Source organism: Protopterus annectens, chromosome 2.part2 (genome assembly GCF_019279795.1).
Source record: "Protopterus annectens isolate FY-2018-M chromosome 2.part2, PAN1.0, whole genome shotgun sequence".
Taxonomy (NCBI): domain Eukaryota; kingdom Metazoa; phylum Chordata; order Ceratodontiformes; family Protopteridae; genus Protopterus; species Protopterus annectens.
The window spans coordinates 525,822,202-525,966,380 of record NC_056730.1 but is presented as its reverse complement, the minus strand read 5'-3'; positions in this window follow the sequence as shown (position 1 = coordinate 525,966,380).

Genomic DNA, 144,179 nt, shown 5'->3' with positions numbered 1-144,179 from the left:
GTGGTAGGTTTAGAATTTGAGCCTTGCCTAAAAAAGGCACTATTGGGGTGGCAAGAGCCTTAGCCAATATCCGGAATCCCAGGGGTGACAGGTGCAAGCTGTCCCTTGTGAAGCAGCGTGGCTTGTCAAGCATGTCATCCCAGGCAGACAGACACTGGATCCCCTTTGAATGACACCAGACATTAAGCCAATTGTTAAAGCTGATCATCTTGTCTCTATATTGTGGCATCATTCTTGGTGAAGGAAGGATACTGCTCAGGGTCAGGGTCATACCTGCCTGGGCTACATAATCAGAGAGCTCCTCTATGTCTCTTTTCATGTAGTCCAGGGAGGTACGTCTCAGGTCGTTCACACCAGCATGGACAATAACTGTGTCATATTTGTACTTGCCGTGGAGTGACCCGAGTGCTTGTGTTATGTGGCGGATTCTAGCGCCCGATAGGCAGCTTACTGTGACCCTCTCCTTGTTCAGCCTGGTGAGTGGGACGTCAGTGTGTCTGACTATGGAGTCACCTATGACAAGTATGTTTGGTGTTGTATTTGGCCTTAAGGGCTGTGACTGCTTTGCACACTGATTTTGTGGTTTATGTGTTGCTTGTGGGGTGTCTTGAGGTAGCAGTTGTTTGGGTGTCTGCTTTGGAGGCCTCTGCTGTTTAGGTAAATTTTTACTCAGAGCCTCCGAGTATGTCTTTGTGTGTTATGTGTTTGATTCAGTGGTGTGGTAGCATTATGTGAGGCTGGTTTTGTGGTGTGTGTAGTTGCCTTCTCCTCCTGTCTGGTCTTGCCAGTCCTGAGTTGAGAGAGCTCAGCCTCCAGTTTGGCTAAATAGCTGCATCTCTCGCAAGTATTTGTGTTATGTGGGAGGAGGAGAGGGTTGTCTGTGTACATGAGGCAATTGTAACATTGCCTCAATATTCCCAGATTCACCAACTGGGCAGGAGAGGACGCCAGCATCTGGCCCTTCGACATGCTAGAAAAATTAAGAAGTTAGGTATGAGACTGAATAAGAGAGGACTTAGTAAGGAAGTGGGTACTCCTGGGGGGGGGGGATGACTATGGCTGGCTGGAGACTACCATCATCACCCCCCTCCCCCAGCCAGCCTATGTTGTTAAGCACATTAACCACTGTTATGTATATCCAGGCCGAGTAACTTGTGTCCACATCACACTAGTGGATGGTGTTCCACATACAGTACCTTGATATGAACCCCCAGAGTGAGGCTGTGCATTGGACCTGTCACAGTGTGCTGATCGATGGGGCATGCTACTATGTTGTATGGAATGTGGCAGATATTGTTGCACAGGTGTTGGCTGAGCACTGATATCTGGCCATGTACTTGTGTATCCACCACGAGACACACACATGCAACATATGGGAGTAGTAGTGTATCACTACACTTGAGTATCATGTATAGTATGTATGCCATATATTGATGACATAGTCTGCTGATATCCTGTTTGTGTTCTCTTCCAGGGAGATGGCGCGTCAACTTAATCCCGCCTACTCTGCAGCGGAAGATGAGGAGATACGCCAGAGCCTGGTGCGGGAGTATGACATACTGTTTTCCCGCACCAGCCAGAATCAGCAGGAGAGGGCTGCACTGTGGCAAGACCTTGTCCGTAGGGTAAATGACATTGGCACGCATAATAGGACATATGAGCAGGTACGACATCACTGCAGTGATTTAATCAGAAATGTCCGTCAGCATGCGCCGGATATCCACAGGCAACAAGTTGCCACAGGAGGTGGGGTGGCCACACATCCCCCCCTCACCAGACTGGAGGGGCTACTCCTAAGTGTTTTGGCTCCAGCCCCGGAACAGCAACAGCAATACACCTGCATCATGATGGAGGCTGGATCCACACAGCAGCACGACATGGAGTGTGCAGGTAATATGCCATATGTACACTTGAATGTTCTGTACACTGTTAGTTTATGCATGTGTAAGGTGTGTCCGTGGTATGTAGCTGTCAACATAGTATGTAATTGTGCATGTGTGATATTGGCAATATCAGCAGCTGACGTGTGAAAGGCAACTGGTGTACTACTGCACTGTATCATATGCAGTATCAGTGGCACAGTTGTGCCCACTGACATTAATCTCCTCATTTCTGCAGGTCCCTCTGGGGTTACAGCAAGGCAGGCCATCCATGCTGGTGAGTGTGTTTAACAATACCTATAATAGTCCTGATAGTGCTAGTAACACTAGTGTAACTCAGTAGTGCTCTGTGTGTATACTGTGGGGTGTGCATGTGTGCAGGTGTGCCTGTGTCCATGTGTGCATGTGTGCATGTGTGCATGTGTGCAGGTGTGCCTGTGTCCACGTGTGCATGTGTGCATGTGTGCCTGTGTCCATGTGTGCATGTGTGCATGTGTGCATGTGTGCCTGTGTCCACGTGTGCATGTGTGCATGTGTGCATGTGTGCCTGTGTCCACGTGTGCATGTGTGCATGTGTCCACATGTGCATGTGTGCATGTGTCCACGTGTGCATGTGTGCATGTGTGCCTTTGTGCATGTGTGCCTGTGTGCATGTGTGCCTGTGTGCCTGTGTGCATGTGTGCATGTGTCCACGTGTGCATGTCTGCATGTGTGCCTGTGTCCATGTGTGCATGTATCCATGTGTGCATGTGTGCATGTGTGCATAAGTGCATCACTGGTAACATTGTGTGGACACTGTAAACTCTGTTTCCTGTCTTCCTCCCACAGGTTCTGGTGCTGCTCTGGTGTCCTACAGCAGGAAACCTGAATCTGGTGCCACAGGTACTGGTAATGATGATATCTGTGTAATGGTACGGGAAGGTGTGTCAGGGTCCGCCATTGGTCAGCCAATTGACAGTACACAGCAGTCAACCCCATCATTGCGCACAGTCATCCTGCCAGTACATCCTTTGTCACCATTGTCCCTAGTTGATGGACAGGATACAGTGGGCATTGACCAGGGTAATGTGGTATCTGTGGCACATGCTTCCCCACACAGCAGCCATGGGCAGGATCCTACGATGGTACCACACAGTTGCCCATGGGTTCTCGTGGGAGCATCCGTGGGTGTACTGCCTCTGGCAGACGTGCCCAAAGAGGTCTGTCAACCTCAGCTATGTTTCGGGCTGTCATGCAGGCACAGTCGCATATGGAAAGGTACACCAGACAGGGTCTGAGGGAGCTGAGAGCATGTCGCACAGCCATGACTGACAGTATGCGTGACATCGCGGATGCTATCCGTAATTTCACCGACGTCATAGACAGACATTGTGTGGACATATTACAGCAGTTCCACAACCAAATGTCCATGAGCCAGGGCAATGGTGGGCGGTTGAGGCGTCGACGTGGCTGTATTCCAGCAACAGCAGCAGCTGGCAGTCGGCGCGGACAACAACAGGCCCGCGCACGCCCCCATAGTGCCAGCAGCAGCCCCAGCAATGCTGGGTCTGTGCTGTCATCGGAACGCCCCAGGAGACCACGTGCACATGGCTCTGGACAGTCCCAACAGGGACCTGTGTCCAGTCAACACACTCCCGCTTCTGATGACAGTACCCAGTCTGGCTTAGTACTGGAAACGGTCCGTAGCACCCCTGCCAGGCACAGGTACTGTGTCCGTGCCCACAGACACTGATCTGTATGACCTGCCAGGTGCAGTCTGTGGCTGTCCACAAACCCCTGTATATGGCAGCCATGAGGTGGAACTGTGTGCGTGCATACACACATGCAAAATGTTAACACCTAGGGCTACCACATACACGCACACACTGCACCAACAGTGCCCCACCCTGTACTGCTGTCCCTCACCAACACACATACACACACATGTCAATTGGTGGTATCAGTGGCACACTCAGGCATACCTAATTCACACCCTGTGCATATGATGACACTGTGCCACCTCCTGCAATCTCCAACATCATTGCGGGAACAGGCAAACACATTGCTGATGCACAGGGTGACTACATAGAAGTGTATTAGTAGTATCATGTTGGTAACAGTACAGTGTGCTGATATGACTTTGTGTATATCCCAGAATGCCTGATGCAGTAACCGTATGACTGTCCTGAATTGTTATCTGCACCCATAGTATGTACCAAAGTGTAACAGCTGCACATTATTGCATGCAGGTGGTAAGGATGTCAACAGATAGCCACATACATGGGTAGCACAGGGGGGAAGCTAATGCAAGTAGTGATATGCAATGATGGACATGTACAGTAATGGTGTCAAGTTGCCCACAATGACTATGCAATGTGGATGTTTGCGCATGTTGATATGTGTGCAGTACCAATGTAATCCAAATTACAATTAACTATGACATAATATCAGTTCTACCATGGGCATCTGCGCTGTGCATTCCTGGGTACATGTTGATAGTGCCTACATATTTGCACTGTTACTTACTGTTAGTGTTACCCCTTCTTTGTTGTACAATGAACTACTTCCAGCCCTGCTTACTGTAGCTTTGTTTGCATGCATGTTCGCTTGGGGTTCCCTGGAACACTGCTTCCACCTGCAATGCAGAGTTACAGTGCTTCTGTGGACTCCTAGTGACATCTGCATAGCGTACGATAAGTATGTCAAGTTTACACATGACAGAACGTCACTGTCCATCCTGTTCGCATGTATGTTGCCTGTGACACATTGCACATGTCTTACCTGGCATTTACCCACGTGTGCAGTCATATATGCCAGTGCTATGAAACAGTAGCAGTACACCCACACATACACACCTTCAGTATGTTGTTCCCCATTGGCCCTATGTGTTGGTACTCACCATGGCAATCACACTACTAGGGTAGCATGTGCAAAGGTAACCTGTGAATCACCTACATGGTCCAGTTGTGGTTTATGTGAGTCATGTGGCAATGTCACAGCTGCCACATGTATGCAGTCAACCATCACCCTTGGCCAGGAATGTACAACACATGTGTGGGATGCCACCACATAGCCAATCTGGGGACTGAGCTCTCTGAACGCAGTAATGCCATACCCTGTCAGGTGGCATGTCATACTACAGTGACTACAATACAAGTCAGACATAGGCATGCACTGACAGCATGCTGAACACACTGGGGCATACGTGGGGACTCAGAATAGCATCCTGCCTGAGCATCACACACCTCCACAGCTGGCACACAGGCATATGTTACGTCGGAACAGAGCAGATGCCACACATGGCACACACATCCCGTGTGCCACACACTCACAGCCTGTAGGGCTACACAACACACCTGCTACAGATGTGTCAGGTACCTGTCTTGGGTACTGCATTGGGATCCCGCTCAACAGGCTGTATATGGTGAAGGTCACAGTGATATGCCTCAGGGGCACTATGGTCCACCTCAAAACACATGCATACAGGTCAGTCAGAGGCATGGACACATATGACTCAGTCATTGACCATGCCACTATGGATGACCTGAGACATACCTCCCTGGACTACATGATAGGGAACATAGAAGGGATCTCCCAGCATGTGGCACGGGCCAGTATGAGCCTGATCTTGGTTGCCAACATACCCTTACCAGGTATGCTACCAATGTAGGAAGGGTGTTGTATGTCTACATTCTGCTCAGTCTCCAATGTTATTCATAGGGTATCCGCTGGCTGTCAACGTGTGCTTACATGCTAGGGAAGCCACAATGATGTGCAAGGGGCAGCTTGCACGTGACACCCATGGCCCAATGTATATTGGTGAAGCTCCTTGATACACACATACTGTCTTATGCTGCAGGACACGGATTACATAGCCACCTCCACGGGTATCACACAGGTTAGGACACTAACAGTGCTGCTACACAACACCAGCAGTGTACACAGCAAGATGCATGCACTGGACACTGTCCTCAGCACGGTGAACTGCAATGTCTGTGCAGTACCACAGTCCTGATTCATGGCTCACAGGTGCAACCCATCACTGCCAGGTTATGCCTCATACCATGCCTGTCGTCCCCTACACATGTAACACACATGGACAGGGGGGTGATATCCCAAGGCACCACAGATACACACACCTCCAGGTTGTTGGCACAGCACAAAGCATCAGGGCCTATTCATGTGCAGCTAACAGTGTGTTGGACTGCCGTCTGGTTCATAGCCTGGCACACACAACCCTCCCATACACAGGAAAACCACCTATCCTCCATAACAACACTGGCAATATGACAGTCTCAAGAACTGTCTTCATATGGCTGGACTGCATCCAGCCAAACATTGTGTGTGAGCATTACTGTAGCTACAACACACTAGTTGAAGGGTTTCCAGCATGTGGTCACTGAATTGCAGTGGAATGACATGTTACCACTCCCACAACAGGTGGGAACATGCAGCACCTGTACATCAACTACATGTAGACTATACGGCCCAGACCAGATGTGTATCCCCTGCTGTAGGTATTTTACCATATACACCCACACTGTATAGACACATACCGCGTGCGGCCCCTGCACAGTAAGACACAGTCATATTGTTATGCATTGCAAATACCATTTATCCACTCGAGGCATGTGTCAGACATGGTAACTACTGCAGGTCACAGGTATTTATGTGTATGTTCATAGGTTCATAGGTTCATACTAGGCTATCTGCCCTAGGGCATTTATAAGCCTAGCCAGAATGTGTTTGGCTTTCGCCACCCATTTTAAATTTATTTTGCTATGCCCTTTTTTGAGGTTAGTATACTGTGCCTCTGTCTAACAGTGACACAGAAGTGATAGCCGGGGTAAACCTACGATCTCCCATCCACTCATCAAGATTCCTCTTGAAGAGAATCAATGAGGGACTCTGCCTAACCTGGACTGGGATTTTATTCCAGAGTGAAGGGAACCTCTGGGTTATGAATCTGTCCCTCCAGCATGTCCTATTTATTTCAGTGCTGAGGTTCAAGTCTCTCGAGCACGTAGCTCGATGGGATTTGGATTTTCTGAGGTGCAGCATGTCCATTAATTCCGGGTTGGACATGGCTTTATACGTCAGGCACAGATCGCCTCTGAACAGGCGGTATGCCACTGAGTAGAGCTAGAGTTTCTTTAACCGGGCAGCATATGGCATCTGTTTGAGCCCTTTGATCCTCTTGGTGAGGTACTTTTGGGGTCTTTCCAGTTGCTGCAGGTGTCTGGTAAGGTACATCCCAAAGGGGACATTGTACTCAATTATGGGCCTGATGAGGGATGATAAAGAGGCACGATGACCTCCCTGATCTAGATGTGAATCCCTTCATGATTAGGTGGGGTATATAAAATGTTTTTCTAACCACTTTGGCCACGTGGTTGTCAAATGAAAGATTGCTATCAACTTGGGTCCCCAGGTCCCTAATTACTTCTTCTGTACTTAATGGATTACCACCTATGTGGTAATTTGTGGGCACTTGGTTTTGCCAAAGGGATGACTATGCACTTTTTGGCATTTAGCTTGAGGCCATGGCTCTGGCACCAGTTGTCTGTTTCTATGAGGCCCTTTTGGAGGATGCTTGTGTCGGCTGGAGAGTCGATTATGGTGCTCAGTTTGCAGTCATCTGCGAACTTGGTCAGCCACAGTCCTTCCGTGTTGGCCTGTACCTCCGAGAAATATATACCGAACAAGAGAGGTCCCAGGACTGAGCCTTGTGGGACACCACTTGTAACTGGTTTGGAGTCTGACATGGCTCCAGCAATTCTTACCATGTGGGTTCTGTCCTTGAGCCAGTTTGCAATCCATCTAGTGACATAGGGGTTTATATTTAAGCTGGTGAGCTTATCTATAATGCCAGTGGGGTATTGTATCGAAGGCTTTGCGAGGTCCAGGTAGGCTGTGTAGACCACCTTCCCTCCAATGGCCTTGGTGACTGTTTCAAAGAAATCAACCAGGTTTAAGAGGCAGGATCTGTCCTTAACAAAGCCGAACTGGGTAGGATCCAGTGTTTGTAGGTCCCCAATATCTTTATTTATGAGGTCCATGATGATCCTTTCCATAGCTTTGCAGACTAAGCTAGTCAGGCTTATGGGGCGATAGTTTCCATGATCCGTTGAGGCACCACCTTTATGGAGAGGGACCACTGTTGCTGTACGCCACTCTTTGGGCACATATCCTGTAGTAAGGCTGAGACTGAACAGTAGTTTTATGTTTGGGTTTAGCTCTTCTTGGAGTTCATGTAGGACGCAGCCCAGGACATCATCTGGTCCCATTGATGCTGTGTTTTTTGCTTTGGAGAGGGTGGCTCTTACCTGAGCATCTGAGATGTCAGGGGGGCAGCACTCTGCTGGGATAGATATTTGCCCTTTTGGTGGGGGGGGGGAAGTTTGCGCTGAACCTGTCAGCTAGGATGTTGGCAATGTCTGTGGGTGCGTGTATTTTTTGTCATTTTGGACTAATTCTGAGCATATCTGGGAATTACCACCCAGGTTCCTAACATAACTAAAGAAAGCCTTATGATTATCCTTAGTGTCCTGTGCAGTTTTTCTCTCGAAGCTGGCCTTAGACAATTTTATGTGTGCCCGTAGTTTTTTGCTAATACTGATCAGTGATGCCTTCCCTTTTTGGGATTTTGCTCTATCATTTAGTAGCTTCCTCCTTCTATTGTATAGTTTGTTTATGGCTGGGTCCACCAGACAGGATGTCTGCCTTTGGAGGATTGGGTCTTGGTTTTATTTGGGATCGCATGATCCATGCATTCCTGAAGGTGTTCATAGAATGCGTTTATAAAGGATTCTGCGGTCTGGGCCATATTTTCCACAGGCCCGGGGGCTTTGAAGGATTCCACCTCAGTTTTGATGAGTGTGAAATTTGCTTTAGAGAAGTTTTTCACTGTGGTTTTCTGGGCAGGGGGTGAGGTCGGGATGTGAATATCCAGTGAGATTAGTTTATGGTCTGATCTTACCAGTGAGGGATACACATCTGGTCTGGAGCATAGAGTCCCCATGTTGGTGATGATCAGGTCCAGTATGTTTTCCCCTCTTGTGGGAGTGGTAACAAGTTGTTCCATAGCATTTGAGTTTATAAATTCTAGGAACCTTTGGGCTAGGGTGTTGGAGATAGAGTAATGCTCCCAGTCTATGTTTGGGTAGTTGAAGTCATCCAATATAATAGTGTTTGGAGAGACCTTCATATTTTCCAGTGTTCTCAGGAAGGCCGAGTGGGGTTCCTGGGTTTGGGAGGGTGGTCTGTAGCAGGCTATAAACTGGAAGGCAGTTTTACCCACTGTTAGTTGCACATGGATAGTCTCTGATGCTTCGTGCTTTGCCACCAACCTGGAGGTGTGGGTATCTTTGATGAATATCGATACTCCCTCCTTTTGTGGTTCAGTCCAAGTTTTGGGGCAAAAGCATGGTATGAGGTATAACCTGGTAGTGCTGGGGTGCTCTCGGGAGCCCTGAACCAGGTTTCTGTTACTGCACAGATATTGATGTTCTCCATGCTAAGGAGAGTTTTGAGTGCGTGCATCTTGAGGTTTAGACTTCTGGCGTTGAGTAGCATTACTCTTAGTTTCTTATCCCTTGTGATACCTATGGAGGTGGGTTTGTCTTTTGAGCCTTGCCTAAAAAGGCACTATGGGGTAGCAAGAGCCTTTGCCAATATCCAAAGCCCAGGGTGACAGGTGCAAGCCATCCCTAGCGAAGCATCGTGGCTTGTCGAGCATATCATCCTAAGCTGACAGGCATTGGATCCCTTTGAATGACACCAGTACTTAAGCCAATTGTTGAAATTGATCATCTTGTCTTCATATTGTGGCATCATTCTTGGTGAGGGTAAGATGCTACTCAAGGTCAGGGTCATACCGGCCTGGGCTACATGCTCAGAGAGCTCCTTTATGTCTCTTTGCATGTAGTCCAGGGCGGTGCCTCAGGTCATTCACACCAGCATGGACAATGACTGAGTCATATTTGTACTTGCCTTGGAGTGACCTGAGTGCTTGTGTTATGTGGCAGATCCTAGTGCCCAACAGGCTGATCACCGTGACCCTCTCCTTGTTCAGCCTGGTGAGCGGGATGTCAGTGTGCCTGACGATAGAGTCACCTATTACAAGTGTATCAGGTGTGTTGTTTAGTCTTAAGGGCTGTGACTGTTTGGCACACTGGCTTTGTGAGATATGTGTTGCACGTGTTTTGTTTTGGGGTAGCGGCTGCTTGGGTGTCTGCTTTGGAGGTCTCTGCTGCTTTGGAAGATCTTTATTTAGAGCCTCCGAGTATGTTTTTGTGTGATTATGTGTTTGGTTTGCTGTCGTGGTAGGTCTATGTGAGACTGAAATTGTAGTGAGTGTGGTTTCCTTCTCCTCCTGACTGGTTATGCCAGTACTGAGTTGAGAGAGCTTAGCCTCCAGTTTGGCTATATGGTTGCATCTCCCACATGTGTTGGAATTTGTTGGGAGGAGGAGAGGGTTGTCTGTGTACATGAGGCAGTTGTAACATTGCCTCAAGATTCCCAGATTCACCAGCTGGACCGAAGAGGAGATTGACAACTGACCTTTGGACATGCTAGAATAATATTGGGAATTCCTTAATAATTGAAAACCAGGGCCAGTGGGGAGTGAGGGTGTAGTGCGTTTAATTTTTAGTGCTGACTTATATAATTGCTTTAGTGAGCAAGTGCCAGGTAACTTAAGTGCAATGTGTTACAAGTAACTTAAATGCAAAAACGACAAACAATAACTTTCTTTCAAGTGAAACAAGGAAATAAGTACAGTAAGCAATGCAGATATCAGTAGTGATCCACAGAAGCACTGAGAAGCCATGTATTAGGTGGAATTAGCGTTCCAGGGAAATAACAAGCAAACAAACAACAAGCATATAAACAAAGCTAGATTCAGCGGGCCTGGATCTAGTCTATGATACAGAAAACAAGGTGTACCAATTTCAGTAAGATACAGTTCAAATATTCAGGCACTATAAACCTTTAACCAGAAATTCCCAGCTCAGAAGGGCAGAGTCCAGCCTCTTCTCCCACAAGAGTGCAGACTACAAACCTTCTTAATGTAAAATAACTGGCCTGAAGCCCAAGTGCTTAAACCAGAACTAATACACTTTAAGAATAACAGACACTGGGCTCTCAATCAGCAGTTCCCAACTTAGAAGGATGAAAGCTACCTGTCCTGCCACCACAGTGCATGTCACAAACCTTCCTAATGTAAAACAACTGGTCTGAAGCCCAAGTGCTTAATCCAAAAGACTTAGAATGATAGCTACACTTTAATCAAGTTACTACCAAACAGTAATAAATACAATTGAATACTTTAGAGAATGTGTCACACACATACATCATGTGTGCAATGCCATTGCTGGTTTAGGCAATGGCATGCATTGTTATGCACAAAGAACCACACAGGGTCATAATGTGTGACACAACCACATGTGGCAGTTGTGGGTTACCAAAACATACCTATCTGTACTCTGACAATGGTAATAGACCCAGTAGCAGAGCGCACTATTGGCATTACTGGACAACTAGCCCTGTTTGGCTGTGCTGATAGTGTGGTGACATCCCCTGTGTTTACTGGGGGAATATGCAGCATCTGGTGTATTGTAGTATTTGCCAAAAGGATCTGTTCTTTCACACTTGCATTTACACACACCCTACTACCCCCACACACACACACGCACACTTGCAGGATTCATACCCCTACCTAAGTCACGATATGTGAGAAAGATGCATTAGCGAAGCGCACTATTTGGATTACTAGATGGTTCCTCTTCTCTGGCTGTACTCATAGGGTGCTGACATCATCAGTGTTTTGAAAGGGTAATGTGCATCAGGTAGTGTGATCTCCTGATTGCCAAAACTAAAATGTTTGTCATACAGAATTGCACACACACAAACTCCCCACATCCAAACACACACATATGCCATTTGCAGGTTTCAAACTCCTACCTAACTACATTATGACACTCGAGAGAGACGCATTAGCAGAGCGCGTTATTCGCATTACTGGGAGGTTTCCCTTCTCCTGCTGTACTTATAGGGTGCTGACATCATCAGTGTTTAGAAAGGGGAATGTGCATCCTGTAGTGTGTTCTCCTAGTTGCCAAAAGGGACATTTATTTCATACAGACTTGCACACACACTAACCCCCTCCACACACACTGAGCATTTGCAGGATTCAACCCCCTACCTAACTATGTTATGACACTTGTGACAGACGCATTAGCAGAGTGTGCTATTTGAATTATTGGAAGGTTTCTCTTCTCCTGCTGTACTTATAGGGTGCTGACATCATCAGTGTTTAGAAAGGGGAATGTGCATCCTGTAGTGTGTTTTCCCAGTTGCCAAAAGGGACATCTCCCTTACACAGACTTGCACACACACTAACCCTCCTCCACACACACTGGACAGTTACAGGATTCAAACCCCTACCTAACTATGTTAGGACACTCGAGACGAACGCATTAGCAGAGCGCGCTATTCGCATTACTGGGAGGTTTCCCTTCTCCTGCTATACTTATAGGGTGCTGACATCATCAGTGTTTAGAAAGGGGAATGTGCATCCTGTAGTGTGTTCTCCTAGTTGCCAAAAGGGACATCTCTTTCATACAGACTTGCACACACACTAACTCCCTCTACACACACTGAGCATTTACAGGATTCAAACCCCTACCTAACTATGTTATGACACTCAAAACAGACGCATTAGCGGAGCACGCTATTCGCATTACTGGGAGGTTTCCTTTCTCCTGCTGTACTTATAAGGTGCTGACATCATCAGTGTTTAGAAAGGGGGATGTGCATCCTGTAGTGTGTTTTCCCAGTTGCCAAAAGGGACATTTTCCTCACACAGACTTTCACACACACACAAACCCCACTCACCCACCTACACACACACTGAGCATTTGCAGGATTCAAACCCCTACCTAACTACATTATGACACTTGAGGGAAACGCATTAGCAGAGCGCACTATCCAAATTACTGGGCATCTGTTCTGCACCTGCAGTATTTATAGGGTGCTGACATCTTTATTTCTACAGAGGTATGTATATGTAGTACTACCTGTCAGGTGGGGGATAGCATATATATGCATTTGCAGCCACCTACGTCAGGGTCAGATATACACATCGCACTGGCAGGTTATGTTCTATACCATGCTTTGTGACCACAGGACCTGTAACACACAACAGAACTAGTCCAGAATACCACACCCACATCCAGGACACACACTTAGCTTCCCTGGGAACAGTGCCGGGATATGCATGTGTTCACATACACCATTCCAGTTGTTAACATCAGGTACAGGCATATTGTGTGTGAGAACTACTCAGGCCTCTACCACTTTACCCTACAGCCACTACAATTTGTGGGTCCATGTGCTATGGCAGAACCACACACCACAGCCACATGGGGGAATACATATTGCACCTGTCCATCTGCAACATGGGTACTCACTGTTCCACACCAGAGGTAGACCACCATTGTTGATATCTGACCATACCCACCTTTCCCTGGACATCCATATCCCATCTCCACCCCCAGGCAAGGTTGTCACTGCACACAAACTGTAATTAGCACAAGCAGACTCTACACTTGTGAAGACTGGGGTGGACGACTTCAGAGGACCCATGCTGGGGGACTATACTGGCCACTCAGCATAATCCTTGACAATTGCATTCTATGAGCATGTGTATGGTTTGCATTGATCATGCTATTCCACATATACCCATGACTGTTCCACAACAAGACACCTGTCAGGTGTACACCAGCCATATATGAGCCGTACAACAGACAGAGTGAGCTAATACATTGCAGAGCTGTAGCCCACAGAGGGAGGACATCTGTGAACAGTTCCGGCATGGCACTTCATTCACACATAATCATCACAACACAGTGTTGACAGTGGAATTGTCCAGAGAATGCAGATAGGGCTCCCCTCAGTCTGTTATTGATGGCCACTTACTGTTAGAGATCCTCAGCAACCCTCTTCCAGCACACACTGACAACATGGCTGTGGCTTAGCACATTCAAACCCTGGGATCTCCACTGTGCCCCTGCTTGACAGAGGCACAGCTCACTAGCCCCACACATTGCCTTATGTGACCTACTTTACAGTGGCACAGTAGCCTACTGTACTGGGGATGCAGATGCCAAGCACACTCTGGCTGAGCTGTCATTCCCTAGGGCAACAAGCCTAGTATTGACCTCTACACCCATATGTTCAATTGTCAGATGCACAATATTTGTTGTGCTGTTCTACTGTTTGCAGGTCTTTATTGCCATAGCATTCCCTGTTCCTATGACCAACTTGTCTATCTGTGGAAGATGTTTGCATATGACAGCGATCCACTATATCACTTATGTCTCTGTAGTCATTTACTGTGTGCACTGGGCAGATTGCTGTGTTGTGGATGGTTCCTGGAATGACACGTACAAATACCAGATATGTGTGGCCAACTGCTAAATGGAGATATGGCCTAAGTGTGTGAGCATGCCCAGTTCAGCCTTTCCATGGCATATTGTCTGACATATGCCTCATTTATCAAAGTGTGCGAGCATGCCCAGTGTGAGCTTTCCATATGTTGCACTCTGAAGTCCACCACATATTTGGGTGTGTGTGAAGTGCAACAATATCTCACGTTTATGGTTGTGTGTTGGGTGTCATGTTGTGTACTAACTGGCCAACTGCTTCGTGTCTGCCACAACAGGGATTATACTGTGCCTGCAGGGATTGCATGGGATACTTTGCAGACAGTTGTCAACATACTTTCATAATGACCTAACACTGTAGTACCGTATAGTGTACTGGTTCAGTACTTTCACTGTGGTGGACAGTATCCTGGGCTTTAGTCCTATCACTGCTTGACATCTTCATAGTGAGCACAACAGACTGTGTAGGGGCCAGTTGTGCACATATGACCATGTTGCATTATGTTCAGATATGGACTACCTACACCAGGCTCGTCCAACATTGGTAGTGTATTCCACAACATGGGTGGACATTGGCAAACACTAGCGATGTTCCCTAGGCCATTTCTGATGCTAGTCACAGGGTGCGTTTGTCCTTCGACACACATTGTAACTGGAGTTTGCCATGACATATGTCATGGTTAGTATACTGTGCCTCCGTCTACCTCTGACATAACAGTGATACCCAGGGTTAGCCTACCATCTCCCATCCACTCATCAGGATTCCTCTTGAGGGGTGTCGATAGGTGACTCTCTGGCTGACCTGTACCGGGAGTTTACTGAAGAGTGGGGGTGCCTTCTGTGTTATGGATCATTCTGTACACCTTGTCCTATGTATGTCAGTACTGGGGTTCAGGTCTCTCATGTGCATAGTTCACTGCCATTCAGATTGTACAAGGTGCAGCATGTTCATTGATTCTAGGTTGGACATGGCTTCATACATCAGGCACAGCTTGCCTGTAGCTGGTCAGTATGGCAGTGTGTGGGGCTGCGGTTTGTTTACTCAGGCAACACATGGCATCTGTTCATGCTCTTTGCTACTCCTGGTGGGGTACTGTCGTGGACTTTACAGTTGATGGAGGTGTCTGCTGAGGTATATCCCACAGGGGCTATTGTAGTCAATTGTGACGCTGATGAAGGATGACTGCAGAGCCACAGTGACCTCCCCTTATCTATATCTGACAACCTTCATGATTGGGTGGGTATATAGTATGTTTCTGCGAACACCACAGCCACATGTTTGTCCAGTGCAGGATATCTATCACCTTTTGTCCCCAGGTCTCTCATTACATGTTAGGTACGTAATGGGTTAACACCTGTGTGGTAATTTGTGGGCACTTACTGTATATCCACGGTGGTTGTCTATACACAGTTCTGCAATTAGCTTGCTGATATGGCTATGGCTCCAGTTGTCTGTTTGTAGGTGGCCCTTTTGTGGGTTGCTTGTGTCAGCTGGGGGTCAGATATGGTGGGCTGTTTGTACTCCTCTGCATACATGTTCAGTCACAGTCCTTCCATGTTGGCCTATACCTATGGGACATATATACAGAACGGGGGGGCCCAGGACCAGGCCTTGTGGGATGCCACTCATATCTGCTTTGTAGTCTGACATGGATGCAGCATGTCTGACCATGTCAGTTCTGTCCTTGGTCTGGTTTGCAACCCCTCTACTGACATAGGGGTATATATTTAAGCTGGTGAACATATCCATACTAAACTCGTAGGGTATTGTCTAGAAGCATATGCATGGTCCAGCTACGCTGTGTGGACCACATTGCCCTCATCAATGACCTTAATGACTGCTTCAAATGGGTCAAACATGTTTAGGGTCAGGATCTGCAGTTACGACAGCCACACTGTGTAGGGTCCAGTATCAGTAGGTCCACAATAGCTTTATGTCTGCGGTACATACTGATCCATTCCATAGCTGTGCAGACCAAGCTTATCAGGATCCTGGGGTGGTAGTTTGCAGTATCCATTCAGGCAACACCTTTGTTGTGAAGGACCACTGTTGTTGTACACTGCTCTTTGGGTACATATCCTGTGGTAGGGCTGACATTGGGCAGTAGTGTGATTTGGCATTCCATTATTCTTGGAGTCCATGTTGGCCTCAGCCCAGGACACCATCACATACCTTTGCTGCTGCATGTTTTGCTTTGCAGATGATGGCTGTTACCTCATCATCTGCAATGTCAGGGGACCAGCAGTCTGCTGGGATAGATATTTTGCATTCTGGGGGGGGGGGTTTGCACTGCACCTGTCAGGTTGTATGTTAGCAATATGTGTGTGTGTTTGGTATGTTGTTTGTAATATCTGTGTGATTCGGAGCATATCTGTGGATGCCCATCATGGTTCCTACCATCAGTTAAGTAAGCCTTGTGATTATCCTTAGTGTCCTGTACAATTTGTATCTTCATAGGTTCATGGGTTCATACTAGGCTATCCACCCTAGGGCATTAGTAAGCCTAGCCAGAGTGTGTGTGTCTTTCGCCATCCCTTACTATGTGACTATTATGGCCATTTATGAATTTCTTTACTGTGCCTCTGTCTGGTCGTGACACAGTGAAGACCCCCAGTATACATGTACGATCATCCATCCACTTGGCAATATTCCTGTTGAGGGGTGTCAGTGAGGGGCTCTGCCTAACATGGATTGGGATCCTGTTTCTGGGTGTGGGGAGCCTCTGGGTTATGTATCTGTCCCTCCAGCACATCCTATTTCATTATGTGTTGAGGCTGACATCTGTCACTCTCACAGCTCCAATGGCTTTTATTTCCTGTGGTGGAGCATGTCCATTACTCCTGTGTTGGACATGGCCTTGTACAACAGACATAGAATGCCTCTGTGTAGGCAGTCTGTGACTGCATTCAGCTGGGGTGTCTACACCCAGGCAGCATATGACATATATTTCACACCCTTTATCCTCTTGGTGGGGTAACTATGACCGCTGCAGGTGTCACGTACGGTACATCCCATATGAGTCATTGTACTAGATTATGGGTCTGATAAGGGAACAGTACAGCGGCACAGTGACCTCTGTTGATGTAGATGTGAATCCTTTCATGATACGGTGTCCAATATCGACAATCTTCCTAGCCACATTGGCATTGTGAGTGTCACATGACAGAGTACTGTCGACTTGTGTCCCTAGGTCCCTGATTACTCCTTGCATACATAATGGTTTGCAACCTATGTGGTAATTTGTGTGTACCTTGTCTGGTATTTGGTGGGACATTCATACTGTCCAGTGTCTTCAGGATGTCTGAGTGGAGTTCTTGTGTGTGAGAGTGTGGTCTGTCGCATGCTACAGACTGTACATCAGTTTTGACTACACTTAGGTGCACATGGGTGGTCTCCGCTGCTTTGTGCATTGTCAGTTACCTGGCCGTATGGGTGTCTGTGCTGCATATGAATACTCCCCCTCCTTTGATGTTTTGGTCCAGGTGTTGGGGCCATAACGTATAATATGTGGTATAACCTGGTAGTGCTGGTGTGCTATCACTAGGCTTGCAGCAGGCTTCTGTCACTGCACAGACATCGATGTTCTCCATACTGGGAAGTGCCTCAGGGGCATTCATATTGCAGTTTACATATCTGGCATTGGTCAGCATTACCCTTATGTTTCTTACCACTTATGTTTTCTAGGGTGGTGGGTAGTCTTTTTGGCCTTGCCTACATACGGCTCTATGGAGGTGGCAAAGGCCTTATCCAGTATCCAGATGCACAGGGGTAACAGGTGCAAGCCATCCCTGGAACAGCAGCATGGCTTGTCATGCTTGACATCTCAAGCAGACAGACATTAGACCCTCTTGGACTGACAGCTGTAACTGTGCCACCTGTTAAACATGATCATTCTGTGTTTGTACTGTGGCATCATTCTTGGTGAGGGTTGGATGCTGCACACGGCCAGTGTCATACCGGCCTGGGGTACATACTCAGAGAGCTCATTCATGTCTCTTTTCATGTAGCCCAGGGAGGTACATCTCAAGCCCAGGGAGGTACATCTCAGGTCATTCACACCAGCATGGACATTGAGTGCATCATATTTCTGCTTGCTTTGGGGTGACCTGCGTACTTGTGTTATGTGGCATATTGTGGCAGCCTACAGGCAGCTTACTGTACCCTTTCCCTTGTTCAGTCTGGTGAGTGGGACAGCAGTGTGTCTGCCTATACAGACACCTATTACAACTGTATCAGGCATGTTGTTTCTCCTTCTGGCCTGTGACTGTTTGGCACACCAGCTTTGTGTACTATGTGTTGCATGTGCTATGTTTGGAGGTTGTGGTTGCTTGTGATCTGCTTTGGAGGCTTCTGTTGGTGTGGTGTGTTTGTAATTAGGGCCTCCGGGAATGTTTTTGTGTGTTTATGTGTTTGGTTTACAGTTGTGGTAGGTCTATGTGTGACTGGGTTTGTGGTGTATGTGGTTACCTTCTCCTCCTGACTAGTTTTGACAGTACTGAGTTGGGGGAGCTCAGCCTCTGGTTTGGATACATGGTTGCGACTATCACATATATTTGTATTTATTGGGGGAGTTGTGGTTGTCTGTGTACTTGGGACAGGTGTCACATTGCCTCTGGATTTACAGATTCTACTTGTGGCTGGCCTTAGTGGATTGTATGTGTGGACATATGTTATTGCCATACTACTGATCAGTGATTACTTCCCTTTTTATGTTTGCTCTATCATGTGGTAGCTTCCTCATTCTCTTGCATGGTTTGGTAATGGCTGGAGTCCAGCATGCCAGATGCCTGTGTGTATGGCATTGTGTCTTGTTGTTATTTGTGATTGCATACTCCAAGCATTCCTGGCTGTGTTCATGGAATTCCTGTATAACATGTTCTGCGGTGTGTCCCATATTCTGCACTTGCACAGGCCTTTTGTGGATTCCACATTGGTCTGGAGGGGTGCAACCTATGCTTTACACATGTTTTTCACTGTGGTATTCTGGCCAGGGACTGGGGTCGGGATGTGTATATCCAGTGTGATTACTCTATGGTCTGGTCTTACCAGTGAAGGATACACTTCTCATCTTGCCATCCAGTACACATGTTGCTGATTATCACATCCAGTATGCTTACCCCTCTTGTGGGAGTGGTACGTTGTTCCTGGGCATTTTGGTTTATGGATTCTGGGAACTTTTCTCCAACTGTGTTGGTGCTAGTATAATGCTCCCGGTGTATGTCTGGGTATTTTCAGTCAAGCAATATAATGTTGTTTGGGGGGCTTGATATATTCATGTATTCCAACATAGGCCAGGTGCAGTTCCTGGTATTAGGACAGTAGTCTGCATCAGGCTATATACTGGGAGGTGGTTTTAGCCATTGGTATTTGACCATGGCTAATCCATGCTGCTTCTTGTTGTGGTACCAACATGGTGGTGTGGTTATCCTTGACATTTATTGCTAGTCGCCCTCCTTTTGTAGCTTGTTCCATGTTTTGCAGCTGTACAGCACAGTATGAGGTGTGACCTGGTAGTGTTAGGGTGCTGATGTGAGCCTTGACCCAGTTCTCTATTACAGGACTGATATCTACATTCTCCATACTGTGGGCATTTACACTGCACACATCTTGCTGTTTAGACTTCTGGCATTGGGTAGCATTACATCTAGGTTCCTGTCCCTTGTGGTACCTATGAAGGTAGGTTTGTGTTTTGAGACTTACCTATTCAGGGCATGCTGTGGGTACTGACAGCCTTTGCCAGTATCCATGGGGCATGGAATGATAGGTGCACGCCACCCCTAGCAGGTGGTGCATCATGTCATGCTCCGCATGTCTTCCCAGCCCGAAACACATTGGCTCCCCTTTGACTAACTGCATTACTTCAGCCAGTTATTGCACTTGATCATCCCATCGTCATTTTGTGGCTTCATGCTTGGTGAGGGTGGATGTTAGTCAGGGTGCTCAGGTGTGCATATAGTACATGGTGTTACATTACTTAACACATGGCATTCATGCCTCAGGTGGTGCTGCAGGGCTGCCTCTGTCGGATGCGCATATTACACTTCCCTGTATGTGTTTGTGAACAGGTCATGTCATTTTAGGCATCCCTGTTATTATTTGAGTGAGTCAGAGGGGGTGTCATTCTCAGGGTTCCTACTGAGCCAGTGTATGTGCTATGCGTTGCCTCTTTGCCAAGGCCAGGGCATACTGGGCACGCCTCCTTCTGCCTACTGGGGCAGGCTCAGGTTGTTCCTCCTCCGAGTCACGCTCTGCCTGTGATGGCCTTGGCAATGGTGGGGGGCTGTTTGGCCCAGCCCTATGCTGGTCCTGCTGCAGCTGTTTTCGCAAGATCATATTATGTAGCATAGCACATACCATGACAATTTGGGTACATGTAGTTGGTGTGTACTGCAAGGCTCCACCAGATGTGTCCAGACACCGGAACCGTGACTTGAGCAGCCCAAACACACGCTCTATTACATTACGTGTTTGTGCATGTGCCTCATTATGGCGTTCCTGTTCAGGTGTGTGTGCGTTTCTGATGGGTGTCATCAGCCACGGCTCCAGTGCATAACCTGCATCCCCCACTAGGTGTCCATGTGGGATGTCCCCATTGGCAAATGTCTGGTACAGCTATGTCAAATGCCAGATGTGGGAATCATGGTAACTCCCAGGGCAGCCAGCACACACATTCATTATTATGCCCTGGGCATCACACATGACCTGGCAGTTGATGGAGGGGAAGCCCTTGCGGTTAATGTAGGCCCTACCCCACTCACTGGCTGGTGCTTTGATGCGTATGTGCGTGCAGTCTATTGCACCCACTACCTCAGGGTATTCCGCTATTTGCTGGAAGAGACGCATATTGCTGGACAATACCTCACGGGCATTGGGGAAATATACATGATCACCGACATGTGCTGACATGGCATCCAGGAACTGGTGCAGTACCCTGGAGGCTGATGCCTGTGATACCCCCATCATATCGCCAGTTGGTCTCTGGAAGGTACCTGTTGCTAGTATTCTTAGGCCAACACGTGCCTTGGTTTCCACTGTAATGGGTTCCCCTCTGTTGGTTCTGTGTGTGAGGCATGGCCTGCACAGCTCAACTATTTGCTGCAGGAGCTCTCTGTCCACTCTATAACACTCTACTATCTCCAGCTCATGTAACCCGTGGTAGGTGACCTTGGGCCTGCACAGTCTTCTCCGTCTCCTCACTGTGGGTTTTCTGGCACCATCTGCATTATCACCACCCTCAGCAAGTCGCCTATGTCTCATTATGACAGCTATGGCAGCCCCTAACATTTCTGCTCTGAGTGAAGCTTTTTCAGTTTTCACTTCTATTAGCTTACTCCAGTCTTGCAGTGTCTCTTAAGAGAAACATCCTGCACTACTGTTTGCAGAGTTTTAAGTGCTGGGCTGGGCTACTATTCTGCCTGTGTAATTGCCTGCTTCTAATTGTTTTCACCTGCTAGCTTCATCAGTATTCCCTGCTAGCTTCCTACTAATTCTGTTGCTTCCTTTTTTCCTTTCTGTTTCCTCAGGGGGGAGCAACGTGCATGTCAGTAGAAACATGCTCACAGTGGCTTACACACGCACACACATGCTTACATGGTTCAGAATCTACTTATTTGGGTTAAAACGCGCGCACACCTGCGCAAACTGTGTTACAAGTCTGCCAACAGCCTCCTACATGCTCAGCCTGCCCTACACACATGCACACCAGCGTAATCAGTGTTAAACATCTACTAACATGCTCCCACATGCACAGTCTGCCTTACACACATGCACACTGCCCTACTCACGCTTCATGGCGCGCACACGTGCGCATGCACGCCCAGCAAGAAACTTTAGTGTAAGTAACAGTGTACACCTTCCATTTCTTGACTTTCCCACACTTATCTTGTGGCACTCCTCTTTCCCTGATCTGTGTCTGTCATCTGTCATGTTACACTGACTTCCAATGAACCGCATTTCTTTCTACCATTCCCCCCTGTGATGTCACCTATCTCCTACTCTATTCCTCTCCCTTATGTATCTCTTACACTACTCAGACTGTGCTCATTTGCTATGTGACTGTGAGATTCAGTATCCTAACCCTCATTTACATGGGATTGCCTACTAATGCTTAGTTACATTTCTTACACTCAGCTTCCCCCCTTAGCAACCGCTACATGGTGGCCATGTTGTTTTTGGTCTGCTGGTCCCTGATCGCCGAAAAAAAAAAATTATATTTTTATTATTTTCGCATCGGGTTACCTTGCCAATGGCCACATATTTGGCCATTGGCATGCTGCCTGACACATATGCACCCTTTATTTGGAGCTGACATGGCTCTGTTGTGAAATTTGCAGAAACGTACTCAGTTGTCAACTGAGTACATTTCTGCAGCTAAAACGTCTCTTACACAGGCTGGTTTCTGCTTCGTGGATCGCTAATATACCTCATTCGCATACATTTCAGCTGCAAGTGAGGTATTTAGCATGTCCACGCCCAGTCCGTGTAAGAGACATTTTAGCTGGTCTCTTACACGGAGTTTAGGGCTGTTCCTGGATCACGAGGCTTGCATGGAGTGTTACACGTCTCTTACACTCCATGCAAGCCTTCATGAATCCTGCCCTATGTATTACACATATTCTGGTTTTGTCTCAATGTGTAGGTTTTATGACAGCATATTAATACAAACTAAACACCTTCATACAATTCCACCAAATGTAACTGCTTAAGAGGCTAAAGTGCAGACAACAAATTCAAAATAAAATTTATTCATTGGAAATTTACTTGGACATTATTGTAAAATGTTTATATGGCTTCTAATCTTGAGATATCTTATTCTGAGGTTATTTCTCTGTACTTATAGTGGGATAAAACTTTTAAATGGAAAGATGTTTTTCTTCTCTCAGGCTATGTTGCATATGTTTCATTGCATTCTACTAGACTATGCTTTATTTCCTTTCTTTTCACTTGCTTTAAAACATACATTGCTGCTATAATGTTATTGAGATGTCTTTACTATGTTATAATAAAGTTGTTTATGATTGCACTGCAATTTTCATTAAGACAGATGAAAACATTTTGAGGAAAAAATACTTCTTCATGCATACTGCCCATAATTTGACCCCCAACCAAACAAAAAACAATTAGTGCTGGCAAAGATGTATGCCAACCAAGTAAAACATTAGTTTTGGAAGCCAGAGTGTCTGCTTACATGAAATTCTCCCTGGGATTCATTAAGCTGAAAACTCCATGCAGGAACTGTGTAGCCGTTCCTGCATGGAATATGGCCACCCCATCAATTCTGAGTTGGACATGGCTTTGTAAGTCAGGCAGAGATCAGCTCTGAGTAAGCGATATGCCACTGAGTACAGCTGGTGTTTTTTCAGTTGGGCTGCATAGGACATATGTTTGAGGCCAGTAATCCTCTTTGTGATCTTTCAAGCTGTTGGAAGTGTCTTGTGAGGTACGTCCTAAATGGGGCATTGTACTCTATGATGGGTCTGATGAGTGATGAGTAGAGGGGCACTATAACCTCTTTATTTCTAGATGCGAACCCTTTAGTAATTAGATGGGCCACATAGAAGGATTTCCTAACTACTTTGGCAATATGATTGTCAAAGGAGAGATTACTATCTACCTGGGTCCCTAGATCTCTTATTACCTCTTCTGTATTAAGGGGGTTGCTGCCTATGTGGTAATTCGTGGGTGTTTTGTTTTTCCCAAACGGGATGACTATGCATTTTTTGGCATTTAGCTTGAGGCCATGACTGACACCAGGTGTCTGTCTCAGTAAGGCCTTTTTGAAGGATGTCTGTGTCAGCCGGAGAGTCAATTATGGCTCCCAGTTTGCAGTCATCGGCGAACTTGGTTAGCCATAGTCCTCCTGTGTTTGCCTGTACTTCTGAAAAATATATGCTGAACAGTAGGGGTCCCAGAACTGAGCCTTGCGGGACACCACTTGTGACTGGTTTAGAGTCAGACCTGGAGCCCGCTATTCTTACCGTGTGAGTTCTGTCTGTAAGCCAGTTGGCAACCCATCTTGTGACATAGGGGTTTATGTTCAGGCTGGTGAGTTTTTCTATAATACCTGAGTGAGGAATGGTTTCAAACATCTTGGCGAGCTCAAGGTAGGCTGTGTGAACCACCTTTCCCTCATCTATGGCCTTGGTAACTGTCTCAAAGAGGTCAACCAGGTTTAGTAGGCATGATCTGCCCTTAACAAAGCCGAACTGGGTCGGGTCAAGTGTTTCGAGGTTCCCAATGTCTTTGTTAATGAGTTCCATGATGATGGGCTCCATAGACTTGCAGACCAGGCTAGTCAGGCTTATGGGGTGATAGTTACCAGGGTCACTTGTGGCTCCTCCTTTGTGGAGTGGAATAACCATTGCTGTGCACCATTCTATGGGCACGTAGCCTGTGGAGAGGCTGAGGTTGAACAGCGTGTTTAGATGGGGGGTTAGTTCGTTCTGTAGTTCATGCAAGACGCAGCCTGGGACACCATCAGGCCCCATTGATGCTGTGTTTTTGGCTTTTGAAAGGGCTGTTTTCACCTGTGCTTCTGTGATTTCTGGGAAACTACACTTTTCCGGTATTGTTGTGGGCCCTTTTGAAGGTGAGAGGGAGGTGAAGTTTGCACTGAATCTATCTGCCAGTATATTGGCAATATCAGTAGGTTCAGTATATTTTGTGCTATTTTGCACTATCTCAGGGCATATCTGTGAGTTGCCACTTAGATTGTTGACATAGCTAAAGAAGGCTTTGTGGTTATCTTTCAAATCCTTGGCTATTTTTCTTTTGAAGATAGCCTTGGATGATTTTATAAGGGACCTTAGTTTTTTACTGATACTGATCAGGGATGTCTTTCCTTCTTGGGATTTGCTTTTTTTTTTCAACTAGTTTCCTCCTTTTGTTGTATAACCTGTTTATGGCAGGGGTCCACAAGACTGGTTTCCTTCTCTTAGGGGAGTGAGTCTTGGTTTTGCTAGGGATGGCACGATCCATGCTTCTTTGTAGGTGCTCATAGAGTGCAATTGTAAAGGATTCTGCATCTTGGGCAGTGTTATCCTTTAGTGTAGGGGCTGTGAAACTTACCACCTCTGCCTTAAGTAAGGTGAAGACTGCTTTAGAAAAGTTTTTCACTGTGGTTTCCTTGGTTGGGGGTGGTGGTGGGGTGTGGACATCCAGGGTGATTAGTTTATGGTCAGATCTAACCAGTGATGGGTTGACCTCCGGTACGGAGCACCTGTCACCCATGTTGGTGATGACCAGGTCCACTATGTTGTGGCCTCTGGTAGGGGAGTTTACCAGCTGATCCAGGGCATTTGAGTTGATAAATTCCAGGAAGCGCTGAGCCTGGGAGTTTGTATAGTTTTCCCAGTTAATGGTAGGGTAATTGAAATCTCCCAACATCAGGGTGTTCGGTAGGACCTTCATGTTTTCTACTGTCTCCAGAAAGGCGGAGTGGTGGTCCTGGGTCATGGATGGTGATCTGTTGCAGGCCACAATTTGCATTGCACATGGATGATCTCAGAGGTACCATGCTGTGCCACTAACCTGGAGGTGTGGGTATCCTTGATGAATATGGATACACCCCCTCCTTTTGTGTTTCGGTCCATGTCCTGTGGCTGAAATGTGTGGTATGAGTTGTAGCCCAGTAGTGCTGGAGTGCTCTCTGGAGCCTTGAACCAGGTTTCAGTTACTGCACAGATGTCGACGTTCTCCATACTTAGGAGTGCTTCAAGCGCATGCATTTTGAGATTTAAACTCCTGGCGTTAAGTAGCATAACCCTCAGTTTTTTACTTGTGCTGTTTACGTAGGTGGGTTTGAATTTTGAGCCTTACCTAAAAAAGGCACTATGGGGGCAGCAAGAGCCTTGGCCAGCATTCGAAAGCCAAGGGGTGACAGGTGCAAGCCATCTCTTGCAAAGCAATGTGGCTTGTCAAGCATGTCATCCCAGGCTGACAGACACTGGATCCCCTTTTAATGACACCAAAAGCTTAGCCAGTTGTTGAAATTGATATTTTTTTCTTTATACTGAGGTATCATTCTTGGTGAGGTCAGGATGCTACTCAGGGTGAGGGTCATACCCGTGTGGCCACATGATCAGAGAGCTCTTCCATGTCTCTTTTCATGTAGTCCAGGGAGGTATGGCTCAGGTCGTTCACACCAACATGAACAATGACAGAGTCATATTTGCACTTGTTCTGGAGTGACCTGAGTGCTTGTGTTATGTGGTGGCTTCTGGCTCCCGATAGGCAGCTAACAGTAACCTTCTCCTTGTTCAGCCTAGTAAGTGGGGCATCAGTGTGCCTGACTATTGAGTCACCTATTACTAGTGTGTTAGGTATGTTATTTCACCTTAAGGGCTGTGATTGTGTGACACATTGATTTTGTGTTTTATGTGTTGTCTGGTTTGTGACGGGAGGTGCAGGTTTTGTGGGTGTCTGCTTTGGAGCTCTCTGATGCTTTTGCAGGTTTTTATTTAGAGCCTCCCAGTATGATTTTGTGTATTTATGTGTATTTTTTGCCAGTGCTGGTTTAGTAGGTCTATGTGAGGCTGGAGGTGTGGTGCAAGTGTTAACCTTCTCCTCATGACTGTCTGTTCCAGTCTTGGGTGGAGATACCTTAGCCTCCAGTTTGGCTGTATAATTGCATCTCTCACATATGTTAGTGTTTTGTGGTAGGAGGAGAGGGCTGTCTGTGTACATGAGGCAGTTGTAACATTGCCTCAGGATACCCAGATTCACCAGCTGGACTGGAGAGTACACCTGAAGTTGCCCTTTGGTCATGCCTGAATAGTGAGCTGCTTAGTCGCTTTCTGCAAATAACAAAACAGAGGCATGACAGCTCCAAAAAAAGCATGTATTATAGTGTTTAGGCATGCCAATGGACAAATATATGGCCTTTGGCATGGAAAACTGTTTTTTTTCTTATAAAAATCAAATTTATTTATTTTTTCTATTTCATCCCATTCCCTCAAAGAATGTAACTGGCATCCACTAAAGTACCTCAGTCTTGATGACGCAGTTGAATTTTTTAATACTACCTTCCTAAGCATCCTTAATTACCATGCCCCCATAAGACTTTCCAGAATCAAAGCACAACCCTCCCCATGGCTACAGAAAACCACTAAGTCATAAATGAAAAACAGGGATAAAGCCTGGGAGAACTGGTGCAAAACCAAAACCCCCTCAACTAGACAGAAATTCCTAGAACTACGCAATAAAGTCCAAAAGCTAATAAAACAGGACAAATTCCAATACTACCAGTCTGCCCTAGACTCCTCCCAACACAGCCCCAAACAATTCTGGTCCTCCATAAACTCCATCCTCCACCCAGGTAAAGGCAGTACCCCTCCTCCTAACATCCCTCACTCCTCAGAAAATATTGCTACCTCATTCAACACACATTTCACACAAACCATACTATCACTAGCTAAACAACACAACCCCCCTCACCTCCAACCCACACCTTCAACTAGTAATCCTCCCACTGCCTTCTCTTTTTCTCCCGCACCTACCTCCAACATAAAAAAACTCAACTAAACTTAAGCCCACCAGATTAGCAGCAGACAACCTCCCAAGTGAATACCTACAAATCGCAGCTGATGCTCTGGCCTACCCAGTATCCATCTTGATTAACCGATCTCTGTCAGAAAGTTACGTTCCCACACTGTGGAAAGTATCACATATAATTCCCCTCCACAAAGGCAGACCCTCCACAGAACTAACCAATTACCACCTCATAGCTATTCTCTCTCCACTCTCCAAAATACTAGAAAGATGCATACACTCTCAGGTCTCAGACTACCTCCTTACTAACAACCTCCTTTCCAATACTCAGCATGGTTTCTGACCAAACCATAGCATCACCACTGCCTTACTCTCCTTTACTAACACTATCCTTCAGCATAAAAACAATGGCTATCTCTCCTCTACTACTTTCCTAGACCTATCTAAGGCATTTGACATGGTCCCACACAAACAACTTATCTCTGTCCTCAATAACCTATCCTTCTGACAATCAGTCACCAACTGGTTTCAGAGTTATCTGTCTGACCGCCAACAATCCATTGTATGGCAGAATGACATATCTCCCCAACTACCTGTCTCCATAGGGGTTCCCCAAGGATCCATCCTTGGACCCCTACTCTTCTCTGTTTTCACCAATAATCTAGCCTCTGCCGCCAAACATGGCACACTCATACAATACGCAGATGACTCAACCATCATCTGCTCAGCCCAGTCCCTACCCAAACTGCAAAAAGTCACACAGGAAGCCTTTTCCTCTGTTGAAACTTGGTTATCCGATGCCCAATTAAAACTTAACCCAAACAAAACTAAACTACTCATCTTCCAACCCACCAAACATACTCAAAACAACTCTCACTTTAATATCACAGCAAAAGACAACACCACTATATACCCAACTGAACACACCAAATTGCTAGGAGTGGAAATAGACAATAAACTAAAATTTGACATTCACATATCCATGACCATAAAAGTCCACAAAAACTAGGAGCTATACAGAAATAAGCAACTTCTCACCAAAGCAGCAAAGATTTCAATAGCAAATTCCCACCTTATCTCCACCCTACTTTATGCCTCTCCAATATATACCAACCTAAGGCAATGCAATCTAAACAAGCTAGAGACCTGCTACAACAAAATCGCCAAATTCGCCACAGGGGCATCCTACTGTAGTCACCACTGTCTTTCACTTGCTGAACTGGGCTGGCTTGAACTCACTCACCTCCTTCAATGGTATCAACTCTCACTCACCCACAAACTAGTAAACCATCCACTAAATGTCCCATCCCTCCAGAATCTATTCCAACCCTATCGCACCACCAGACCACTAAGATCCAGCAACAAAAATCACTTGCAGATCACTAAAGCCAATAACTCTGCTGGTGAAGCACTATTCTCTTGCACCATAGCCAAATTATGGAACTCCCTCCCACCCACAATTACCTCCATACCATCATGCAACCACTTTAAAACTTTACTAGAAGCGCACCTAAAAACATGCTGTATGCCCTTGCAACTCCCACTCTAATATCACCCACCCCATCCAAACACTACCTTTCTTTCCACTCCACTAACTACCTTGATTATAGCAAGCTCAGATACTCGTATGCCACTACTTATTATACAGCAGGAACTTCTTCTTGTAACATTTGTTAATGTCTGTTATGTACTTCACAGATAAAGATTCTAGTTGTCTACTGATGTACTATGTCCTTCATCTGTAAATATGTTGTAAGTAATTGCTATGTAAATTGTTAATCGCTATGTAATCCAATGTAACTACTGTCTGTTTATTTTAACTGTGGAGCTTTTCTCCCCGGGCCTCCGATGAAAATGTACCTACATCCAGTCGGACACTCTCGGTCAACAAATATAAATGAATAAATAAATAAATAAATAAATAAATTTTGGCTGATCTTGGTCATTTAAGCATAGGGCAGCGGCTCGCAAATGGGATCATGCCAAAAATAAAAAAAATGTAAAAACTCAATTTTAAGGGAAATCTGCATTTTGCCATTATAGTCTATGGCATGCAGAATGAAAACAAACAAAGGGAACAGTGGTTGTCAAGGTGAAAGGCTCTGTGTTAGTGCAGTAACTATGGACTAAGTCATTAGGGTATGCTAATGCGGGGAAATTTACTGAATCACAAAAATCTTCTAAGTCCCAAACTGCACCAAACCATGTAGATGCTCTAGCATGATGGTGTAACTAGGAGGAGCAACAGACATGAAAAGGGGTTATGTAAGGCATGTTGTAAGCACATTGGAGCCCTAAGGCACAGAGATAAACTTAGCTAAACACAGCTAAGCAAGGGTGTGAGTCTGAGGTTGTTTTTAACTTATTCCATGAAATGAGGAGCATATTCATGGGCAGGGGAGGGTTATTTCTTAATATTTAAATTAGCTAAATGCATTTGTGCAGTGCACACTGGGTCTAAAACAAAAAGGAAACCCAGACATAGTAGGACTGTTTGCATTTGGGCACCAGGTTTGCACGGAGTGCCTCGGGGCTTCAAAGGGGAGGAAATGGGAAGGGGAAAAAATGTAAAAAAAAGGGAAATAGTAGACTAAAAGCAATCAAGTACAAATTACAAAGCTAGCAGATGGAATCCATCATAGTCAGCCAATCATACAGGCAGCATCTGCAGCACAACAGTATAAACTATGGAAGCAACTTACAGTCTGTTTTTTCCCACAAACTCTGCACCATTGGTGTACACTTGAGGAGAATTTTAACTAGAAAAATATTAAGGGCTGCCATGGCTTTGATCCATCAAGTATGTGCTAGAGGCTGTGGGCAGAGAGGAGGATAATGCTGACAACTGCCACAGACCGAGGAGGGGGAGAAGAGTGTTCAGACCCAGGGTAACTTACCAGGGGCTACATGATCTGGAGATAGTAGAGGGCTTCAGGATGGGCAGAGACATACTTCAGCAAATCACTGAGCTGTGCCGGCCTCAACTCAGAGCTAGAACCAACAGAAGGGAACCCATCCCAGTGGATACCAAGATATGTGTAGCCTTAAGAATTCTAGCTACAGGTATATTCCAAAGACTTACTGGGGACATCATGGGGGTCTCACAGGCATCTGCATCCAGGGTACTCCACCAGTTCATGGATGCCATGCTACCACATGCAGGTGAGCACATTTACTTCCCAAACACTCATGAGGACAGGACCAGCACTATGCGTATCTTCCACCGTGTAGCAGAATACTGAGAGGTACTGGGCGCTATATACTACACGTACATCTACATCAAAGCACCACCTGTTGAACAGGGTAGGGTGTACATAAACTGCAAGGGATTCCCCTCCATCGACTGCCAGGTCATGTGCAATGCCCAGGGCATTATCATGAATGTGTGTGCTGGCAGCCCTGGAAGCTATCATGACTCCCACATCTGGAATTCGTCACATCTGTACCAGGCATTTGCCAGTGGGGGCATCCCGTATGGCCATATGGCGGGGGATGCTGGCTATGCACTGGAGCTGCGGATGATGACACCCATCAGAAATGCACACACACCCACAAAAGAATGCCATAATGAAGCACATGCACAAACCAGGATCATTATAGAGCATGTGTTTTGGATGCTCAAGTTACGGTTCCACTGCCTTGACATATCTGGTGGAGCCTTGCAGTACTCTCTAGCCACATGTGCACACATGTTTATAGTATGTACCATGCTACATAATATGTTCCTGTGGAAACAGCTGCAGCAGGAACAACACAGAGAAGGGCCACACAGCCCACCACCATTGCCAAGACCCCCACAGGCACAAAAGGACTCAGGGGAGGAGGGCCCTGAGCCTGCTCCTGTAGGCAGACGGAGGCATGCCCAGTATGCTCAGGCCTTGGCAAAGAGGCAATGCATAGCATACACACTGAGACTGTAGGGACCCCAGGGATTGACACCCATCTCTGACTCACACATACAGTAAAATAGATTCACACATCACATTACCTGTAACTTACCATTTATAGGCAGTGTACTGTGTACATCCAACATAAACGGCCCTCAAGCACTGTCCTCACAACTGCCGCAAGCACAAGGTAAGTCAGTCTTCTTAACAATAAATGAATGGATTAGTATGTTTTGCTAGCATATCTATGGTAATGCTGCATGCATGCAAGGGAATGGGGTGGCCTACTGGGATAGCAGCACACAACTGACAGCTATGTGGGAAATCAGGAAATGTCCAGCCAAACCTGGCCTCCACACACTATGCAGTAGTGTCCAAGGTGGCAAATCCCACTGCAGTATATGTATGGGGACTACTAACTGGGGGGTCATAGGTCACAGGCATGGATGTCAGTGTGGGGGTCTGATACCCACCCCTCACACCCACACAGCAGGTCAGCTGTAGAAAACCACAGAGAAATGTCTGGTAAAGGCACACAAATGGTGGCAATGTTGGATGAACCCTCTACAGACTCACACAGTGATAGCACAGCAGGACCCGCAGTTACAGTAAGGCTATGAAAAGTAAGAAGTCTGAAACTCAAATATATGTCAGTACTATCTGACCTGTGCTCTTTACTGATATGCCTCCAATCCCCAAGACAGGGCACAATAGTATGGTCAATGGAACCAAAATGTAAAGCAAATATCAGCACAGTCTGTCCAAATGTGTACAGTTGATAGGTGTGCCCCCCATATACCCACACAGATGTGGTAACATGTATGTTTGCAGGGAAATAGCAGCATAGCACACATTGGCAAGTCTGTACCAATACACATGAAAACATGTTGCCTGTCCACAATATGCAGGAGTCAATGAGTTATGTGTATGTGTGGTTAATACTGTCAGGATATGGCCAACACATTCTCCTTGCAGTTATCTTGTAGTGCCCTAGGTACAGTGCTGTCTTTGACAGGGCCATGCACAGATAACTGCAGTGCCAACTGTATGCATGTCAGTGACACCCGCTGCTCTGCCATTGACATACCTGGAAGTCACAGTGATATGTGGAATATACTACACATATAAGTGACATCTTGAAGGATGTGTAGCTGAGGTGCCAAGGTTTTTGTAAATATAACTGCTTTTTGGTACTGTTGCCAGTGGTTATTCTCAATAATCCTTTTGTCTTATGTTTGCATATAATGGACATACCTGCACAGTAGAATGCACTCTGTACCCATAACTCCCAACCTCTGACAGCAAGATGTCTGGACAAGGGGAGAAAGTGGAACAAAGGCACAATGATAGGCATGTGTAGGCATGTGTTACAAATATCTCCCTTACATACTGAGAAAGTTGGTAGGATGAGGGGTTTGCTGTAGCGGGAATTGTCTGAAGGTTATGTAGTCTGAAACAGTAATGTCTGTATTATTTTGTAACATCACTCTTCAATTATATGTAAATATAATTGCTAAAAAACACAAGTTTACATAGAAAGGATGAACCCCCTAGCCAAACACCTGGACAACCTGCCAAAAAATGTGCAGGTGATAGGTATGTCCATGCAAGCATATGACATGTCCACACAAGCATATGACATCTCAGGTAAGAAAGATACCACACAAGCAGGAGATCCCCAGTCAATACATCACCAGGTTGCTGGACTGTTTACACAGCCATGTCATTACTAAACTGGCTGTAGCCACACCTCACAAATGGCCTTGTTGGGCAAGAATGTACATAGCTGCCCTCATAATATTGGTCTATGCAACATACTACTAGTATTCGTCTGTTAAAGCACTGTGATGATCTTAGGATGTCTGGCACTAGATAATGACACAATAAATTGCAGTGTCAGACTACAGATATGTCAGTTTTTTAAAACAACTTTTATCAAAGATGCCAGAACCAGCAAAACCCGCTGCCCCTAAAAAGGGTTCAAAGAAGGTTGTGAAGAAACCGGCTAAGAAAGATGGAAAGAAGCACCGTAGGAGTCGTAAAGAAAGCTATTCTATTTACGTATACAAGGTTTTGAAGCAGGTTCATCCTGATACTGGGATATCTTCTAAAGCCATGAACATCATGAATTCATGAAAAAATGTCTGCTAAACAAAACAAGTGCCCTGAGGAAAGTGCTGTGTACTCCTGAGAGGTATGGCTGTAACACACAAAATCCTGGACTGGAGTACACCTATATCTGGAATAGAGTCCCACTCTAACTATAGAATGTCACACTGGGTATGCTCCTACACTTAGAGAATCACAGGACATGCTGGAACCCACATTGGAATATATGACTGTATTGTGTATATATGTCTGTGCATACAGACAGCTATGTACACCTCAACTGTTCCCATGCACACACATCAGACAGGATTACCCTCAGCTAGCTGTAGGTGGCCCATATGTGATATATCTGCATCTACTGCGTGAGATACACACAAACATATATATTGGTAACAGATAACAACATATGTCAAGCATACACACACATAGATGTGAGGAAGTGAGAGACAGACAGTGATAGAGAGAGAGAGACACAGGAGGACACAGACAGAGTGAGTCACACACAACGATACCCTGAATAGCATACAGTGATGTCCTGCTGCGGACAGTGGAATACCAGTTGTAAACAGTTGCACATGCCAGCATAAAAGGTGACCTCCATTGTGTAACAGTACTGAGGTTGGGTTTATAATATCACATTACGTGTGTGTGTGTGTGTGTGTGTGTGTGTGTGTGTGTGTGTGTGTGTGTGTGTGTGTGTGTGTGTGTGTGTGTGTGTGTGTGTGTGTGTGTGTGTGTGTGTGTGTGTGTGTGTGTGTGTGTGTGTGTGTGTGTGTGTGTGTGTGTGTGTGAGTGTGTGTGTCCATAGGTCTAAGTATTAGGATACTGTTCCACTCAGTACACTTCACATTGCCCTACTTTACAAAATCTGCTGCTGTCATTCACCTTAGATGTACCATTGGACACCAATCTATAAGCTCTGTAGCTCATGTGATAACTGCGTAATGCTATAGTACAAATAACTAGATAGGTAGGGGTTGTAATCTCGATACTGAGAACTGTGTTTGTGTGACAGTTGTGTATGCGAGAGTGAGGATGTGTATGTTTGTTTGTAGGTGAAACAGTTTTAGGCCATTCCCACCCACAACACTTCCCAGTGCCCCACTTTATCAGTCCTGCTGATGTCATTCCCCTTATCGGCACCTTTGGCCAGTTAGCCCAGTAAGCTTGTAGCACATGTGATAACTGCGTAACACTATAGTACAGTAAGCTCTGTAGTGCATGCGATAACAATGCAACACTATAGTACAAATAACGAGATAGGCAGGGGTTCTACTCTCAGATCTGGCAAATGTGTGTGTGTGGGTATATAACTGCGTGTGTATGTTTGTAGGAAGAAGTATTTTAAGTTTCCCACCCACTGCCATACTTTAGCAGTCATGCTGATGTCGTTCTCCTTATAGGTTCATAGGTGTGTACTAGCCTAATGACCCTAAAGCCTTTACAAACCTAGCCCATAGAAGTGCTGCCATTGTGCCACCTGACGTTAGTTCCCGGTGCCTCTATCAAGTAGAGCCACTGGAGTGATCCCTGGGGTGAACTTTCTATTTCCCATCCACTCATCAAGATTTCTCTAGAATAGGGTCAGCTAGGTGCTCTCCTTGACATGTATGGGAGATCTATTCCAGGGCATGTGCAGTCTCTGGATGAGGAACCTGTCCCTCCAGCATGTTGTGTTAATTGTTGTAATGAGGTTAAGGTCTCTGCAGTGTGTGGTGTGGAGGGATTGGGATGTCTTTAGATGTAGCATTTCTAAAAGAGCTGGGTCTGACATGGCTTTGTAAGTCAGGCAGAGATTGCCTCTAAGTAGGTAATATGAGACCGAGAATAGCTGGAGTCTTTTGATTCTATCTGTGTAGGACAGGTGTTTAATGGCTAGGATCCTCTTTGTGAGGTACTTCTGTGGCCTTTCCAGCTGTTTCAGGTGTCTAGTGAGGTACATGCCAAATGGACCATTATACTTGATGATTGGTGTAATGAGGAAAGTGTAGATAGAGACAATGACCTCTTTCTTCCTGGATGCAAAACCTTTGGTAATGAGATGTGCCACATAGAAGGACTTCCTGACCACAGTGGCAATGTGGTGGTTGAAGGAGACGTTGCTGTCAACCTGTGTCCCCAGATCTCTTATAATGCCTACAGTGTTCAGTGGAATCCCATCTATGTGGTACTTTGTGGGAACTGAGTTTTTACCAAAGGGGATGATGATGCATTTTGTGGTGTTAAGCTTCAGGCCATGGTTTCTACAACAGTCATTGGTCTCAGTGAGGCCTTTCAGTAGAATGTCTGCATCACTTGTGGAGTTAATGATGGCTCCCAGCTTACAGTCATCTGTGAACTTGGTCAGCCAGAGTTCCTTGGTGTTGGTCTGGACTCCTGAGAAGTAGATGCTGAACAGGAGAGTACCCAGGAGTGATCAATGTGGGACTCCACTCATGACTGGTTGGCAGTCTGACTTGGAGCTCACTACTTTTACACTGTGTGTTCTGTGAGCCAATTTGCAACCCATCTAGTGATATAGGGGTTGATGCCTAGTTTGGTGAGTTCATCAATAATTCCTGACTGTGGAATGGTATTAAAAGCCTTGGCTAGATTGATGTAGGCTGTATGCAGTGCCTTACCATCATACACAGCCCTGGTGACTGACCCAAAGAAGTCAACCAGGTTGAGCAGGTATGATATCCCTTTCATAAAGCCAAACTGTGTGGGTTCCAGAGTTAGGAAATTACCTATATCTTTGTTTATCAGGTCCCTGATGATGTGCTCCATAGATGTACATATCAGACTCATCAGGCTAATGGGCTGATAATTCACAGAGTGTGTAGTCGCTACCCCTTTATGGAGAGGGGTGACTGTAGCAGTGCGCCATTTGGGAGGGACAGAGCTGAGGTGAGGTTGTGACTGAACAGGGCACACAGATGTGGTGCCAGGTACCTTTGTAGTTCATGTAGAACTTAGCCTGGGATATATTTGGGTCCCATGGAAGCTGTATTGTTGCCCATGGACAATGCAAGTTTAACCTGGGCTGCAGTAATCCTGGGTGCCTGGCATTCTGATTGTTCCCTTGGGGGGGTGAGAGGGGTAAAGCTGGCACTGAATGTGTTGACAAGAATGTTGTCATTATCTGTTGGCTCAGTATAGGAGGTAGTATTGTGCAGTAACTCACAGCACTTCTGGGTATTGCCGTGGAGGTTCTTCATATAACTATCAAAGGCTTTGTGATTGTTGTCAGTGTCTGCTACAATTCTGCCATCATAGCCGGTTTTAGATGATTTCATGAGCGATCTGAAGTTGTTGAGGCTAATAATGGGGTTTTACCACTCTTGGGACTCCACCTTTTTCTGCAACAGTTTCTTCCTTCTGTTGTACAGGTTATTAATGGCAGGGGACCACCAGATTGGCCTCCAGTGTTTGGAGGAGAGTGTCATAGTTCTGTTGGGTATGGCTAGTTCCATGCATTTATGTACATGTTCGTACAGTGCATTTGTGTATGATTCGGTAGTCATGCAGTTATTTTCCATTGGCGTGGGTGCTGTGAAGTTAGCCACCTTTGTTTTTAGGAGTCCAAAGTCAGCTTTGTAGAAGATTTTCAAGGTGGTTACTTTTGCAGAGGGTGTGGGTGAGATGTGGATTTCCATGGTGATTACTTTATGGTTGGATCTGACCAGGTAGGGATTCACTACTGTTGTCAAGCAATGGTCCCATATGTTAGAAATCAACACAGGTCAAGGATGTTGCTTCCTCTACTGGGGGTCAGAATGAGCTGCTCCAGGACATTGGAACTGATGAATTCCAGGAAGCATTGGGCCAGTGTATTGGTGCTTGAGTACTTTTCTCAGTTGATGGAAGGGTAGTTGAAGTCTCCTAGTATGAGAGTGTTGGGTTGGACCTTGATAGATTCCAGGGTGTTGAGGAATGTGGATTGAGAGTCTAGGGACATGGATGGGGACCTATAGCAGGCTATGACCCAGACTGCACTATTACACAGTGTCAGTTGTACCTGAAGTATCTCAGATGCATTATTCTGGGATACTAGTCTGGAGGTGTGCATATCATTTATGAATATGGAGACACCACCACCTTTGGAGCTGTGGTCCATGTTTTGGGGCTGACATGTGTGGAATGAATTATAACCTGGTAATGCATGAGTGCTGTCTGCTGCTGTAAACCAGGTCTCCATTACAGCACAAATGTCAATGTTCTCCATTTTGAGGAATGCTTTGAGTGACTGCATCCTGCGATTTAGATGTCTAGTGTTGAGCAGCATGACACTCACATTGCATTTATTTATAGCTGTTACGGTGGTAATTTGATTTAGATCACCACTTAAAAAGGCACTATAGGGGTAGGAAGAGACTTAGCCAGTTCCTGGAATCCCAGTGGTGACAGACGCAGGCCACCTCTGGCAAGTCATCGCAGTCTGTCAGTCACATCATCCCAATTAGACAGATACTGAATACCCTGAGAATAACACCAGACACTTAAGACAATAGCTGAAGTCAACTATTTGTTGTTTGTACTGCAGTATCATTCTGAGTGACAGTAGTATAGTGCTCAGGACTACTGTCATACCTGCCTGACCCACATAATTTGAGAGCTCCACCATGTCTCTTTTCGTGTAGTCCAGGGAGGTATGACTCGGGTCATTCCCACCCACATGGACAATGACAGAGTGATATTTGTAGTTGTTGTGGAGTGACCTGACTGGGTGTGTTATGTGTTGGATTCTGGCAGCTGCTAGACAGCTGACTGTTACCTTCTCCATATTCGACCTAGTGAGTGGGACATCTGTGTGCCTCACTATTGAGTCACCTATGATTACTGTATGGGGCACGGTGGTTAGCCTTAAGGGCTTAGGTTGAGGGGCACACTGTGTTGATGAGCTATGTGTCCTGTGGTTTGTGCTGTGTTGTGGTGGTTGAGTGAGTGTCTGTCTTAGTGGTCTCTGCTGTTTGTGTAAACGTATAGTGAGTGCCTCTGTGAAGGTATATGTGTGTTTTTTGTTTGTATGTCAGAGATGTGATAGCGGGTGTTCTGGAGGGGTATGTGTTCCATGTTGTGTGGTGCAGGTGTTGACCCTTCTCATCTTGACCAGATAGTCCAGTCTTTGCTAGAGAGTGCATATCTTCCACTTTGGTGATATAGGGGTATCTCTGACAAGTCTGAGTGTTGAGAGTTTAGAGGAGAGGGTTGCCTGTGTACATCAGGCAGTTGCAACAGTGCCTCAGAATGCCCAACTGCTCCAGATTAATGGGCAAAAGCACAGAGAACTGCACTTTAATCATGCCAGGAAGGGTGGTCATCACTAAATACTGGAGCTAATTCCGTGAGGAACAACTACTACTGATGGCTGTCAGGTATACTAGAATAACTGATACAAAAACCTGTTGAAGTGCAAACCTATTAGGCTATTTGAAGTGCAACAGCGAAAGGACTAGCAATATCTAAGGAAAAAACTGAAGGCAGACTTTCTGGCACCTTCAATAGTTTACCCCAGCTGTGCAGTTATCAGCAACTTTGGTCACTTGTCAGTCCAGTAAGCTCTGTAGCAAGTGCGATAACTGTGTAATACTATAGTACAAATAACTAGATAGGCAGGGATTCTACTCTCAAATCTGGCATATATGTGTGTGGGTGTGTATGTTTGTAGAAAGAAGTATTTTGATACGTTTCCCACCCACTGCCCTACTTTATCAGTCCTTCTGGTATAATTCTCCTTATCAGCACCTTTGGCCAGTTATCAGCCCAATAAGCTCTGTAGCACCTGTGATAACTGCATAACACTATAGTACAAATAACTAGATAGGCAGGGGGTTCTAATCTCAATACTGGCAAGTAAGTGTGTGGGTGTTTATGTGAGAATCATATACTGTGTGGCTTATACCATTTTGAGTTGTGTACCATCCTGTACACTTCCCATCATCCTACTTTACTAAGCATGCTGTTGTCATTCACCTTAAAAGTACTTTGGGAGAAGGTGAAATTATATAAGCTCTGTGGCATGTCTGATAACTGTGTGACACTATAGTAGAAATAATTAGATAGGTAGGGGTTCTAGTCTCAATACTGGCAAGTGTGTGTGTGTGTGTGTGTGTGTGTGTGTGTGTGTGTGTGTGTGTGTGTGTGTGTGTGTGTGTGTGTGTGTGTGTGTGTGTGTGTGTGAATTATACACTGTGTGGGTTATACTATTTTGAGTTGTGTACCACCATGTACACTTCCCATCACTCTTCTTTACTAGGCATGCTGATGTCATTCACCTTACAAGTATCTTGGGACTAGGTGAAATCATATAAGCTCCGTAGCACATCTGATAATTGTGTAACACTATAGTAGAAATAACTAGATAGGTAGGGGTTTTAATCTCAATACTGGCAACTGTGTATGTGTGTGTTTGGGTGAAGATCATATCCTATTTGGCTGATACCATTTTGATGTTGTGTTTATCATCTCCTGATGGCATTATTTTATATAGTGTAATAATGGCATCTGCCTCACATGCAGCATGTTAAATCATTACACAGGCCATACCAGTCCTCTATACAGATGTCTATGGAATTTTCAGATGTTTGCAGCATATATGTGGTCTGTGTCCCTTAACAATGCCCATGTATGTGATATTGTTTCCAAATCAGCCACAGTGAGTGTAGTGACGCACATGTTAGCATCAGGTATCATACCTGACTGAAACATCATGCTGATACAATGTCTGCTACACTATCACTTGTCCAGGCTTGTAGGAGCAATACATGACTTCAGATGCTATTTCTGGTGGGTTATCTCACCATCCATGAAGGCATTCACAACATTATGCGTTTTAAGAGGGAGTGTGTTATGCCCCATGCATATAATCTATGTGGGGCATGTCATGTGTATTTAGTACTACAGTATATCAAAGTTGATATGTAGGTTTCCTAATCTAGCTATTGCCATCTGTATTTGTGTTACTGTATGCACATCCCCTGTGTCAGTTCTTATTGTGTGTATGCAAAGGATATACCATTTTGTCTCCCTGTTCCACCCTGTGAACTCAGGAATACATACCACAAACCTGTCATACACAGTATCATGCATGCTCTCACCAACTACATCAGGGTTGAGTGTATGGGAAAGAAATGGCAGGGCCAACAGGTGTTGACAGGTAAATCTGTTGCAGTTATATCTACACTTGTGTGGGATCTGCTGACAGTACTGCAGTAACCTGTTCCGTATGTATGAACATGTGGTACTACACAACACTGAGGTGACATGTATGAAAGCTACCTGTCTGTGACAAGGGGTTTGTCTGACAACAGTACTGTGTGTGCGTCTGGAGGTGACCTGCCTGTGATACAGATATGAGTGTGTGTATGTATGCACATAGTCACACCATGTGGCTGCTCTACACAGGGGTATGTTGGACAGCTGTGGACTGTACATGGCAAGATGTCCAGTTCACCATCTCCAGCCATGGACACGGGAACTGGTCCTGTCAGGGGTATCACTGGCACCACCAGGCCCAAGCCCAGATTCAGTACTGCTTCCTGATGGTGACTGCTGTCTGCTGGCTCCATGTCCCTGATGGGACTGGCCAGGACCACATGCCCATGGCCTGCTCCAGTGTGATGTGGACAGCACCCCCTTGGGTAGTGCTGGTATTACTGCCACTACAGGACAGTGAATGTGCAGGGTCCCATACACTCTCAGCTGTTGTTGGTGTTGATCTATGTCCACGTGGCCAATGGCCATCTCCCACCACACGCTCTAGCACAGGTATGCCATGGTCGAGGATTGCCAAGGTCACACCCCACCATGTATTCATGACCTCAGTATTTTGAAGTGTGACCTCAACAAGGTCATGTATGTCACCACATAAATCAGGAAGAGTTGCATCCACCACCCTGAGTATTTGTCTGGTGTGGCATTCACTATGTGACTGTGCATCCATGACAGCCCAAAACATGTGTCTAGTGACACCTGCTGTGGCACTTGCAACAGTGGCTTGACAAGCAGCAGTCCTCCTCCGAGCACCCCTGTCCATCCGCCTGTGTGGGACTTAGCCTGCACTTTGGCTAAGGTCAGTGTCTACACTCACACCTGCCATAGTCACCACTCTGTTCCATGCCACCAGCTGCCAACTGTCCATCATCTGTGGCCACTAGTGACCTGGTATGTGTGGGCATTGTCATTTTGTGCAGGAATGGTGTGGACAACAGTGGGAAGCCAACCAATGGCACAGATTCAGCCCCTGACAACCCCACCTGTACCTCACTATTCCTATAATCATTGTCAGAGTCTGCAGAGACAATGACATCAGTTTCCAAGTGGGAGGAACCCCGAACCCCATCGCCACCTGTGAGGGGAAGATATATACATTAATACCTGCACTTTAAGGATGGCTGGTACACACATGCACACACACACACACACACACACACACACACACACACACACACACACACACACACGCACTTGCAGGTGAGGTGGCACAAATCTGTTACACAGACCTCACATTGCCCAAATGGTGACATGCATGACACACAGCCCTCAACATCATACATTGCAGCCAGTGTTACTCCATGTAACTAACTATATATGGCTCTGAGATATGTGAGTAGTGTTAGTAGGTGATGGCCCTTCCTCAGCACAGACTGCACCCATGTACACATCATTGCTGTTCACCTCTATAGCACAGTGGTAAGTACTATAGAACATACCTCACAACTGTACAGATCCTTGCAGGATGTGTAGATGTCTGGCTCATATGTTTGCTCAGTTTCTCATAACCCCTGTGTTTATCTGATACATAACTAGGATGGTCTGAGGAGTGATGTCACTAATTAATGAATACATTTGAATTTCAGACCTCAAAACCAGCAGTAAATGTATGGTCACACAATTCCTATTACACCACCAACCTTCTAAGCTTACAGTGGATATGATAAGTGTACACACCCCTGTTAACATGCCATGTTCTTGTAATATATAAAATGAGACCACAATAATGGATTCAAAAATATTATCCACATTTCGTGTGACATATAACCTGTGCAATCCAGTTGATAAACAAATGTGTCATGTCTAAAATATGAATGAAGTATGTACAATATGGTGGTGCATAAGTATGCACACCCTTAAAATGATACTTCATTGAAGCACCTTGTAAGTGACTTACATCATTCACTCTTTTTGGGAAGGTCTTTATCAGCATGGCACATCTTGACTTGGCATTATTTGGCCACTCTTCCTTGCAAAGGTCCCCCATTTCTGTCAGATTGCAAGGGCAGCTCATGTTCACAAACCTTGTCAGGTCACACTGGGGTTTTTATATCGGGTTTAGCTCTAGGATTTGGCTGGGCCAATCCATATCCATGAGTGTGTTCAGGCTAAGCCATCCTTAGGTAGCTTTGGATGTATGTTTCAGGTCTTTGTCATGTTGAAGGCTGACATCCCTCCCCATCCTCAACATTTCTTGCAGACACCTGATAGATTTGGGCCAGATGTGAGTGTTATTTGGAACTGTTCAGAATTCCCTCCACCATGACTACAGGCCCAGTTCCAGCTTTGGAACAGCATTTCCACAGCAGGCCAATGCCACCAGCATGATTCACCATGGGGATGGTGGTCTTCAGGTGAAGAGAGATGTTGCTTGTGCACCACATGTACCATTTGGTATTGTGGCTGTGAGGTCGATCCATAGTCTCATTACACCATAACACATTTTCACACATGCCTTTGAGAGACTTGATGTGCTGTATTGCAAATTGTATCCACCCCTGGAGGTTTTTTGGTGTGGGGAAATGCTTCCATCTTCTGATGCTACCCCATAGGCCAGACTTATGGAGAATATGGGAGATAGTTCTCACATGTAGTACACAACACCAGCACTTGCAAGAGATTCCTGCAACTTGCTCAGTGTTGCTGTATGTCTCCTGGCAGCCTTCCTGACCAGGTTTTGACATGTCTTTTCATCAGTTTTGGGGGGATGTCAGGTTCTTTTCAACAGCACTGTTGTCCCATATTCAGTCCACCTTTTGATGACTGTCTCCACTGTGTTCCGTGGTGTATTCAATGCTGTGGTAATGTTGTTGTACCCTACTCCTGACTGATACCTTTCAAATATGAGATCCCTTTGATGCTTTGTAAGCTGTCTGCAAGCCATGGCTGTTGCTGTTGCAGGCAACTGAACAAATGTCATGAATATCCTACTTGTACAGCAGACTGTTATTTGGTGTTACTCAGAGTGCCTTTACTTTATGGCAGGTGTGTACCCAAGCAGACTGAATGCTGACAGTAAATCACAAACTGCTGTAATAAAATATTATTTGAAGGGTGTGCACACATATGCATCCAGCTTATTGTAAGGTTTGTATACTCCATATTTGGTGACCAACATATTGGTTGGATTTACAAGTGAATTGTTCATGTTGTGAGTCACATCAAAGGTTGGAAAAGGTGCACACTGACATATTGTGGTCTCAATTTGTATATATCACAAACATCTGCCATCTTAATAGGGATATGTACACTGTTTATATACACTGTATAAGAGTAATGTTTCACACATGTCCCTGCCTTAGGCCATTTGTCAGCTCATTCTATTGGTGTCTGTCCAGAAGTTTTGTACTGACAGGTTGTGAGGTATGCTACAGGAATGTTACATTCTCTTTAGATAGGCCCCCTTGGTGACCACTGTGATGCAATGCAGTGAACCCCACCACAAGTAAACATGCACATAAAGCAATACGGCTATGAGTGACAGCTATGTGCATGGTAAATTGCATGCCCTTTACATGCTCAGAGTATTGGTAAAGCACAACAGAACAATTCCATAGTCACCAACTTCAGGCTGCTGTCCCACATGCAGACCAGAGGGACCTAGGTAGTTGTGGGAGAGGGGTATTGTCAGCAGACTCACATGTGGCATTGTTACAGGATGGATGCAACATGTCTGCACATTTACAGTACAACCCTCAATGCTACACAATTTGCTGTTCCTCACCATAGATGCGCATTTTGGTGCATTAGAAAACCCCGTCCACAACTGCAATCTGACCTGACACATGTATGTATATACTGTACACATACAAGTATCTGTGCTACGCTAGCCTAGTAATCTCCACTGGGGCCTTATCTGCATGATCCTCGCCCATTGTCTGGGTGCCATCCACCTCCAGCATATGGGGGACTGTACCCTGATGTTGAAATGGGATGGGTGCCCTTTTCCGGGCATGGCGTATGAGTTCAGTTGCACTATACCAGATCTGCTCATATGTACGTGTACAGGCTGACATCATTTACCCTGTGGAGAAGGTCGTCCCACAGGGCAATCCTCTCTCGCAGATGTTACTGGCTTCAGCCAAACATTATGGCATAGTTCTGTAGTATGGCTTCTATGATTATATTGCTCTTAGCCACTGAAAAGGTTGCCCTTCGTTGATGCGACATTGAACCTGGAAGACATAAACAAGAAAACACATCATAGGACCTCATACATTTGGCAACAGTACGTACAGAACCTGCACATCTACACTGAATACCAGTAGCCACCACTTGCAACCACACCATAATCCTGTACTCTATCAGCACAGTATTAGCTTGCATTGCACTCATGGTCCTGATGTGTCATACCCCCTCCCCCCCCAATGAGGGCCAGTTAATTGCATAATCCTCTGTTCTTCATTCATGTCTGTGTAGAGGGATGACATTGCCCATCTTCCATGTGGATGGGGAGTGGATGGTGTCGAGGCTTGGTGTGACTACAGTATGTAATGGAGCTAGAAGCACATGCCTGAGTTGGGTCTATATTAGAACACCGAAGTTTCAAAACTTCGAGTGTTCTAATATTGAACCCTATTCAATGAAAGTTGAAAACATCGAACATACAGAACAGCAAATTTTTTCCTAGGGAAAAAATTTGCTGTTCCAAAACACATACACACAACACAAGCACACCAAATAAACAGCAATCCACACTCATACACCTAAACTCTTACACCTAACCCTACACTAAACTATACATACACCAATAACTATCCACTTACCTTAACCCAAACCCTAACCCTAAGGTCCATCACTATCGCACAGTCACCTCACCCACGCCGTAACCCTAACTCACCTGACCCACCCTAACCCTCACATCCACACAATCGCACACTTACCTGAACCCGACCTGTAACTTTCCACCACAGTGCTGAAAATACAGAAGCAACAGAAACAGACAACTGAATTCTTTCCCTAGGAAAAAAAATTGGTTTTCTGTTTCTTCGGTATTTTTGCTGAAAACGGGTCGATATTAGAACACTCGAAGTTCATATAGGATATGGATAGTGATGTTATCAGGTCCCATGGATACTTACGATTGTTGCCTTTCAGTAGGCAATATGTACCTGCTCACTAGTGATGAGGGGAGGGGTGCGGGTGATGTGCATATCCACCTTTAGTGAGGCTGAGCCAGTGGGCTGATGTTTGCCCTAAACCTATCTGCAGCAGGTTGGCTATAGCTATGTTGTGTGTGTATGTAGTCTGAATGACCACCATTACAGGGTGGGTTGTTTTGCTGCCTCTGAGATTGTAGACATATGTGAAGACGGCCTTGTGATGGGCCTTGGTGGATGTGTCCAATTTGTACTCATAGATAACCTTAAAATAATCCACCTGTGACCTTATATGCTTGTTCAGACAAAGGCTGACTTGATGCCAAGTTGGTGCCTGCTCCTACTTTGCCCTGTACAGCCAATATAGGGACCAAGTCTGTGGTTTATGTATTGCTGTTGTCCAGCAAAGGGGATTACTCTACTTTGGTGGAGGCAGTGTTTACGTGCACACCTGCTTAGCTACGCTTAAACATTCCTTAGGCTAGGAAAAAAAGTTTATATTATTATTATATTATTATGTTATATAAGTGAGTCTTGTGATGATCTGACAACTCATTGAGGACTGCAATCGTGAAATAATGCCATTCATTTGGCTTTCAGGCTTCTATCCTTCAGGGACGTCTGCTAATATATATCCTGTTATCTATCAGCTTTCTAAGTATGTGAGGGCAATTTTTCAGACATCCCTAATTTGTTATTTATTCCCCCCATTATCTGTGCCTTTGTCAACATGCACTGCTGTAAGGGAATATTGGCATACATTTGCTTTCAGACTCCTACCCTTCAGTAATTCATGCTAATGCATGAAATGTTTTCTATCAACTTTCTGTGTTTAGTGAGCAATATGTGTGCTTTACCTTTTTGAGGGATTTATCCCCCATTATTTGTGCATTTGCACACATTTCTTGCTTCAGTAGGTTGCAGAGGTGTCATACAGTACTTTGGCAATGCAGGGGGTGTGTCACAGAACCTGTCACACACCCCCTGCATTGCTTTCTTCATGCCGATGTTTATTTCAGTGTCCGCGGACACTGAAATGATCGTTATTTCATGTCAGTGTCCATGGACACTGGAATAATGGCATAATATTAGAGTAAATATCTAATATTATGCCAGTTTGGTTTAGAATGTGCCATACAACACTTTCTGAGTGCAGGGAGTATGTTCAGTGTCCGTGCATTACTTGGACATGCCCCTGCACTCATTCACCATTCGTGCCCATATAGGGAGCACAGCAGTGTGCCTTCATGAATATGCAAGGCACGCTACTGTGCTATACAGACACAAACCATTCGGTGCAAGAATGGATTTATTCTTGCATAGAATTTGTTGAATCCGGGGGTCTGACTTTTCACTTGAGCACTACTTGTCAATGGTATGCCTTTTAATAAATGTACATGCTCATGTGACTCTTATATCCATACACATTACATAGTAACAAAAAATTACAAAAGACTTACCTTCCAAAAAGAAAACAAAATTAGCCCTGTGCTTCAGCTTTATTCACTGAAAATAAATTGTTGCCACCCATTTTCTGCAGTGTTACATTGCCTTCATCTTTTTAGTAAAAGTTGTGTGTTTAAAATAATGTAGCAGAGGCAAAGTCCTTTTACAAAAAATGTTTAATTTATGCACCCTAAATGCTGACCATCTTATATCCTTCCTTAAACTTAGCAACCACAAAAACTTGTGCATAAAAGTTCTATGTATTCACCCAGGAAACAATTTGACCCTAATGGAAGATGTCCTCTCCTGGCTATCTAATACTATCTCTAATGACAAAATGCTAGAAGACAGCAATATTGAATGGCAAACATTTAGCTCAGAATTTCACTCCATAACCACGAATCTCTATGGTTTCACACAAATTATAACTAATCCCCCCATATATAACAAAACTAATGATAGTGGTACAATACTAGATTGGAGAATGGTATCTGATCCCAGCAAATGTAGTTCTTCTGGTGTTCGTCCTGATACCCTCGATGACCACTTCCCAGCATATAGTAGCAGATTTACTACTCACCAGCCTAAGCAATAATCTTACAAAGTAATTCATAATTTAACGGCGACTCATTTACAGCCACTGTAAAATCCTATAACTGCTCCATTCTTAAAGCCCTCCATTTATACAAGGTTGTTCAAGAATTTGATGCAATATTCCGAAATACTCTCAATTGCTATGTGCCATTAAGAAGGAAAATAATAAAAGCTAGCCATGCATGGCTAAGCAAAAGTAAACTACTCATGCAAACCATAGACAAAGCCTAGAAAACATGGTTAAATGATAACACATGGCAAAACCTGCAAAACTTTAAAGAGTTATGTAGTCTTATCAAAAAGATAAAAAACAGGTTAAAGCTGATAAAAATAATACTATACCCATCTTCAAAACTACTAAAAGTCAGACAAAGTCATCTTCCATCTTTTCTGCAATACTAATAACATTCCATTTGGTCAAATACTTCATTGACAGCTTAACAAACCTTATTAAGGTAATTCCTTCCATAACTCCCCAATATACATCACCCCCACACTAACTCAACTATTTTTACTTTACATTCTATCTCAGCTTCCTCTGTAAAAAATTACAAAAACTAAAACCCAGCCCATCATCCAATGATAACCTCTCAGCAGTATACCTCAAAACTGCAGCTAATGCTATACTCTACTCCATCTCTATCCTTATAAAAGGTCAATGCAAGAATCCTGTGATCCATCTCTTTGGAAAACTTAATGAATTATTCCACTCTACAAAGGTGGTAACTCAAGTGAACTATTGAACTGTAGACCTATAGTTCTATTGTCTCCACATTCTAAAACTTTGGGAAAAATGTATTCATAAGCATCTAGTCTACTACTCCTCCGTGAACAATTCCCCAGTCCCACACAACTTGACTTTTGTCCTTAACAAAGCACTTCTGCCATACTGACCTTCACAAATACAATAAACAAAATTAGAGATGATGACAAATGTGTTCTCTTTAATCCTTGACTTGTCTAAAGCTTTTAACACTGCCTCACATATCAGTTTCCTGCAACAAATGTCTGCTCTAGACCAATCTCAGACTACTATGGAATGGTCCAGTAGCTACTTATCCAACAGACATCAACCTGTAAAATGGCACAGCTCTCTCTCTCTCTCTCTCTCTCCCTTAATGTCAGGGTACCCCAAGGTTCTGTTCTGTTCTTGGCCCCTTCCTCTTTAATGTTTTCATTAATAATTCATATACCTTCTCACATCAAGCCTCCTTAATCCAATATGCAGATGATTCATCCCTTATTTACTCCTCAGACAACCAAACCCATTTTCAACAAATATAACAAGATTTTAATTCCATCAAATATCATCTCCACTATGCATAACTATTGTAGATCCCCCCCCCAAATAACTCACTCCTTTTCTTTCCTATATCCCACAAACAAGACAAAACCAACTTTAAAATTCATGTTTTTTGTAATGTTTTTGTGGAATTAAATCTTATTTTTCTTCATCAAGGACTTTTAGTTTTATCTTCCTGGAATGGAAACCTACTGTTGGATTTTACTATTTACTTTCTCAAGCTCCCTGCTTAGTGCACACGACATGAGCCTTGTCGAGTGTTTATTAACTTTAAAATTTCCTCATTCGATAATACAGTAATAGTATTTATTTCATAAATGTAATTATTATAGGGTTGTTTCTAGATAACAACCTTAAAATTAATCTGCGCATTCAACACAGTTAAAAAACTCACCAAAAACTAGGACTGGTACACCAAGCTAAAATCTTTTTAACTAACACTAAAGAAACAACACTAGCTATTTCCTATTATGTCTTACCATCACTCCTATATGGACACCAATCTTTACTGATCTTCGAGCCTCACCAATAAGTAAACTCGAACAATGTTACAACAAAATTGCAAAGCTAACTGCTAACAACCCCTATTCAGCCAACTGCTGCTTCACCATAAAACAAATACAGTGGCTTGAATTGTCCCAGAAGCTCACATATACTCAGTTTCTTGTGACTCATGGCATAATATATAAACCTTCAGAATGTCCAGCACTAAGCAACATTCTCCACAACTATTATCCCAACAGAAAATACTCTTCACCTACAAACCTGAGAGACCTGCAGGAAATTCCCTGTACTCTTGCTACATAACCTGATCCATTCATACCCACCACTCCTGAGTTTAATTTACTCTATTTCCTTATCACTTCCTTGTCTACAGTCTTATATCAGTTTTTATGGTACATCTTCTATAACTTTCTGTCCACATGCCATAGTTTTCTATCTTCTTCAAGTCTAATTCACCTGTATTTTCTTTTCTCCCTCCTTTCCCACAGCTTCAGCAATTTTATTCAATATATTCTATATATGTTCTCCTATTCTTATGTTGTAATGTTTTTGTAAGTAAATCATTCTCTTTATTTTTCCATTAACAACCATGTTATTCTATTGGTATGCCTTTGTCAGTAAGCCATTGTGTTTAATTTCCTATAGCAACTGTAGTAATATGATTGCATTACTTATTCATCTTTCATATTACTTATACCTGTAATTGTCTTAGTATTGTCTTTACTGAAATTTTTCTACCAGGGCATCCACTGAAAATAGGTGCCATTTCCCTGTTGGACCTTACTGGTAAACAAATATCAATGAGAAAATATAAATAAATAAATGAATTATATACGGCAGTGTAAAGACTAGATCTCCTAGGAACTTAATGGGGAATTCATAAAGGTTACCACAAGGTGTACACTATGTGGACATTTTAAATAACTTTTCTGAATGAATAGATGGCACAAGCATTGTGGTAGGGCTGTTCTTGAATTTAGAAAAGTTACCTCAAGGTGTACACATAGGCCTGATTCCAATATAAAGTTGTGGACAGAGCAGAATGCTGAAGGAAGACATCAGTAAACCAGCGATGGATGTAATTCTATAACATAAGCTAAAACAAGACAGAGTAATTATCTATTCAGCATATGATAACTATGAACTCTGCACATACCCACTGGATTCCAAAACACAGTGGGCATGCTCAAAGCAACTTAAATGCAACAAAGTACATCAACAACAACTTTCTGAAAGCACTCAGCAGAGGCCATATGCACTTTATCTTAACACCACTATATTCCACAGATTCATAGAGGATCCTGGGTAATTCTCAAACCTTACTTAAAAAATAATGCTGCTGGTATTTAATGCACTACATCAGGCTGGGATACTGCAAGCAATACTAGAGAATGATCTGCAAATGCATCCCAGAAGGCAGCCAGCTAGGAACTGAGCCAGGCTACATTTAAGCCAGCTTTTTGACCAGGAAATAATAGATTGATACAGGGATACAGATTAAACAGACAGCCGTTGAAAGTTATGTGTAAGATATGTGTACCCCACATGTATCCTCATAGTCTGTGGGGTAACTCAATACCAATAGAAACAAAAGTGTGTTTGAATCTAGGTATACTGGCCTCTGGGACATTTCGGCAGAATATGGGAGATGCCATAGGTGTTTTCCAGACAACTGCCAGTTACATCCTCTCACATTTTGTGGCACAATGTGCATCAGTGTGGATGAATATATCCACTTCCCAACAGCAGTCATGAAGTGCAGAACTGACATTCAACACTTATATTCCACAGCCAACTTCCCCATGTCCTCGGTGCAAAAGACTGCAGCCACATCCCAATTAAAACCCCAGATGTACTTGACGTTGAGCAGACATCAATAGAAAGGGGTGTCAGGTGGTGTGCTCAGCAGATGGCCTCATTATTACTATCAAGGCAACACAACCCAATAGTGTGTGTGATGCTGCAATATGGCGGGAAAGGTGAAATCCCTGAGGGTCTACTACTCAGCAAGTACAGGACCACAGCTATGGTACAAACAGAAACCAGACCTGTCAACAATAAGCATGAAGACAAAATATGGGTTATCTCCTTCTTACAAACATGCGACTGTGGTTATCCACTGGAGACTTAGTTAATGACACCATACAGAGATCCATCAACCCATGCCAGGGATCACACAACAGAGCACACACCACAACACTAAACATCACTGAGCATGTGTTTGGCTTGCTGAAAGCAAGATTCAGTTTTCTGGGCACATCCAGGTGTGCACTGCAATACACAGCAAAAAAGGTATTACAGATGGTTACCATGTGTGCCATGGTACACAACATAATAACAGCAAAGCAGTGTGTCTTGCCAGCCACAGATGTAGGTGAACTGCTCCAAAAACCCTAGATTCCTGATGACGACATATCAGAGATGCTACAGGATGATTAGGAGGACACAGAAGTGACATGAAGCAGGCATGGGCAACAGAGGATGCAGCCATATAGCCAAACTCAGGCAACACTGCAGTGTCTGACAAACCTTTGAGTCATGACAAGCCACATGTATAAATCTACACAGACTAAGCAGTGATGTTCGTGTGTTGCCCCACAACAGCAGCACAGAGCACAACTAATGGAAAGAAACCATTTGTTGCCAATACTGAACAGAAGCATAAGGTATACCAGTAAGAACATATATACAACAGTAAGAGGAAACATCAGTGCAGGAAGTCTCTCTGTAAGGTCCATCACCAAAGAGAACCACATAGGCAAATGTGTGGGATGAAGGAGGTATGCACAACAGAAGGTGTCATTGGACAATATCATCATATAAATAAATAGCATGGAACGCTACATTTAAAACAGCCACTAACAAAAGAAATCTAGACTCATGACGTCTATGGGAATGTATCAGCAAAAACATACCCAAAAAGAGGGGCAGTACACTATCATTGATGCATCACACAACACAGCTTTGTGGGATGGATAACAGTATGTTACAACACAGTAAAACTCTTACAGCAGCATGAGTAATTACAAACATCCCAAGGACTAGCCAAAAAGAAAATAAGCACAAACAAGCATCACATCCCATGCATGGTATGGAATGCCACACAGAAAGCAGTGCTGCAATATACACGTTATTGCTGCATCATGACTCAGTTTTAGGTAATGATATGTGCAAACATGCAGAGCATCAATGACAGTGACCACACAACATATATAGAACATGTGTGAACACAGAGGATACAACAACATAGGTGTGTGTGTGTGTGTGTGTGTGTGTGTGTGTGTGTGTGTGTGTGTGTGTGTGTGTGTGTGTGTGTGTACAGAATCAGTGAGATATGGAAACAGGTACACAGTAATGCAGTGAGTGCTGACGTTGAAGCAGATATAGTACCATATTAAAAATGTCTTAAGTGACACAGGTATGCATACAGAGATATACTTGTGCATGCAGGAATGGCAAACAGCAAGGAATGTATAATGTAGCAATCAATACTGGATAACAAAGATAATATTCTGTTAGCCATGTAACTATCTGTTATATGTCCACTAACAACTGATGCAAACATGAAAGCATGATGGCACATATAGCATTATTGTCATCAATATCTGTACTAACATATACCAATGAGAAAGAAGTACTACATATCACAACTTGAAGCTTGTCACCTAGGTCAGATAAATGATCAAAAAACCCTGTGGCATCAGACATTTGAAAACCCACTTTCAGCACAGCGATAATCATTGCCATAGGATCAAAATTACACAACAGGACACATCTACTTTTTAATGTCTTTATCAATGACCTCCACTCTTCTTGTCCACTTACTACCACCATTCAGTATGCTAATGACTCTACTATCATCTCTCACTCAGATAACATCACTCATCTTCACATCCTCACCCAACAGTCCCTTTATGCAGTTGAAAGATGTCTCACTTCCAACCGATACTTAACCCATAGAAAACAAAACTTCTCTTATTCCTACCTACAGCTCTCCAGAATCACAAAGCTACTTTTACTGTCTCCTCCTTGAACAACACATCTCTACCAAACCCCACACTAAATTTCTAGGGGTTATCATCAACGATCAACTGAAATTCAATCTCCATACTCAACATTGCATTAAAAAGACATAACAAAAGCTGGGAGTGTTATACAGACATAAAAAAATTCCTCTCAAATGCTTTGAGACTCTCTCTAGCACAAGCTTTTCTACTTCCCACACTACTCTATGCAGCCCCTATGCTCACAAATCTCCAAACCAGTCTGCTGTCTAAACTAGAACCTGCCTATAATAGAATTGCTAGATTTTCCTCCAATCTACCTTATCGTACCCACCACTGTATTGCTCTAAAAAGACTACAGTGGCTGGAATTTTATCACCAAATTCTACTATCCCAGCTTCTCATGGCACACTCTATCCTACACGAACCCTCTTTCTGCCCCACTGTCTCGACTTTACTCCAACCTTATGTCTCTAACCGTACTCTCTGTAACTCTCGACAGCATCTACTGTGTGTATATAAGCCCAACAAAAAAATTGGTAAACTCTTCTACAGCTACTCTGTAGCAAATGCCCAGAATAAACTCCCCTTAAGTCTTAGATCTATCACTAACCCTAACTTCTTCAAAATAACTTTGAAAGAAAGCCACTACAAATCTTGGTCCTGCCCATGCAATGACCCTAATTAACATAACTTTCACTTCCTATAAAGTTGCTCCCTCTATGACCTGAATTAATATACCGTCCCTCTTTTAAAACTTTGTATTCTGTTCTCTCACCCTCTCTGCTCCTTCTTTACTCTGCTAGCAGTTTTCTTTGCTCCCTGAGCTTCCTAACTTGTTGACTGTTCACTGGCCTTTTACACAAGGTTTTAATCTCCTGTTTATATCACAGATCTTAAAGGACCTACTGTTCCTATTGCTTTCAGCTACCCAGTGACCTCTGTTGCTCTCTATATTTATGTTTATATCATACAGTTTTATTATATATATAAAATGTACAGTTTTGGTATGTTGTCTTTTGATTGCTGCCTCTGTCACTATTGTATCTTGTACTATGTATGCTTTGTTTTGATTCACCTTGCTCATAGTAATTAATTTTGGTCATGTAAATTATTCTTTACATTCTTCTATTATTTGTATTATTTTTGGAGCTTTTTTCCTTGGGTCTCCACAGAAAAAAGGCTTTTTGCCCAGTCGAACTAACCAGGTTAACAAATTCAAATAAAATCAAATAAAAATAAATAAATAAATACATAGAATCAATTGCCAGTTTTACTGTAATGCAGTCTAGGGTGGCCATGCTAATGGCTCATGCTGTGGTCCTGGCTGCTCCTGCCAACTCTGGAAACACTCAGCCCATGGAGCTGTACTGAAGAACTGGATGGATTGACACTAACATTTTGGAACACAGTGTGGGTAGGAGTGGTACTGGGATGTGGCCATCTGGATGTGACTACTGGGCTCACAGTTCAGTGACCAGCAGCAGATGTGTATGTATATTGCAGCACAGACATTGATATCCGAGGGCCATGTGTGGGTCTAATGAGAGGAAGTCTGCCTCTCCCCACTGGAGGTAATCTGCTTAGTATAGCTAGGGCACATAACACCCAGTTAGTAACATGGCACTGCTCTAGTGCCACAGTAATAAGGCTTCCAACAGAATATGCAACAGATAACACACTGTCATGCTAAACAGCAAATGCTGGCATGACTTCTCAATGTCTGCACTACCGACCTTCCTGTAACACATGCAGCTGATGTGCTACACAACCAGTGGCATGACCAAGTGCATGCAGGTCACAGCCATGACGTGGCTGTGAATGTTCATGTGCATTTAATAATAGCTGGATACTGGTCCATGACAGGAAGTCTCCATCCATCATGTAGAAGAGTCATCATCATTACCAGGCTGTGCATGGGACAGAGGGTCACAGTCGTCATCATGTTCATCATCTGATGTCCCCAGATCATCAGAATGTCCAGGCACATTATCCTCCATATCAGAAGCTACACCATCAACCCCCATGGTTGTCCCCTTCAAGGATGGACAATGAACCCAATGCAGTGGCCTGTGTGACATGGGACACACTATCATAGTTAGGCATATCACATCCCAGCTCAGGATCGGTGATTACTGATCCTGAGGATGGGCTACTGAAGGAGGCATGAAGTGGACATGCTACAAAAAGAGACAGATGACACATATTACATACCTTCAGAGGAATCAAATTATGCAGCTTAGTAATGAAATATGGGACAACTATATGACTAATGACTATGATACTAATAATGATATAAAATTACCAGGATGGCGTGGCTCTGAGTGGTTCAGTGAAGTTATATAACAGAAGTATGACATGTAAGTTACATATCAAACAAATATGGCAGATGAGGGCAATACAAATGCAAAAACCTAACCTGACATTTTCTCCTGTGACTCTTCCACCAGAGATGAAGGTTGAAATGCCACTGTCATGTGAAAAGATAGAAATAAAAAATCATCATTAAGCACATACCAAGCATCATGTAGCTTTCCAACAGAGGTATAACACACAGGAGATAATATAGACACATACCCAATGGGTGAGGATGATGTGCAGATTGTAGAAGTCATAGGCAGGTGACCAAGACCACATAAGTCATAAAGGGCATAGATGTAATTATCAATAGTGAAATGCAGCAAACAGATTTACTGCCTTACCAGGAACATCCTCCATATTTGGTGAGCATATCATCTGTCATAATGTGGATTCTGTAGCATAACAAGGTACACAAACATCAACAAGTCAGTATGGTCCACAGTCATGACTGGAGGCAGAGGGACAGAACATAAATGTATCACACCTGTGTAGGGAACAAGGCAACATGAATATCCTAGATCACAGGTGTGTTAAACAGTACTGCATAATTTCAACCAGATGAACAACCTTATCTGGTCTGTCTGCATATCCAGCTTCCAGGCCTATGACTTGTGATGATGTATCTGTAGGTTAAAATGACACACAAACATTAACTTGTGAGTCTACTCCACAGTCATAACAAGAGGCAGAGACACTCAACAATTATGGATCACAATAACAGGATTTTTAGACACTTACTGTATGTAAGGTGTGTTGCTGCTGCTGTGCAGATGTTGATGGACTTATGTAATTGAAAAACACAAAATCACACGCGTTGCTGAGACTGTTATGTATGTACTGTGATGGTAAGATGACAGTCTGTAACACTTACATTGTGCATCCATATCGTGTATATTTTCATGTTCATGGTGGATTTCTGCTGCTGGATCACAAATATGACAATATAGTACTAACTGTAAAATAATGTTCTTTAACAAGAAATGGTGTATACTGCAGTGTTTGCAAATATAGGACATACCTGTACCTCCTGGAACACCTGCTTCAATACCTCCCCCAGTATCCAACGATCTCAACTGGTTGCATGATGTGAGGCCAAGGACATCATTATCTCATCTGGAAGAGGTAAGGGTGATCATCTCAGTGGCATTCCTTGCCCTCTCAGTCTGTTGGCTGCATGAAGGATCATGTCAGAGCAATGTCACCAACAGGTGACATTGCTCTGACATGATATATTGTGGATCTATTGTGACCAACAACAGCATTGATCATGTTTGTAAGGTCTGTTCACACTTGATTGCTCCAGACAGTATTGCCAATCTATCCAAGAAGGCTATGGCCATGCTAACACGGAGTCTTGATTATTATTTCATTCTCTCTGTGTCAGAAATTGTCTCTTTAATTTCTGATTGATGTCTGGAAAAAAGGGTGATATGCACATCTTAGACTTTATAAAAGGACTCACATAGTGACATGATAATGTTACAAGCATATATCAATTGAATTGCTCACCTCTCATTTACAATGCATAGATACTGAAAACAATCTGTGCCATGTATAACACTGTTATATACAGATAATCTGAATGAAAATGAAAAACATGTCTGAATTCATAATCCATATAGACTAAACATCAGCACATCTACCAATCCATTTAACAACTTTTTACAGATCGCATGCACAGAGGTGGTAGTTGAACCCACATTAGTGGATAATACAATAAGTAAATGCCAACCACATAATCAGTGTGCCACAAACCCAGTACTATAGCAATGGTGTTGCCACAGTTACATACACGTCAGTAAATTAACAAGTAATAACAGAATCATGTCTGATAAACTGGATGCCATCTAATGTACTGGAATGACATAATGACTTTGTATGACAGGCTCAGTGACTCATACATAGCCTTTTATTCATATTATTAATATATGAATATTAGGACACTAAGAATGTTGCATAATCATGACAGTACACTTGTTATTATCACAACTTTGTGTCTTTTGTTGTACGATGTATAAATAAACCCTATGGGCCATATCTACTGATACACCTTAAGCAAACATTTCACATGTCCTCTCTCATGTGTTTTGATGATATTAATCGCATATCATATACTCTTTACAATTATGCAGGTGCACATCTGATTGTGTTTTATTACAGACATGTTTGGCAAATGACCAGGATGTATGTTACACACAATTTTGTACATTAATACGGATTGAATTCATGCTTTACATCACATACAGTGTCACAGATGGGTAAGGTCATACAGTACTGTAATATCACATATGTAAAAGTTGCCATATGTAGATTGTATATTGTTACATAACATGTTACATAATCACTGATTTTTGGTGAATTCTTATTATGGATGTATGATGTTTTTTCTCCTCTGTTGACCTTTGACAGACTGTATGACCCATGGCAGCCCACCAATTGAATGCCGAAGACATACAATTTTATCCAAATTTATCTTTGGTAGTCTATTCCATGCATCACCAAATCTCTCAGAGAACCAATTAATACACTTCTCATTCCTACAGAATCTTCTACATAGGCTGCCTGTGATTCTCTACTACTTTTTGATAATGTCAGACATTCCCAAATGTAATTGTCTCTAAACAACCAATATACCTGAAGAAGGCCTCCTCTTAAGTATCTATATAAGACACTGTACAAGTTCAGCTATTTTGGTTTTTCATAATAACTTAAATGTTCACATCCATGGATGCCTTCGTTATATTTCCACTGTACTTTTTTCCAGTTTATTCATGCTTGTTTTCTGATAAGGTTTCCAGATTGTTATTCCATACTCAAGTTTGGGTTTAATGTAACAAACAAACAATGACTTCATTATTTCTGATTTTCTAGACTTTATAAATCTTTTATGCACCCTATAGTTCTATAACTATCATTAACCAATTGCTTGGTGTTATGCGCCCTAGCTATACTAAGCAGATTACCTCCAGTGAGGAGAGGCAGACCTCCTCTCATTAGATCTACACATGGCCCATGGATATCAATGTCTGTGCTGCAACATACATACACATCTGCTGCTGGTTACTGAACTGTGAGCCCAGCAGTAAATCCAGATGGCCACATCTCAGTACCACTCCTACCCACACTGTGTTCCAAAATGTTAGTGTCAACCCATCCGGTTCCTCAGTACAGTACCATGAGCTGAGTGTTTCTAGAGTTGGCGGGAGCAGCCAGGACCATGGCATGAGCCATTAGCATGGCCACCCTAGACTATATTACAGTAAAACTGGCAATTGATTCAATGTATTTATTTATTTATTTTTATTTTATTTTATTTGACATTTGTTAACTGGGTTAGTCCGACTGGGCAAAAAGCCTTTTTTTCCAGACACCCAAGGAGAAAAGCTCCAAGAAATAATACAAATAATAGAAGAATACAAAGAATAATTTACATGACAAAATTAATTACTATGAGCAAGTTGAATCAAAACTAAGCATACATAGCACATAGCACAAGGTAGCAAAAATTCAGTTCAATGAATGGAATTTTTGGTGCACTTACATCGAACATGCCATTCGTCAAACTGTTCATACTAAGATCGCGGTACTGTGAAGATCGGGAAATTTGTCCTTTCCTCACTGTAGTACGATCTCGGAGTTGGTATATATAATTAGCAGGGGTTGTGGGAGACACATCCCCCCACATGAGCAGAATTTGATGAATGGCATTTCCGTTGAAATGCTGTTCATCGATGTCACTTTTTTGCTGCATTAATATAGACTACTTCTTTTAGGACATGGCATGGGCCAAGAGTGACTCCTTCCAGGGGATCACTAAAGAGGCCTTTTGTGATGTTTGACCCCATCAGGGTGACCCCCTCAGTACTCTAAGTATTGTTTGCATGATGATGTTGTCTCCATGGTGTCTTCCCATAACCAACTATTTATGGTATAGGCATAACTATGCAGACATCGCATATTGCTGTCATGCTTTTTTGACATACATCATAATATTCACTGCATATATTATATGATATGTGGTGTTATGTTGTTGCTGTTGCAGTATGGCACACAGTACCAAATTACACTTGCAGTAACCACTATTATTTACATGATCATGCTGCCATCATTGTATACATTGCTCCACATGGGTAGGGGTGCTACTCCTTAAAGCTGTATGTGTGCACTCCTGTGCATATAGTACAGCATAGTATTGTTATGTCCAATATACCCTGGCCCTGTAAGTGACAGATATGATTGGTGCAGTTACCATAATGTAAGTAAGGCATGATTGTTCTGCTTGTGTTTTCTGGTATGTTTATTTATTTATTTATTTTATTTTACATTTGTTGACTGGGGTAGTCCAACTGGATATATGTCCATTTTCAGTGGAGGCCCGGGGAGAAAAGCTCCAAGAAACAAAATAAACACACAATCATATATAATATAAGACATTTAGAAATACAGTTGAATGTGCAGATAATCATCCTATACATTGCATTTTGTTACATTTCTGTAAACAGAATCATGATACATTTCAGCTATGGTTAGCCATGCAAATATTTTGCTGACAGTATAGTATAAGAGAAATACTTTTGTTTTATTTGACTTAAAAAAGTAACTAGGTTATACATTCTCTTAGAAGTTAACAGACAAGTAACTAGTTTGTACACTAATGGCAATAATGCCTTGAGAAATTAGGGGTAGTTAGTCTGGGTTAGAACAGGGGCATAACCATTGTGATTTAAGGTATGGCTTCAATTTGGTTTTAAATAATGCTATAGAGGTAATGGTGAATAGGTCTTTTGGGAGGGAGTTCTAGATTTTTCCAACTGTGTTGGCAAACAAGGAGTCACCTGCCAAGTTGTTAGCTTTGCCTATTTGTACAAGTGGTTTATTTGCTGAGCGTAGGGTCTTGAGGTTTTTATGGGGGTGATTAAGTTAGTAAGTATAGGTATGTTAGTTACTATATATATATATATAAATATATATATATATATATATATATATATATATATATATATATATATATATAAGAGGGCAGCAAGCCACATACTACACTATTCGCATTGTTTTCCATAACATATTGAGGTGGGACTGGTGTGTTTATTTAGGTTCATAGGTTCATAGGTTCATACTAGGCTATCTGCCCGAGGGCATTTACAAGCCTAGCCCACAAGTTATCCATGCGTTCACATTACATCCATTTCTTTATTGGTTGTTGATATCTTATATCTGTTCAACAGCATGACAGGCCCTTGCTTTTGTGATTCATGTTACATTGTTGTTTCATGCTGTCACACTGGTGCAAAGGCAAACACAAACTTTTTTTACTGAATACATTTTTATTGATTTTCACAAACATAAACATATATACAGTACATATATCAAATAAATAATTACACAGTCAAAGCTTAAAGTGAAGAAACAATTCCAAAAACAAACATTACAAAACCAACTATTTACATAGGATGTCTATACTTGAAAAACATTTGTTTTCTTGAATGTGTCTTTGAATTAGATTATAATTTATTACAGTCTTCTGTTTCCAGCACTTGAATTACATTCTGACAGGTAATGCTTAAGGAAGTAGATCATTCTGTTCTTCTCTTGATTGTTTTCAATTCCTACTGTGAAATTGATGAAACCATGTTCTTGAAATGTTTAAAATTGGGAGAAGTTACAGCTTTCCAGTTCTGTGTAATATTTTTCCTTGCAATATCAAGGAGAGTCCACAAAATTACATATTTTTGCCTTGGAACACAAGAAGGCACAGGTGTATTTGACAAAACTAGAGATTTTGTAAGTTGAAAATTATCAGTGAAAAGTGCCTGTAAAAAATAGTTAATACTTTCCCAATATTGTTTAAGTAAATGGCATTCATAGAACATGTGTTGCCAGTTGGCTATTGATTGTGATTAACATCTCTAACATCTATTTTCTTTTTTATATAGTAGTTCTAATTTGTGTGTTGTTAAGTATATTCTATGTATAAATTGCCATGTGAAAAGTTGGCAGTATAATGATAATGATGCTAGTTTTGGAGATGTAAGAATTAGTTTTTTTATATTTATCATTTGGCATTTTATCATTGACTGTTTCATAGTATTTCCATATATTTTATTATGAACTCTTGTTTCTTTAACTAATTTGTACAATATTGATAAAATTCCTTTCCCATTTGTGGGAAATTCCATCAGCATTATGAATTGCTCTATGAACTAGGAAACTTTTCCCTAACAGACGTCTGCATTATTGCCTGTTGGTTTAAACCTTGTCTTAATCCCTGCAGTGCTAATCACATATTATTTTCAAGGTTGAACTCACTTATAATTTGCTCTATCATTAGTACTTTATTAGTGTTTATCAACTGATGCCAGTAAATTAGACCTTTCTTACTAAGTGTTTTAACTGTTACTGAGTCCTGAGTTATACTATAGCAATAACCCACGCCTGGGTGTGGGTAATGCTAAATTTACCCACGGTTGGCGTGGTTTGGTCCCGAGGCGGCCCGAGGGACCAAACAAAGCCAACCGTGGGTAAATTTAGCATTACCCACACCCAGAAGTGGGTTATTGCTATTATACCATGACATTATTTAAGAAAAGAAACTATTACTTTTCTTAAATAATGGCATAGTATAATGCCTGTTTACTGCCCTTCCGCAGATGTCTGGCATCCGGCGGTTCTGATGTACTGCGCCTGCGCAGTACATCAGAGCTGTGGGCAAAGCAATGGAGAAAGCAAGATCTCGTTGCTTTTTAGTGTCTCGCTATGTTAAATGAGTTTAACATAGCGAGACAGTTTTAAAATAAGCAACGGACATCTCCGTTGCTTATTTTAAAACTGTCTCGCTATGTTAAACTCATTTAACATAGCGAGACACTAAAAAGCAACGGAGATCTTGCTTTCTCCGTTGCTTTTAAACACTGTCTCGCTATGTTAAATGGGTTTAACATAGCGAGACAGCTTTAAAATAAGCAACGGAGATCTCCGTTGCTTATTTTAAAGCTGTCTCGCTATGTTAAACCCATTTAACATAGCGAGACAGTGTTTTAAAAAAACGAGTTATACTAATGGAAAAAAGTCTGGGCGACCGGACCTTTTTCCATTAGTATAACTCGATTTACAACGGGCACGCTGGCCAATCAGCGTGCACGTTTTGGGGGGGTCATGGTATAATATTATTTTGTGTATATGCTATTGGGAATATGAAGAAAGACCATGCTTTTATATCCGGATTTTTGTTTACAAAGTATATAAAAGTCTTTAGGGTATTGATAACGTATTTAGAATTTATATTTTGTGTTTCCCTGTTGCCATATATTCCTTCAATAACCAAAGTAAACTATTTGGTACTATTTCCATATGTTTATTTATTGTTTCATGAGTGTTTTTTAACCAGAATTTTTCATGTAGTAGTTTCCATTTGGAAGTATATTCGTTGTTTAACCATAGAGTAACTGTTTTTAAAGCTGATGATTGTATATATCCTTCCAAATCTGGTAAGCCTATTCCACCTTCTTCCTATTTGTCAAAATGATGTCTTAGGGCAATTCTAGATGTTTTAAGATACTATAAGAATTTTGTTATTAACCCCTCAAATTGTTTTAAATATGACTTAGGTGGAGATAGTGAACAAGCTTGTATAAAATATAGAATTTTTGGGAATATAATTGTTTTAATTATATATAGTCTTTCCTCCATGGCAAAAATAGCTTATTCCATTTTTGTATGAGTTCTTTAATATTATCTTAAAATCTCTTTATAGTTTAGTTGTACTGTTGTATGTATGTCATTTGTAATTTTAACTCCTAAGTATTTGATTGTATCATTTTTAGATGGATGTTTATGATATTTTTTATTTAATACTTCTTTGTCCATATCTATTAATAACATATTGATTTTATTTTCATTAAATGATAGTCCAGAAATCTTCTTAAACTGCTTTGTTGCTTTCCATAGTTCTTTTAATGTGTTATTATCTTCTTTTAAAGTCAATAAAATATCTTCTGCAAATAGTTGAATCTTTAACTCAAGGTCAGTATCTAGTTGAATTCCTTGAATCTTTGGGTTTGCAATTATGAAATTTGTTAATGGTTCTATTACTAATGCAAATAACAAAGGGGAAAGTGGACATCTCTGTTTTGTAATGGTAATAGGCTCCGACAAACAGGATCCTATTTTTATGTATGCCAAAGATTTATCATAAAGAGACCTTATTAATGAGGTAAAATTTTTCAAAAACCCATACTCCACCACTGCCAGCCAAAGGTATTCCCAATTCACAGAATCAAATGCACTGTTAATATCTAGGCAAATGACATCCATTTTATTTTTTGTTTTGTTTATGAAATCAATAAGGGGCAAACTTCTCCTTATATTGTCGTGTGTATTTCTGTTTTTAATGAATCCTGTTTGATCATTCTCTATCAATAACGGCAGTATTTGTTTTATTCTGTTTGCATGAACTGTCATAAATATTTTAAATTATGTATATTTATCTATAATTAGTAAACTTATGGGTCTGTATGAAGTACACTCATCCATTTTTTATCTTGTTTGATGTTTACATGTTTTTACATAATGTTTGAGACAGTTTTCTATTTATTTGTTGTTTTAAAAAAAACTATTTTGTGATAGGTACAAAAGTCCAAATGGATTTTGGAACTGTTTACGGCAAGGGATTAATCAGTTCCTTAAATACTTAAATTGTAGTGATTGACATATTATTGGTTGCTGCAACAATATAAAGGAAGTGATGTTTTTAACCTTATTGACTCTGAAGAAGCCCAGGTAACCAAGGGTGAAAGAACTTATCTGATTGCTATTTGTCATTAAAGTGTGATGTTTGGTTTTCTTCACTGGTGTGGTTCGAATTTTTTTTCATTCTTATTTTGCATGTCAGCTACACCTACAGTAGGGGTTGTACAGACTGTCCAGAAGTCAATATTTGTTACTGCAGGAAAGATCGACAATTGAGGGACAGGGGGCCACACATATGGACAGTACACAGCTCTGAGTAACCTACACAGTGCCTGGTAGAACAGCAGGTTGTGACAAGTCAGTCTACTGCCAAGATAAAAAGGATGCTACTTTACTATGTCAGTACTGACAACACGTCAGTGGGCACCATCCATACCCCTGGAATGACAGGGTGTCACAGAATGTCCACATATAAGCCTCATATATCTGTTCTGCTTGTCATAACATCCGTTTGCCTGCCAAACTATTTGGAAAACAATAAAGGTTTATGTGAAAACATCAATGACAGACAGTTGAGAAGCAGATGTCATACACATAAGAAAATGCAAGCTAATACAAAACTGTTCTACCAACTGTCTATGTTTGGAAGAACAATATTAACACCCTGTCCCCATGTCTGGGTCTGTGTCTGACTGTTATATATGGGCTTGTCCAGATGTCTGTCTGTAAGAGTTTGACAGCTATGGCCAACATGTAGCCTTATAATATCATTGCAACACAAACCGTCTGAGGACCACAGCAGATGTAGGGGCACAATGATGGACAATCTGCTAAACAGGTACAATCAAAGGTGCGATGTCCATAACCCTGTGTGTGATGTTATGACTTCTGCCCCACTCACACTATAATTACAAATGCATAACAGCAGCAACTGTGGACAAAGCCTGTGACTGGACTACAGAAGGACAAAGAGACATATATAAGGGGAAGGGGAACCACTGGCCAGACAAACATAGAATGTGCACATCAGAACAATTTCTGCAGTAAAATAGGTTGCCTGCAGTTTATGGACTCAGTAAACAAATATCTGTCAGTGGTTCCTCACATTACTCTATACTGGTCTGCCACTGACATACCAGGAAATCACAGTGCTATGTAGAATATGCCATACATATTATGGAAAACTGTGCTCAGTGCAATGCAGTCTGTACCCACCCCAGGATACGACTCAGTTAATACGGATCGCACACAGCCAGGAGATCTCTCAGCCAGTATATCTCTGAGGTGCTGGTCTGTTTACACAGGTTCATCAGCCAATTAGCGGTAGCACACAAAATCCTGGACTGGAGTGTAGGTAGCTCTGAATGGGGTCCCAATCTTACTATTGAAGGTTATACTGGGCATGCTCCTACACTAAGAGAATTACAGCCCATGTTTTTGCAAACAGACAGCTATGTACACCTTAACTGTCTCTCCCCACCCCCATCAGACAGGATTACCATCATCTATCTGTATGTGGCACATATGTGATATATCTGCATCTGATGAGTGTGATATATATATATATATATATATATATATATATATATATATATATATATATATATATATACATACATATATATATATATATATATATATATATATATATATATATATATATATATATATATATATATATATATATATATATATATATATATATATATATATATATACATATATATATATATATATATATATATATAGGTAACATATAAATATAGCAATTATAGACAGGCAGAGACAGGCTGAGAGAGAGAGAGAGACAGACAGAGACAGATTGAGAGAGACACACAGAGAGCGAGAGAGAGAGAGAGATAGAGAGAGAGACATCGTGAAAGGCATACAGTGATGTGCTGCTGCAGCCATTTGCACACCAATTGTAACCAGTGGCACATGCAAGTACGAAGGTGAGCTGCATGTGACAGTGATGTGTGAAAGTGTGCATGCACACAGTCAAGCCATGTGCTAGCCATACACGAGAGTATGTTGGACAGTCATGAAACATATATGACAGAATGTACAGTTCACCATCTCTGGCCATGGACACAGGAACTGGTTCTGCCAGGAGTGGCACTGGCACCATCATGCCCAAGGCCAGATGCGGTACTACTTCTTGATGGTGGCTGGTGTCTGCTGACTCTGTGTCCCTCACGGGACCATCCAGGACCGCATGTCCATGGCCTGCCACACTGTGGTGTGGACAGCACCCTCCCTTCATTAGTGCTGGTGGTACTGCCACTACAGGAGTGTGACTGTGCATGGTCACATGGGCTCTCAGCTGATGTTGTTGCTGACCTATGTCCACATGTCTGACACCCTACATCCACCACATGTTCAAGCACAGACATTGCACAGTTAAGGACTGACAAGGTCTCACCCCATCGTATATACACTACATCAGCAAAATGACGTAAGGCATCACCAATGCCATGGAGAGAGTCATGCATGCCAGGCAGTGTCGCATCCATGACCCTGAGCATCCATCTGGTGTATCATTCACAATGTGTCTGTGCCTCCATGATGGACCAAAACATGCATCAGGTGACACGTGCTGTGATACCTCTGACAGGGGCTGGTTGGGCAGCAGTCTTCCTTCAAACACTCCTGTCAATCTGCCTATGTGGGACCTCACCAGGTCTCTGGCTATGGCTAGTGTTTACAGTCACAGATGCTACAGTCACCACACAACCCTGTTCAATGCCACTACCCTCCGACTGCCCAATATCTGTGGCTGCTGGGGACTGGGTATGTGTGGGCCTACTGACTGTGTGCAGGGACATTGGGGTTGGAAGTGGGATGTCAGCCAATGGGACAGATTCAGCCCCCAACAACCCCACCTGTGCCTCATAATGGCTACCAGCATCATCATCAGTGTCTGATGAGACACTGACATCAAGTTGTGAGGGGAACATACTCCAACCCCAATGGTCACCTGTGAGGGGAAGACAACATGACTACATTAATTCCTGCACTATAATGTTTGATGATCCACAGACACACACATACAGGTGAGGTGTCACAAAGGCATTATACAGACCACGCCTTCTGACTGATGCCATGCACAACACACAATCAGACCAGAACAGATGCACTCCGGACAGGCCATCAGCAACATACAGTGCAGCTATGTCCAGTTAATGTTGCTAGTAGTATACACCTGTGAGATACATGAGAAGTCAGAGAATGTGATGAACTTTCACCTAACACACAGTGCAGCCATATACACAATAGTAATGCACCCCTGTATAGCATAGTGGCTACACCTATACAAAATTATGTACAAACATGTTACAGTTCCTGCAAATGTGCTACTGTGATTACCAATGTGATGCACTGCAGTGCACCCCAACACAAGTGAACATGAAACATATTGCAATACATTTACACTTAACAGTTGTGTGCATGGCAAACTGTCAGCCTTTAACATGCCTAGGGTATAGGTGAGCCATACCATGACAGCTACAGGTTGATGTTCCCCAGCCACACCAGAAGTACCTATGGAGTTGTGTAGGAGAGGTGTTGTCAGCACACACACACACACACACACACACACACACACACACACACACACACACACACACACACATGGCAATGGTACAAGATAATATGTGCATTTATCAACATGTACAGAACAAGCTGTGATACTACCCAAATTGCTGACATTCACAATATGTGTGCATATGTGTGCATTACAAAACCCCAACCACAAATGTAGATCGACCTGACATATGCATACAGGTATGCAGAGGCTGCCACTATGAGTGCTACAGTATTAATGTGATGACTACTGGAGGCTTATCTGGATGCTCCTCGGCTGTGGACTCTGTGCCACCCACCTCCATGACATATGTACTGATACTTTCCTGTAAGCTGGTGGCTGACGCCAGGTTTGCCAGGAACTCCTCTGTAGCTGAGAGTGGTGGTTGTGCAGCATATCATCCCCCTGTGCCAGCACAGTCCCTGGCCACAGCTGCAGTCCTCTGCCATGCAAGGTGTATGAGATCAGTAGCACAGTGTCAGATCTGCTCATAGCACCTGTCCCGGTGTCACACATTATTCTCTGTTGCTACCATATCTGCCCACAGGGCATTGCATTGTTGTTAGTTATGGCAGCTCCTTGGCAACAGCACCAAGTGATGGAGTCTCAGTGGATCGATAATTGCAGTGGCATCAAGTTCTGAGAAGGCTGGGTTGCATCTTCTGTACATTCCACCTGAAAGATATGAACAGGAGTATACTTCCCAGGATTGCATGCATTGCTCACCATTATGTACAGACCCTGCACATCCACTTTTCCCAGCACTATCCACCCCTAACCCCCACATCATCCCCCCACCATCTATCAACACAGTATGTCTGTGGGTATTGGCAACAAACTGACAATACAGCATGTGTTGCCCCCCTGATCTTGATGTTTTATGCTACTTTCTGCATGTGTTATGAGATGTTGCACTGCATGTGCCTGTTGCACCTATTACTGCTTGTTCATAGGCTGTCTACATGGTCTGCTGTGGTGTCAGCCTCCCACTGTAGTAGTAATCACCTGGTCTGTAGGCCCACCCCTCAGGTCTCCCTGGCCTTCCTCCCTCAGATTGTGGACTATATGGCTGGACAATGTCCTACAGTTTCCTCAGCCAGTGTGGTTGATATTGGTGTCCTGGCACTGTGCCGCACCTGCCACATGTACATGGATGGACAGCCATCTACAGACATCACCAATGAACACACTGTGTGAGAGATGCAATGATGTAGGAACCTGCTGTCCATACTCTCTGCCTGTCAAGGATGCATATATGTCCCCAAACAGGTTGTCAAGACAATCAGTATACCTCACACACCACCCACACCTACACAACACACACACATATCTGCAGTGGTTCTCAGCCTACACATCCACAAACAAAGGGGATCTCTGAGGCAAAGCCACACATGAATGCCACAACCATACACAGCGCATACCATACATGCCCACACACCGGTGTCCCACAACCATGCAGGCATAAGCCCATGTCAAACATGTTACACATAGGGGACTCTAGTGGAGACACACTAGTGTGCCTCTGACCTGGCTGGATATATGGATGGTCACAGTTACTTTTCTGATAGTTGACAGACTCAGACATATAGCATATGCATTGCTGTCTCCCACCAACAGGTACTGTCATGGGTCTGTCACTGTACATGTTGGTGTGCCTGATCTGACCTAACATGTACATCCCTGGACTATATGCAGTGAGACATGAGTGAGCACAGTGGTTATGTGTCCCAGGCAGGTATGTCCCTAGCCTTACACAGCATTCTGCTGTCACCCAGATGGATGCACAGTCACACAGACCATGATTCAAAGCTGCAGAGAGCACTCCAGACTTACATGGTCAACCATCCTATCATAAATACAGAAAACAAAGTGTAGCCAGTATTGGCATTGGACATGGGCTTCCCATATATATGAGACACATACACACCTCCACACTGTACAGGCAGTAAGATGCACAGGGGACATTGCAGGGGCAGTTCATCATTGCTAACACAAACCTATGCAAATCACAGCTAGGTACCAACCACTACATGTTACCAGGATTCCCATTCTGCCTATATGGACCTCATCAACTGTATTAGGAATTGGGTCTGTACCCTGATCCTGGGTCAGTTGAACAACCCTAACATACATTGTAAGATGTACCCATGCCAGCACACAAATGACCTGGAAGCCATCAACAGTGGCTGTACAAACACCTTGAAGTAGCCAAGAGCTACCCCTACATGAGGTGAAGGTGTATTGCAGTTGACATCACACAACACGGGTTACCACTGCAGCATCCCTAGAGTGTCATCCTCCATTGCAAAGCAAAAATCATGCACTCACCATCTCCCACAATACCCAACTAGCTAGGCTGAACTGTATGTACACCTCTAACATGGACTACATCCTCCTGGGGGCCTTTACACAGCCTCATAGCCCCAAACCCTCATTCAGGACTGGCATCAATATGCACACATACACACAAACGCTATATGTGCATTTGTATAGATGTATGTTGTCAGGTATACCCAACAGGCCTACATCATCCTCTGCTAGGAAATGTACACCTGTCTAGTGGAGATGTGCAATACATACTGTCCATAACAGGGATGACATACCACTGTCTGAGACAAAGTAGGGTCAGGTGCCCATTCTGGAGCATTGTCTCCTTAGTGTGTACATGAGCATGGGATAGGTCCTGCAAACCTGCACAACAAACACAGTGCTTACATTATCTACATCCACTACAGACAGTCATCTCCCTACTGCACATATGTCTGCAACAGCACAGGTAGTGGCTGCTCACTTATGGTGCGCAAGGACACCAGCTACACCAGTGCTGTTGGTATAGCATGCTAGATGCATGACAGAGTTGGTGTAGGATTCACCCCGTGTTCCACATCAGTATATCAGGATATACACAGTACCTCCCCCATCTCCTATATGTGGAGAACAGATCACCACTGCCATGTGATAGTCATGCTATACATCTGCTATGAGAGCCTATCACATCACAGGTGCATCCTACCTGACCCCAAGCATAACCTTGCAACACCATAAGGAACCATATTGAAAGGAGGACTGAGTACCGCCTTTGTCTTATCCATTTGATGGATGACCACTGTCACCCCTTTACACTAAGGTGGGGCGCCACTCACTCAGTCACATGATAGACCCAGCAGCCTAACTAGGCTATTCTGCAAGGCCATAGCACAGTTTCAAGTTTACCCCATTAACAAGGACATGTGCGAACTGGCCACACTTCATTATGCACACTTAGGCTTTGTCAAGGAAGGGTTCGTGTCTGCTACATTCAGGTGACCTCTATGACACAGTCACCAAAGCTGTGGATGGGGTTGACAGTTCAAAATGCCTACCTTGACCTGGACAAACTATGTGACAGTATAACTCATGTGGCCATTATAGATACAACACTCCCCAAGTATGCATCTAACCATATGTTACCATAGGAGTAGCACACTGGTGCACTGACATGACCCACCTCTTCCACATAGGGAAATGCACCACAAGCGGTTCACCCATATGTAGGTGTTTAACCTGTTGTTCAATCTTTGGGCCTCTGTTATGTGTGATGTATACATTGAGGTGCATGTAACAGCCATTAGCCTATGTCCAACCATGTCTGTGGATGACTACATGCTGTGTGCTGTCACCGGATTCCCTAGTGATGTGGACATCTGCCTAGGAGGGTCTCACACAGATACATGACCGTTGCCAGACACATGGCATCAGGCCACGTACCAGGACATGCAGTGTGAACCCCTATAGGGAGAGTGACATCCTCACATATTATCAGAGTACGAACAATACCCTAGGCATGCAATCAGTTGTGAGTGTGCTGTGGACACAAGTCTTTGGCAACATGATATGTCAACACAATGTTGCTTCCATTGTAAGATAAACCTTCTACATGGCTCATGTCATACATAAGGGTATGTCATCACAGCACACAGGGTATAAACATCCCTCCCAATGAGGACCATTAATGTGTATGATTCTCTGTTCATCATGCATATCACACAGCACATGCAGCATCTGGGGACATCATAGAGGTTCCCCACCAGGGAATACCAGGGTAGCAAACATCTACCACACACCAATAAGTCATAAGGCCAACACTGTACCCGGTTTCATACATAATCCTCATAGGTGACCTCAGTGTGGCATGCAAGGCACTCAATGACTCCATATTGCTGGGACTGCTGCACATGTGCAAGTCATGTTCCACTCTGTTAACACACACACACACACACACACACACACACACACACACACACACACACACACATACACACACACCCTCATCCTGGTGTGTGACATAAAGTGTGTTTGTTGGCAGCTCAGATGTGTGTCTCACACAATCAGTCTGGGGTGGAATGGGCACCCTGTCCACATCAGGCAGGGTAGCTATTTACACCTTTGCAGGCATAGCTTAGATAACTGGATGATTAACTGCACATACACACTTGGGATACAGCCTGTGTCCCTGTTGGACGGGGGCATAAGGTGCTGCTTTGCATATACATGGGCTAACATCTGACCTAGGCATATGGCTGCTCAAGACCCGTAGCCTAGTAACCTGATATTTTACCAGGACTACCAGATATGACCTTAGTGGTTTGACACACTGTGTTGTTATGTGTCCACACCCATCACTGTCATCGACTGCTGGGTGTCCCCTATGGCAGCATTACTGTAACATGTCATCCAGCTTACATCCAGAAAATAAGTGAGTGGTACTACAAGTGCATGTGGACATTCCAGCAATATCTGTGCTGCACAATAACTGAGAGCAGTGCATATGTGGTGTAGGGTGTCCACCTCGTAGCTGTCTAACATCTGCAGTACCCGGATGTTTGTAAAATGTACACATGTGCCTGATGGATGTAGACCCCCTGCCAGATAAATGTGTTCTCCGGACACCAGTTGGACAATATGTGATGGTTGTCCTCAGAGTTCAGGGAATGTGTCCATGACATGGCAGACTCCTGGGAACACAGTAATAGTACATGAATATCTGCTACTGTATGCATTCCGTTACATTGTATGCTCAATATGTATGCACTGCTGCTAAGCCAGAGCCATTGTCCCCCCACTACTAGTACCTATAACCTGCTGTCCTGTTGCAGGGGGTCACCAGGTATGCTAGCCATAGGTGTCAAGCAATCAGATGCAGGTGTGGAGTACACAGTGACCTAGCCAGAGTACATCATGAATAGTCAGGGACACCTGGACAATCTTTGAACTAAGCCTGTATGACATTCATAGACTGACAGGGGCTCACTGACAGTATATAATGTCATATGCTGGCTGTATCCACCAGTACTTACTCTCAGCATTGTACAACAGACGATAAAATTAGCAGCCATATGTGAGCTAACCATTGCTGGAGTGATTCAGGGGCCAGAGCTCTGATCTATGTTACTGCAGAAAGAGCCACAAGGGATGGCTGTAGGTGCTAGACAGCAGACTAACAGCAACATGTGAGTCCAAGACAATGTTGTTGAGACCTACAGTCTAAATTCTTATTTACCATGACTGCATTCCCCCCATCTGCATTCCATTACTTGCTTCATTCAATGACATACCTGGTATAGTGCTGTACTCATTTGAGCAAAGAAATCCAGTAGAGGTATCCTACAGAATCACAGTCTGTCTTCATAAATAAAGTGTCAGAACTGTTTAGCATAGGCAGCAGCTTGCCTGTTGTAGGTAATGCTCATGAACAGGTGATTGCCTGTGCACCAATCTGTGACTCCCACTTGTTAATTGCATCCAGAATATCTGAGTTGCCTTTCCATTAGCCAATGACATGGCCCCACAGTGCTATAATTAAGGCCTTCATGTAGGCCTTGCCCCTTTTCATGGCCTGTGAGGAGGACATTATCGAGGTGTGGGAGCTACAGCATCACAGAGGGTGGGTGGAAATACTGTCCACTGTTTGGATTGATGTGTTATGTCGACAGTTTTGCATGCTATGTCTGGCCATTGTTAAAAGACTTTCAGATTCTGTAACAGTGTACTGTTAAACAATGTGTGTTGGGGTCAGTAAGGGGACAGGCAGATGTGAGTGTCATAGATCCTTTTTATCTGAATGTGCATGCTGCTACAGTTGATGCTGCTCTATCAGTTGTGTATATTTGTAGGGGGAGACTGTGACACATGTCCCTTTCACATGAGCACCCCCCAACCCTTGATGTATGGGTGTCATGTGGATGCTGTGTTCTAGGTGTTTGAGAGGTATGTTTGGTCTGTAGCAGGTAGCTGGACATACTGCTGCATGTGTAGCAGGCTGCAGCTGCTGCATTCTGGCCAAGAGTCAGACTAGGGATTGTAAAGACATATGGGGACAGCAGGCTGTTACTGTCAGTGAGGGAGCGGTGTCAGCTGTTCTGTCACAGCGTGGTCTGGTTGAGTGTACCTATAACAGTCCAGGTGAAGCATGTACCTCTGGTAGATATGTTACATAACAGTGCCATCCAGAGAATGGTAGGTGAAATTTAGAATGCATACTCATAATTGTGAAATGTGTCCCACCCTGCAGATCTTTAACATGCTACTGTGGGTGGCAGTGACTACGGTGGGATCAACCAGTTTTGCCCAACATTGCATGGCTCTGTTATTCCTATGTTGTATTGACATGCATGTAGTTTTTGTGCCACAGACTGGGCTGTGGGCCAAGACTGTGGGTGCCCAGATGTGACACATGCTAAGAATGTGACAGATAGATTATGTATAATATATTAACAATATATATTATATATTAATAATAATATATTATATATATATCATAATCATATATCACATTATATTGTCATAATATATATTATATGATATATTTCTAATAATATATTATATTATGTCAGGTGTACTTGTAAGACATATGTGCATGCATACAGTGTGTTACACATGATTGGCATAGACATGTGTGTTCAGATGGGTATGACATGTGACACTGAGCTGTATGTCATGGTTTGTAACTCCACTCTGCACTGCATTGCCAGTATGTCAAGACACAGAATAGGTTTTATGACAACTCTGCCATAAGTAGGGGGCACAACTGTGTTCATTCAACAACAGTCTGTGCAGTTGTCAGCTGTAACTGATACTATAGGCCTCCCATATATTCAGCAGCATTTATTTATCTGTGTACTGATTTGTTGTCTAAGTCAGAGGCCCAAGACAGGGTTGCTACCTTTTCAAATACCCAAAGTGAGACATTGTTGGTACAAATGCCAAATTTTGCAGGACAAAACATATCCATGGCCAGTACAAAAAAGAGAATTTCACTTTTTTGCTTAAATAAAAGTTTCTTCTTATAAAAATTTAGTTGCTTATTCTTTTTATTATAACATGTAGGTGTTTTAGATACAGAATAACTGTTTTATGTAAGTACTGCATAACATATAGGGAAAATTTTGTCCTAAACCCTGAGAACATTAGCCATTTTTTCAATTTTTTTTTTGCAGGACACAACTGCCCAAAGAGGGACTGTCTCTCGCAAAGTGGGACAGGTGGTAACCCTAGAAAAAGTACACTGTAATTTGTCCTAGAATATATAGGAGTAGTGTGTCACTGTCAAACAGGATATGTTTGTAAAAACTACTTGTTCTCCAGAGCTCAGTTGGCCTACTGGTGTAATGCACTATGTTGTGGTTGACAAGGTTCTGGATGTAATACTTGGCAATAGTGCCTTTTTGCCCAGTTACTTCACTGTATTGCATGATATATTTAGAAAATATGCATTAATTCCCCAAATCTGAGTTGGTGTAGTGGTGCATTTCTCTGACTGTAGTTCAGAATGTCCTGGGCTCAATGCTGAGCAGTGGTGTCTTTTTTCCCTACTTTTACATGACTTTACTGCATGATATATTAAAAAAAGCAGTACTAATTATCCATAGCTGATTTGGCCTAGTGGTGCACTGCTCTGACTCTAGTGCACAGGGTCCTGGATTTGAGACTTGGTGCCGGTGTCTTTTTTACCCTACTGTGACATGACTGCACTGCATGATATATTTTAAAATACAGTACTAATTCCCCAGAGCTGATTTGACCTAGTGGTACATTGTTCTGACTGTAGTGTACAAGATCCTGGGTTCAAGTGTTGCCAGGGCTGGTTATTTTGTTGCTGGGCAGAATAGTGTCTGGTGTCAGAATCAGATAGATTAAGCAGTTTTAAGCAGGTTTGCACAGGTTTTTGCATGACTTGCCACAATGGCAAGCTATGCTTAGACTCTCTTAAACCCAAGCTATTTCCAAGAAAATAAAAGAAAAAAAGGGGTGATAGGAAAGTGGTGAAATTGGGGAAAGCAAGGGGAAAACATTATGAAAGGCAGCTAGGGAAGTGAAGGACCGGTGTAGGAAAGGACCATAGCTCTCCATTTCTTGTGCAGCAACAGCTGTGCCTGATGTGGACAATTTGGAATTTTGAGCCTCACACCCCACAGGGAGGGGTGTGGGTGACATAATCTTGCTGATTAATTCATGGGGAAATTGATTATTGTCAATGTTTGTGTGTGCAAAATGCAGAGCTATGTATGAGACAAACTTTTTTTGGGACAGTTGCCCTTTTTTTTTAAGATTAGAGTGGGATGTTGGGGAAGGGTTGTATGTACATTTGGGGAGGTAAGTTGGGTAGGGGAGGTTGCTTTTGCAGACAGACAAGACAGCAGACAGGGGAGGTGTATGACACATCAGGGGGTAAACACCTTGGACGGGGATGGTGGCTGGGAATCGGAAGATCAAGTGCCCCCAGATGGAAACAGTGGGACTGAGGTCCCCACCCATGGGCAGCCACCATTGCCCCTACATTGCCCAGAAGGTGGCTGTGCTTGGGGTTGGGCACTGGGGCCATCCTGCCCCTCAAGGTGCCCTAGTCTGCCCTCTATCTGGCACAGGTGGTCATCCAAGTCCCACTGGATGACCATGCACACCATACCTCGGAACTGTTGTCGATTGACAGGGTCCTCTTTGTGCCTGCACCTGGGGGGTGGTCCCCATCCCCTGAAGCAGTTCCACCTGAGGGTGGTGCAGGACCTGTGGAGGAGGCAGCTTGAGGTCAGATCTCAGATGTGCTGGGACCTGGTGCTGTGCCCAGATGAGGTGGGACAGGCAGTTCCACTGGGATATGCCTACCCAAATATGATATGGTGTTGAGGTTTGTCAAAGTGTATTGGTTAGTCATGAATGAAACATTTCAATGTTAGTTATAATGGCATGCATGAGTGTTCCAGTTAACCCAGAACAATAGGATTGCATAGCATATGGAACAAAGGCATAAAGGGGATAACAGTCATTACTGTGACAGCATACCAGAAACAGTTATGGCAACAGGCCAACAACAGTGGAATTTCAACAAGGTATGTTAGTATGCAACCATTGAAATATATGACCCATAATACAACACAAGGTCCAACATACGTTTTTCAGAAGAATATACATGGAAAGGAAACCACACCCGTAGTATGACAATAATCATTTGTGGTGCAGATAAGGGGTGGGGGGAGAGAAATACATTCCATTAACAACTGTATATGCTATATTTTTCACAACAGTACTGCTCAATGCTCTAAAGGTCTGCCCTTACTTTACATCTACATGTGCCCTAAAGTTTCTGCAGCATGTACATACCTCTCAAGCTGTTTACATGGAATGGTATGGGCCAAGCTGTAAGAATTATAGCTGCATAACTACAGGGAACTTGTACATGTCAAGGTAACATATATGACTAACAAGGTGTACCCTGCACTGATGTTAAGTGTGTTACTGGCATACTTTAGATGGAGTTATACCTGTGTGCAAGGTTAATGGCAACAGTGATCACTAGCTGTGACAGCATGACACTTGAGAGACACGCATCAGGCACAGTGCATGGTGTATATACCTATCCTGCTGTAATTTGAAGACATGGGTTTGGACTATCGGCACACATTCACACATGCACCTGGCATACAGTGGTACCAACAGTAGAGCATTTCATTTGTCTAATTCAGTTGGAATACTAATCTACTACCTGACATTTTATTTAATGGAGTGCTATCAACTTGCTGAGCACTGCTGTTTACACACTAGTACATCTGGACACTGTTTATTAGTATACCCTTCATACGGCTACTACAAACATTTATTTACCTGTAAACCCTGTGGAGAAACTATCTGTTAACAGTGCATGACAGTTTCTACAAATAGGCAAGACTATTTGTTTGTAACTGTAAATATATGTTAATGCCAGTCACTGGATTCAAACCCTGGTCTGTTTGTGCAAAAATGAACAACATATCTATTTCTTATCACACTGGGCTAGTGAGCCACTGCGGTGGGCTGCTTGACTGATTTGTGCTTAAAACTCACTTGGTTACAAAGTCTATCCTGGTAATATAAATAGAGTGTCACAGAAGACTGCAGTGACAGTTGAACATACATGCAAGAGATTCATGCATGACAGAGATAGTTGGTGAACTGTGTTTTAATACTTGGAATACAGGTGCACACATGTGACCCCTAGAGGATGTGAATATGTGTGCTCTGTACAGACCATAGCAGGGTGCTGGGTTGCATACCCGACCAATATACATTTGCACATCGTATATTTGCAGTCTCCACCTATTACAGTCTCATACTTCCCTGCATCAGCATACCTACATTCAGGAATACATAGAGCTGAAAAGCAAAGGTTAACACAAGACAGTCCTGGGGAGAACACACTGTAATACATTACACATTACTATTCAAGGTTGGATATCTTAGTACAGAACATATATCAAATCCCATTGTATCTTGTTTTACAGCTCCACATCTACACTTTAGCATAACACTTCTTTATCAGCAAAACTTCACTCACTTCATGGTGTCATAGCCATATTTGCTGTGGAGCATCTGCACAATTGTATTTCTTCAACAACAGACCAGAATAAACACAACAGTTGGTGGAAATAACTTTATTGAGGGTGACATGACACAGTGGTTTATTACATTCAAAATTCTGAATGCAGTTGTACTGGATATCCTGTAGATGATGAATGAATGTCAGTTATTACCTTCACAGTTTTAATCGCAGATTACTTTGTACAAGGTGCTTAGTATTATTACAGTATATACTTATGTTATTCCTAAACAGTATTACTGCAGTATTAGCTTGTTTGATGCCTTCATCTGTATTGCACAGTTCCTGGAATTACTCACTTATATAAATGTGGGTCTGAGAACACATTTATTGCAGTACACTCAGAACACACTATACCTAATGGCAGTAAACAATGTACTCTTTCTTATTTATTATACTATATATTGCAAGACAGATCTGTACTCACCACACTGTCAGTGCAGCCTTACCAGGTGCCCCACATGTGCCTCCACATTGCAAGTCATCTCCTCTGCAGCTGTAGGGGGAAAAACACTATTATGCATACCTGTCTATCACATATTCATGCTAGAATTTGGTAAAGCAATGGTTCATATGGTTCATACACTTACAACCTACTGGGACATTCCTGTCCCAAGCATCTTGGATCCATTGGGCCAAGAGAGCCCCCTTTCTGTGCTTCAGGTCATCATAATGATGACTCACCTGCTCACCAGTGCAGGGGATTCCAGTGGCATTGGTGAAGTTGCATGTCAGATGGTCCCAGGCCTCAGACTTGTATTGAAAGCCCTGGTACTGGCCCTGCAGCAGTCTGTCATCATGGTGTTCAACAAGGAGCCCAGCCATGACTCTGAATTCCAAAATGCCCCAGCGCTGTGCCTGGAAGCATGCTCCCTCTCCAGCTCCTGCCATAGTTCCTGCATGGGTCAAACTCCAACAGGTTCTAGCTGTATTCCCACCTGTGTGGCTTCAATAAGGCTAATTTCCCACTCTTTGCCACAATTGGACCAGGTTCAAAAATACTAAGTACAACTCAGCAGTGCGCAAACCCACTGAGCTGAGGTTGAGGATTGCTTAAAGTGGCTTAGCAGTGCTCAAACCGGCTAAGCGGAGCTAAGCATTGCTAAGTGTTGCTCAGACAGGTCCTGTTTAAGCATTGCTTAGCTTGGCTCAGCAGTGCTTAGGAAAGTTAAGCTAAGAGCAAAAAGAGTTCTACATGATAGCATAAATATATATTGACATTAATTACCTTATTGTTATGTGTTTGTATTTTACTTTAATTACTGTACCTTGGTGTGTGACTGAACTGTATTGGACACTTGTGTTTAACTGGAGCTTTTCACCTCATATATCCACAGACACTGGGATTATGGACCAGCTGCGCTAACCAGGTTGACAAATAATAACTAGGGCAATAATAAAATAGAGATATAAATAGAAATGCTTTCCGATGTAAAAGCTGAATAGCCTTTCTTGGTATTCGAACTGTGCACCTGCTGCACACAAAACCATGACTTTAACCATTCAGCTAACTCAGCTGTGAAGATTTCAGATATACATTTCTGTATAGCTTTTTGTTACATTTAAGCACTGCTGAGCAACACACCGCACTATGCACAAACACACTCAGCTATGTTTAAATTTGAAAAAAAATAAATAAATAAATAAACATGAAAGAAAAAATCACATTGGGACATTTACTTTCCATGCCGTACGGCACTCTGACAGTACAGGGGGGTGTTACAGACACTGTAACACACCCCCTGTGTGACATAAATAGAAAAGTAAAATCATAAGTGTCTGAGGACACTTTCATTAATCTTTAAGTGCCATATGGCACTTTGACAGTGTGGTGGATGTTACAGACACTGTAACACACCTCCTGTGAGACATAACTAAATAATTACATTCATAAGTGTTCGAGGACACTTTCTTTCATTTTTAACTGCTGTAATGCACTTTGACAGTGCATGGGGTGTGTTACACTGTAACACACCCTCTAGCACTGATTCAGTAACCATGTACACAGCTCTCCCTCAGTAGTGTGTCTTCATTAATATGCAAGACGCACTGCCGAAGGGGTGCTGCGGACATGGCCACCATACACTCTGTGTAGGAATTACACTATTCCTACACAGAGTTTATAAAATCCAGGGGTCTATCTAGTCTAGAAAAAGTGTTATGTCTATGTGAGTAATGTGTGAATATCAATGAATCTTGTTCAGCATATGTGTTAATGGCCATTAAATTATATGAGTCATTAAACTCTGTAAGTAACTTTGATAGTGGAGATTTCTTGCATGTGTTTTTAGCATTTGTGCCCGCTTCTTTCATTATACAATTAAAGTCTCCTGCAATTATTGTATTACCTTTGGAATGTTGTATTATGTTCTCTAATTGTTGTTTGGCTATCCTGACACCAAGTCCTGGTATCCAATAGTTGTTTACCAGGGTATAAGCCAAACTATTTATTAATATTGACACTAAACAAAACATTCCTGGGTTATCATTGATTGCATTTATGATCTGGACATCAAGATAGTCTCTCTCCATAATATTGCCACACCGCTCTGCTTTTTATTATATTCTGAACTTGCTAGTAATGTGTAATTATGCATATTAATTTTATTAATGTCTTGCTATATAAGATGGGTTTCTTGTAAAAATACTACTTACACTTTACATAACTTAAAGACATCTTTCTAGGCTTCCTCTTTTACAACAGTTATTTAACTCATTAACTCTGAGTACCATCACATGGCGCCTCTGTGCTTAAATCCAAGTGTGCTATGAGACGGTAGAAAATGCATAATGTTACACCCGAGTGCCTTCCACAAGCGCAAGTAACTTTGCAATCCTGTTTTAGCGCCACTATTGAAACATAAGTTGAAAAAGTAATTGAACTTTGTTAGTTATCTTTTCAACTTGGGTTTCAGTGTGGAGGTAGGTGATGGTTATACTGGAATTTTGTGAGAAAATCGGCTTGCCGTACACTATCTATTTTTTTCTCATTACACAAGCCAATTTCATATGCATTTCATGAAACAGGTGTTGGCAGCCAATGGAATTCTTGTAGTCCAAGCCACCCCTTCATAACACCTCCACCCCTAGCCCTAAGTTTCCCCTGTACTGTCCAAATAAATAGAGGGTCCAGCAGCAGCTCTTCCCTATTTATTTTCTGCACTGATCGGTTCGTGAGACAAGAAAGTTTTGGAAGAAGCTGAACGTAGATCTTTTTTTTTTGGGCTCACTTCAACAAAAGACCATTTTTGGCTCCTGAGGTCAAGCATAAGAGACACCTTGGATTGACAACAGGGAATGGGCGGGAGGCTCCAGAACCACGAGTAATAAATTCTGTTTACCGATTATGTATTGCTATATGCCGCACATTGTCTTACAGAGCCCTGGTAATCTTGTAGTGATGCCTATCAGTACCAGAGATATTCATGCAATTCACAAAAGCATGCTACGCTGTCATGATTATTTTTTTCTTCTGTTTTACTGAACTGAACTACAAACTCTTTAAACAAAGATGAGTAATGCACTTTCTATGCTGTCTTTGTTAGAGCCATGCTGCAGTAGTCTGTTTTCCAGTCAGTGTGAGCAATAGCTCTCAACTATCCAGATTTTTGCAGAATGTGATTTTCTGGCAAATCGTTAAGACTAAGTCACAAATAATGCCATTTGAGTTTCAAGAGCTCATATGCTTCAGAAAGTCCATGTTAAAACAAATCTTGTTATTCTAATATTAAGAGCAATATTTAAAATTTGTCCATGATCCAAGTCACCTAATGGAGTACCTTCACTGCAAGATTTCATCATTGGGGGAGGGCAGCCACACCTCCCTGAGAGGGAGGGGCAAACACCATTGGCCAGCACCTGGAGGTATGTATAGTTCAGTACCTGTCACTCGCTGCGCTGTCATTTCCAGGAATTGTCGCTATTCTGAAAAACACAAACAAGGACGTGTGCTTACTACTGACAGATTTGAGGATTTTTCTTGCACTTGTTATCCTGAGTTCTAAGTCCTGAATTCTTGCACTCCTGAGGTAAAATAATTAAATGAATGTGTAACATCTGTAAAGTAAAGCATAGTGGCACAGGTACAGGTAGTTTTGTAAAAATTAAATTGTATATGAAGCCTTTCCTTTCTGGCTAAAGTGCAGTTTAACTCTATAAAATATTCTTTGAAAATGCTGTACCTCTCTGACATCAAATATGTATTCTGCTTACAGCTGAGAGCTATTCGGCTTTGTTAAGGGCATATCATGCCTACTAAACCTGGCTAAATTCTTCAAGACAGTCACCAAGTTCACACAGCCTACCTTGACCTCGCCAAGGCTTTGAAAACCATTCCCCACTCGGGTATTACAGAAAAGCTCACCAGCCTGAACATAAACCCCTACGTCACGAGATGGGTTGCCAACTGGCTTACAGACAGAACTCACACAGTAAGAATAGTTGGCTCCAGGTCCAACTCTAAACCGGTCACAAGTGGTGTCCTGCAAGGCTCGGTCCTGGGTCCCCTACTGTTCGGCATATACTTCTCAGAAGTACAGGCAAACACAGGAGGATTATGGCTGACCAAGTTTGCTGACGACTGCAAACTAAGGGCCATAATTGACTCTCTGGCTGACACGGACATCCTCCAAAAGGGCCTTAATGAGACAGACACCTGGTGTCAAAGTCATGGCCTCAAGCTAAATGCCAAAAAAATGCATAGTCATCCCGTTTGGGAAAAACAAAACACCCACGAATTACCAAATAGGTGGCAGCCCCCTTAATACAAAAGAGGTAATAAGAGATCTGGGGACCCAGGTAGATAGTAATCTCTACTTTGACAATCATATTGCCAAAGTAGTTAGGAAATCTTTCTATGTGGCCCATCTAATTACTAAAGGGTTCGCATCTAGAAATAAAGAGGTTATAGTGCCCCTCTACTCGTCACTCATCAGACCCATCATAGAGTACAATGCCTTATTTGGGATGTACCTCACCAGACACTTCCAACAGCTGGAAAGACCAGAAAAATACCTCAGCAAGAGGATTACTGGCCTCAAACATATGTCCTATGCAGCCCGACTGAAAAAACTCCGACTGTACTCAGTGGCATATCGCTTACTCAGAGGTGATCTCTGCCTGACTTACAAAGCCATTTCCAACTCAGAATTGATGGACATGCTCCACCTAAAGAAATCCAAGTTACTGCGAGCCACGTGCTCTAGTGAGCTAAACCTCACCACAACAATAAATAGAACATGCTGGAGGGATAGATTCCTGTCACAGAGACTCCCCATGCTTTGCAACAAAATTCCAAACTACATTAGGCAGAGCCCCTCACTAACATTCTTCAAGAGAAACCTTGACGAGTGGATGGGTAACAGAAAATACACCCCTGGGATCACTTCATTGGCTCTGCTTGACAGAGGATCAGTTAATGTATCAATGGGGTGGCGAAAGCCAACACAGTCTGGCTAGGTTTATAAATGCACTCGGGCAGATAGCCTAGTACCTACCTATGAGCCTATGAACCTAAAAGTAAGAGAGTCATTTGCTATTCGCTTTTAAATTGATGCAGCCAGCTTTGAAAGTCTGCTGTTGACTCTTGTCCTACATGTCTCCATAATATATGAAACATGATCATTGAAACCTGGAATGAGCTTGGTATTAGAATATTGTTGATCTCTATATAAAGAGACGTGGGAATTTTAACAGTAAGGGGAAAGTGTAAAAGAATGCTAATTCCTGGTAATTAGCAATTACCAGGTATTTCCTGGTAATAGCATGTGTAACTCAGGCAAACTAACCCTACAGTGTGTTAACATATTTAAATCACTGAGAGATGAGTAATTAGTTACATAAGTACAATTGATAGCCACGTAATGATTCTTGGCTTTGTGCTCTGATGTTTCCATTTTCAGCTTACTTTCTGATTTTGACATTCCATAAGATGATTATAACTGGTTATTAGTCTAATCTCTTTTGTTTGTATCTTCGGAAATGAGAGCAATTATTCTGTTAGGCAAATACCTTAAACATTCTACCAACCTCAACCCCTTTGGGGTACATGTTTCATATATGTTTACCTTCTTCTCTGGTATCACAATTGTCATGTAGATGTACTGGTACAATACCTTATGCCACCGTGTTGGGTATCATACACATACGAGCCATATGCATGCAAGGTGGTGGCAACTGATTAGATTCCATCAGAGTTCATGTTGTACTTGCTTGTTGAGCATTACCCAGGGATTTTTATGCTTCCTGCCTATGTACAGGCTGGCATCCTTAATTGTCATTACTCATATATGCATCACCATTTACTTTATATTCCATGCTATTGGTGTGTGTATGTGTGATGAAGCTTCTTTCTGATTGATCATGTTATTCCATTGCATGTCACACATATACATTGCATACCTGACAACCCATCTGTGTTGACTCTGACATGACCTATGTCTTTTACATATGGATCCCATTTGCCTGTATTTGTGTTGTGTATACTTATTTGTGTATTACACAGCCACATTAATGCTTTGCTGCAGTACTGCTGTTTGGCACTGTGCTTGTTTGCTTGCCTTTCAAGTGCAGGGTAGGAGGTTCTGTTCTGCTCCTGAATTTTCCCATCCTTGCTAGTGCCTGTCTTACACTTGCACTGCTGACAACCTAGTGTGTGACTGTATTCGATATCCATTGTGTACTGCAGTGATGGCCCTCCCCATTTAGTGTTCTCTAACACACACCTACCATCTGTCCTACACACTCTGGTCTGATTGTTATACGGTTTGCAACATCTCAGCAAAGATTTGTGCATTGCTGCATATATATTTTTGTGTTCCACCATGGCTAGTATGCATCTTTACTCTGTTAATATGTTTATACCTGCTCTTCTGCCCTCCTTCTCTTTCCATGTCTTTTCCATTCCTTCTCTTCTCAAAAAAAAAAAAAAAAGTGCTTATTCTCGCTAAAAAAATGCCCACGCCCCTCTGCCTCTTCCTCTGACCTTCCTATTCCATCATCCCCCTTGTTTCCTCCACTTCTTTACACTCACTCCACATCTGCTTTCCAATCACCCTACTTCCTTGGGTGTGTTCATTACTTGTGTTCCCCACACGTGTCCCACCCTCATTGTTAGCTACTGGTAGCCATTGTGAAGTAGCCATGATTGCTCTTCTTCTTTCTTAATTAATTTTTTATTAGAAATGTGGATTACATTGGATTCCACAAATTGTGATGGGTGTATATGTCTAGCTACAAATTACAATATCCATAATTGTTTTGTGGATATTTGTCACTTTTTAGACAGACCGGTGCACATTTCTCTTCCTTTAGTACTTTCCACTTATTACTGTAATTTCCATTGAGTTTGTATAATTTCTGTAGATGTGCATTGGTAATACACATATATACCTTACTTTATGAACAAGTTTTCTTGGCATACAGCTTTGACATGACTGCTTGAGAGTGTGCTGATGTTGCTGTTTTTTTTCTGCTTTGTGCTGAGTTATTCTTGGTAGATTGAGGCATATTTGCATATTACTTGGTTAGCTGCAATCATTGCGTGGACCTCGACACACTCTACTGGATTCCAAGAACTTTATGAAATTCAGCCCATAATGTACAAGTGTTAACCTTTATGAATACCCACAATGTCTGTGGTTTTTAATAAAGCAAAAATGACAGTATCATTAGCAATGTTAGGCACTGACTTCAAAGTCTATAATATCAAAGTCTTTTTCTATGAATTACTCAGATAAACAGGTTTCAGGCTTTACTCTGGCAATCTGAAGTTTACCTTCATTATTTGTTCTGCATGTATGGAATGCTCTTAAGAACTTGTAGTCAGGCATAATAAAATAAATATTTTAGTTAGTGGTTAGAAATATGACCAGATTTATTTATTTATTTATTTATTTAACATTTGTTTACTGGGAAAGTCTGACTGGGACAATTTTCAGCAGATGCCTAGAAATGCTCCAGACACGTCTTTGAAATAGCTACAGCCAGTGTTTTTTTTTTTTTAGTATGCTAATTCTCTGTATACATGTTTGGTTTTAAATTTCTGTCTGCAGACATTTTACTGCTTTGTATGTAATTTTACAAAACATAATGTTTAGTTTACTTATTTCAAGTAAATAATTTTATTATTCATTTTTAAATGACTATGGCTGGAGATTTATGTATGTATTTGCATAAAAGGGTAATGTTTAAACTTTGTGTCTTATTTGTAAGTATCTGCCTTTGAGAGGGTTACTGCTCAAGCTGTGGCTACCAATTACATTATAGTATCTTGTTGATATTAATTATATAGTTGTTGTGCTAGACTGGCCTAATTATGACAGTATTACCGTAAAAACAGGGAGAGAGGCATTGGCACTAGAAAGGTATCATTAGCCCACCCTGCAAGTTGTGTGTGTGTATATGTGTGTGGGAGTGTGTACTTTGGCAAAAGTATCTTGAACATGTTTCAGTTACTAGTTGTAAGAAATACACTGGGTTGATGGCAAGGTGAGTGAACTTCTGGGAAGCCAGTGATTGTATGTCTGCACTGCAGTTGCTGAGTGTAAGGCTTATTTGAATGTGGCAGGCGCTATGTATAGCCTGTGGTAGCAGTGTGCACTTGCTGTATACTCCTAAAACCAGTCACTCATTGCATATTATTTGATGGTTAGTAGGGCAGACTGAGATACTGTAGCCACTGTCTGTCACATTTCATTTGGTAGGAGCAGTGCATATTGAATGTCCATTCAGACATATACTAATTAAAGTGCAGTGGTGTGGATATTGTAAACTGGAAATAGTTGCATACTCTTGCAGCCATAGAATAAATATACAGCAAAAGACCTTGCAAAATACCTTGCACAGCAGCTATTTTAATTTTTAGCCAATGTAGTTTTGGGAAACACACAAATGAACACTGGAAAATATGCCAAAATGTCAGTGATACAACTGCTTAAAGAGTGTATATCAAAAGAAGTCTCACATACTGGTCTGAAGAAGAATGAGTTAATAATGACCTTCTGTGGAGCCAATGTTCAGCCCACTGGACCTGAAGACAACCTAGGAGGGGTTGTAGGTATGTAGTATACAGCAAAATGGCAACTCGGTCTATCCCCAGATGATTTTAAAATGTATTTTTAATTGAAAAAAAAAAATAGAACTGGAGCCAGAAATGAAATGCATCATAACAGCTGAGAAAGGCCAACACAGACAAGGAAATGAATCATCAACATAAATTTGTCATGGAGTAAGGAATGAAAGTGTGACTGTATGAAGAACTAATTTGCCATTTTCCAAAGGCAAGTGAGTAGCAGAGGTGAAAAGTCAGACCTGGATGCCAATGTCAGTTCTATATTATTTCCTCAGAATAAGGAGGGGGGATGTCTTTAATGACTTTACTGAGTTATCTGAATGTGTGTATAATCAGTGTCAAACTGATAATGGGCAACAGATGAGGCTTTTAACCCTTCTGCTTCTGAGTAAGATGGTCCACACCCTGTCAAAATGGATGATTATGTTGATAATTCAAAGGTGAAATTTGTTTTCTTAGTGCTTTAAACTTGCTCCTGAGCTGTACAGGAAGAAATTTGGAGAATATAAGAAAAAAATCAGCCAGATAACTGAGTCAGTGATGTCATTGCAGAAATAATTACTTTCGTTAACTGGTGCATGAGCAAATGTCAAGTAACTACTTTTGAAATGCTAGGAGACTCTTCAACCCAGATGACCCCATTTAGACTATATATTTATTTTATTTATTATTTACTTACGTTTGTAGAACAGGAAAGACCAACTGTGCAAAAAATGACCATTTTCAGTGAAGGTCTAGGAAGAAAAGCTCCACACAAAGAAATAAACAATACAGATATTAATACAATGCAGACAAAACACAAAATCAGACATGGTATTAATATGTCATGAACTTTCTTACTACCTACAAAACATAGTAAAATTATCACTAGGCAGACAAAAACTAGGAAAATAAAAATATACACAGGTTATTATTCCATTATTCGGATGTTGCAGTACAGTAGTGATGAGGTAGATAGGTGTAGAGAGATAAAATAAACATTTATGTGATGCTTCTGTTCAAAACATTACATGTGGTGTGTAATATCATTGGAAGAGGTAAATCTGTAATCTAGATAGGAGTACAGAGGTTATAGGTTAGAAGATAGTGTAGATGAATAATAACATATAGTGGTTATAAGGTTTTGTGAGAAGAGGGGGAAGGCATGCCCGAAGGCAGGTAAAGGCTAGGACTGTGATAGTGAGGGTCGGAACTTTGAATGTTGGCAGTATGACTGGTATAGGGAGAGAGCTAGCTGATATGATGGACCGAAGGAAGGTTGGTATATTGTGTGTGCAAGAGACCAGATGGAAGGGGAGCAAGGCTAGTTGTATCGGAGGCAATTTCAAATTGTTTTATCATGGTGTGGGATGGAAGGAGAAATGGTGTAGGCATTATCCTGAAGGAACAGTATGCTAAGAGTGTTTTGGAGGTGAAAAGAGTGTCAGATAGAGTGATTTTTATGAAGCTGGAAATTGATGGTGTAATGATGAATGTTGTTAGTGCATATGCTCCACAAGTTGGGTGTGCGATGGATGAGAAAGAAAAATTTTGGAATAAGTTGGATGAAGTGGTGATGACTGTACCCAAGGGTGAGAGACTGGTGATTGGAGCAGATTTCAATGGGCATGTTGGTGAAGGGAAGAGAGGGGATGAGGAAGTGATGGGTAGGTATGGTGTTAAGCAAAGGAATGCAGAAGGTCAGATGGTAGTGGATTTTGCGAAAAGGATAGACATGGCTGTGATGAATACATATTTTAACAAGAGAGAGGAGCATAGGGTGATATACAAGAGTGGAGGAAGATGCACACAGGTGGATTATATCTTATGTAGAAGGGCCAGTCTGAAGGAGATTGGAGACTGTAAAGTGGTGGCAGGGGAAAGTGTAGTTAGGCAGCATAGGATGGTGGTTTGTAGGATGACATTGGTAATCAAGAAGAGGAGGATGAGTGTGAGGGCAGCACCAAGGATCAAATGGTGGAAATTGAAAAAGGGTAATTGTGAGGTGATGTTCAGGGAAGAGTTAAGACAGGCACTGGGTGGCAGTGAAGAGTTACCGAACAGCTGGGTAACTACAGCAGAGCTAGTAAGAGAGATGGCTAGAAAGGTGCTTGGTGTGACATCTGGAAAGAGGAAGGAGGACAAGGAGACCTGGTGGTGGAATGAAGAAGTACAGGAGAGTATACAGAGAAAGAGATTAGCAAACAAGAAGTAGGATTGTCAGAAAGATGAAGAAAGTAGACAAGAGTATAAGGAGATGAGATGCATGGCAAAGAGAGAGGTGGCGAAGGCTAAGGATAAGGTGTATGAAGAGTTGTATAAAAGGTTGGACACTAAGGAGGGAGAAAAAGGACCTGTACCGATTGGCTAGACAGAGGGACCAAGCTAATAAAGATGTGCAGCAGGTAAGGGTGATAAAGGATAATGAGGGAAACATACTCACAAGCGAGGAGAGTGTGTTGAGCAGAGGGTATGATGAATGAAGAGAATGAGAGGGAGAGAAGGTTGGATGATGTGCGGATAGTGAATCATGATGTGCAGTGGATGAGCAAGGAAGAAGTAAGGATAGCTATGAAGAGGATGAAGAATGCAAAGGCTGTTGGTCCAGATGACATACCTGTGGAAGCATGGAGGTGTTTAGGTGAAATGGCAGTGGCATTTTTAACTAGATTGTTTAATGAAATCTTGGAAAGTGAGAGGATGCCTGAGGAATGGAGAAAAAGTGTTTTGGTACCGATTTTTTAAGAATAAGGGTGATGTGCAGAGCTGTAGTAACTACAGAGGGATTAAACTGATCAGTCACAGCATGCAGTTATGGGAAACAGTAGTGCAAGCTAGGTTAAGAAGGGAGGTGATGATTAATGATCAGCAGTATGGTTTCATGCCAGGAAAGAGCACTACAGATGCAATGTTTGCTCTGAGAGCATTGATGGAGAAGTACAGAGAAGGTCAGAAGGAGTTGCATCGTGTCTTTGTGCATTTAGGGAAAGTATATGACAGGGTGCCTAGAGAGGAGTTGTGGTATTGTATGAGGAAGACAGGAGTGTCAGAGAAGTATGTAAGAGTGGTACAGGATATGTACGAGGGTAGTGTGACAGCGGTGAGGTCTGCGGTGGGAGTGACGGATGCGTTTAAGGTGGAGGTGGGATTGCGTCAAGGATCAGCTCTGAGCCCTTTCTTATTTGCAATGGTGATGGACAGCTTGACAGATGAGATCAGACAGGAGTCCTCGTGGGCTATGATGTTTGCAGATGATATTGTGATCTGTAGTAAGAGTAGGGAACAGGTGGAGGAGACCCTGGAGAGGTGGAGATATGCTCTAGAGTGAAGAGGGATGAAGGTCAGCAGGGCTAAGACAGAATGTATGTGTGTGAAAGAGAGGGAGGATAGAGGAATGGTGAAGATGCAGGGAGTAGAGGTGGGGAAGGTGGATGAGTTTAAGTTCTTGGGATCAACAGTTCAGAGTAATGGTGAGTGTGGAAGAGAGGTGAAGAAGAGAGTACAGGCAGGCTGGAGTGGGTGGAGAAGAGTGTCAGGAGTGATTTGTGACAGACGAGTACCAGTAATAGTGAAAGGGAAGGTCTACAAGAGGGTAGTGAGACCAGCTATGTTATATGGGTTGGAGACAGTGGCATTGACAAAAAGGCAGGAGTCAGAGCTTGACGTGGCAGAGTTGAAGATGTTAAGATTTGCACTGGGTGTGACGAGGATGGACAGGATTAGGAATAAGTATATTAGAGGGTCAGCCCAGGTTGGAAGGTTTGGAAACAAAGCCAGAGAGGCAAGATTACGTTGGTTTGAGCCAGAGAGGCAAGATTACATTGGTTTGGACATGTGCTGAGGAGGGATGCAGAGTATATTGGGAAAAAGATGCTAAGGATGAAACTGCCAGGTAACAGGAAAAGAGAGAGGCCTAAGATAAGGTTTGTGGATGTGGTGAGAGAGGACATGCAGGTGGTTGGTGTTAATGTCATTGTAGTCTTATTAATAGTAAGAGAAGTACAGAGATGGAGAAATAGATGGAAGGGATTGTTAGCAGAGGAAGTAGTAGAAGTTGAGAGAGGAAAAATAGAAGGAGATTATTAGAAGAAGGAGGTGATAAAGCTCTATATTTGTATTTTAAGTATTGACAGTAAACTAATAAGGTATGCTGCTGTATGTATAAATGTGCTTTGTATTTTTATACTACCCTGGTGTAGAGCATGAGCATAACCAGGAGTTGGACCGGTGTTATTTTAAATTAAACATCAATGTTTTCAATTTCTCAATTTGTTTAAAGGCAAGTGGCAAATTGTTCCATTATTTGGAGACATAGCTGGAGTAAAGAACATCTCTGACAGTATTGTTTGGCTTTGAGGTGAATAGCAGAAGTTTTTCACTGGAATGTAGGTCTGTCAAAAAACTCCAGCTTTACTCTGTCGCATATCGTCTACTCATAGGCGATCTCTGCCTAACATACAAAGCTATGTCAAACCCAGAGCTGTTGGACATGCTCCACTTAAAAGAAATCCCAATCCCTCCAAGCTACACACTCTAGGGACCTAAACCTTGTCACCACAATAAACAGAACATGCTGGAGTGATAGATTCCTGTCCCAAAGACTTCCCATAATCTGGAACAGACTACCTTTCTATGTCAAACAGAGCTCCTCATTAGCACTCTTCAAGAAAAATCTTGATGATTGCATGGGAGATAGAAACTTCACCCTGGGGATCATTTCTGTGGCTCTGCTCAACAGGGGCACAGGAAAATAATTTTCTTGGGTGGCGAAAGCCAGGGTACATTTTTGGCTAGTCTTATATAGACCCTAGGGCCAATAGCCTAGTACCTACCTATGAACCTATGAACCTATGTAGATGGGGTGGTAATGCTGAAAGGTTTTCTTTAGGGGAGGCAATTTTCCAGTTTACAGATGAGAGTATGAACTGCAGGTAGCTGAGTGCAAGTCAGATAGTGTGGTAGTTCAATCCATTGCAGTTGCTTTAGGGCAAGATGGAGGTTGGACCTGAAAGAGTCATTTACAGTGAATTTTGGTTCTTTACTGTAGTACACTTCTAGTTTCACTTGTTATATAAATTAGGTTTTGTGAGTATGAGGATGTGGGTCTATATTACTTTGCTGAAGATTAACTTCCTCAAACCTCCATTCATCGAACATTCACATCAGCAAACGTTATACACAGGGAATGGAGTTAGTTGGCCAGCAGTAGGAAATTTGCCCTTTTCCCCACTATAGTGCAATCTTGGCATTGGTAAATACAAGTAGTGAGTTGTGGGAGGCACAGACCCCCACCTTGGTGGGTTTGATATGCTAAACTGTGTGTGATGGTTGGAGTGGTGGACAACTAACTCCACTCCCTATGTAAAACTCTCTCTGATGTGAACATTTGCTGGAGGAAACGTTTGCTGAGTTATGTTCAATGAACAGAGGTTCGATGAAGGTAATTTTCGACAAAGTAATATAGACCGATGGGGGTACATATAGGAGTGTGGGAAGGATGTTGGTAATGCAATAGTTTTCCTTGCTATATCTGTAAGCTAGAACTTGATTGGTACACAAAACCTAGCTTCTGGTGTTTTGTTATGACTTGTGTTATACACTGGTCATATATGAGATTCTCATCTATGGTGACACCATGTAGTTTTGTATGAGCTGCCTTTTCAATGATCTTGTTGGTTGGAGTAATGTTGAAGGTGTACATCAGAGTGCCAGATTTCATGTGTGAATACCATTAGTTTGCTTTTCTTTGGGTTTAAAATTTGAATTAACTGACAGCCTGGTTTCAACAAATGGGAATTATACTTGGTAATTTATTGGAGTTTGGTAAGATTTCATGTAGAGCAGATAAGGGTGGAATCATCTGGATACTGCAGTATGGTAACATGTTTGGATCCTGTGTGAAACCTGTTTATAAATATGTTAAATAGGAGAAGGTCATGTATGGGAAACCTACAGGTTTGGTAGAAACTGTTGGAGATGTTGAACCAGGAAAGTGAAGGCTTGGAGAGCCCTCTGGAGGACAGTTCATTTAATAGTTTTGGATGAGAGAAGGTGTCAAAAACTTTAGATAGATAAAGACAGAGGAGACAAGGAGGCCCATATTCCTATTAGTATTGACATTCCTGGAGTTAGAGGAATTGTGTGTAAATGCATTTTCTAGCATTTTTAAGGAATAATATTGCAATTGGTCTGTGATTGGAAATGTCAGGGGAATTACCTCCTTTGTGTAGAGATATAATGAATTATTTTTTTCAGAGGGCTGGCACCTGTTTTTTCTTGGCTGGAACAGTTGATTAGGAAGGAGCAGGACAAGCCAAAGCATTTGCTATCATTTTGATGAAGTCACCTGGTACATTATCTACTGCTAAGCTGTCTTTAGGTTTTTGAGATATCTTCTAAAAGTTTAGGTGGGGATAGGTTGGGAAGAGAAAAATGTTGATTTGTGTTGTACTTGTATAATAACAGTATGGGCAGAAGAGGGACTGTCTTTGACTAATGAGACAACTGTTTGAATGAAGTGTGTGTTAAATTGGCTGGATATGCTGTCAGTGTGATTAATGGTAGCTGGAGTGGGTGTTTGAGCAGGGTACACAAGGTTATTTAGCGAAGACTAAACCAGCTTTCGGTTGTGCTGGTGTTTTGGTTGCATGCTGGTATAACATGTTTTTTTATCTGTTTTACTCTGGCATTTCGCAAGTTTTCTGAAGTGTCTGAAATTTTGGCAGTTATTCTGGGATTTATTTTGAGTCCATATTTCCCAAGCATTGTGTTTTAGTTTCTTAAGTTGTGTGGTTTCTTTTGTTAGTCATGGAGATAGGATGGATATAGTCCTTTTAATTCTTAGTGGAGTTAGTTCATTTAGTATACTTAGTAAGATTCTGTTGAATTCAGAGACTGCTTCATCTAGAGGGTTAGTGTTTAGTACATTCCTGTTGTCTAGTTATAGATTGGCAATAAAAGTATCTTTTTGAAATGTAGAGAGGTTATATACTTAAGTATGTTGTGGATGTTTACAGTATGGGCTTTTTGTTTTATTGCAAATGTTGGAAGTCACTAGCTGTGCCTAGAAGGCAGACAGTGTGGCATGTTTTGTTTGTAGTAGAGATCCAGTCTAGTGAAAATTCCCTGTTGCTGCTCTTGTTGATCCTTTTAGGAGCAGTGATGAGTTGGGTGAAGCTGTTTAGATTTAGTGACTATATAAGGGCAGTAGGAATTTAGTATTTGACATTTCATGCTGAGAGCTTTCAGTATTATTACTTATTTGGGTACATTATGAGAAAACGAGCCTAGAATATCTTTGGCAGTGATAGTAGTATTGCCTGGAGTATGCATAGGGCTGTGATAGAGAGACTCTTTTATTATTGACTTATGAGATGAGTAATTCCGCACTGCTAAACTGGGGAGTGATTTCAAATAGGGAGTTATTTCAAGAGTATTTTTGTAAATCATGACCAGCAGCTTGGATGGTGGAGGAAGAAAGTGGGAAGGGGTGGGAAGATGCTGCACTTGGGAGGACACTGCTGTAAACACATATCAGATTGCCATTTAATTTGGCATGGGGTTGGAGCTATCTGACCCTCCATACTGTAATGCAGTGTGATATCATCAACTCTATCCCTTTAAGGTACAGCAAAAATGAATTGTCATAAAAGACAATTTATGTGAAGCTGCTAGTTGCTCCCTCCATTTTCTACTTCTCTTTCGCAACGTATGAACATCTGTAGTGGTCCTAGCCCTGGAGTGTAATAAAGGGGGACACTAATTTAGCAGAGACTGGAGCAACACTGTGCAGCTGATGGTCAGCTAAAAAGTAAGCAAAGGGGAAAAGTAATGTTGGGAGACACTTTAATAAGGGAGCAAGCACATAGTACTTTCCATGAGGATATTTGTTATCTCTTTGACAGACCCAGGATATGCCTCAACTGAGGTGATGAGTAGAATGTGTGACCTCTGTCTTGCCAGTAGGGCACAACTGCACAAGTACAGTGTAACTAGCACTACCCATGGGTATAAAGAGGCCATCTAAAACATCACAGCTTGTTCCACAGTCAAAAGGGAAAGCTGTTAGGGTTAAATGCTTCCAGTTTATCCAAGGGGCATGTATGGCCCAAATTTATACAGAGGCAGGATGAGAAGCAGAAGACAACTGAGGGAACTAACAGAGGTGTTACCATAGTAGTAGTGGGTTATCTTGAAACTCAGGCTGCTGCAAATTGTCACAAGGACCTATGCTGTATACTGGTAGAGAATAAAGATACCATTGATAATGGGGATATTGTACTAGGCTTAACTATGGCTAACCCTGTAGTTGTTACAGGAATATTACTTGTCCAGGCAGTCCATTACAGATCAGGCTACAGGAGGAACACCTTTTCAAGTTACATTGGCCATACTTCGAATGGACTGGGATGGGGGGGGGGCAGATAGACAGTATGTGGTGTTATTCCACAAGATATGTTAATAAGAAAAGATTTTGCTCATATAGATCTTTGGGTATATAATTACATACATCCTGGCATGGAGACAAACACATGGAGATGGCAGCCATGGGTAGACCCAGCCAGTACTCACAACCCTAATCAAGGCTGGTGATGATATAGCTACTTTAAGAGAAGAGTAAAATAGTAGCAGCAGTCCTAAATACGAATCACAGCCATTCATAGGTACTGTACTTCCTCTGGAAGAGAATTCTTCAGGGGAACAGGTGGTTGGTAGCAACAAGCCTAAAACTAAGCCACATTTATCAAGATACTAAATGTCTGTGGCACAAAGAACATGAAAGAATCACAAACAGATAATTAAAATAGGCACAGCTCTCAGGACCCACATTACAGAGTTTGAAAAACATAGTCAAGAAGCCTCTTGACTATCAAAACCAAGGGAAGTCTATATATAGACACAAAGCATTTTTGTATAGGGGAATGGACCCAGAAGGAGGACAAGTAGGAGAGATGATACATCAGTTAATCATCCCATGGGGCTATCATTTGGTACTTCTGGCCATATCCCATGATATTCCTTTTCCAGGCTATTTGGACATGATGTGTCTTAAAAAGGGCTTTTACAATTTTTTTATTGACTGAGCATTACAAAAGATGAGAGAGGGTGTGTGAAAAGTGTCAAAAGGTTGGTAAAGCATGAGACAAAGCTAAGGCTGTATTGATATTGTTTCCTGCTATTGTGGAAACATTTCAGAGGGTAGTAGTGTATATTGTGGGGTCTCTTAGTACCCCAAGCACTACAAGTAAAAATTATATCTTGGTGGTAGCAAACACTATTCCTAGATATTCTGTGGCAGTGGCTTTGTTCTATACTGTGGGAGAAAAGGTGGCATACTCTGTAAGAAATTTTCAGCAGGATAGATTTTCCCTGGAAAATACTGATAGACCAGAGGGGGTAACATCATATCAAAATTACTGATTTATTTGTGGAAGCAGTTGAAAACTACACCCTGCTATCCACAAATAAATAATTTGTAGATATGTTTATATCTACTCTTAAGACTATGTTGAGAGCATTCATAGGCCAGTTTAAGTGGAAGTGGGACAGATACTTCCCCAGTTCCTCTTTGTGTACAGAAAAGTAACCAAAGAATCCATCTAATATATTTTATGGCTACAGGCTCAGGAGTCCCCCAGACCCCAATTTGTGAAGAGTGGGAGGGTGAATATTAGGGAGTTCATGAGGTTGTTACAGGCACACCTAGCATAAGCAAAACAGCAGCAAAAGTTCTTAGTAAGACTCAGTCTAGCATGTCACTGTATAAGGCAGTGTTGTCACAGAATCTATTTCCTACACAATCTTAGGATATCCAGGAAGTACTACAAGAGATTGGGGATATTCTCACTGATAAGCCAGGTAGTACTCAAATGCCAGACCACTTTGTGGACATGGGAAGACAATGGCCAGTTAAACAGGATCCTCACAGAGGGCCAGAGCCAGTCAAGCAACCCATGTGGAAGGACCTGCTGGAGATGCTGGATATGGGGGTAATCTGGCAAGCCAACAGTCCCTAGACCTCAGAAGAAATCAACTACCAAGAAAAGATTGGTGCACCAAATTATACACAGAATAAGATGCTTTCCCCAATGCCAAGAAAAATGAAGCTTTCGAACAGTTGGCTGAGTTGGGATAAGTATCTTTACTATTGACCTGACTAAGAGCTACTGTCAGCTCCCTTTGATGCCAACATGAAGGATGAGGTTAGATTTTATGACTCTGCTGGATTATATGAATTTACCTAGATGCTCTTTGGAATTAGAAATGCCCCATTTACTTTCCTAAGCTTGGTAGATTACATCTTGTAGGATTTTATTATTTTGTTTACCTAGGTGGCATCACTATCTACAGCTTGTCTTAGCCTGAATTTGTTTAATATGTTAGGGGTGTACCGAGCACACTAAAATGGGCAGGATTAATCATTAAGCAAGTAAATGGCAGGCAAGTATGACAAAGGTATCTTACAGTGGGTGGTAACAAGGTAGAAGCTATGCAGGCGGGGCCTACCCCTATAACCATAAAGTGTTCTGGAAGAGTTTGTAGTTTCCTTTTTAGCAGGTATACAGAAGTCTTGTAAACTGAAGCTGTTCCTTGTACCTACTGGCAGGTTTTCTTCTTTCAGGAATGTCATTATTTGAACTGCACTATCTATGGAACCATGTGGCTGTGGAACTAGGATGCTTTACATTCATATTCTGAAACCAAACAGTAACTATAAACATTGGGACTCTTAAATTAAGTAGGTAAAAACTGAGAGTAGTTAGTCTATGCCTTGCATTTAGAAATAGGCCCAACACAGATGTATTCATTGTATTTCTTTATGTCTTATGTCTGTTTAAATCTTTTGTTTTATATTTCCCTTTGCAAGTATTTTATTGCTGTATATTTAATCTTAGAAATTGGATTGCGTAACCTTACTTAATTTAAGTAAAACATTTTTATTGTTCAGTTTGAATGATTGTGTTTTTTGAATTTTTTTTTTGTATACAATGGTAATCTCTAAATTTGGTGATTTATTATTTTTTGTATCTATTTTTTTGAAGAGCAACTGCCAGGCCTATAGTTCTAAACAATTATATTATGGATGGCTTATTTTAGAAGTGGACAATTTATTTATTTATCATTTGTTGACCAGGAAAGTCTGACTAGGTTCCACAGAGCCTGTTTTCAGTGGAGGCCCGGGGAGAAATGCTCCAGATGCATGTCTTTGGAATGTGGGAGGAAACCGGAGTACCCGGAGGAAACCCACACGAACACAGGGAGAACATGCAAACTCCACACAGAAGGCACCCCAGCCGAGAATCGAACCGGTGAACCTCTTGCTGTGAGGTGACAACGTTAACTGCTGCACCACTGCACCGCCCACAATAATTGCATACTTTGTGTGTTAAATCTCTCATGTGCTCCTAAACCCATTTGTCCTTCATATGTTATGTTATGGACTTTTTCTTTTTTGTTTTCTACACACATACTAGGTTGTTTAAAAACTAAACAGAAATACCATTCATAATTAGGTTAGATATTCGTCTATCTCGTGTAGATTCTGATGTAGATTTGCTACAAGGCAATAATGACGAGGTTAGACACCTTTATAAGAGAGAAAAATGGATAAAAAGGTACATAATTTACTAAACCCCTTGTCCCACCCATTTTGATGAAATATGCACTGCTTCTGTTATAGATACCTGTTGTGCTAGTCAGGGGTGTAGAGAGTTTTTTTCAGTTTGTACTCTAAGCTCTAGTACTTCCACCCTCCAATGCATCCATGTTGCCCTGCCAAAATTTAGTCTGAGATGTCCACAGTCACTTTAACTGGCATTTAGTAGTGTTGATTCACTGCAACAAGCCTCTGTACCACGTCAAGGTAACCATTCACACAGAAAATGCATATTAACACAGATCCAGTTCTTCCTGCAACTTTTCTAGTTTATAGCAGCAGTATTTAAAATAAGACCCTATGTTTGGGTTTGCTCACACACAAAAATGGATGCTAACACAGATTTGTTTATTCTACCATCCACACAGAAAATGCATGCCAACACAAATCTATGTATTCCAGCAACTTTCTAAGTTAAGAGAAATATTTAGAATCTGTGTATGTTCACACACAAAAATGCATGCTAACACTGAGACTTCTAGTCCAGCAACTTTCTAAGTTTGTAACAGCTCTATCCCAATTATTGGGTCTTTGTTATCGCCCAGAAAATTCATGTTAACACATATCCAGTTATTCTGACAACTTTTTCAATTTATAACAGCGGTATTTAAAAATTAGCCCCTATGTTTGGGTCTGCTTACATGCAAAAATGGATGCTAACACAAATCTATTTATTGTACCAACCACACAGAAAATGTATGCTAACACAGATCCAGTTATTCCACCAACCACACAGAAAATGCATGTTAACACAAATCCAGTTATTCTGGCAACTTTTTCAAAGTGTTACAGTGGTATTTAAAATCAACCCCTATTTTGGGTTCTTTGTAGACACACAAATGTATGCCAACACAGATCTAGTTATTCCAGTGACTTTCTAAGTTTATAAGAGCAATATTTAAAAATCTGTCCCTATTACTGTGTCTCTGTTCTCACAAACAAAAAAAAGCATGTTAATACAAATCCAGTTAATACAGCAATTTTCTCAGTTTTATAACTGCAGTATTTAAAACCTGCCCCCAGTTTGGGGTCTTTGTTGACACAAGAATGCATGCTAACACTGATCCAGTTATTCCAACCATACAGAAAATGCACGCTGACACATATTCAGTTATTCCAGCAACTTTCTAAGTTTATAAGAGCAATATTTAAAATGTACCCATGTTACTGGGTCATTCACACACACAGGCTAACACAGATGCAGTTATTCCAACAGCGTTATAAGTTTATAAAAGCCATATTTAAAATATACCCCTATTCTTCAGTCTTTGCCCCACCATCATGTTTTGCTTGGTCCAGAATCTAGATTTCATATCCTTCACAAAACACATGCCAACAGATCCAATTATTCCAGCAACTGTCCAGATTTACAATCAATACTTAAAATCTGTCACTACTTTTGGGCCTTTGTAAGCTCTGTCTCAGACACACACAAAATGCATACTAACAACATCCAGTTATTCCACTAACTTTTATGTTTATAACAGCAACATTTAACATCTGTCCCTATTTTTGGTCCTTTGTAATCTCTCTCTCTCTGTCTCACACACACAAACTGCATGCTAACATAGATCCTGTTATTCCAGCAACTTTAAGTTTATAACAGCAATATTTAACATCTGTCCCTAATATTTAGCCCATTAACTCATTTTCATACTTAAAACACCAGATAGCATGAAGCAAGCTCCCCCAGTCACTTGGACTTGTGGACACACACCCATTTACCCACAAGCATGCTCTCTCTCTCTTTCTCACACACACACACACACACACACGCACACACGCACACACACACACACACACACACATGCCTAGACTCAAAATTCCCTATCTAATTCCCTCTAGTGAGACACCCAGGCAGAGACACTCATCACCATATCTCTCACCCTCTTAGTGCAAGAAATCTGGGCAAAGCCTAAAATAATGGTGGGGGGGGGACAAAGGCCCAATAACAGGGATAGATTTTAAATATTGCTCTTATAAACTTAGAAAGTTACTAGAAAAGGATATGTGTTAGTGTATGTTTTCTGAAGGATACTGTGTGGAAACGTATTTCTATCCTCAGTGATTAGCCAGAAAGTCACGTTTTATGAGGAACAGACCAAAATATAAGGCAGACATCTGAACATTCTACCAAAATCTGCTTAGTTGAGAGGTATCACACACACACACACACACACACACACACACACACACACACACACACACACACACACACACACACACACACACATTATCCACCATCATATTTGCCACTACAGACATGCACACACACTTCCACATATACAGACTCACCCAGCTTCATCCTTGCCCCTACAGACAGACCTGCATAAATGCAGACATACACACACACGGCAAAATCTTTCCTACTACTTTTTATCTCATCCCCCCATGCCTCTCAACTGCTTAAAGCAAGAAATCTAAACAAAGCCAAAAATAATGAGGGGAAAAAATAAGGACACTTTTTAAATATTGCCCTTACAAACATAGAAAGTTGGTAGAATAATAGTTTTTGCATTTGCATAAATTTTCTGAAGACATAGGTTCATAGGTTGGCTAACTGCCACTGTGGGCCATTTTAAGCTTAGCCATTTACCCCACGTGAGAATCAAACCCTGCACCTTGTATCTATAATGGAAATACCATAAACATTATGCCAGCCTCCCACCCACTATGAAGTCTGAAAATCAAATGTCTGCCATTATTTTCTGACTTCAGTCCTTAAAGTTTTACTGGCGATTTGCCAGAAAACTACAATGTTATGCGAAATAGACCAAAAATATAAGTAAAAAATCTGGACATTCTGTGAAAAATATGGACAGTTGGGAGCTATGTCTCCATCCACCCCCCATCTCCATCTCTCTCTCTCTCTCTCTCTCTCTTCTCCCTCTCCATCTTCCTCTCTTCCCCCTACTCTCCATCTCTATATCTCCCCCATACCTCTCAACCTCTTAAATCAAGAAATCTGGACAAAGCCACAGATAATGAGGGAGACAAAAATAGGGGCACTTTTTAAATATAGTTCTTTCAAACTTAGAAAGTTGACAGAATAACAGGTTTTGCATTAGCATGAATTTTCTCATGGATATAAGTTCATATTAGGTTCATAGATTAGTACTAGGCTAATGTCATTGTGGGACATTTTAGGCCTAGGCAATTACTTCATGTGAGAAACAAACTCTGCAGCTTGTGTCTGTAAGGGAAATACCGTAATAATTATGCCAGACTCCCACCCAATATGAAGTCTGAAAATCAGTCTGCCATTAGTTTCTAATTTTAGTAGTCGAAGATTTACTGGTGATTTGCCATAAAACTGCAATTTTACGAGAAACAGACCAAAAATATAAGTAAGAAATCTGGATATTCTGTGAAAATCTGGACAGTTGAGAGCTATGTCTCCCTCTCTCTCCCCATCTATCTCTCTTCCCCCCTCCATCTCTCTCTCTCTCACTTCCCATCTCTCTCTACCCCCCTCTCTCCCCTCATCTCTCTCTCTCTTTCTCTCTCTCCCCACCCCCCAGTTCCCCAGTCACAGTCAGTCAGTCTCACACACCCACACACACGCACACACACACACACACACACACACACACACACACACACACACACACACACACACACACACACACACTTACCTACTCTCTGAAACACGTTGCAAATGAACCCACCAATTAATCCCTGTCACTCACCTCCAAAACACTCCTTTTTTTCTGCTTGTTGAAGTCCTCCGTTCTGTTGCTTGCCTGACTGGGTCTGGTTGCCAGGCGACACGAAGGGAAGAGATTTTAAGGAATTTTTTTCCTGATGGTTTTGCTACCCTTCCCCTGGCTAGGCAAGTGTATGCTATAGTGTACATAATGTATGCATGCCGACGCCCTTGGTGTTAGTGACAATGCTGAAAACCAGAAAATACCAATCTTATATAAATATATAAACCCACTACACATGCTGAAAGTTTTAATTACTGAGACCATAAAAGGAAAACTGCTTCACCTTCAACTCATTAAGTTACAACTCCTCAGTGTACACACTGGTCATGCCCATCTTGCCATGGTTCACACTCTGTATAGTGTTCACACATCAAAGTGCAGCTCCTTGAAGGTAGGCTGTATCAAGGTAAGGGATGGATGGCCTTTGAAATCATGGCCATCTCTTGGAAGATGTGCTGGCCGATCCTCTTCCCTCCTTCTACTACCAGAACTCCACACCCAGCCACTCAGTTATTATTTGAGTTCCAGTCACCCAACAAGCACACAGGGATATGCCCCCTGCACCACTGAACTGGCAGAAACAGACTATGTACTTATATGCAGAGGAGCTAGGGAGTGGTTGCATATATAGTACATATAACATGTGTAGTGTACTGCAGCAGACTTATCATTTACCAGAGTGCCAATGTGCTGTTAATAGTGGTGAGTGACAGGCAGGTAGTGCCCCACCTTTGTTTACATGGACTCAAATATACTCACACACACACACACACACACACACACACGCACACACGCACACACACACACACACAGTAGTCTGTGCACATGCACCTAGCCACATTCCACAGATGGTCCGGGGGGTTATAAAATCATTAACAGTTTCACAGATTTGTGCAAATGGCCATCCAGGTGGGTACATGTCACTATGCTATTACTAGTGCAGTTACGTATATTATTATGAGCCCTGTATGCTGTCCAGTCCCTCATGGTAGTTCTTCATGCTATTGATGTACATACACAGACCATCCATGGCATTTACAATAACAGGACATGACTCAGCAGACTGAAGAGGAGCCATGCATTGCACGCACTGTAACTCTGTGAAACACTGAGGATGTCATAGATTGTTTCTACTTTGTGCTTTCTTTGCCTTGTACTCTTAGTTGATAACTTCTACCCACTTATGCCTAATGCTTTTTTGCAGTACAATTTGATGGAGTACCTATCAGCTACTTGCACTACTTGGCCAATACAACTCAAGAAATGGGTTGCATGACCAAATGAAATTCAGTGGCAAAAAAGTGAACTTAGAAGTCTAAATGCGTAGCATGTAGGACAAAACTTAGAAGTCTAAATATGTTGTATATTGGACAGAACTATGACCCCCAACATTTTATTATTTATTTATTTATTATATTTTGACTGGTGAGAAGTCTGTTTTCACTCATAGCCTGAACCACAAAGTGTAACAGTTAGCTGCAGTAAGTATGGGGGTACATCCTTTCATTTTGTATATTTGACACCAGATAATATGTGACAGAGTCTGCTTATGTTCTCTCAATCTGCACCACTTTCCATAACATAACATATGAAGGACAAATGGGTTTAGGAGCACATGAGAGATCTGCACTAGTACTTCAGGTTATGGTCACTGACTGTCGCAACCAAACAAGTCTTACACTGAGCACCTGCGGACCAGAATTATAATTATTGGCATCCCAAAAGTTCATCCATCTTGCTTTCAGTGCACTGTCCTTCAGTACCATCTTACCAAAAGTAACTGAAACTTGGCCAGGATAATTTTGCATATTCATGCATATGCACATGTATACACACACACACACACACACACACACACACACACACACACACACACACACACACGCATGTGCGCGCACGCACACACACACACACAAACATACATTCATACACACACACAAACATACATTCATACACACACAGACACTATTTACCAGGAGGGGTCAATGATACCTTTCTAGTGCCAGTGTTATTTCTCCTGTCCCTATGGTAATACTACCATAAGACAGACCAGTTTAACACACAAAGTATGCAATTATTGTCCACTTCTAAATACAGCCCTCCCCTACAGTAGTCTAACCAATGTCTAAAATATCTATTATACACAAAAATGTTCCACAAAACAATGTACAATCACTGGCTTCAGTTGGCCAATTCCTTGTAGATCTAGGTTACATGGATGAAAGCACACAAGAAGAAGAAAGTGCAGGTAAGCTGAAATGCATGGTTAACATAAAAAATGATCATAGCCATTTTCTGTGGTAAGTGAATTACCCGTTTTTTTTAATAAAATCAAGTCCATTGTTTGAGGAAAGGAGGAGGAGGAAAGGAGGAATATCCCATTTAAAATGTCAGCCATCTGACATCTTTTTCCTTGCTTTGTACTTCCATTCTGGCTCCTTCTGTCCAAGCAAAGTATTTTCACTGCAGACAATGAAATGTGAGGTATGCATTTTGACATATTGGCTGGTATTCGTTGTCAATTATGTAAATGCACTGAGGCAATTGGCAATGTTTGTGGACAAGCGAGGCTGAGCTGCAATTCATAGAGGCACATGCAAATGTGTGACAGACTCAAACATGCTTAAGCAAATGTGCAACTAATGAGATTTAAATGAGGAGTGATGTAAATCTTCATATGATACTGAAGTATGTTTTGCATCATTTGTGATTCATAATCAGATTTTCCCACTTTCCCAAGCTGGTCACAAATGCAAAGAGAAGCCTTGCTAAATCTATTAGCGTTATAATCATTGAAAATGCTGTCACTTGCTGCAAGCTTTACTATTTCTAGCTCTGATGTTTGTCTTGGGTGGGCCAAAACCTCTTGCACCCAGCAGGGCTCACTGGCCAAGAAGGCAACAATATAAGCAAATAATTACTAATTATAACTTTGATAATCAGGAAATCCTTAAGAGGTTTAGAGTGGACAGGGACAATCCAATGGTCTTAGTGGGTATTTTGACCCCCATAGGGGCAAATGAGGAATGTTTGGACTTCCTATCCCTGAGGACATATGGGTATGTATAGCCCTCGCTATACTTGCTATGGGGACATTCCAGAGACAGACTGGGAACACATTGGGTATCTTACAGGCTTCTGCCTGGAGGATACTGTAGAGGTTCCTGGATGTATTCTTGGCATGTATGGCTCACTACATCTATTTCCAGGTGTCACTTCAGGACCAAGCCAGGACTACACACACATTTTATGGGCTGGTACATTTCCCTGAGGTACTCAGTGTGATAGATTGCACCCATGTTGCAATTAGGGCCCCTCCCAGTCCACAGTGAGAGCAATACTGCAATAGGAAAGGATATTATTCCATAAAAAATTGCCAGGTAGTGTGTGATGCATCGAGGTGCATCACCAATGTCTTTGGTCAGCATCCTGGCAGTGCACATGATTCCAATATCTGGCACACTAGATCACTGTACCACCTTTTCTTGCATGGTAGGATGCCCAGTGGTCATCTTGTTGGTAAGTTAAAAAATATATTGTTTTTGTTTTGTATTTAAGTAGTAAATTACATTAAAATGCCTTGTTGAATATTACTTTTTTTGTTTTGTATCCCCTTTTTTCTCTCTCTTTTTTTTCCAGATGATGCTGGAGATCCATTGAAGCCATGGCTCATGACATCATTGAGAAATCCAAGTGGAGCTGCAGAGGAGATGTATAATACATCTCTGTCCCAGACAAGTACTGTTATTGAAAGAGTCTTTGGCCTCCTGAAGAGCTGTTTCAGGTGCATGGATGAGTCAAGTGGTACCCTTCAGTATGACCCAGCTACTGTGTTTAAGATATTTACTACATATTGCATTCTGTATAACATGCTCATTTATTTATTTATTGTCCCTTTTTCAGCAGAGTCCAGTGGAGAAAAGCTTCACTACATACATAGATTCATAGGTTAGTACTAAGCTAACTGCCCTTGCAAGCCATTTTAAGCCTAGCCAATTATCCCTTGTGAGACTCAAACCCTGCACCTTGTGTTTGTAAGGTAAACACCTTAACCATTAGGCCACCCTCCCAACATACAAGTAATAATCAAAGAAATACAATGTGAAGGACAATATAGCAACACAGTTGTATGAGAATTAACAGAGATAGTAATACGATATAATATATAAATATTGGATAACTGTGGCATAAACAATTGTTGTGCAGAGCCAGAGAAAGATGTCATTTAGTAAACAGTTTCAAAGCATCAGAGTGTACTGTTTGTATAATGTAATTTGGATAGAGATTGATGGGTGATAATTATATGGCATATTGTGAAGTGCAGCAGCTGGAAAGTGAGTAATGCAGAAGGAAGGGGGCAACTAGGAGACATTAGGGAGCAAAGGAGGAAGGTAGGTGAAATTAGGTAGCCATGGAATACAGAGATCTAAGGGAGAAGCTAGGAGAAAGAAAATGGATTTTGAAATAGAGGTAGATGGGCTGTTAAGGATATGGCAGGTATTGCTAGCTGAGGAGATAATGAGGGGTGGAGTGTTCAGCCAGGTTTGGTACAGGAGCAGAGACAGGTGTTGGTTAAGTGTTCCTTAAGAAGTTGTTTGAATTTAGATGTGTCAGAGGTATTGAGTATGTTCTGAGGCATAAAATTCCAGGATATATATATTTTGTTGGAGTATATGGAATTGTCATAACTGTTGTTGGATTTAATTCATTTCAGAAGGAGTTTATTGAGGGATCTTAGTGATCGACAGTTAGAGTGGGACTAAATTAAGTCCTTGAGAGCTGGGCAGTTGTCAGGGTGGTGGAGGGTGGAATGTGCTAGAGTGAGCTGGTTAAAAGTTAGTAGATTGGGGAGTTCCAACCATTTTAGTTGCTGTAGAGCTGTGCAGTGGTGGGCTCTACAGGGGAGGTTAGAGGCAGATCTGACTATTTTATTATAGCAGGACTCCACTTTCCTTAAGTCTGTTTTTCTTAGATTTATCTCTACTGGTGAGGCATATAGGAGGATAGAGAGTAGGTTTGTTCTGGAAATGGATTGTCTGGTACTATGTGTTAGGCAGGGCTTTATTCTATAGAGTGAACCTAACTTGATATGGACTTTTTTAATAGTTACAGCTAAGTGTTTGTCAAATATAAGATTGTTGTCAATTGTAACTCCAAGGAGTTTAGTGAATTTGACTGGTTCTATTCTTGTTTTGTTTGATGAATAGATGGTGAAGGGGGGAAGGTGATGTGGTCTTTTACTACTGGCAAAGAGCATAAGCTTTGTTTTGTTTGGGTTGAGGGAGTCTGAGAGGGACTGTTGCTTTTTTGCAGTAGTTCTGGTACAGAGGGAGCAGAGCAGATGAGGGAAGAGTCATCTGCATATTGAACTATAGATGTATGTTGTGTAGCTGTACAGAGTTTATTTGTGAAAATGGTAAATAGCAGTGGACCAAGAATTAAGCCTTGGGGTACACCCAGTGATACGGGTAATAGGGAAGAGAGTTCATTTTGCAACTTAACTGCCTGCTGATCATCAGCTAAGTAGCTGGTGAACAAGGAGAGGGCAGACTGGGATAAGTTAAGGGAGGCTAGCTCGTTGGAAAGTTTTTGATGGAATACTGTGTCAAAAGCCTTTGACATATCTAGAAATATGGAAGAGACGAGCTGGCTATTGTTTTTGTGCTGGTTAACAGAATTAATAAAACTGACCTGACCTATTGTTGTACTATGTTTTGGCCATACCTCTCAACATGTAAACATCAAAAATCTGGACAAGGCCCATGAAAAATAGGTACAAATCTGTATGCTGATTAACATCAAATTTACATACACAATTATGTAACCATGCCCACTCCTGTGGAATTGTGAGATATCAACTTTCAAACACAAACTGAAGAACTATATGGCACCAGAGTCCCCCCGCAGCCATTCCAATGTCCCATTACCTGGCTGTTTTGTCCCATTTACCATAAACACTATTGTGTACATGCATACTGCTTTACTTCTGCAATGATTATTTGGATTTGATTTTTGCATTTTATAGCACAATGCACAAACATGAATAGGTGTCTGCTAAATAAAGCAATACTGTCTCACAATGAAAACAGACTTGGCATGTGCACTTCAACAAGTCATGTGTTAAACCAGTGTGGCAGTATGAGATGTAAACCAGAAGCAGGAAGGGGTTCTGAAACTGAGGGTAATGCTATTTATAAAAAAAGGCTATACTTTCAGCAGTTTACAAATTAATCAAATGAATCTTTTTACTCTGTAGCCACTAACAAAGCAACAATCATTAAAAAATGGACATGCACAGTCTGAGCTTAATCAGACATGCAAATCACAACTATAAAGGTAACTCTGAGCATTGTTTCCTTAATACTGTATAAAGGAGATGAATGAAACCTGTTGTAAATCATTGATACAATAATAAAACGGATGTATTAAACAGAGCAGGTGTAACGCTGCAGTTCAAGAGTGAGAGACAGTGAGAGAGAGGAAACCTCCGGTAGTTAGCTGAAAATCATAGACACTGATATCAGGTTGTCTGGGATTCAGTCAGGAAGTTATCCCACCGCTAGTGCTCTTTGTACAGCTGCTTCTAAGTATACGTACTCTGTGCAGCTGTCTTTAATACACACACAAACATATATATATATATATATATATATATATATATATATATATATATATATATAAATATATAAATACTTATATAGATATATAAGATAATCCACTTCACATTAGGCTAACTCACACACCTTTTGACCATACAGTTTAAGCAGGGAAGCTAGTGACAAAGCAGTTTGACCAACTTTACCAGACCCACACAAACATCAATATATAGATATAAATACCTATCTATATATATAAGATAATCCACTTCACATTGGGTTAACTCACACACTTTTAGACCATACAGTTTAAGCAGGGAAGCTACTGACAAAACAGTTTGACCAACTTTAACAGACCCATATTTCTACATACACACACACTGTTTCACCTTAATGCTGAGCGAGAAATCCTTCCTGTAACTTACTTCTGAGCTGAGCAATAAATCCTTCCTGCAGCTTGCTTACTTCTGAGCTGAGCGATAAATCCTTTCTGTGCGAGGAGCGATGAGCCTTCTAAATAAATCCTTGCATCAAGCAGCAAAACATCCGTTCGAGCCTTCATCTGTTCCCAGCCAAAAATCAAATAGCCAGGCAAATCCTTTCCAGCTGGAGCCTTCTAAATAAATCAAATAGCCAGACAAGCCCTTCTAAATAAATCCTTTCCGGCTGGTTCGTTCCCACTCGCAAAGCATTTGAACCAGCCGGAAACCTGGAAATATGCACGCCACAAGCTGAATTTGGACAGGCTGGTAGCCCTGGTGAGCTGACATCATCGCACATGCGATGATGTCAACTAAAGTGTGAAAAATAAAAAAAAAGTGCAAAAATAAAAAAAATCAAGAAAAAAAATCGGAAACGAAGGGGTGCCACTCGGGAATCGTGGCACCCCATTATTTGGACCCCAAACTCGGTAAAAACTGAGTAATTCGGGACAGTTGGGAGCTATGGTTTTGGCCCAAAATCCATGCTGGGATTTGGATAGGAGGTTGTTGGTCTGGATAGGAGGTTGTTGGTTAGGAGATGGTCAAGTAGTTGCATATGTATGCATTTTTCAAGAATTTTAGCTATGGGTGGGAGGATAGTAATAGGCCTGTAATTTATGAATTCAGTGGCGGTGCTACCTTTATATAGAGGGATGATGTAGGAGACTTTCCAGAGTTTGGGGATGTATTGTTCTGTTATGGTCTGGTTGATTATGAGGCATATAGGGTAGCAGATGGTGTCTACAGCTAGCCTGAGGAATTCACTTGGAAGTTGATCGGTAGTGAAGAAAGATGGTTTGAGTTTGGATAGAAGTTTTTTAGTAATGCAAGTTTGTATTGGTTTTATTGTTAAGGATTTGAGGTTAGTTTCCAATTCAGCAGGGACAGACAGAGGGGTATTGGTGTATTTAATTAGGGGTAGTACAGAGTTAATTAAGTATGTGTTAAACTGTGCGGCTATGCTTTCAGTGGAGTTTGTTGTGGTTGGGGATGGGGTTGTAGAATGGCCGGGTCTTAGCAATCGATCGATAGCTTCCCAGAATTTCTGGGGGTTATTTTGTTGTTTTTGTTTTATTATTATATAGTTTTGGGGTTTTTTGTCTAATTTAATTAGCTTTTTGACTGGGGATGCACAAGCCAGTGCATTTCTTTGTGCCGGTCCCAAGCCCGGATAAATGGGGAGGGTTGCGTCAGGAAGGGCATCCGGCGTAAAACCTATGCCAAAAATTACTGATGCAGAGAACTTTTCATAATTACATACCGGATCGGTCGAGGCCCGGGTTAACAATGACCGCCACCAGTACTGTTAGCCAACAGGGTGCTGGCAGAAATTGGGCTACTGTTGGCCGAAGAAGAAGAGGAGGGGGAAGGCATGCCCGAAGGCAGGAAGAGAGGAGGAAGGTTAGGAGTGTAGTACTGAGGGTAGGGACTTTGAATGTTGGCAGTATGACTGGTATAGGGAGAGAGCTAGCTGATATGATGGAGAGAAGGAAGGTTGATATATTGTGCGTGCAAGAGACCAGATGGAAGGGAAGTAAGGCCAAGTGTATAGGAGGTGGGTTAAAACAAGGATGCTGAAAATTCTGTTCATCACATATCAAGTCACACATCTTACATTTCCCACATGGAAAAGTACCTTGTTTCTCATGATGTATTACTAAAATTTTATTTTTATTCCCATGTTACTCTCCACATAGTAAACGTTTCAAATTTTTAATTTTAATTTTCAAAAAGGGGAAATGGATAAACTGGAGGGACTGTTATTAGAAAGAGGCTATAAGGAAATGGAAATAAAAAAAGCTAAAGAGAAGATAGAATGTGAAGAAATAATGAAGGAGACCAACACTAGTAAAGGAAGTGGTAGGTTAGAGCATAAGAGTCATCCTCTTCGCTTTAATATGAATTTTACTAAAGATAATAGGATAGTAACAGACATTATAAGGAGAAACTGGCAGATTTTAACCACGGATAATGAAACCATGAAATTGATAGGTGACAGACCCAGTTTCTCCTATAAAAAATAATAAAAATTTGAAACGTTTACTATGTGGAGAGAAACATGGCAATAAAAATAAAATTTTAGGAATACATCATGAGAAACAAGGTACTTTTCCATGTGGGAAATGTAAGATGTGTGACGTGATATGTGATGAACAGAATTTTCAGCATCCTTGTTTTAATTTTTTATTTCAACCTAGGTTTTATGTTACAGGTAATATTACAAATATTGTCTACCTCGCTTGTTGTAATAATTGTCAAAGTTTTTATGTTGGGAAAACTCTGAAGCGTTTAAAGGATAGGATATATCAACATAGGTATGATATCAAAAACAAGAATGTACAAAATGCCTTAGCGAAACATATTATTGAGCGAGAGGGGCACAGTTTTAATTTTAGGGTATTACAACCAGTTATAAAAAATTTAAGGGAAGGAGATAACAATAACTATCTAGAAAGAATAGAATTACAATGGATATTCAGATTAAGAGCCCATTTAGCACCAGGACTTAATAGTAACATCAATATTAAACCAGTGCTAGATGCACACCCTATCAGAATGAAATAGTGTATATGTTTCCCCTTTAAGAGTGAATTGTTTTAATTGATTAATTGATTTTATAGTTGTAGGCTATGAGTATATAAGCTTGGTTTTTATTTTGTTTGACAAGGATCTGAAGAAGCGTACTTTTAGTTACGTGAAAGCGCTAGTCCATTTTACTTCAAATAAATCGAATTTTTGGGTATTTACAGCCGTGGTGGTTCTTCCAGCTTTTTTTCATTCTGTTTAACTAATCAGCTATGAGAATCTTCAGGTGGTGACTACACTTTGTGTTTTATTTTTGTAAGAGGAAAAGAGGAAGGCCTAAGATTAGGTTTATGGATGTGGTGAGAGAGGACATGCAGGCAGTTGGTGTGAAAGAGCATGATGCAGAGGACAGGAAGAAATGGAAACAGATGATCCGCTGTGGCGACCCCTAATGGGAACAGCTGAAAAAAGATGACGATGATGATGATGATGATGATGAATTAGCTTTTTGGCTTGGTAACACATTTGATGGTAGGTGTGAAGGAAAGTTTGGTTTTTGGTCTTCTAATAGTGCTACCATGCTCTGTCTCTCTCTTTGAGAGGTGAAGTGACCCATGCTGTCACTGCAACTTCTGGTTCCACTCCCACTATGACTAATGATCAGCCAGCAGCAGCAGTAGTAAGGGATCCCATACGACAGGTTCATGCACAGCATGCAGCTGCACTTCTTTCCCTGAAGTGGCATCTAGTCCTCAGGTATGGACTATGACATTCAGGTCAGTGTTTCCATTATTATAAAAAAAACACATAGGGCCAGATTCCAAAAGAATTGTTCTTAGTGTAAGTCTGCCCTGATTCTGAAAGATTTGCTGTCAGTGTAAGGCTTAACTGTAAATAGGCTTACACTAGGAGCCAGATTCCAAAAGACCTGCTCTTAGCTTGCTCTCTGTGTAAGTGGTGACTTACACTGAGAACAAGTATTTTGGAATCAGGCTCATAGAGTATAACTGATGTGGGCTATGCTATGAGTTATGTGTGTTGCATGGTCTGCTGTCATTGTTCATTGACATTCTCTCATATTAAATTTCTTTTTTTATCTGTTAGAAAATAATATTTATGTTATTGCCATGCCTAAGTGCTAACTACTAACTGTTCAGTGTTGTTGAAAGGCATCAAACAGAAAATAATTCACATTTGTGTCTGCGTTCTTGATTTAATGATTACTCAGTTATACAAAAATAATTAATACTGACAACAATGAAATACTTCCTGAGTTAACACATTGAAAATGTAAGGAAATTAACTTAGAATGCTTTCTTTATATATGCCATTTTTAGGTTCTTCTGTTGTACTGCACACCAGATTAATTTTATGTTGTCATACACAATAAATTCCTGATTTCAAAAGCTATCAACATTTGTGTAGTGGGGAGAGTGAAGTGGCAGCAGTGTAAGTTTACATGGCAGGATACTCATTTTAATATGTCATTTGCTTATGATATATTTCTCCTGAAATTTTGTTTCATTACTGTTTTGATGTTTTAGGTACCTACCACATGTGGGAATGGTAATCCATGTAACACAACTTTTTGTCTAACTTTCATTGATGGTGCACATACTAGTTTTACAGGGATGAAATGCATACATTTACAAACTTGTCCCCTCCCCTAAATCCCCATCCAGTTAAACATACAGCTGTGTATTAAAAATTGATTCAAAGTAGTTCAAGATCAAATGAATCATACACATCTCCTATTGATAGACTAAGTGATGCTGCAACTGATTTGGAGGAGGGACTACCATAAGAACAGTAAGGTGAGTTGGTCTGATGTCTTGACCTACTTGATGCAGGTGATCCTGCTGACACTGACCTGACACTGCTGCTTGACGATGATCATGACCTCAAATTTGAGATTCGGCTAGGTGTAGATAAATGTTGACATGGTCTGTGTGAAATGTGTTGTGTTTCTTCACTTTGACTACTGATGTTACTTTCCGGAGAAGCAGTGGTAGCATCATGTGATCCCTCTCATATCCAGACAGTACCCCATCCTCTGTCTCTTGCAAGACTAACTCAAGCTCAACTCTGGTGTGTCCTAACTAGTGTACAAATGGAGGCATCCACTGATGCTTGGTGTGCCACTGTACTATGCATCAGTGTGATCATGGTATTATCCCTATTCTCTGCCATTTTGAAGTGGTGCTGAAAATCATCACACAAACCCAGGAGGAGTCTAACCATTTCCAGCTGACTCTCTGTGGTAGTACTGTGAGCCCTAACAATGTCAATGCACATTTTCTGTTGGGTGGCTAATGCTTTACATGTTTCCTGTGGTAGCTGTAAGAAATTTCTGTGCCTGGCTCCCCTTTGTAAAAGTATCACCTTGGACACTGTTACTTCTGAATGCCTGCCATTGTCCTGAGTGTGCTCCTCTGGTGTAGAGGTGGCAAGGTGTTCCTCCTGTGCAACTGTGACTGGGATGTCAACTTGTGACTGACTTTGTGTTGCACTATCACTTTCTGCAGAGTTACAAACATGTTGTGGAGTGAGAAATCCTGTCATTAAGTATGGTGGCTGCCGGCCACTTCCATAAGGCTGCCTCATAAATATAATTAAGTTTTCATCAGCAGCACCAAGACTTATTATGCTACTGACAGTGTTCAGATTTATTGGTATAATTGAACTGTTTTTGATTCTGATGCTGACCCTGTACAAAATTATTTGAAAACACTAATAATAATAATAATAATAATAATAATAATAATAATAATAATAATAATGCAACACCATACAGTAAAATATACTTACAAGGGCAGGAGTGGGATACTTAACATACACACTGCCTTCATTTCTATTCTTTGCTGATGTGCAAGATTCATCTAGTGATAATTAATTGTGGCATGTTTAATTACACTGTTCCTTGTCAGCAGTTTGTTCTCTCTATATTAATGTGTTTTATTGGTTTTAAACCAACCTTCATGAGCATGAGTGTTGCTGCTGTTGCAGACATTGGTAAGATGGAGCTATGTCCAGACCACCTCTAATTAATCCTGTTCCGTCATCTTCTGTATCACGGTAGCCAAGGTAATAGAAGGAAGAATCCAAGAAATAGAAAACTGCTCAAAAGCTTTATTCAACACTGAGCACAACACAAACCAATACACTAAGTGCTTTCAGCCCTTCTAACTTTAAAAAAGGGACTTCATCAGAGTGTTTTTGAAAGACTGGCAGCATATGTCTTAAGTAAACTAGCTGACCAAGCAACAAATTCAAATCATGAATAATGCATAAGACTAAATCACTGCAAAATAAAAGTAACAAACACAAAATAAAGTTAAATTCATGTTCAACAGGGGTTAAAAATTGTAACCACATTCCTGCTTACAAGCCACCTACTAGTCTACAAATAACATGAAAAACAAAAATTCAATCAATATATTAATAAATTAACTATTTAATCCAATTAAAATATAATACAATTCAATAAATTTGATTTATATTAGTAAACATTTGTTGAACATCTAAATAAAAAACTTTACACCTAATAAATATTCCAATATTATCAACCAAAGAAAGATTTATATATATATATATATATATATATATATATATATATATATATATATATATATATATATATATATATATATATATATAAAAGGTATAATAAAGGAATCCATATAAAATTACCTTACAGTTTTAAAATACTTTTCAAAGAAACACTGTCATTAAGTCCTTACAAGGTATTGGCATTCACGCTTATCTGCCAACAGAACTCCTTATATTCCAACATGTTACTCATGTCACCCCCTTTTAGATTCAGATGCACTTTGTCAATAATAAAAAATAAAAACTTTTTAAAATTTGTGCATTCAAGTGAATGTCTAAATAAAGCATTGGAGGGACTTTTGTGCTTCAGATCCCTTAGGTGTTCTTGTATTTTATTTTTTTAAGTTTGTCTTGATTCTCCAACATAAAAGGCAGTACAGGAAACACATGTAAATAAATAGACTACTCCCTTGGTGTTACAATTAAAGAATCTGGGACAGCTAATAGTTTGATGATAATTTTTGACATCAACATAGGGTCCATCATTTATGTACCTACACATGGAACACTTCCCACATTTGGACATTCTAGGCCTGCATTTGCCCTTAATGCCAAAAGGCTCAAACTCTAACAACTTAATGGTCTTTCTCCTACTATAAGTAAACAGGGGCACATTTCCAATACATTTCATTTTATTAGTAAAAATTAAATTCCAGTTGGATATTGCAATATTCCTGATTTTATGGGCATCCCTGTTATAAGGGATGACCAAAGCCATACCTCTAGAGCCTACCTCATCATGACTTTGCTGAAACTGCATACTCCCAGGCACTAAACATTTAACCAATATCGGGGCATAACGATCACCTCTACCCTGAACAATTAACTGCTTGATGTTATCCAGCAGTTCCTGAGGGTAAGCCCTCTCCAAAAACATTTTTACTAAACTGTTGATTTCCAATTCAAAATGGCTGTCCTCGGTAATTTGTCTGGACAGACTAACCATCTGTCCCTTTACTATACTTTTCTTCAGGAAATAAGGATGACAGCTACTGTAATGCAGGTATAAATTGAAAATCTGTCCTTTCTAAAAATGATGGAACAATACCGCTGCCTAATTGGGTCCTTATTAATCGTGACATCCAAATAATGAATAGCCATAAATGATGTATGGTAGGTAAAATGAAAGTAATCAGTAGTACTTTCCAAGTACTCAACAAACTCTTTAATGTGTTGTATACCATCTTTCCAAAAAAATAAGGACGTCACCTAAAAACCTGTAATAGACAAGAATCTTATTAAAAAAGTGGGGGGGGGGTGTTAAACAAGAATAGTCGCTTCCAAGCTGTCAAGACCACTATAGCAAAAATGGGAGCACATTTTGCTCCCATCACCGCTCCTGTGGTTTGATGGAAGAACTCATCTTCAAAATATACAAAAGTATGTTTAAGGACTATATCCATAAACTCACTGATAACCCTTATATCCTTATAACCTGATGTCTAAAGGAAAGGGTACCAGTCAACATTTCAGTAAATAATTCAAGACCAACAATTTGAGGAATAACTGAAAATAAATTGACAAAGTCATTTGTCACAAACATAGTTGTACCATAAATTCTAAATAATCTAGTTTCTCTAACAAGTGCCATGAGAAGTGTAACACATGATCAAATGTACCCAATATATTTTTTTACATTTAAGGCCCACATATTCAGCTAAAAATTAAGTTTTAGATCGATGTGCAGCCACTATTAGCCTAAGGGGTGGGTTTGTGCTATCATTATGGATCTTAGGAATCTGGAATATAGATGGAATTACTGGATATTCAACCCTTACAAATTCAAAGGTGTCACCTGTAATTAAACCCTGATGCATCACATCCACAAAATATAATAAATTTTCTTATATGATATATTGACTTAATTCTTGGATATCCTCATATAGGTTTCCTCATCATTCAGGATATTAAACATTTTACAGAAATAATCAACTTGATCTATTAGCACAACACCAACACCTTTATCCAGCTTGCTTCTTGACTATGATAGACCTCTCTCTCATAATGTTGTCTAATAGGGACTATTCTGCAGGTAGTAAATCATCCCCATACACAATTCTATGACTATTGCACAGGGCCCTAATCTGATCACCACTAAGCTTTTAAAAAATAAAAAACAGGGGATGAGCTAGAAGTATAAAAGTACTTTTTTTTCTTTAAAACTGGCTTATTGGCAGTAATGTCCATCCCTTTACCATCAAAAGATATGTGCAAACTTAATTTATGGGTGAATAACTTAAGATTAATCATAAATCTCACTATGTCAATCCTAAATTCTGGTACAGAATTAAAACCTTTTTTGAACAAAGATTTGTAATCATCGTTAATCTCTAAATGACTCAAATTAAAAACCTTATATGACCAAAATTATGAACCAACTTAATTTTGGTTAGTCAGATCAATATCTTCTGTTGTGGTTCCTCCTCCCTTGCCCCTGTTTAGTTCTCTGTCTCTGGAATCCCTTTTGGGAATTGATATTGGTATTCTGGCTCCTTAATCTCTCCAACCTGTGTACTTGATCTGTTCCTAAAAAAAATCATCCTTAACAGCGAACCCATTGTCAATTTGTTCAAGTCTCATATCATTCCATTCATCTATGTCATTTACCCTGCATCTGTTTTGTCCCATACTGAGTCTAACAGACCATTGTTAAATTGTTTGTGCGAGCCAGCAAATGTCGGGACAGGATATACAGTTTTTGTTTCATACTCACTCTTGTCTCTAAGAAACATTTTTTGTTTCTTCTCCTTAGTAACTAAGCCCAACAGCGAAAAGGGACACTGCAATTGGAGAAAATGCTGCTCCAAAGCCACAAAATGGTATTTTAATAAACAAAAGTAAGCACTTTCATTTCCAGTGCTACAGAAACATCATCAGACAAACAGATACACTACCTTAAATCCTCTAAATAACATAAAAACATCACTTCCTTAAGGGATTAACCTCACTTCCTTGAGGGGGTGGGGCACAAGTGCAAGGCATGTTATACAACATCTCATGCAGCATCTCACTTTCTAAGAAAGGTGGTGCCAAAATGCAAGATACAAAGTTACAAAACATTTTGTTACCTTCATAAAATCCTAGTACATTTTGAATATTAAAAGCTAATATATATATATATATATATATATATATATATATATATATATATATATATATATATATACATACACAAACATAGAAGTTAATGCCAATAATAACATTGCATTAGTTGCTTTGTATACTAAAAAATGCATGTCATTTTGTAATAAAAATCAAACAGTACCTGCTTTCAACTTTAAAATAGGTTTGATTGGTATGTACTCATTAAGCCATGGGGGTAGTGGCATTTAAGAGAACTTGCATATATAGTTCCCTTTTCTCCACTAAGGTCTCCCAGTCCAATCATAAGTGATGCCTTACTGGTGGTCATCGATGTAATGGACATTTTTTCGGTTATTCCCCATGACGAAGGACTGGACCGGTTCCACCAAGCTCTGATTAATGCCTCTAATCTGTCCAATAATGAAATTAGTCTTGTATATCAGATTATGGAACTCATCCTGACAAACAACTTTGTATACTTCGAAGGGGAGTACTACAAACAGCATACTGGCATTGCAAGGGGGGCTGGTTGTGCCACCGTCTTTCCCAATATGGTGCTATGGTTTTGGGAAACTAATTTTGTTTTAAATTCAGTATTTGCATCTATATTGGGTTTGTATCTGAGATTTTTAGACAATATTTTTATTTTGTAGAAAGCAAATTTGGTAGACTTAGAAAATTTTATGGACTTCCTTAACCACTGCACTGATTTCTTGGAGTTTACTCATCACTATCATAATAACTCAATAGACTTTTTTGGATGTGACTCTTTATAAGAACTTGGAGAATTTTAGATATGAATCTAATATATATATATATATATATATATATATATATATATATATATATATATATATATATATATAGGAAACCAACCTTTTCTAATGCCTACTTACATTTTTCTCGCCAGCATCCGATCTGGCAAAAGAAAAATTTAGTAAAAGGTCTGTTAATCAGGCTATGTAGGTTGGTTTTAGATGGTGAAGTGCTCAAAGTAGAGGTTGCAAAATTGGTTGGTATGATTTTTTGAAAGGGGTTACCCCAAAGATTTTTTGGATAGCACCATTGCTTATGTTATGGAAAACAGGTATGTTAGATATAAGCCCCTTTTATGCAACAATGATGTAAGTACCAATTCTATTAATCTTGATGGTCAAGGAACTAACACTCGACATGATCAGCATAACTTGTCACAAGTATTTATTTTGCAATACAGTCCAGGTATTTATTTATTACATGACACGATTAAGAAACACTGGGCAATGTTTTTTGGATCATTGGGAATTTTGGGTAGGTTGGGCCCAGAACCCAAATTCGTTTATAAAAATAACAAAAACATTAAGAATATTTTTGAAACCAACAAGCAACAAACAAGCGGTCACACCAATGGGTGTGCAATGAAAAAATGTGGTGCCTGCTGACAATGCAGGTACAGTATATTCTGGAAGTTAGTAGTTTCCTTGTTCAAGGTTGCCCATTCTTGCTTACTTTTAAAGGTAAATATGACTGTAACACCAAGGGGGTTGTTTATATCAGTTTTTGTACCACTTGTTCTGCTTTTTATACTGGCAAAACTAATGGCCTCCTTGCTTATGAGAATTTATCAGCATCTTTATGGTATTAAGAGCAAAAACACAAGTAATGCACTTTATAAATATTCCACCAAGTGTCCTGGTTTTAAGAAATTTGTCTTTGTTATTTTGGAAAAGGTGGGTGTACTAGACAGAGGGGGTGACTGGGAGACATTAGTGGAGAAAAGGGAACTGTATTGGCAAGTTCACTTAAATGTCACTAAACCCCCCCCCCCCGGGCTTAATAAGTACATATTGATCAAACCTATTTTAAAGTTGAAAGCAGGTATTGTTTGATTATTATGAAATGACATGCATTTTTTTAGTATACAAAGCAACTAACGCAATTTTATTATTGGCATTGACTTCTATGTTTGTAGAGTAATATATATATATATATATATATATATATATATATATATATACACACATATATATATATATATATATATATATATACACACATATATATATATATATATATATATATATACATATACATATATATATATATATATATATATATATATATATATATATATATATGTGTGTGTGTGTGTGTGTGTGTGTTTTAGCTTTTAGTATTCAAAATGTACTAGGATTTTATGAAGGTAATAACATGTTTTCTAACTTTGTATCTTGCATTTTGGCACCACCTTTCTTAGAAAGTGAGATGTTGTATAACATGCCTTGCACTTGTGCCCCAGCCCCTCAAGCAAGTGAGGTTAATCCCTTAAGGAAGTGATGTTTTTATGGTATTTAAAGGATGTGAGGTAGATGATGTTTCTGTAGCACTGGAAACAAAAGGACTTACATTTGTTTATTAAAACATCATTTTGTGGCTTTGTTGCAGCATTTTTTCTTCTTGTTTCTTCTCCTTATTATCTGCTGTAAGTTTATCCAGACTCTTAAACACACTTGCATGATCTATTTGTACACCTCAAACAACAAATTCTTCTCCAAGTTCTTGTTTAAAGCTTTAATTTCTAAGTCTAGGTTCACCAATTTACATTAATTTTCTTTAATAACAGTCTCATTAATTTGAGCACAGTACGATCAAACAAATCAATAAGTTCACCATGGAAAACTGAAAAGTACTCAGTACTATGGGTTATTTTCTATAGTCTAAGCCTCTTAGGCACTTGTTTCACCTTTAAACAATCTGCCAAATAGCAGTTGTCCACCTGTAGGTTTTTAAATTGCATCAACCCCCTGCTCAAACATAGCAAGCTGTGCTTTGAAGAGTCTAGTAGAATCAGCACTCACCTCATGAAATTTGACATTGCACAATTTTAACCAGCCCTCAAATGAAAAGGAACTGCCCTGTTCTAAATTCCCCACTCATTCATCTGGATTTAAACAAGAATGTTGAAATAACACCATACCATTGCTGTCAGCTGATGTTCTTGTAAGACCAGAATATGCATCTTGAGTCCAGATAAATGCTAAACTGGAAAAGTTGTCTTGGGTTGCCTTTACCTGTTGAGTCAGCTGGTCAAGTAATAATGTTAAATTTCAAATGGAGCACTAATCCAATTCTACCATCTGGAGACCACCAAACAAATACTGGAACAAACAGAAATACTGGAAGAACAAAAATTAAAAATTAAAAAAAAAAAAAAAGAACTGGTAACCAAGGTAACGGAATGAGCAGTTTTTTATTTCTTTGATTCTTTATTCCATTATCTTGGTTATCAGTTCATTTTTTTTTTTTTCATTTTTAATTTTTGATCTTCTGTATTATATTCATCCTCACAGATGGACAGAAGGCATTCCTCATCTGGATTTAACTGAATAAGATTGGGAGCCTACCCAACTGCATTCTACCTGACCTTGATTCTAGCACATGCAACAATATCATTTGTCCTTTTCTTGCACTGTGCAAGTGCTCAGATTTGCCTCCCGCTGCATTGATTTCAACAATTACTTGACTCCAGGTCTTGTTCCTCTCAGCTTGTCTGGGCCCCCCTTTACAAAAAAGAAGTTTTCCATATGTCCTAAGTGTTGCCTTGAGTATATGATTTTCCTCATGGCTGAAGTTATCCTTGCTTTGCTTTAATCCCTTATTTTCCATCAGTTTGTTTGTGTCTTTCGGCTTTTCCCGGTTAGGGGTCGCCACAGTAAAACTCCGGTCCGCTAATGATTGGCAGTAGATTTTTACATGCTGGCTTGCCGGGCCAGTGTTACATGTAAAAAAAAATAAAAAAGCAAGAAAAGAACCGCAGTCAGAATATGTGAGTGTAATATATGAAAATAATCAGCTTTTACAGTACAAAACGCAGTACAATTCTTCCTGCCACCCACATTAAATAAAACTGTTACTTACCACAAACCATAAAATTATATAATAGAAATCTTATTATACGAATGTAAAATTGCAATGTGTTACCTACAGATCATGAATGCAATCACTTTTGTCACAACAAACATCCTTGCCCTATCCTCTGCCATTGTCATGTACTGATAATATTGCCATTTTTAATTCCTCACTGTCACTCAAAAAAAAACAGATTCATCTCACATGTTGGTTGATATCCTTAGTACACCAAAACCTCTGTAGTAAATCCTGCATTTATGCCCACAAATGCACATTCAGTAAATTATACCAGAGTAATGATCATTTTCTGTCACCAGTAATCATTTCTACTGCTGCTGTCATGAAATCCAACTTCAAAATGACAGAAATCTATCAATCATTCAGTGCTATTGTAACATGCAAATGACCCTTAATTCAATGTTGTTGTGTCTTTCCGCTTTTCCCGATTAGGGGTCGCCACAGCAGAACTCCGGTATGCTAATGATTGGCAGTAGATTTTTACATGCCGAGTTGCCAGCCCTAATGCACAACCTTCAACGAAGGTACGTCCATTCATGCATGTCTCCATACAGAAGACGTTCTAGCTGAGAATCGAACAGGACAACGTCTATCTGTGAGGCTACAATGCTACCGCAGCACCACCACCGCAGTTATCCTTAATTCAATAATGAAATGATATTTTTAAGTGTTTCTTATTAAATGCTATTATTATTATAAAATGTAGTAAGTCTCTGTATCCTAATGCATTTGCTGCCTATTTCAGCTACTGGCAAATTAATATGGCAATGCTTAATTTACTTTTGAAAATTCAGGGCTATTTACAAATGTTATATGCAAATGAGGCTAATTTGCATTCACCTCTATGAATTGAGCTATCCAAGAATTTTGGCAATTTGCCAATTATGAACGCATATCCAAAATAACATGAATGCATTTCAAATTGACATGGATGCATTGGGGATGGTTCTTCATTCTGCAGTACTCAATAACTATGCCAAGTTTGCTGCAGGAACATGCAAATGGCCCTAGACTAGCCAAAATCAGAAAAAAAAAACAGAGTTATTTGAATTCAGGTTTGCAGCAATCTGAAGTGTAGTACTTGTCCATCTAAGACTGGTGGTCTCCTGCCATAAACAAACTCTACAACAGAAGGAAGAAACTGTTGCAAAAGAGAGTAAAATCCCATGAGTGGAGGAGCTCCTTGGTCAACCTCATTAAGAAGCTAAGATCCCTTATAAGATCCTCCAAAGCTAGCTATGAAAACAAAATCACCACTGATTCTAAGGGCAACCACAAATCATTCTATAGCTATGTCAAGAATCTCAATGGCAACACCCAGATCTGCTCTAAGTTACAGCACAACGGTACGAAAATTACAGAACCAACTGATATTGCCAACATCCTGGCAGATAGGTTCAGTGCTAACTTTACCCCCCTCTCATGCCCTAAAGGGTCCATATCTATACAGGAAGAATGCAGAGTCCTTGTAATCACATCTATGCAGGTAAAAGCTGCACTCTCTAAAACCAAAAACACAGCATCCATGGGACCAGACATCATCCCAGGCTGCGTTTTACATGAACTTCAGAACTAAATGGCTCCCCACCTAAGCACCATGTTCAATCATAGGCTCACATCAGGCTTTGTGCCCACTGAATGGCGCACAGCAACAGTTATCCCACTCACAAAGGGGGAGCCACCACTGATCCTGGGAACTATCGCCCTATTAGCCTGACGAGGCTGGTCTGCAAGGACATGGAATGTATCATCATGGAACTCATAAACAAAGACATTGTTAACCTCCAAACTCTGGACCCCACCCAGTTTGGGTATGTGAAAGGCAGATCATGCGTTCTGAACCTGATCGACTTCTTTGAGGCAGTCACCAACGCCGTAGATGAGGGTAAGGTGGTTCACACAGCCTATCTTGACCTCGCCAAGGCTTTTGACACCATCCCCCATTCTGAAATTATAGCTAAGCTCACTAGAATAGGTATAAATCCCTATGTCACAAGATAGGTTGCCAACTGGCTCACTGACAGAACCCACACTGTAAAAGTTGCAGACTCCAAATCTGACTTCAAACCAGTGACAAGTGGAGTACCACAGGGTTCAGTCCTGGGACCTCTCCTGTTTGGTATCTACTTCTCTGAAGTACAGGCTAACACAGAAGGCCTCTGGCTAATGAAGTTCGCAGATGTCTGCAAACTAGGAGCCACAGTCAAGTCCCCAAATGATGTAAACATCCTACAGAAGGGCCTCACTGAGACAGATGCCTGGTGTCAGAGGCATGGCCTCAAGCTCAATGCCAAAAAGTGCATTGTCATCCCCTTTAGTAAAAACTCTGTAACCTTGAACTACCACATAAACTGCAGTCTACTTAATGCTGAATGTGTAATAAGAGACCTTGGGACCCAGGTGGACAAGTAGTCTCTCCTTTGATAATCACATTGCCACAGTAGTCAGGAAATCCTTCTATGTTTCACACCTCCTCACAAAAGAGTTCTCATCCAGGAAAAAAGAGGTCATTGTTCCCCTCTACTCGGCACTCATTAGACCCATTATAGAGTACAACGCCACTTTTGGAATACACCTCACAAGACATCTGCAGCAGCTGGAAAGGCCACAGAAGTACCTCACAAAGAGGATTACTGGCCACAAATAGATGCCCTACACTGACCGTCTCAAAAAACTCCAGCTTTACTCTGTAGCATATCACCTACTCCAAGGAGATCTCTGCCTAACATATAAAGCTATGTTAAACCCAGAGCTGTTGGACATGCTACAGCTAAAGAAATCCAATCCCTTCAAGCTAGGGACCTAAACCTTGTCAACACAATAAACAGGACAAGCTGGAGGGATAGATTCATGTCCCAGAGGCTTCCTATACTCTGGAACAAGCTACCCATCTATGTCAAGCAAAGTTCCTCATTAGCACTCAAGAAAAATCTTGATGAGTGGATGGGAAATAGGAAATACACCCTGGGAATCACTTCTGTGACTTTGCTCGACAGGGGCACAGGAAATAAACTTTCTTGGGAGGCATAAACCAGGGAACCTTGTTGGCTAGGCTTACTTAGGCCCTTGGGCCGATAGCCTAGTACCTACCTATGAACCCTAGCACATCAAGACAACCATAACTTCTTAAAACTTAAAAGTAACACAAATAGTGACATTTGCTGCCCCCAAAAAATAAATAAATTCTGCTGTACTACATGGCACATATTGGTGTTAGGGTTAACAAAACCCTTTACTAATAAGCACTATCAATGCAAAAGTATTAATCCTATATTTCCATTTTACTCAAGCATAAAAGGGAAAAGTAACCGTTTTCTTTTAAGAAAAAAAAAATATGTGGCAAATCAGTTTTGTTTAAACCAAACTTGCCAATAATATCGACAGCTGTTGTAGTGACCATGCTAGTAAAAAGGTAAGAAACTTTCTTACACTGTGAAGGACAACAATGAGGAAAAGAAAAGGTAAACACTACTAAAAATTCCTGTTGTCCACCACAGCAGTAAAACTTAATAATAAAATCAAAACTTTAATAAAAAAATAATATAACATAAAGCAAGCAGTCCTCAGTCTTCCGATAAGCGCTTTCGGCAAATATGCCTTCTTCAGATCATATAAAAGGGACTGTTCAACTTTTGTATTTCTAAGGCATCACAGCCATTCATCTGTGGCATGCTTTTGTTGCAAACCAAAAGGAGGCCAGCTAGCAAAGAGGTATAACTTCCTTCATTATAATAAAGGTGCAGTATTTCTTTTTACTATGAGATTGTATATGAGGAAACTAGTAGCTATGGATGTGAATACATTATATGGATGAAGCAACATTCAACTAAGCTTGCTGATCATATTCCTTCTATTCCTAAGCACAGGTTTTAATAGCACAATGGTATTCAAGCCTGGTGATCTGTTCGCTCTTAAATTGATTATCCAGCATGTTTCCCTTAACTCTGTGCGATTACGAACATCGCCTCCTCTTGTGGTCTGACAGACTGCCTCTATGGCCTTAAATACAAAGTGATGAGAAGGATACTGTACTATATGGGCTGCTAAGGCATTATCGGGATCTTTCTGTTTGATGTCCCTTAAATGTCTAAGGATACGTTCCTTAAGATGTTGATCTGTTTTGCCAAGATAGAAAGCACTACATTGGCAGCAAGTCGTTAAGTATATAATGTGGGAACTAGTACAATCAGCATAAACATTAAGATTGTACTGTTGCCTGGAGTATGGATGTACAAAAGTATTGGAGCTGTCAATGGAGTTGCAAGCGTTGCATCTCAGGCATTTGAAAGTGCCCTTTCTGTTAGAATTGGGCCTATTTCTTTCAAAACCATCTTTGTTGCAAATGAGACGTTTCAAATTCTTCTTATTCTTATATAAGAATCTGGGCTATTCACCTACGATGTCTTTTATTTTGTCATCAGTTGTCAATACTGGCCAGAACTTTCTAATAACTTCACATACTTGCTTATTGTCAGCTGTGTATGTTAACAAACATTTAAGTTGCTGTGATTGAGTTTTAAAATCCAGACTCTCATGATGACTCGATGTAAGTTCAGAGAGGTAGGGGCGTCCCTTTCCTCTCCTTAATTACTGTAGATCATGCTTCAGTCTTAAATTCTTTCTTTTATAAGATCTTTTGCTTAAATGCGTCTCAATATTTCTCTGTTCTGCTACAAAGTCTTCATTCTCAGTACATAATCTTGACGTTCTTAAGATCTGATTCTCAAAGATGTTATCAAACATATGTCCCGGGTGCATACTCCCCCTATGCAGATAATGATTTCTCCAGGTTTCTTTTTTATTGATTCCTGTACTGATACCTCTATCAGGGTGCAGATGGATCTTTACATCCAGAAATTCTATGGTCTCCGAAGAATGTTTGACCACAAACTCTAGAAATTCTGTGCTCTCATTGATGAAGTTAACAAAAAGGTCCAATTGTGTAGAGCTGCCTCTCCAAAGGATAAAGACATCATCCACAAAACGACCATAGTACACTAGATGTTGTTTCCAGGTACTAGGTAACAGTTCATTGTGTTCCCACTCAGCCAGAACCACATTGGAGTAACTATTTGCACACGGGGTGCCCATAGCCACACCCCATGTCTGCAAATAGTCCCCATACATAAAGATGTTATTTTCCAGTACGAGTTCCAACAAGGAACATATTGGTTCTGCTTCCATACTGTTCCTTGCTAAGAAAGATCTTATTGCCTGTAGACCATAGTCATTTGGAATCACCGTAAACAAACTCTTGATGTCCATTGTCACTAGTAGCAAATCTTCATATCTTTTAAGACCCTTGGTAACTAAAAAGAGTTTTTCCAGAAAGTCTCCTGAGTCCTTCAATACAGTTCCTGCTAGTGGCAGGGCCTTCTTTAATTCATTCTCCATGTACATGGAAACAGATTCAGTTACCCACCCCCTTCCAGAAACTATGGGACGTAAGGGTGGGTCAACTGGATCCTTGTGAATTTTGGGGAGTCCGCTGATGTATGGAAACATAGGTTTGGGGCAATCAAAGAACTCATATAGTTCTTGTGAGATGTTTGTCTCTATATGACCTATTGATAGAGAATGATGGAGAATGAATTAAAGAAGGCCTGATAAAAAAAAAAAAAAAAAAGCGGAGGCTGTTTTGCCAGGATTTTAACTGGCAGCGCGGGACTCAGGATTGGGTTGCTCATCCCGGGACAGTCTCACTCAAATAGGGACATCTGGCAACCCTGGCTCCCACTTACAATGGCTGTTGTCTGTTGCTCTCCTATCTCTCTTCCCCTCCCAGATAGGAAAAATGATTGTATGCTTTCAGAAAACCCTAAGAAAAAGTGCACTGGCTATATTTAAATAAAGCTAAACTGTACACTGTTCTATTAACTGCATTTAAGTATTAAGGTTGCTATGAAGATTGTTACCTCTTCTTCACTTCTCATTAATTTCAGATTTCGTTTTTTTTTTTCATTGACTGCTTGCCATTGTACCTTTACATTTTGCATTTCCCTCAGCAAAGAATACTCAAGAGTTCTCAAGATTAACTGCTTGCATCTGCAGACAGCTTGTCTCCATGGAGATGTACTCAGCAATGAGTCTTTGTAAATTTAATTCAGGAAAACAATCCACAACTTCCCTCAGCTGCAGACATCTCAACTCCTCTGGGTATTTGCCAGTAGAAAATAAACAGGCTAATATCTTTGCAGCTTTAAAGGGACAATCCCAGCGTTTAAAATTCGGGTCTGCTCGAAAACACAGCAAAGGAACGCCCACTTTTTCACGTCATTCAATTCCCACCCACAGTATCAGTTTGCTCGCAGACATCCGGTATATCTTCGGCTGCAATGTTGTTTTGGAGTCTACTCACAACTCCGCTTTAGCTTTCGTTCCCACATCGCGTTTGGACGGATCACTTATTGCTGCATAATCCTTTGCATCCTCAAATTTAAGGTAAATAAATAACATGTATGTGCTAGTTCATGTTCCTCAAAGTTCCACATTTGAAAGTGTCTGTCTCACATTTAATGTTAGGGATGTTTTAACTGATAGCCATGGTAAATAGAAATTAATCATATTCATTCATTAGCTGCTTTTCTGTTTCTTATAACGTTTAGGTGGTGCAGATACAAAAATAACTATTTTATGCAACTGTTTTTTATCCGTCGCAAAGTGGGAAAGGTGGTAACCCTAACCTCACCTGATTTCTGCACTAGTTGAGCTCAAACGCAAGTGAGCGTATTCGGATGCCGGAGAAAAGCTATTGCATTGCATTTGTTTAGTCTGATCGGAGGCTCTTCGTTTTGTAGTACTGATCTGCATGAGTGGGGATGAGTGAATGCTTATACCGGCAGACACATTATAGAAGTTGAGGTAGAAATGAATCGTATTAATTCAGTAGCTGCTTTTCTGTTTCCTATAACGTTTAGGTGGTGCAGATACAAAAATAACTATTTTATGCAACTGTTTTTGTCCGAAAGTCTCTAGACATTTGCCATTTGTTATTTCTGCACCTAGAGGGACTCTCCCTCGCAAAGTGGGAAAGGTGGTAACCCTAACTTCACCTGATTTCTGCACTAGTTGAGCTCAAACGCAAGTGAGTGTATTCGGATGCCGGAGAAAAGCTATTGCATTGTGTTTGTTTAGTCTGAGCAGAGGCTCTTCGTTTTGTAGTACTGTACCTTAGCTAGAAGAAACAAGAGCCAGAATCCTTTACCCAAAATATGCAACTGTTTTGCTTAGCAAATGGTATCACTGTGTGTTTAGAGTTTTAAAGTAATGTTAGTAGCACAACAGGTAGCATACTTTTGTTTTGATGCAGAAGGCTGTTGGTTCTAGTCCCACAGCATGTAGATACTTTGCTGATACTGTGTTGGATTTTAAGAAGGTGGGGTGCTGCAGTGCTGAGTATGTCCTCCTTTGGATAAGATGCCTAGTAACCATGAACCTGTTGTAGTTTGCCATCCATTCCCTATTGCAATATTACCAGCTTATCATTTTAATGTAACATAGGCAATTTATTCTTCAAGGGCAGCAGGCAGTGAATTTGTACATTAAATACTTAAATATAATTTTTTTGCTAGCAGCAACCTTTTCATTAGTTATAATCAGAGCTCTTTAATCTTGAATTATTCAGATGATTTTACTTCTGCAGAGACTGTACATATTGACTGATATTTGGTGGATTTTAATGACAGAAGTTTGAGTGGGCTTTTATGATTGAAATGTTCAGAAATGGGCAGTTTTGTCATAATTGGTTCATATGTTTTGTTTCTTTGCTTACTGGCTATAAATTTAAAACACGCTCTAACAAGTGGTGGTGTATTATACAAGGGATATAACGAAATTATATATTATAATTTAATACAATCAGGAATGTGAATCAAATAAATGAATCAAAGAAATTTTACATGGTCTTAAAAATGTGCAAGGGATCTGTGATTTGAAAACAGTGCAAAGGTAAAGTTAATCTGCCATTGGCCAGATGCATTTTCTGTGAATGTGGGTTTCAATGCTGTTTTCATGAATGTGAGTTTCAAAGTCACAGAAGTTTTAATGCTAAGTCTGTTTTCATTGTGAGACTGTATTTCTTTAAAAGTTTTAAATTAAATCCAAATATCTGTAATCACTGTAGATGTAAAGCAGAAAGCAGGCTGCACACTGAGAGTTTTGAACAGTGTTTATGGCAACTGGGGAAAAATAGCCAAATAATGGGACACTGGAATGGCTGTGTGTGTGGGGGGGGGGCTGACCCAAATGGAACATATGCATACCACCACCTGTTTGTTTACAAAAAAAGCAATGATCATACCTGACCCCAGTTCTCTACCTAGTATATCTAGACAACAGGTGATCTCTCCGGTCGCCAAGGCTAAAAACACTGCCTCAGTGAGACCATGGCTGTTTACTAAACAATCTAAAACAAGACCTAGCATCTTGGCATTCACTCTATTCATAGCTTGAGAACTGGCTATGTTCTTGCAGAGTGGAGAACAGCAACAGTAATCCCCCTGCATAAAGGGGGGCCATTAACTGACCATGGGAAGTACAGACCCATAAGTCTAACCAGCCTTATCTGCAAGGTCATGGAAAGAATCATCCTGCATCTTATCAACAAGAACATAGGCAACCTCCCAAACGATGGATCCAACCCAGTTTTGCTTTGTTAAGGGTAGATAATGCTGATTAAACCTGGTAGACTTGTTTGAGAATGTCACCAAAGCATTGGATGAAGGTAAGACAGTGCACACAGCCTGTCTCAACCTTGCCAAGGCTTTTGACACAATCTCCCACTCTGGCATCATTGAAAAAAACTCTCCCAGATAGGGACTAACCATTATGTTTCTAGATGGGTAGCCAATTGGCTCACCGACAGAAAACACTCTGTCAAAATTGGTGACTCCACCTCCACCAGTAGACTCATAACCAGTGGGGTACTGCAAGGGTCTGTGCTGGGCCCCTTACTGTTTGACATCTATTTCTCAGACGTCCAGGTCATAGTAGATGGCCTTTGGCTCACCATGTTCACTGGTGACTGCAAACTGGGAACAATCACCGAGTTCCCCAATGATGTCAACTTATTACAAGAAGGGCTAACAGAAACAAATGATTGGTGCCAAAGCCATGGTCTAAAACTAAATGCAAAAAAATGAATTATTATTCCCTTTGGCAAAATGAAATTCCATACATATCACAATATTGATAGCACTCCCCCCCCAGTTCCAATCGAGTGGTGCAAGACTTGAGAACACAGGTTGATAGCAATCTAAACGTTGACAACCAAGTCTCCATAGTGGTAAGGCAAGCTTTGTACGTAGTGCACCTCTTAAGCAAGGACACATCCAGGCATAACTCTCAACCTCTTAGAGCAAGAAATCTGGACAAAGCCATATATAAAAGTTTTAAATATTGCTCTTACAAACTTAGAAACTTTATCGAAGAACAGGTTTTGCATTGACATGGATTTTCTGAAGGGTATGAAGCCTGAAATTGAAATGTATGTCATTATTTTCTTACTTCAGTCTTTAATGATTTGCCAATAATTTACAAGATAAACCACAATTTTATGAGGAAAAAATCTGGACATTCTGTAAAAATCTGTACAGTTGAGAGGTCAAGGGATGTTATAACTCCACTACACTCGACCCTCATCAGACCACTAATAGAATATAATGCACCCTTTTGCATGTACCTCACCAGACACCTGCAGCAGCTCTAGAGACAAGAGAAGTTTCTCACTAAGAAAATACAGGGACCCCAAACCATGACCTGTGTGGACAAGCTGAAAGCCCTGTCACTTTACTTTGTATCTTATAAGCTGCTGAGAGTTGACTTGTGCCTGGCCTATAGGGCAATCTCCAACCCTTCCCTAATGGAAATGCTGCACATCCACAAGTAAAATGGCACAAGGGTCACTGGCTCTAGGGATCTCAAACTAGCTAGTGACAGTAAAAGAACATGCTAGAGAGAGAGAGAGATAGATACATCTCCCAGAGACTGATGTTTCTCTGGAATAGACTCCATATTCACATAAAAAGAGCTCCTCACTGACCCTATAACTGGATGGGAGACCACAAATTCACCCCTGGGGTGGCAGCCATGTCCCTCATGGACAGGGGTAACCGGTGTTGAGCACATACCTGCTCGGTTTACAAATTGGTTCTGTAAACTACCCAAAAAAGAACAAATGGGGACACTTAGGATTAACATGGCTAGGCTTATAAAAGCTCTTGGGGACACTTAGGCTTACAAAGGCTCTAGGGTCGCTAGCCTAGTAACCTCTTATGAACCTATGAAGAAATAAGGAAGAGACTACTTTGTCATTATCTCTAACGTTACTGACAGTATTTATATATGTCAGAAGGGCAGTGGTAGTACTATGGGAAGGATGGAAGCCATGTTGTGTAAGGGATAGATGTTCTTCCTGCAGGAGATAGTCTACTAATTGTTTTTGAATACATTTTTCAAGTATTTTGGCAAGGGCAATTAATATTGTTATAGGTCTAATTTTAATGTTTGCTGAATTTCCTCCTCTGTGGACAGAGATAATGTGTTATTTTTTCCAGAGAAAGGGAATTGTGGGATTGCTTCACTGATCTATTTATAAGGATTGAAACAGGATACGCAGTACCATTGGCTGCTATTTTTAGGTACTCGCTTGGGAGGTCATCTGCTGAATAAAACATGGCTTAAGTTTGTTACCAGTATTTTTATATAGGATGTGGGCACAGGTTTGAAAATGAAAGTGGATGTGGTGACATGTGGCTGTTGAGCAGGGATGGGATTACATGTTGAGGAATCCTTGGTTAGAGATGCTATACATCTATAAACTAAGAGTTGAACTGTACTACAGTTTCGAGTGGTGAGTTATCGGGAGAGGGCTTTGGGTTAAATTTTTGGTCAGGATGCAAGATTCCTTTAACTGATGTCCAAAATATTTTAGGGTTGTATTTACTATTATTCTGAAAGTTATTATTTATTTTATTTATTTTACATTTGTTGACTCTGATTGTCCGACTGAGCTGAAGTGCCCTTTTTCAGCGGAGGCCCGGGGAGAAAAGCTCCAACATATTATACAATTTTCATTATAAATTAACATTAAACAGCAATGTTACAGGATTATTACAAGGCATTAAGTAGCAATACAATGTTATACAGTGTCAATAATCAGGAGTGTAGCATAACTATTTCAAGATGTATAAAAAGAAATATTATAGTACAGTTTTTGTCTTCATTTATTTGCTCTTTACCACAATTGCAAAGCATTCTTAAGTTTTCAAGACACTAAACACTTCCCTGCTATCTCAGATTCATGAATTTGGGTTACTTTGCTCACTGAATGCCAGGCACAATTTCTAGTCTATTCCGAGTGACTGTCCTCACAAAGTTATCTCGGTCATTCTTCTCAACTATACACAAATTTGCAGAATATCAATTATTTTACCTTATATTTCTGACCCATACCTCTCAACCTCTTAGTGCAAGAAATCTGGACAAAGCCCAACAAAATGAGGGGGGCATAGACCCACAAATAGGGCCATATATTAAATATTGCTCTTATAAACCTATAAACTTGCTAGAGTAATAGGATTTGTTTTAACATAAAATCTGATGTTATCAGTCTTCACTGAATCCTTTACAGTGGCCACGGAACCGACTCGGCCATTTATTCTAGCTCACTCCTTCCAAACTCTCAAGCCTGGTACTACCCATAGTGCTCCTCTTGAAAATTACCTCAGATCTCACTTGCCGCTTCATAGATCAGACGTGTTTGTCCTTCTCTCGAGCCTAGGCTGATTTTGACTAAGTTTACTTCTTTTAATACTCTTATATCTACATATTTTACTTAATTTTATTCTTAAGCCCTCTCTCTATCTACCAGCTCCTCTTGTAGCTTAGTTTGCCTCTGTTTCCCTTTCTCTACGTCTTGCTACCTTTGGTAGTCTTTTTTAGTACCATTGTTGGTAGATTTATTACCTGCATTATCTCTTTAGATACTCTTATTCCATCTTAATTGTTTAACAAAAAAAATATTCTTTATCTCTACATCTCTTCTTTATCTGTGTGCCTGTGTATTTCAGCCCTTTTCTTTTGTTTTGGCTGAAAAACAACTCTCCCCTGTTAAAACTTCAAAAGGCACCGCTGGTTTCAAAATGTGCCAGAAGTGCCATGGTGAGATGCCCAACTCTGATGGGTATACCTTATGTGAATACTGCCTGGGGAAACTTCATCTTCAGGTAGATTGTTCAATTTGTCACATGTTCTCCACCCGTACCCTTACTGAGAGGAAGAATACATTTATCTTGAACAGACTCCTCAAATCTGATTTTGAAGAGGCCATTTCTGGGTCTAGGACTGAAGCTAGCACATCTTCATACTCTTCTTCTTCCTCTACTAAGAAAAGACCTACTTGGCTTCCTAGTTCATTGGAACTGTTCAAGAAAGTCTCTAAGCTGACCTCGGTACTGAACAGCTCTTCGGCACTGGAAGGTCTATCTGGCTCCACATCTAAAACTGCATCAGAGCCAACAGTGACTGCTTCGGTACACTGAGTATCCCCGGTGCCAAAACCATCTCAGCTGCCTGACAAGATACTCACCAACCTTTGATTCTTTTAAAGACAGGCCACCAAGTTCATTTCTTGAAGTGAGACCTCCTAAGTCTCCTTCGACTGCCTCTATCCGATCTACTAAGTGTCTCTCAGAAGCCGACATTTTTAGACCAGTGGATCAGCTACTGATGGCAAGGGGATTGTCCTTGGTTCCTAGCCACACTGGCATCAGAACCAGCCAGTTATACATTCAATTCCTCCTCCTCCCACTCCTATTGAGTAGTTGTAGCCCCCAGTTCCGACAATCTCGGCACCGACTATCTTGGTTCCGGAAGCATCTTCTTCTCCAGTTCTGAGAACTGCCTTGAGCTCCTCTGAGTTTTCAGCACCGGAGGGCTCCTGGGGTTGGGGCTCTCTGGTTGGGTCCTTGGTGTATGGATCAGTTTGCTTAGTTTCAGAGCCGTCCATGTTCCTTGTTGCTTCAGTCCTTGCAGCGTTGACTCAGGCTTCTGCTTCAGGGGCTACCTCCTCGGTGCAGGGTGTGACTCCGGTTCCGAAGGAGTCTATTTCGGTTCCAGGCTCCCATCCCTCTATGGGGGGGGGGTCAACCTTCAAAGTCATGGAGAAGGCCTTGTCCATTGAGGACTCACAGTCCTTGCCATCCTTGTCGGGACAGTTGTCTACATCCCCTCGAACTGAGCTGCCATCCAACTTGTCCCCGCGACAGAGGGCACAAAAGTCCCAGGTTGCACCCAATTTGGTCATTTCCTCTTCAGATACTTCCCTGGATCACCCTCCCCAATGAAGTTCCTGTGAAGACAAAGTGCAAGAGGAAGCACTTAGACTCCTTGGAAGAGTCTTTCACTGAAGATACTGATTTTGATGAATGAGAAGGTTCCCTTAGGTCATCGCCTGATAATGTTTCCTTTGGGGACATCCTAGAAATCCTGAAACAGAGGCATGGCTGGTCCTCCGTCCAACCTTCCTTGGAGGAGTCAGTATACCTGGAAGCTTTTTGTGCCCAGCCCTCTATTTCTTGGATCTCTCCACCTGCTGACAATCTCTTTAAATTGATTGCTCAGTGGGTGTGGAAGATGGCCAACACCATTGAGCCGATCCCCAAAAAGCCTGATCCTATTATTAGCCCCGAAGGATGAGCCTTACTGGTCCAAAGGAATACCCACTGATGCCATGGTTACAGCGGTGGCCACAAACAGGGAACTTGCTGAGGGAAGTCCGACTATCCATCATCATAATAAGGAGTCTAGGACTTTGGATAGATTTGGGAAGCACATTTATGCTTCAATGAACTTCATTCTCAGGTCCTTGAATTATAGGGCACACTTCACTAGACTACAGAGGGATCTGATCAAGGAGCTCTTGGATACCCTCAAAGTAGCAGTGGCTGAAGGGATATGGGATAAAGTTACTCTCAGCTAGTAACCCTTGATGCAATTTCTAACTCGTCCATGAGACTGATTGCTCATACAGCTGAAGGGACTTCCAGAGCAGCAGCTTCAGGCATAGCCATTAGAAGGCATTCCTGGATGCTATTGTGTGACTTTGCAGAGCCATTCAAAGCGTCATTCGCTAATACTCTGTTTGACAGCTCTACCCTTTCTGGTCCCAAAGTTAAAGACACTTTAGACAGATGTGAATAGGATGGTAAGAGCCTTTTGCCGTAGGTGTACATATCTCCATTCCTCAGAGGCCCTACTCCAGGAACCAATGAAGTGGGAGACTATGGTTTAAAAAATTCAAAGGGCTTTTCCAGAATTCACGTGGTAAAGACTTCCCCTGGGCAGAGAGGGAAGTAACAGGATGCCGCCCCAGAGGCAGAAATGGACCTCAAAACCACGGATCCAGTGAATCTTTCTCTGGTACTTCCTACCAGCACCCCTGAATGGGGGATCAACTGCCCTCCTCTGGGGGTAGTCACAGGATGACTCTCTCTGCAGCAATCTGCATTAACTATGGACAGATGGGTGCAGGGAATAATATCCAGAGGTTATAAATTACCATTATCAGTTCTATCATCATCCCAGAAGAAACTCCCGGACGTACAACCCAGTCACAGGGAAGCAGCAACTTTAAAAAGTCAAAAACTGCTAGACAAAAGAGTCATCCAAAAAGTCCCACCATACCAAACAGCATCCAGTTTTTACTCAAGGTTATTTTTAGTGCCCAAAAAAACAGGGGACTGGAGACCCATCTTGGGTCTCAGCCAATTCAACAAGACAGTTCAGCAAACCAAATTCCAGATGGTCTCGGTACAGGCAATACTTCCATTCTTGGAAAACAGTGATTGGATGTGCTCTGTAGACCTTCAGGATACTTATTACCATATAAAAATGGACAAAAGCTCCAGGAGGTATCTGCGCTTATGGCTGGCAGCCAGTCATTTCCAATTCAGAGCACTACCCTTTGGTCTAACCATGGCCCCCATGGTGTTCACAAAATGCATGGCAGTAGTTGCAGCTCATCTCAGACGGCTAGGATTTTGACTATTTCCATACCTCGATGACTGGCTCCTTACTGCTATCACCAGGTGTCAGAATGGGCAAGAGACTACACTCTACACCTCTGTACATCTATAGCTATAAGCATAAATTTAGAGAAATCAAACTTACAACCCACTCAGCAATTAGAGTTTATTGGAGCTCATTTAAACACTGTTTCAGGAATTGCCTCACTCCATCTAGAAAGACTTCAATGAATCATATCACAAGTCAAGCAAATTTTACGAAAGAAAAGGGTTCCAGCAAGATTAGTCCTACAAACATTGGGCTCCATGGTAACATCAATCGTTCTTGTTCCCCTAGCAAGGTATCACTTGCAAATTTTGCAATGGCTACTTGCTTCTCAATGGTCTTGGATGCACCTACCAATGTCTCACTTAATCTTGATTACCAATCACTACAAACAGGATTTCACATGGTGGCTCCATTCCAATCAGATTTTCTTGGGTCGGCCATTCATTCTTCCCCAGCCCCAAGCCATAGTGACCTGGGATGCTTCTCAGATGGGATGGGGAGAGCATTATTTGGGAAAAACATTCCAACGCATGTGGTCCCAATTAAAGCCCAACTTGCACATCAATGTTCTAGAGATTAGGGCATTGCTGTTAGCGTTACAAGCATTACAAGGTGCCCTTCCTCTAGGGACAGTAGCTATTCAGATGGACAACATGTCGATAGTCTGGTACATCAACAAACAAGGGGTAACCAAATCTTCTCCATTGTGTTGAGAAACCCTCAAAGTTTGGCAATGGGTGATTTCTTCCAACCGCTTTCTCACAGCAATGGACATTCCAGGGAGCTCCAATGTGATAGCAGACAAACTGAACATAACCATTCTCATGCCTTATGATGGTCTCTAAATCCTGTGGTGGCAAACAAATGTTTTCATCACTGGGGACAACCTTGCTGCGATCTTTTTGCGTTCCCTCCTAAACAACAAATGCAGCAGTTACTTTGACCTAATCCTCCCACCCGGGGAGTCACCCAGAGATACTCTTCTCCAGAATTGGCCCCTTGGTCTCCTCTATGCCTTTCCCCTGACTCCCTTGATATCACACTTTCTACAGAAAGCCAAAAGGTCAGAGACCTCAGTAATCCTCATTTCCCCCTTCTGGCCTCAACAAGTTTGGTTTCCCTTCCTTTGACATCATCTTCTATGGAAACCATGGCTTCTAGACCCAGCTCTAGATCTGCTGTCCCATTCAGAGGGTATGGTTCATCTGAATCTCCAGCATCTTAATCTCACTGCATGGCTTCTCCAATTCCCATGATTGCCAGCATCCTTCCCTTTCTTCTCCTGTCCGGCAAATTATTGTTGCTCACCACAAACCTTCTACTAGGAAGCTGTATTACTGTAAATGGGAAAAATGTGCTAACTGGGCACTTGAAAGTGGACTAGACCCTTATACCCTTAACTGGGAAAACTACTCATGTACCAACAACTTTGCCCAACGTTTCTTGGAATTCATAAATTCCAACGCCCTGGATGAACTAATCTATAGTCCCACCAGGGGCTCCAATATCCTAGACCTGGTCATTACCAACATGGCAATTCGATGCTCCACACCTATGGTCACCCCCTCGTTGGTCAGGTCTGACCATAAGCTAATCACCCTTAACATCCACATCCCACCCCCACCCCCAGTAAGGAAACCTCCATAAAAAAATTCTCCAAAGCCAACTTCAAACAAACTTCATGACACACATGCATATGGCAACTGAACGTTCGACAGCTGAATCCTACACTAAGGCACTGTATGAGCACATCCACTCTTGCATGAATCGTGCCATCCCAAATTGAACCAAGATGCTAGAAACTGTTGCAAAAAAGAGGAAAATCCCAGGATGCAAAAAACTCCCTTGCCAGCCTCAGTAAGAAGCTGAGATGCCTCATAAAATCATCCAAAGCTAGTTATGAAAATAAAATTGCCAAAGATTCCAAAGACAACCACAAGGCATTCTATAACTATGTCAAGAATCTAAATGGCAATGCTCAGATCTGCTCTGAGCTACAACAGAATGGCATTAAATATACTGATCCCAAGGATATTGCCAATATCCTGGCAGATCAATTCAGTGCCAACTTCACCCCCCTCTCAACCCCTAAATGGCCCATCTCAATACCAGAAGATTGCTAAATTCCGGTAATAACGGCAACACAGGTAAAAAAACGCACTCTCCAAAGATAAGAATACAGCATCCATGGGAGCAGATGACATCCCGGGCTGTGTATTACATGAACTACAAAATGAACTGGCACCTCACAAGTGTCATGTTTAATCATAGCCTCACCTCAGGCTTCGTGTCCAGTGAGTGGTGCATAGCTACAGTTATCCCAGTCCACAAGGGGGGATCCACCTTGAATCCGCCCCATCAGTCTGACAAGCCTGATCTGCAAGGCCATGGAACTTATTATCATAGAACTTATAAACAAAGACATTGGCAACCTTCAAACACTGGACCGCACCCAGTTTGGTTTCATGAAGGGCCGATCACGTCTCCTAAACCTGATTGACTTCTTTGAATCAGTCTCCAGAGCTGTGGATGAGGGTAAGGCAGTCCACACAGCCTATACGGACCTCACCAAGGCCTTTGACACCATCCCCTACTCTGGAATCATAGATAGACTTACTAAGCTGGGCATTAATCCCTATGTCACTCAGTGGGTTGCCAACTGGCTTACTGACAGAACCCACACTGTAAAAGTAGCAGACTCCAAATCCAGCTCCAGACATGTGACAAGTGGAGGACCTCAGGGTTCAGTCCTGGGACCCCTCTTGTTTGGCATCTACTTCTCTGAAGTACAGTCCAACACTAAGTTCGCAGACGACTGGAAACTGGGAGCTATTATTGCATTCCCAAAATGATGTGGCTACTCTACAAAAGGGCCTTACCGAAACAGATGCTTGGTGCCAGAGCCATGGGCTCAAGCTCAATGCCAAGAAATGTATAGTTATACCCTTAGAGAAAAAAACATTTACCCGTGAATTACCACATAGGTGGCAGTACACTAAACACCAAAAGTGTAATAAGAGACTTAGGGACACAGGTGGACAGTGGTCTCACCTTTGATAACCACATCGCACAACAGTCAGCAGTGGCGGATCCAGGAATTTGCAAAAGGGGGAGCGCAGTCTGGTTAGTTAACTACCGGGGTGAAAGCGGCAAAGTGGGACACTAGGTTTGGTGGTTGTCAAAAATCTGACATGTTTGGAAAGAGACCAGTTTACATTCAGTTGCACATGATTTTGCTGTGAGTATGGTAGTAGAAACAGATAATTCCTGTGCAGCGCACAGCACATGTACAGATATATGTTCATAGATAAATATTAGGCAAATCAATCATCATCTAAATAACTTTGGAAATTAATTAAATATTCTAATTCCATTTCTTCTAGCAGATACAGAATGCTATTTGTACCCCACTTCTTTGGCACCTTAATGCTTCTTTCTCTCCCAAATTCCAAGTGACAAAGGACAATCCACACTCTCCTCACAACATCTAAAGCAATACTCAAGCATCTGCCCAATTATATGGACTCACAAGACCATCAAGAATTTAAAATTAAAAATATGAAACAACGGAAGTGTCTGGACAAATAAAAACAGGACTGATATAAGTTATCCAAGTGATAAACATTCTTACTGGTACTGCCGTCACTAGTATTTTTCATTTCGTAGGTACAGACAGCAAGTAATACATACGGAAACTTTTATCAACGGTTTGATAATGCCGCTCAACACCAGGTTCATAAAATATGCTTCATCTTCCAAAGCATAATAAAGCTCTGGCACATACAAAAGAAACATCAATAAATGTAAAAGTAAACCAGGTGTGACAAGGCATTTTAACCCCAAAAATGTTCTGCATAAAGACATACAAACGTGGAATGCTGCACAGGCTGCTTTTTCCATCAAGAACTGTGCATTACGGCTGTTCTCCACAACCTGGAAACTATAAAGACATCATGCTCAATGTTTACAACATATGGAATCTGTAATTTATTGCAAGCAGAATATCAAATCATGTTCCACATTGACTGCTATTGAACAGTACTATGAATATGTACTTGGTTTGAAAATGGCAAGTAGGGTAGTTGAGATGCATGCTGCTGTATAGATATGTATGTAACTCTCTTTCTATTTACTTGATTTCAAAAGATAAGGTTCTACCAGTCCCAATTCAGTGTATACTAGTGTGGACTGCCAGTGCCCTAACTTGCCATGTCAAAATCATTTTAGCAGTGTACATTGGTGAGGCTCACAAATGTATAATAACACTGACTAATTGGGAGAAGCACCTTTCGTTTAATGAGCTTTACAGCAAAGCAGTAGCGCCACCCATGTGTGTGACTAGTAGTAGCTAATGGTAAACCAGATGGCCTGCAGTCTTGAATTTCAGGTCCACATGTAGGTGGAGCTGTACTGCTGATATTAGGACTTACGATGGGCTTCATACCTGCATTAACTGACTCTGCCCTACAGATAGAGTGCCTGTGCAGCATCAGTATGTCAGACCTAGTATTGCAGGAAAGCTCTCTGCTTGCAATACTAGGTTTGACATACAAATGGAGCTGCTGCATTAGAGAACTTGAGTTGTCTATGGCAACACCACTGAGTCCGCGGGTAAATTCAGGGAAATTGTGAATATTGGAACCCAGCTCCGAGGCTTAGATGGAGAATGAGAGATCCTTAACTACATACTGCATGATCCACATTTTGAACTGCATCCTAACTAGTTTGTAATATATTTCTGCATAACTCTATCATGCTGTAATATTTAGCAAACAATTTTTAGAAATGGAGCATTTCTTGTGATCGAGTGACTAGGTTGCTCAGTTGCAGAAATACACTTGATGCAACATTTGCTTACCTACCTTACCCGAAATTGTCTATTTCTGAGACTGAACATGCGGCATGAAATTACTGGGGTATGCATGTTCTTTTTAGTAATGATGGATTTGAAATGTTGAACTAGCTGCAGTATATTTAG